The following is a 144,179-nucleotide window of genomic DNA, read 5'->3' as shown; positions in this document are numbered from 1 at the left end:
CCCTTATTATAGATTAAGAGATACCGGTTTGCTGTCCTCTGAAACTGTCTCTTCCCAGCATTCATTAATAGAGCATCAGTTTTCAGGGAAAGAAAAGGTTTTTCTGCAATCTCCTATGAAATGTTCTAGTTTTCTAACTTTTTTCTCTGCATCTGCCTGTTCAAAACTGCCTGTACTCTTTAAAAGAAAGTTATGTGTCTATTGGTGTTTAAAGTATAAACTTGATATCTGATTATTTTTATAGTTTGGGTTCTTAATTACACCATTCCAAAAGAAACATTTCAAGGATAAAAATTAATTACTTTCAATGTTGCTTCATATTTGTTATGCTGCTGACAGTGCTTGTTTTAAGTAAGTGGAAACAGGTGTGCAACAACTGATTTAATTAAATTAAACTTGCGAGTAGGGAATGAAATACACATGGCTATTTTCAAAGAGAGATACTGTAAACACTAATTAAGCAGCTGGAAATCAATAACTATTCCCTCTTCCCAATTTATGAAATGGAAGAAGTCCTGATGTTTTCAATCATGACATTGTTATTTATATATTGCTAAGGTATAAATAAGAGGTGCCCATACCCAGACCAGCCACGAAACTTGTAGAGATCCAAGAAGCATGATATAGTGTTGTTTTCACACTGCCTGTTGAGTCCCAAAAGAGACAGTGACTTGTCTAAAGTGAATAATTTTCAGAACTAATAAGTAAAAATAATCTTCCAGTCCCCTTCTGGCTAAAATTAAGTCCTTAAGGGATGGCTAGTACCTTTCCAGGGTTGAATTACCATGTAAGATTACTGTAAATCTTGTGTGTATATGAATAAACAAAACTTTGAAAGGAGAAAAATGGATTAGCAAATTTTTCCAAATGCCTGAGTATTAATTTCTGTTCTTAGAGAGTCCTCATTAGCATTTATCTTAATCTTCTGCTCCCTGCAGAAGCACAGACAGGCTCTTGGCTTTTACAGCTAAAATAATTTTGATGACTTTTTCTACTATTGCTAGTAGAAGTCAACACAGCTAAGTTAGAGCTAGAAGCTACTTTCCAGTCTGTTTTGTGCATTCCTGTGTGCAGGTCATAGCAACTACTCATGTGCCAGGCCACAAGAGGCAAGAAATAGCTAAAGTCAGATGCACAGAGGATCCACAGCAGACTACTTACCTCATGGTAAGGTCTCCCCATGCTGGTTAAGGAAGGGATTTCCCTATATCCTGTGGAGCAATGCCTGTGCTGGCTGAAGAGAGGGAACAAGTCCTGCTGCTCAGAAAATCATGGCCAGCACTGCCTGCTTAGCATTAGTGTTCACAAAGTCTGGCTGTGAGGTATATTCTAGATCAGTAAAATAATAATTAAAAAAAAGAGGTGTGTGGAATGGAGAGAGATTCAGTCTTCTTTTTTTGTTCCTAAGGGCCCCAGAAAACATGAGTGATACAGGTTCAATCTTCATCTTATGCACACCATCTCCAGTGAATCACAAACCAAGTACAGATATATTTTACAGAGAGAATTGTGGAGCATCACAGGGTCTGGATGGATGCAAGCTGTCTGGATAGATGGAGATGTTCCACTTGACATAAAGAATTAGAAATTAAGTGGAACACATATTGGACTATGCCCACCAGTCTCTCTGTGCATCTTTCTGTGCATCATCTCCTCTTCCTGCTACTCTAATGGGAAAGCCATAAAAATACTCTTCCAGAGGAGGGTGACAGAGGGGCAGCAGAGGGAGTAGAGAGGAGAGGAGGCTTTTGTCTTCTCTCTTGACTTTACAGATATGCATCTACAGCTTTTATTTTGGGTTAAAAGTGCATCCAGATGTTTAACTGAAAGGTTGGATTTACTGTCAAAGGAGCAACTTCAGCAGGGATCCACACTGCTGCTTTCACAAGGTCTCTGGTTCTCCTTCCACATATGTAAAAGCATTTGTGACAGTGGCTGTAGAAGGTGGGCACCCTGCTGTTATTCTTCTACGAGATCCTTATGGAGGTTTGCTTGTCACTGGAAACTTAGGGTGTTTGGTTTAAACATGCATCATACCTTTGATGAATAAGAGTTTATGTAATGAAAACAGGGTTCAGTTCAACTTGTTTTCAAAACCTACTTGCCTTTTCCTTCATGTTTTATGGTAATAATTTTCTGACCCTGCCAAAGAAAAATAAGTCCTTTGTGGTCTCACTGGACCATCAAAAGAGAGGTAGCTCTCATATGCCTCTGCAAAATTTCCTGATATAAGCAGTTATTGTTCTGATTTTTCACCATCAATAAGGCATTTAAATAACCTAACCAAAGAATGAGTATTTATTTAAAGTACAGGCAAAGAGGCACTTGATGTTTGAACACTGCTTGAACTGAAGCAGTCTTTATTAATGTAACTGAAATAGATACCAACCACTGTATATCAGCTGCACAAACATTCCTCTCTGTGACATTACCCTTGCATTGTCCTCTTCACATAACTCAAATGGTCTCATTTCACTATGATATTGCTTCAGAAAAAGACATTTCCTCAATGCCTTGTGGGCCAAAATAGTACTGCTGAAGTTACATTTGTGTGTGACTGTCCTTAGGGAAAGAAAAGTGGCCCAATGTATTCTAGTGATATCAAAACTCTATGTGCACAAAAGAAAAAGTATTGCATTAGATGATTAATCAAGCATGTTTTCTGTGTATTATGGCAATGTTTCGTATTCCAATGGCTGCCTCATTAGAAATAGTTTTCTGGTAAGGCACAAAATTTACTTTTGTGAAACAACTGAGAGTGTCATCTCCTGAGGTCCAGACTCCATTGAAGTCCCTATTCTGGGACAGTTTCCAGCTTTTATGCTGTGTTGAGGAATTAACTTCCTGACATCTTGGCTAGATCAGTGGGAGTTTTGCTTTGGACTACTGTAGAATTAGAATGTTGTGTACTCTATAATAATTGAACTGGAAATTATAGGAGCACAACCTTCTTTCTGCTTTCATTCATTCATGGCTAGGCTTCGTGAACGAAGATTTGGGAAGGGCTCTATCCACATTTGTTACAAGCGCACTGGTGGCTAAAAAGACCAATACGAGATAGACACGTCCAGTTGCAAAAGGTACAGCAGAAGGACTCCTTAGGTGGTATATTCTGCAAGACACAATTCTTTCTGCGTTGTCTTTTCTCCTCGAGAATGATCCTGCGTGCGTTCTCAAAAGCACAGATAGTGTGTCTCCAGACCTCCTGGTTGGAGGCCAGAGTAGACCAGTTATGGTGATCAATATGGCCAAGGCTGAGATGTTGTTTTAGGGAGTCCTTGAATCTTCTCTTAGGGGCTCCTCTCTTGTGGCAGCCAGTGGCAAGTTCGCCATAAAACACAATCTTAGGGAGGCAGTGGTCCTTCATCCTTGAGACATGTCCTGCCCAACACAGCTGTGTTCTCAGCAACATGGCCTCTATACTAGTAACTGCTGCTTGTTCTAAAACAGACATATTAGTCACATAATCTGACCAGTGGATGTTTAGGATTGTATGGAGACAGTGTTGATGGAAGCGTTCTAAGAGTCGCAGGTGGTTACGATAGATGACCTGTGGTTCGGATCCATATAGAAGGGTAGACAGCACAATGGTTTTGTAAACACTGATCTTGGTACTTTTCTTCAAGTGTTTATTTCGCCAAACTCTTTTATGGAGTTTTCTGAAAGCTCTATATGCCTTTGCTAACCTGTTGTCTATCTCTCCGTCAATCTTACTGTCAGAGGAGATGAGGCTACCGAGGTAATTAAACTGCTGGACTGCTTTGAGCTCTGATTGGCCAATGGTGATATGGGGATGATGGAAGACTTCCTGAGGTGTTGGTTGATAGAGAACTTCTGTCTTCTTCAGGCTGACTTCCAGCCCAAAAAGCTCAGCAGCATCAGCAAAGCAGGATGTTAAACGCTGCAGAGCTGCTTCTGTGTGGGCGACAAGGGCGGTGTCATCAGCATAAAGCAGCTCCCGGACAAGGTGATTTAAGGTCTTAGTATGGGCCTTCAGTCACCTTAGGTTGAATAGGCTTCCATCAGTATGATATGGAATGTAGATACCATCCTGAACCTCGAGGACTGCAGTGGCCCTTTGGAGCATCATGTTGAAAAAGACTGTGAATAGGGTTGGTGCAAGAATGCAGCATTGTTTCACACCACTGGATATTAGGAAGGGCTCAGAAAGTGTGTTGCCATATCTGACTTGCCTGTGCTGATCCTCATGAAGTGAGATAATCATTTTAAGGAACTTGGGGGGACAACCTAAACGTTCCAAAATCTGCCATAGACCTTTTCTGCTCACAGTATCAAAAGCCTTGGTGAGATCAACAGAGACCTTTGTTCTGTTCCCTACACTTCTCCTGCAGTTGTCTGAGAACAAATACCATGTCTGTGGTACTCCTGTTGGCTCTGAAACCACATTGGCTTTCAGGTAGAATTTCTTCTGCAATAGCAGGTATTAGTCTGTTCAAAAGTATTCTTGCCAGGATTTTGCCAGCAATGGAGAGCAGAGTAATACCCCGGTAGTTTGAACAGTCTGATTTAACTCCTTTCTTCTTATACAAAGTGATGATGACTGCATCACAAAGGTCTGATGGTAGGTAGTCCACCTAGTTCCCAACAGCGCACCACAAACTCGTGAAATTTAGCATGGAGTGCATGGCCCCATGTTTCCAGACTTCAGGTGGAATTCCATCAACCCCAGCTGCCTTGCCAATTTTCACCTGCTGTATGGCTTTAAGAGTTTCTCCCAAAGAGGGGGCAATATCCAATTCATTCTTCCCCAGTTGCTGTGTGATGCACTGAATAGCTGAGTCTTGAACTACATGGCTAGTACTGAAAAGAGTCTGAAAGTGTTCAGACCATTCATTCAGAATGGAGGTTTTATCTGTCAGAAGCGTTTGACCATCTGCGCTGAGTAGAGGGCTTTGGACTTGGTATGTAGGCCTGTATGCTGTTTTCAAGGCCTCGTAGAATCCTCTGTGATCACCTGTATCTGTGCATAATTGAGTTTTTTCAGCTAGATTGATCCACCACTTGTTCTGAATGTCACGGAGTTTCTGTTGGAGCTTGCTGCATGCAAGACGAAAGCCTGCTTTTCTTATGTGACAGGATGGCAGTGTAAGGTGTACTTGGTGAGCAGATCTCTTCTTCCTCAACAATTCTTGGATCTCTTGATTGTTTTCATCAAACCAGTCCTTGTTCTTCTTGAAGGAGAACCTCAAGGATTCTTCAGAGGATTGCAGGATGCTGTTTTTAATATGGTGCCATAGTGTTTGAGTAGAGGGATCTATAGAATCTATAGAATGATTTTCGAGCCTACTTTGCCTGGAATCTGTCTTTCACTGTGGCTGATTGGAGATTGTTAGCTTGGAGTCTCCTCCTTGGCATACCACCCCTTTTAGGTTTGAACTTAAGATTGAAGTTAAGTTTACAAGTCGATGGTCTGTTTGGCATTCTGCACTAGTGAGCTCAACAACGTGCTAGGAGCAAGCTTCTGCAGATTAGGAATCTATGCACATGAAGTAAAGCTTATATGTCTCTATTAAATGAAATGTGAGCTTGCTCCCAAATCTTCAGCAGGTCCAGATCTATTGAAGTTATAGGAAAAACTGATAGAATGCTAATGATTATCACACCTTTTTGCTATTACAGTTGCAAACTTGAAATGCAGGCAGTGAAATTAAGGGGAATTTAGGCTTGGTTTCAAATTCCATTCAGTGGAAGGGTGTGTTCTCCCTTTGAAATACTTTGTGTTATCTAGTTGTACCATCACCTGTAATGGAAGAGAGAGTCTCAGAGAGAGGATACCATCCTGCTCTAAATAGCAGGCAGTTATCTGCTTAGCAATAGGAACCAAACAAGGGCCACTAGCACACTTCCTTCCTTCTTCCCTCAATTTTGTTGTATGGAGCATTGGTCTGAAAATTTAGGGCTGTGGGATGAAGACAATGGCAAAAGCCCTGCATGACTGCTGCCATTGCTGCAGCACCAGTGCTGTCCTCTGGGCTAGCTAAGATTTCTCAGGGTCCACCACGGGTTGAAATATCCCCTTGTTTCCCCTCAGCTCTTAGCACAGCTACACTCCTCTGAAGGCAGGGCTACAAACCAGTCAGTGTCAGTGGTCTGCAAAAAAATCCTTGTACACTGCTCTTGCAAGTGGAGTGCTCTTGCTCTGATGCCTTGTCTCAGCAACACATCACAGAAATGTTTACTAGGGAATCTTTTGAGCAAACTATTAAAGACAGAGGCATTCAAATAAGCTGTTTATAAGTGGACTGTGAGATTTTTTATTTGCTTCATTGGTCACACAATATAGGGCTCTTTAGCATCCTTATTATAGCTTCCTAATTGTGCAAGCAAAAACATTTTCTCAAAATTCTCAGAATTACAAGTGGTAGTATTCACAATATGTATATATATTCTGTACATATAGAGAAACATATATAGATATAGATATATATTTCCATAAAAACAACTGCTTTCTTCAAAACCATATCCTAATAAGAAAACAGCAGTCCTCAACCTACCATCATCATATGATGGTCATCATAGCTCTGACTGGGCCAGCCAATTGACCAGGCAAGGACTTAACAGTAGCCAATGGTGATATCCAGAATGAAGTAACAAGGACATGGTAAGACTGCTCCCTTGAACTCTCATCCTCTGTATTCTCTAGGCAGTATCAATTAACCTATTACAGTTTATCTACTGAATTTTTCAGACTGTAAGTCTTTTTCTTAAGCTGTAAGAAAAAAAACAAAAAAGACCACACCTCAGGGGATGGAAAGATATGTTCTTGTCTCTTCCTAAAGAAGGGAGATGCTGAAAAATGGAGACATGCAACTTATAGCTTGCCACTGACTGAGCAATACTGAACATGTCAGCCTCTCTGTCCAGGTACCTCAAGCAAGACCTGAGCCAGCTGGGAGCTTGTCAGCACAGCAATGCATTCTCATTGCATCGTAGGACATTGACTAGCAAAATGTTTGTGGTATTGCTGTATGTAAAAAACAAATGGTGAATAAGGATTTTTCAAGATGCTTGCAGCAAAATGGAAACTCCCAGGGAAGTTGAGAGGAGGCAGTATTCACCTTCACTAAATTTCTTTGAAAACCCTCCTAAGCAGATCACTCTGCTCCCTGATTCTTTGCTTCATGTCCTGGGATGATAGACTTTTGGTGTGGTTTCAGTCAAGTCTAGTTTATTCCTCTCTTAATAAAGTGTTTATCGAATAACACATGCTGAAATACTCTTTGCCAGGGAGGTTCATAGACTGTGTCAGATGTCTTCAACTCTTTGCCATCCTGCTGTGAGACAAAAACAGGTCTAGGGACAGACCAAGTTTGCCAATGAGTGTCTGTCTCTAATCTGAGAGATAAGCACATTTTGTAGGCACTGATGTTTCTCACACTCATACATGTAATTTCCAATCAAGAGAAATTGTTTTCTTCCCAAGTTCTTGGTCTAGTAAAACAAAGCAGACAGTGTGGAGGGTGTTAAAAAGGGGAGAAAACAAAGTGGCGTTTTAGAAGCTGTTTAATATTTTAAGCTATAAGTACAAAAGGGCAGGGATAATATTTAAAAAGATAATGTTTGGATGCATAGTTGGACATGCTGTAATCTTGTCAAGTCCATAGTGTTTTAGCAGAAAGACCCTTTGTGTCCATTTACAGGAAGACACTGGTTCAGCACGTAATTAACTAGAGCAAGAACTGAGAGGGTAGAGTAAGAATTAGCAACGGGTGCTCCAGGAAAAGGAGATCTAAAGCCTCTGGAAAGGGATGGATGGAGAATTCTCTACAAGGTAAAGGGCAGCTTTCACTTAATCCCTGCTCCCACCTTGCTTCATGCTGCATAAGAGCAATGGATTTAAAGAGAAGCACAAATTACATGAGCCAGATGTCATCTGCTACTGCTTTTTCCCAAGTCTCCCTGGTATATAGTTTTCCACTACCATCTGCCATTTGCTGGATTTTAACATGTGTCTTTCCCTAAAATTAACTCTCCCAAAGCCCCCTGACATAAGGATCAATGAAAATTGTGCACTGGAGTTTTTACAAGCACCAAATTTCAAAATCTTTCTCCCTCATGTAAAGCCACATTTTTTTCTTTCCTTGTTTTCTCCTGGCTTGCTCCTCCTGAAGTAAGAAGAAAGATTTGGTTAATCTACAATCTGTATGTTAATCTACAATCATTTTCATGTCAACTTGGTATGGTAGTTTTTTCTCTTTGGCCTTGCACAACAAGCCTTGGCATGACCCTGACTCTTGACATAGAAATTCCCTTTGTCACTCTAAATGGGGCTATTCTCTTTCAAACCTCTAGGTTTTCTTTGTAATCCCCCTAAACTTTGTAGGGGCAACAGGAAGGATATTTGCATGAGAGTTATCTCTCAAGGTAAAGACAAATCCCAGACCTCTCTGGGCCTTAGAGAGTGCTCCAGCCTTGAAGGCTTCACTCAGCAGTACAACAAATAAAATGGTTTCCCTCTTGGACCTGGGACAAATATGCTGCCTTTCAGGACATGGCAATGATTTCATCAAGTAAGCCTTCTGTTTAGAAAAAGTGACATATCTATATGTTTGTGTCTGTGATAAATGTAACTTGTGCCCCATATGCATATACTTTTGCATATGGGAAAAATACAAATGTAATATTTAGTCTGAAATGTAATAATTAGTCTGAAAGTGAAGTGCATTGATTTTGACCTTTTTTACTTTTAACCTTCACAACTTAAAGGGAAGCCATCAAAGACAAGTGTTGCCTGTACATTAAGCAATCTGTTTGACAAAAAAACCACACAGCACATTGATCTATTACTCAAATTGCAGTGGCTGCAAAGTAATTTATTTAATCAACTATAGTCTGTTTTATACCTATGGCAACATTTATAAAGGGATTAAGTTAACAAATTGGTCCTTACAAGATACAATTCCTTAATTCTCCACATATAAATTTACTTGGGCAGGCACAGTTTAGGAGTTACCATAAACCTGGAGCAAACTTTCTGTACCACACAGTACACTTTCACACACAATAAACTGCACAGGCTAAAGCTGGGCTTAAGCACATCAGGATAGTGTGATCCCTGAGTTTGCTGATCTGGAGTGAATATTATTGAGGTGTTGTTTAAGGCATGAACCCTGCTCAGACACGAACCAGTGCCAGAGCAGAATTGAGGGTTTTTTCAAAACACTTAGGTTTAAATACAGTGCTTAAACATGCCACATGATCTTCCAACCAATGACAATCAAGTATTGTTTGAGCATGTGTGAGAGCTCGGAAAACTACAACTCCCATGGTCCCTTGCTACATATCCCCCTTCTTTAAATAATTAACAAGTTGTAAAACAATACATTGTTTAAGCATTCTTATCATAACCAATCTTATTTCAACTATTTATAAAAACCAGAGCCTATCGTCACAAGGCCTTTATCGAACTGTTTACAACTTTTATCGGTTCGTGCAATATTTAAGCAATCTCAAATTACCCAGGGTTTGAAGATGTGTATAACCTTTTATCTGAGGGTGACTTTGTGTAATGGCATCATCTTTATCTGAAAGGGAAATGGGTTGGGTTGTAGATATTGTGTTTGAGGTAGTGTTGTTTGAGGTAGTGTTTAAGATGTCTTGCTATAAAATGTATTTGCATTCACACACACATACATATGTCCACTCAACTTTCTCATTCATACTCCGGTGGCGACCGTTTCATTCTCTCCTCACACATGCATTCTTAAACCCTTTATTGTGTTTGAATCACGGAGTTTTGGTTTTGTATTGGTTACTGTTTGTGTGTTTCTTTTGGTTCTGTTGTATCATTTATTGCTTCTTTGTGATTATTCCTGTTTTAAAGAAGTGTTAATGTAGATTTACACACATAGGGACTGGATCCATATCTCTTCCCCCCCCTTTTTTGTGTTTTTAGAGTATGTTTCTTAATGTGTGGTGTGTTCCTTTTACAATTGTTGGTTGTGTTTCTTTAAATCTAATTTCTTTACTCATTTTTTCTGATGATTGCTTCTGTTAAAGGGGAGGGCTAATATAAGGCCTGATATATTTAGAAGGAATCCTTTGTAATTTAGTACTCTTTGATACACAGGTATATATCTCCTCTCAAGTTATGAGATCTACTGGTCTTGATCATTGCTTAGATATTAAATTTTTAATCATAACTGGTGTTTAGGAAGATGAAAGTATTTTAGTTTTATGTTGGTATTCATACCTGCTATGGTTTGCATCATCACAGTTTAAGAAATTTAGAACATATTATGCTTTCCATAAGCATTCCTGGGGGCTATATACCGATTCCCCTCTTTTTTGCTTTTGAAGCATTTCTTTCAGTGTACAATGTGCTCTTTCTACAATCGCTTGTCTTGTGGGTGAGTGCGGTATGCCTGTGGAATGGAGTACCCCCCAATCTTTTGATTTTTTCAGAAATGAGAAATGTTTTGGTTTTTTCAGAACAATAAACAGGGCCATTGTAGGGTTTTATGGTTTTTGGAATTCCTAGGATTGCGAAATAACTGAGCCAGCGTCTGATAACATCTTTGGCTTTTTCTCCCATGTGTGCTGTTGCATTAATGTATTTGGAATGTGTGTCTACTGCAACATGGACATATTTTAGTTTACCGAATTCAGGTATATATGTAACATCTGTCTGCCAGATTTCATTGGCTGTTATGCCCCTGGGATTAACCCCTTCCTTAGATGGCATTGGGGCAATTCGTTGGCAGTCAGAGCATGACATAATTATGTCTCTGGCCTGGTTTATTGTAATTTGGAACTGTCTCTCTAATGAACGTGCATTTTGGTGGAAGAACTGGTGTGAGAGTTTAGCCTGTTCTAGGATTTTGGGAACTGTAGTTACCATAGCAGTTGCATCAGCTTTTTGACTGCCCTCTGCTATGGGTCCTGGAAGTTCTGTGTATGACTGAGTGTGCATTATGTAGAAATCAAATTTTCTGTGGTTGATAAGAAACCATATGGTACGAATTTCTGTGAATAAATGAGGACTAGTGACATCTCACATGAAGGAGGCTTCGAGACGTGAGACCAACCCTGCTGTATAGTGTGAATTTGTGACAACATTCATAGGTCTCACAGGTGACCTAGCTGTTCCCTCTTTAGGGGCCATTGGTCCACCCATATCAGGTTGTCTGTCTTCCATTCTAGTTTGATAAGTCCACGGAACGGCTGACCAATGACCCTTACTGAAAAACCTGATTATTTGTTGTGGCTATCTGTACAGTGGTACCAAACTGGCCGAGGACATCCCTCCCCCACAAGGTACACGGAATGGGAGCTATGAAGGGTGCAATCCTAGCAGTCTGTCCCTCAGGCCCCAATACCATATGCAGATGCTTGCTTTGTCTAGGTCTTTGCATACCCCCCACCCCCAAGATCGTCAAGGCGGGGAACACTGTGGCCCAGTCTAATGGCCACTTTGTGTCTTTAATTATAGACACATCTGCACCTGTATCCACTAAACCTTTAAATTTACGCCCATCAATGTGACATGTCATCATGGGTTGGGAGGCAGAGATCATCTTGGCCCAGAGGATCTGTGGGGATTTGTGCTTGCAAATGCCTCAGTACCCTTATTACCCTTTTGTGTGGGAGAAGCGCTATAGAAAGGAATTAATTGGGTTAAGTGCTGCCCTTTTGGTATATAACAAGGCAGCACAGGTGTCCAGGCCATGATTTGGATTTCATTATGAGAATCTGGATCAATTACTCTGGGTAAAATGAATATACTCATCATGGTAGTTGATAAGCGCCCAATTAGTAAGGCATGCATTCCCACCTTCAGAGGTCCCCAGACTCCAGTTGGTATCAAAACCACTGCAGCAGATGTTAAAACTATTGGTTCTCTGGAGGCCAGGTCCAGCCCAGTGCTGCCTGAGGTGGCGGCGAGCAAATCGCTGGCGTGTTGTTTGAAGTCGTATTTGTCTGGTTGGTCAGGGCACGCGGTTTCATGCCCTGTTTCCCTTTTCCCTGCGATTTAGTCCCCTCTTTTACACCAACCCGGAACTTGCATTCGCTAGCCCAGTGTTTTCCCTTTCCACATCGGGGGCAGTATCCTGGGGGTCTTTTAGGGCAGTGTCTTTTAATGTGGTCAGTTGCTCCGCATCGGAAGCAACTGCCTTTTTCCTTTTCCCCTTTGGATACATGAAGTTTGGCCGCTAATGCTGTGGCTAGTGAGTCTGTGTGGTGATTGACTGACCCGACATCCTGGCAAGCTCGGACCAATTCAGCTAATGTGCACTGGTCGCGTTTGGGGATCCACTGCAGGGCCCTTCAACAGTCAGAGTTGGCATTTTTGTAGGCGAGCTGCCTGAAGAGCATCTCTCTCGCCTCGTCATTATCAATTTGCCTCTCTAAGGAAGCCTGCAGTTGATCTAGAAACTTGGGGTAAGGTTCAGTGGACCCTTGGAAGACTTTGGAAAAGGATGGGTTAGAGTCTTTGTGCATGGAAGCCTTCATACTGTTCTCAATACAAGCTTTGCAATTACTTTGTATATCTCTCGGGGGTAGTCTATTTGGGACTTGGGCTTTGAATGTGCCCCCTCCCCCACTAATAGGGCATAAGTAATTCTCATTTGTGTGTTAGTTTGGTCATTAATATAAGCCTTACAGCTTTCTCTAAAGTCCGTGAGCCATACACTAAATTGTGTAGTGGTTAGTACCATTTTTAATAGTGTCTTCCAGTCATGAGGTGCAAGCACGTGTGTGCTACTTAGGGTTTCTAGGTAGGAAAACATGTGGGGCGAGAAGACACCACTCTCTTTAATCATCTGCCTTGAATCCTTAATCACATCATATGATAAAGTTTGGTATTGAGAGGCTTGCCGGGGTCGATGTATAACAGGGCTTGAATTTACTACTTTCCAGTCACCCACACGAGATGCTTCCTCCCTGCATTTATCCCATAAACCTATGGAGGGACCCTTGCCCGACCCTGTGGCTGTTTCCCCTTCTGTGTCCTCTATAAACTCACCGTCTATTTGCTCGTCATAGTCATCCCTCCCCCCCCCCGGAGAAATGCCTGAACCTGGGGGTGGCGTTGGAAGTGAAGGCTTCACTTCCGCTGTGCAGCAGGGGCAACACGGCGGTGCCTCTGTTGCCACTCTCCTTCCGCATGTTGGCCGTGCAACCGCCACGGGCTGGAGAGGCACCCCCACCTCTGCCCCACAAGCAGGAGCAAGGCGGCTGCGCCCTCCCTGCTCGGGGTTGCCTCATGATGGTCCTGGGGTCAGGGCTGCCACACAACCTGGCAAAACTAACATACCTCCCCTGCTGCCATGGCAGCCACCTGGGCGCTGCGCCCCTGCCTCCACAGTCGGCAACAGCGCATCTGGGGCTGCCAGAACAGCGACTCCAGCAGTACCGCTTGGTGCTCTATACGGCACGGTCTCAGCTGCAGCATTGGGCGTTGGTATAAAGCCAGCATCCCCCCCCAGCTGCCACCGCCCCAGCTCCGGCTCGTCCTGGCTCTGCGCCTGCTGCAAACACCGCCGCGGGGTTGGCGGTGCCAGCACATGGAGTGCGGCGGTTGGTCCCCACAAAGCAAGCAGCTCCCGCCACTGCAGCTCCAAGAGCAGGCAGCGTGGCCGTGGGCAGCTCCACAATGAAACCGCCTGCCGGCCATGCTGTCGCCTGGCTGGCACGCCCAGCTGAAAGCCCAGTCACTGAGCCTGTGCCACCACCCCCCAAGCCTGGGTGAGGTGGCACGACTGTGAGCAGCTCCGCCGCAAACTTGGTCGGAGCGGCGGTCCTGGCAAACTTTGGCACGGCTGGCTGCACAGCCGCCAAAGCCACCCCAGCAGCCCCGCGCCACTCAGTGCACCGCTCCATGGTGGCTCCGGTCGGCAGCAGCCACGCCGCTGCCGGCTGTAGGCGTGGGGGGGGCGGCGAAAGCAGCATATGGCTGTGTCGCAAACCCAGTGCCATGCCTTTCTACACCACATGCTTCTGCTGCACTGTCCCCCCCAAGGGCTCCCCCTAACCCTAACCCCATTCCCCGCACCAGGTGGTCGGTGGGGGGGCTGGGGTTGAAGGGGGGGGTTGAGGGGAAAGGAGTGAGGGGGGAGAAGAGTCTATTTTCCCGGGTGCATTTGCCTTTCTGTAGTGCACATTTAAAGCTATCGTAATGTCCTTCCATGGCTTTTTCAATGAGCTTGTTCCCTATTTTCCTCCAAGATGATATTTGATAAGGTCCAGTTAGAGGTAAAGTAAGTTCATGCAACGAAATCCAATATAATAAGTCCCATAACTTGCTTTCTTCTATGTTTATGTTCTGTTCTTGTAAAAGTCAAGTGATAGCTTCATCTGTTTGTTTGATTTCTGGAGTAATTCCCTCCTGACTGGTAAACCACCTTCCCATATTCGTCAAAGTGTTTTGGTTACCTCTGTGTGCTCAAACTCTGTTGTCCTCTTTTCGTCCTTTTTGTCCCTTTTTTGCAGAGGTAACCCGGCACACTGAATTCTTCCTTTTCTTCCTTTTGATTTTGGCGATATGGACACCTCCAGACAGGTTCCCCAGAGCTTGCTGCTCCTGGTTCCCAGTAACCTGCTGTAGTCCCTGTTCGGGCGCCATTTTAGGTGTTGTTTAAGGCATGAACCCTGCTCAAACATGAACCAGTGCCAGAGCAGAATTGAGGGTTTTTTTCAAAACACTTAGGTTTAAATACAGCGCTTAAACATGTCACATGATCTTCCAACCAATGACAATCAAGTACTGTTTGAGCATGCGTGAGAGCTCGGAAAACTACAACTCCCATGATCCCTTGTTACATATTATCTTGGCTGTAACCACAGGTTACTGTATAGAGAAGTGACTTGAGGAGAAATCATTAACAGTTCTCAGATGCCTAAGATCTATAAAAGGGAAATCACCCTTCACTTCCATCTTATCAGCAGTTCTTATTTCATCTGAAAGTAGTGTCAGGGTTGAAAGCAAAATCTGAAAAAACCTTAATGTAAATAATTGAATACGAAACCCCACAGAACTAAAATGGTACAAATGTCTTGTATATTAGTTTTATAGATTTTCATGGTCTTCTGAAGAAGATATGGAACATACAGAGGATACAGAGGATACAACTACGTCATTTTTAAGGCAACAGGCCTTCATGGTACTGATAATCATACTCACCTTCACTTCTTTAGAGAGAGTTTTGTATGGGAAGGTACTGTGATATGACTTACCTGGTCATCTCCAGTGTCTTGTTTCTCTTCTCTGCAGCACAATTTCACCTCCTTCCCAGCAGATTCATCCTTGCCTCTTGTGGTAGTTTAGTCTAGGCCTTCCTTGGTGACCAGTTTGTAACCAAGGAAGGGCCCAGATTTACCCAGTATTCCCTACAATTTTTACATAAGCCAGGCTATAAGAAGAAAGGAGGAAAGGCCTTCGCTCTCTTTCCTTCTGGCGGCTTGGAGGTGTGGGTTTCCTTGCTGTTGAGTCTGTCGTACTGGAGAGTGAGGCCTGGTAAAGCCTTGCCGACCTTGGGAGACAGGGGTTGCCAGCGATCATTCCAGCGTGACTTTCTGTAGTCCCAAGGAGAGTAGTAACATAGTCTTTTGCTAATTCTTTTAGTTGCTAGATCTTGGGCTGCTGATCGGGATATATATATATTTTATTTTGGTTTTGTTCCTTTTTTCCCTTCCCCCTTCCCTTTCCCTTTTCCTTGTGAAATTGTATATATATTTCAATTGTATATAACTGTAACATAAGTGTAAATATATTTATATATATTGCTTTAGCTGTCTCTTGTTTCGGTTCTCTTGGGTTGGGTTTTTTTTCCCTCTTCTCCCTGAGGTTTGGGGGGGGGGGGGAGGGGAACGACACTTCTTGTGGTAAGGTTTGGAGACTTGGCAGGGAGCCAGCTTCAAACCATATCACCTCTGCAGGCAGCATCAGCTGCTCTGCCCCACATCCATGACCAATAACAAACACATAGGAAGGTAATAGTTATACAAACATACATGCATGCATGTAGGTACACGTGTGCATGTGTGTGTGTGTATGTGTTGTATTTATGTTTTTTGTTAGATCTTCTCCTACTTTCCTATCTGTCAAAGCTCGTCTTCTAAAGCACTGGCCTGGAAACTTTTAGATACGTTCTTGTCTTTAACTACAGGAGTAGTTTCCCAAGAACTACTTCTCCCAAGACGGGAATACTCATGTACATAGGAAGAGGATTAAAGTGCAGATTTTTTATGAACTCAGACTATTTTCCAACTATTATTGTGAAATAACTGAGCAGGAAGGATTAGAAAGCTGGCAGAAGTCCCAACCCTCTTAAAAGCAGGACAACAACTGTAAGCATTTAAAAGATCAGGTTTGAGAGTAAATCCTCCATCACACTGGTAATGCAACAGCCATTCTGTAAAGACTGGGATAAATATGCTGCTGTAGTTAAATGCTTCATGGCATCAGGTGGTGGCTAACAAATCTAAGGGATGACCAGGGCTGGATACATAATCTTGCTGAGTGTGATAGTCTGCTTTCTTTTTGAGTAAACCTATCCTGTAATATTCCCAAAGCAACCTTGGGATCTGATGGCTAGAACAGGAAATTATTTCCTCACCCTCAGGGAATTCTTTAATGCTATAAATGAATGACTCACTTTTTCAATCAGGACAATAAAAAGGCAGTCTTGAGCTGAGTTTCAAAAAGGTATTTCTGATTTGAGCATTGTGTTTCATGAGCCTACTATTCAGTCATCTCATTCTGATTTTTCTGAGTGCATAGAAAAATATGGCATAACCTGTGTTTCCAAGTAAAAGTCATTTCAATGGAAAATAAAGGGGTTTTATTTAAAATTCACTGCAACAGAGTGGTCTTGGCAATGATGGAGATGGGGAAATCATAAAAATCAATTTTGGGGGTTATATGGTTTGGAGGAGTTTGAAGGGGAGGTGTTGTTTTTTATTTTGCTTTTGTTTGTTTGTTTGATTTCTTTTCAGTTAGAAATCTTAATCGTGACTCAAAAAAATCTTAGGAGCCTATGCTTAATTTTTTCAAGAGTGCATTTATGAGCTTGAAGATTGGACGTTGATTCACCTAAACACAGGTGATTTACACTCTGTAGAGTAATGAATGTGCTTTTCTCTCCCAGGCATTGATGAGGAAAGCTCACAGTTCTTTCAGGTGGTGCCTTTAGAGCATTTAACATGCTTGGCATTTTGCAGAACTGCATATGATACATAAAGGATCCAAGGGTGATGCACAGTTTGCAGGACTGGCAATTAGCACTTTGTCCCTTTGGCCTTCTGTACAATATGCTGTTTATGAAAGGAACCTGGACTAATTTAAAGTATGCTATGCACACTGGTGCTTTTGAATTGCAGCTGCTGAGTGGGGGAAAAGAGGAGAAGACAACCTCAACTGTAAGTAATCAGAGTTTTTAAAGATGTTTTAATAAAAAGGCCTAGACAAAAGCATTTTTGTTGCAAATGAATACTAAGAGAAGGGCAGTTCCCACCACTGAGTAGAGTATTTCTTCCAGAGTTTTTCTAATGTCAGGCATGTTCGTATATTTTTCTTTCAGTTGAAACAACAGCTCCATCCAAAGGTATAGGAGAGATTGGTCTCTACTGGCAAACAACTGGCAGCCATGGAAAACTCCTTGCCTGGCCCCATAAATACCATGCTTGTATAACCAGTTGTGGCCAGATATATACACAAACACTCCAGTCATTCCTGAAATTCAGTGCTGGAGAGACTGTCCATCAGTTTTCATGCTTATGGTGCTGCTCCTGGACACATTGCACTTTTACCCTCAGCTCTCCCCTGGGTCCCTGACGTCATCAGTCTTGCTCCCTCCCCTTGTCATTTTCTTTGTGCCTCTAGACACGGCAGCTACAGCTCACCTTTTGGCTCTCTGTGCCAAAGCTTTTGAATCCTCCCCTACTTCTTTGAGAGCACCAGCATTTGTGGCTCTTGGTCATCCGGCAGGAACGGTGCCTCAGCCTTGAGGCGATGCCCGTCTCCCCTGCATTCTGATTCCTCTCCTTCGGCCTCTGCAACTCGTGGAAGAGGAAGGAAACAGGATTAGAATCCACTCACTGGTGGGTCAGGGACTGGTGATGCTGTTCCCCAGCCTCCCAGAGGACGCCTGAGCATGGCGTTGCCATAGCGACGGCTCCTACTGCTCCCTAGATAAGACAGGCAAGAGCGTCAGCTGCAGCCCCAGCCCCTCCAGCGAGCCTCGACGCCAAACTGCACCTTCCTCACCACCTCGCACCGCTTTGTAAGTACTTCAGCCACACACTCGCATGCTTCTCTCCCGGTTGGTTGGCTTGGTTGGCTTCCTGATTTTAATCTCTCTCTCTCTTTTTTTTTTTTTTTTTTTTTTTTTAGCAGTCACCACCAGCATGGCAAATTGCCTTCTCACCTCTGGGGCTCTGGGGACTAGCAAGAAAGGGTCCCACTCAGCAGGGACTGGGCTTGGGATGGTCCCATTTGGAGAAAATTGGGGTGTGACTGCATTGAGGCTGGAATGCATGGATGGGGTCATGGCAGGGAGAGTACTTAAGAGAAAACTGCTTCGACTAACTTTAACTGCGGGGACAGTTCACAGGCAGATAATACAATCCAGCAGAGTGGGAATTGGTATCAGGACTTCTTATCCCACTACTAAGGTTGGCATGTGCAAGGGGTTAATTGGTTCTTTAAGGAAATAATTAAGGAAGACTTTGTATTTTTTATTATTTCCAAAGGCAAAAACTTTGTGACCAGAACCTGTGTAAATGTATATCACAATTTTTCAGTCAATCAAAAGTTCAGCTGTTGTTATTTTTATTTATTTTACATGTTTATGGATGATATTGGGAATCAGTCCTCAGCCCAGCCAAGGCTCTTGAAATAGTGCCCAGAAGCACACTCTCTGTGAGAAGAAACTGCTCCCAGACAATTCTGTGGTATTTCTGTATCCGTGTTATTAGTAGTAGCAAAGTTTTGGGGTGGAAGGAGGCACTCAGATCCAGCTTTCCAATATCTAAGTGTTTGCTAAGAAGAATTAAATATGCTTTAGAAAAGTAAAAGTCAGACTAATCTGAAAAGAATACCTGGAGAGAGCAGCCTAGTGCCTAAATAACTGAAGAAGAAACTCTGTGTATTAGCATAAAGCTGTCTTCTGTGCCCAGGAAGGCATCACTCCAGGAGGGTAACATTAAACATATGGTAAAACTTGTAACAAAATTTTGGAATGCAACACAAGAACACCCAGACTTTCTACTTTTAGGACATCTGTTTTCTACTCTGACTGCAGTAGACTGGTTGTCTTGCTTTATTTATGACTTGCCAGGAAGCAGTTGCAATTGGGCTAGGATAGGAAGGGGTATGAGGTGCATATTTGCTGATAAAGGTGCCAAGTCTGCCTGCTGAGTGAAGGTGTAAGAAGCCAAATGTAGCCTGGTGGTGTACCATCCCCCTTGGCCCCTGAGCTGTTTCGCGTGATTTCTGTGTTGGGAAGGTCGATGTGAGATGGCTACATCCAGGGGATAGTATCTTATTCCTTCTTTATGCATTTGTAAATGACTTAATGCAAATAAGGAACCTGCTTGCACTATAGGGCCCTCTGCAAAGGACATGCTATAGAAGGAAGGACAGGTCTGTCTTTGCCTCCCACATAGGTTTAGGGAGGCAACAGAAGAGCAGGGAAGGATGCTGGGAGCCTGCCTGACCCTCTTTGCTCATGTGCTCATTGCAACCAGACAGAAAGGGGCAAACCAATTTAAAATATTTTAATAATCAATTAAAACCGTAAATGTGCATGTGATGGGAGAAGAGGTACCAGTCTTAAAGAGCAAACCCTGATGCCAGAGCAGGTCTTTGGGCACGACAGCAATATGCTGCTTTTGGTCAAAGCTGGACTGTAACTATTGCAGTACAGCCTCTATCTCATGTCTGCATGGGGAAGCACCCTGTAAGATATTCCTACTTACTCTCATTTCCAAGTATAGGGTACACCAGCAGCAGCAAGGCCATGCCCTGCCTATGGGAATGTGGAAAAGCATGTGTGCACGCTGTCCCACTCCAGGGCCCCAGTTGCCTCTCTTTCTGCCTCTTCTTCTCTCAGCTCATGGCAAAATACATTCTTACAAATTGCTCTGGCTTCAGAAGATATGTACATAGTGTCACACAGGCTTTTGTGGCAATGTGTATTACCAACTACCAAAATATACTTATTAAATTCAGATTGCCTGCTGCTACCTAACAAGGATCGTCTCAAGAGTACTTTTATTTATGTAGCATCCTTGTCAACATGCCAATGGGTTCTTTAATAATTGTGCATGTCTTGGAAACTAGCACATGCTTTTCTTTGGGATTTTGTCAATTGTGGAAACAAAACACTCCTCCGAACAAGAAGAAAAAAAATTCACATACAACACCACATAGTCTACTGAAGTCTTCAGAAGCACAGTTTGCGGATACCTTACAAAGGGTCAGTTCAGAAATTCTAAGTATTCAACATACAAGGAAACCATGAGCCTTACTATACAATGGTGAGGAGTACTGACATCAATGCCCACATAGCCCCTGTAAACTTTCATAAGAATTGCATATCAGAACTTCATTTCTCCATCTTATCTATAAGAGTGATCACCTATTGATGACTCATTTGAGAACTGCATTGTCCCTTGAGACTAGATACAACTATCCCTAGGTACCTAATTTTCATGTAGCACCTAGAACCATTCAAACCCTAGGAGAAGACAAGAAATGGAGATTTAACTTTCCCCCCAAGCCATTTCCATGCCTAGTTCAGGATCAAATGAAAAGTCCAGCCCTTTAGTTTTGTTCTGAAAGCTTTAGTTTTCTATCTTACAAGGTAGATTTTTCTCATGAGATTTCATCATAAGTTGGTTTAAATGTCACAGTATCAGATGGCCTTGAAAGATTTACATCATTTTAGTAGAAATATGTGAGTAGTTTTACTGAGTATTTCCTAAGCTCTAGGCTGCTTACTTGTGAAACAAATATCTACATTAAACCAACTGTGCATTAAAATGGTAGACCAAAACCAGTTCCTTTGTCTGTCTCCAGCAAAATATTTTTATATAATTGAAGCCTGGAACTGTTTGCATTGGTGCCCTTTTTTATGGAAACCCACAATTTAAGCAAAGAAAAGAATCATATTATTTGCAAGCCTTTGTGTATTTTAAGACTATGTTAGTGAGTGATAGGATAGCTTTATTTGGGCACTTTAATCAAGCATGTACAGCAACTGAGAATTTTGAAAAAAAATAGAATGCACTTCAAGCTATCTAAAAATCCAAAGCTGACATCCAGAAAGTGAAAAGTTCAGATATTTTTCATCTGAACCACCATGTCTTACACGAATGTGTGCCCAAAGGAGTCCTACTGTTATACGACAGTGATTTAGCATGAAAGTTCATTTACATGAGGCTGAAGTAGCTTTTAGTCATACCTGCACTTTTCAGTTTGCCTTATCATTCATTGTCCTCCTCTGTCTGTAACTAGAGCCAATCCTATAGAATGCCAAAAATTTTAACAAGGGGCAATAAAAAACCATATCGGCAAAACTAGAGTTTCTCTCAACTCTTAGGAAAGTATTTCAGGTGTCTCAATCAGCTCTATTTTTTCCTAGAAATAAGAGGCTCAAGGCAACTCCTTTAGTCCTATATCTTTGCAGGGGTGTGGTACAGCCTATCTGCATTGTACCAAAGTCTCAGGCTAAATGACCATTGAATCCTAATTCATATGGAAAGATCTATAGCATTTCAGGAAGTATCTTCTGTTGAATGTGATTTAGAGCTCCACTGTAACCATTACAAATGCATAAAAGATGAATGTGCATCATTATGTCAAGAGATATAACAAAGTGCAAGAAAAAAACACCTTAGTTCATCATATAAATAGCAAGCATTAGCTACCAAGGTGACTGATGGCAGCAGAGAGTGCAAACTGTGCTAGTGTGAAGGCTGCTAGGAAAAGTGTTGCACTTAACACATGAAAATTGAGAACAAGCTTCAATTCAATGGGGACACACAGTCCCCATAGCAGGCTACCTTCACATGTAAAATGTTACTGGGGAATGTGTTTTCCTTAGTTACAGGAGTATATTTTAATGGTTTGGAAAAGTACTATTGCAATGCTCACATACAGCAACCCTCCTTTGAAGGAGAGCTCTGTGTGTAATGTAACAGCTGTGAGGACGTAACAGCACTCACAGGTCCACACATTGTACCCAATGCATATACACCCAAGATGCCAAAACCCATGATATATTTTGGTAATTTGTCTCTTTTTATTCTTTTGTCACACAGACTGCCACAATGTGCAGTGTGTAAACACTTTTGTAAGCAAGGCAATGCTGGCTGAAGGGCAAACTTACAAAAGAAAAAAAAAGGAAGGGAAGTGTCAGAAGTTAGGCTGTAAAGCAGTATTTTAAAGCACTGAAGATGCCAGGGGCTTGGCACGTGTGACCATGAAAATATGAACATAGATCTAAGAGTTGTATTTTAGAATAATATTTTTCAAACTAATATATTAAGAAAAAACAATGGTGCAATTTTCTCATAATCTGCATATACCAATCCAATATCAAGTCTCTTTACAAAGCTTAATTTTTATTAGGTGAAATAATTAATGAAACAACTTAATGAAATCTAACCAAAATTAACCATATTTTATAAAACATTTCCAGTCAATATAATTTATTACCAACTATATGTTTAAATTTTGCTACCTATCCTCAGCCTTTTTGCCTCAAGGCCTGTTCAGAAAAAAAGTCCATAGTGTCTGAAATGGTACCCCTGATTTTACTGGAAACCTTGTAAAGAGAGTATCCTTCAGAAAAGAACATATTCACTACAATCATAGTGTTTAGCCAGTGTGCCCTAATCAAATGCAATAAAATCAAATGGTATTGAAGAATAAAACTCCCTCAAATCACAAAATGCAGTGTGCACTTTCATTTGGTCAGATTATAAATTTTTGTTTTAAATAAAATTATGTCTGCTTCATTTTAAGCCATAGTTATAGTTTATTTATACAGTGGAGAAACAGAGCAACTGTACCATGCTAAGGTGTATTCAAAGATTTCTTTATGTAGGGTCTTCTCAAGTGGGAGATTTTTCTTGCTGTAAGTGCAAATGAAGTCTTCAGGTGGTATAATACTTTAGTAAATATGTGAGGCTGGATGGGGACAGTTCTACAGTGAACATCCAGAGGTCGAACCCTTTATACAGGCCTGATTCAGTAAGGTTTTAAGAATTTGTAGAATGTTACAAATTTTTGTAAATTTTAAATACTAAAATGTAAGGGAGTTAATCCCACATGTACATAAGCTGAGTAAAATTTTATGCTCCTAGGCAGTGTTACTCCACTTACTTTGAAGTCACTGGCATTTAAGACATGTTTTTCCATCCCCTGAAGAATTAGCTCAGTGCAACCTTTCATACTTTCTTTTGCAAATATTTATGTGACTGGATTTTGCTTATAAGAATTAATTGTTCTTTATATAGATGCAGTCATAAAAATGAGGTTAATTCTCCTACTGTTCTGTTTCTTGTTGACAAACAACCACTGCAATTTACAGAGAAACAATAAGGTAATTTCTTTACCTCCAGCAAGATAAAAATAAAGTCCCACAGTTCAGTCTCCTATTTTCCCATCATCCTTTTCACCGCTTTTCTCCAGCTGCCTTTGTTTTCACTTTTCTTTTATTTGCCTTTCCTTCTCCACCTCCCCTTCATTCATTTTCCCAATTCAACCTGTCTTTCATCCACTATTCTTATTGTCTCCTGTGTTTTTTTTCTCTTCCTCATTGCCTTTCTCCTCTTTACAAGGAAGTCAGTCTGCTCTTATTCCCTGAAAATGGACAATAGAGGTCATGCATAAGAAACTAGCACAACTGTTGCTGGATGAAGGGAGATACCAAGATCACTTGGACTGTGCCTTCAGGTTGAAGGTCTTCTTCCTTTAACATTCTGATGGGTTTCTGCTAAGCAACCGTAGAAACAATCAGCAGTGAAAAACGGTCAAATTTTCTTCTCTCTGTGATGGCATCTGTGGCAGCCCAGAGTTAGTGAGTCCAGGATCAACTCTCAGCTTGGGGGAGGTGCTGGGGAAGCTCAGGTAGGAGGATGGGCTTCAACACCGACTGCAGCTATGCGTAAAGAGGGGTAAACCAGCCAAAACAGCAATCTACTGAGACTTACAGAGCATGGACAAATAAACAGCCTAGTGAAATGGGTTTCCGTGCTCTTACCAAAGTGATAAGGAAGTCTACTTCATGCTGGCTTTGGGGTCTGTGTGCACTGGTCATCTTTCTGAGGCAGCCCTTACACTTGGATCTTCAGGGTCTTCAAGGTCTCTTAGAGGAGCCGTACTTATAAGACTAACTCAACAGAATTCATAATTAAAGTTGGATCATATAATAAACACCAAATATGATCCTTAGTTTATATTTGAGAAAAAACAGAGAAGAAAACTAGAAAAACCAGAAAAAACCCCTAGTATTTACTATGAGTATGAGATAGCACTTTCTGTATGATCAAAGTCAGTATTCTTCTGTAGAGCCAACCCGCACTACTGTGGGTTGCTTACAGCAAGGATGCATCTCAGCATGTGTGATTGAAATCAGGCCAGCAGACTGCATGACAGAGGGCAGCTGGAAGACAAGAGCTCATCATGATCTGGCTGGCAAGTGGATACATAACACCAAAATGATTGTGCTTTTTTTGTTGTTTTGGTTTGGGTTTTTTTGTTTTGGTTTGGTTTTGGTTTTGGTTGCAGTTTTGTTCGTTGGTTTGTTTTGGGTTTTTTTGTGTGTGTCTGTGTGTGTGTAGTATCTTCAAAGGAGGAGAAAAGCCTATTTCAATGATGTCAACAGAATATGTTCAGCCACTTGATATGCCAGATGACAGACTGGATAAGCGAGATTCACAGTGTAACCATTTAGGTAAGTGTTATTAGATGATGTCATTGCACTAATGAGAGGTGTTGCCTTCACATCATAAAGTCCTGTCCAGTGTCCACTTTTCCCCTCCAGTGATACAACTGAGCCCTGATGAAAACGGATAATTACACCTTCTGCTGACACTTCTGATGCCAGATGGAAAGGCAAAGAGCATTTTTCCTGCATATAAATATCAACTGAAATTCTAGAGTGAAATTAATTAAAGAGGAGAAAGCTAAAAGAGTCATTGATCTTTTTCCAGTAGAAAACATAGAGCAGTTTCTTCATTTATATCACAGCAAACTGAAATCTAGGATATAGCTAAGCTTTACCTAAACACATTTTCCATATGCAATTTGAGTAAAAGATTTCAAGCATCCCATTTACCTTTATTGGGGCAGCTTTCTAAAAACGTTTCCTCCTTCATCATCAATCTGTTTCCTTTCTTGAACCTACTTTTTACACTAGGCATACCAGTCGTCTTTGGTCTGCCACTCTCCTGAATACCAGACTCCATACTTGACAGATGTGCTTTTTGCATATTCATGGTCTTTGCTTCTACTTCAAATGCTATTACTTCACTCCCATCTTGCAAAATTGCCCTGAAGATTTAGCTACCCAGAAACAAAAATCTCTTTGCTCACTGTTACCCTTGCGATGACAATAATGAAACACAAAGGCAATTTCACTTGCTTGTGGCAGTTTGAGCCACATTAGAAATCTAAAATCCAATTTTTAGGCTTTCCCCACCCCTTCTCAACAATTTATCCTAATACCGGAGAGAAACTTTCAGGCCAGAGGCTTCTGTAGGGGAAGGGGGAAGTATATACATTTATTTACACAAATAAATACTATACAAACTAAAGGCAACTATATATATATATATACATATATATATATATATATATATAACATTACTATCAGTCAGTCCTTTCAAGCCCCTCCTTTAACTTTAGTCCAGGAGCAGCCCTTAAGGCTGTTATGTAACACGGTCTTTTGCTGTGGGAGTGTTCTGGGCTCCTGAACACTCCTTCCTCACCAAGTTCCAGCAGTTGTTTGTTGTAGTCTCTCCTCCTTATGAAGTCCGAGAAGATAGCTTTGAGTCCTTGCTCTTCTGCTGCTGGTGATTCCTCCCTCTCGGTGTCTCACCTCGGTTCGTAAGCTGTTGTAGTGTAGCTTAGTTTATCAAGCGTCCACATCCTGGAATCCTCATTCCTCCACATCAGTTCTCAGCTGTCCTTGGTCAGCTTCGGCAGGCAACTCTCGAGCTCTTGGCTTGTCTCCAATTTTGCCCATGACTCTTCTCCCGAGCGCCGGTCCTACTTCCACGGCCCAGTCTCTTGGCTCAGCTTTAATTCTGAGCCCCTCCTCCACTTACAGTGGAGGGAAAGGAAAAAAGCCCCCTTCTACAGCTTCACTGCAGAAAAGGAGGGGGAAGAGAGGGCTTGGCTGCAAAGCCTGCCTCTCTCCTCTTACCTCAGGTGCTGTGAATCTCTTCCTTCACAGCACACTCTCCAAATGCTGACTCTAATTCTAGCCAAAGGCTCTCCCCCCCGGAGGGGAAGAGAGGCAGCCCAGCCACCCCCTGGCCTTGTCCACCTACACGCAGCAGACACCAACAGCAAAACAACCAAGACTGCCCTGCCAGCCGTTTCCGGTGCTGTGATATATGATTTTGAGCAGAAGCGAACAACATGGACAGTGATTGGCTCTCCAGGGAACACTGTCCTGGCACCCAATCACTTCTGAGCCCCTCGAACTCTCAAGGGGGGCCAATTTCAAACTATGACACTTGTCAAAAAAAAGTGTCTCACCACAGGCAAGCAGAATTTTATAAATTTTGTTTATTTGTCCCACAAGGAAGGTATCCTAGTTCTGTCATGTCACATGGCATTTCTAACCACAGGCACCATTTTTACGGTCTGCAGGCTCACAGACATAACACGTCTTAAATAGTGTTCAGAGAGCCTGGAATGAAGTTGCGCTTGCATCCAAGTCTGCAGTCAGGGGTTGGGTAAGGGTGTGGGGAACCCAGACGAAGGCAAACAAGCAGCTTTTAAGAATTTAGAGCATTGGTTTGTGTGATGATAATAATGAAAGGTGTCGCAAATGAGTAGTTAGAACATTTAAAGAATCACTGTCAAAGTCATGGCAAAATACAGGCTTTAATATGAATTCATGAGAGTGCGAGTTAAATGGCAAGGTTCATTCTATTACTTACTACATAGATGAAGCATACATAAGTAAATTGGATTAGAAGCAGTTTGGAATAATTTACACAGAGACTGGGGATGCAAGAGGGTTAGAGCGCAGAGGATATGGATACCAGAAAAGGGTGCAAAAGCACCTAATCATTGACTAACTTAACATTTTAAGAAGTGATTCAATAGGATTTGCTACAATTATAACAATGAGTTAATTATAAACTCAAAATAACAACATTCATACCATAATCAATTCACTTGCATGCACACAGGGATCTATGGGTGTAAAGGTACTTGTCAAAAATTCCCTTTAAGCTCAATGAAATATTTATATCAAATCCCTTAGCATTTCTCAACAGGCATGGGCTGGCCCTGAAGCAGTGTGTGTGTGTGGAATCCACCTAGACCTCGTCTTCAGCGACGATGTTTCAAGTATTGCAAACTTGAGGGTTTGTGAGCTCCGAGAGGCATCCCACTCAAACGGAGTTGCTGGTGCAGCCCACTGCTTTCTGGGAGAGCTCAAACTCCGGGAGGCCTCACTTAGCACTGCTGTTTATAGGGTCACAACATAATTTTTCCCAAAAAATCCAGTAACAATAGTACTGTTGCACTCAGGCTATGATTCATTTTTTTCACAAGGTCTCCTAACAATGGTACCATTTCACTTGGGCTACAATTCAGGTAAATTACTTACCAAGGCTAACACGAATAACTGCTTATCCTTTGTTCCTCACCTGGGTTGGGCAGCTGATGTTCCTGGTATGGTCAGAATTGTTCCTACCTTTACCATGCAAGAGCACCCAGTATGGTCAGGGATACTTCCCCACCCAACTGGTACAGTTAAGGGGCACTTCACCGCTCAGCTGGTTCAACCAAGGCTTGTCAGAAGCTGCTGAGATCAAAGAGCAGGCCTGAAGAGGAGGTGAGGGAGGAGGATGCACCACCACAACAGATTACCTTCAATATTTTCAGCTTGCATAAGCACCCAAAAATGCAGTCTCTTGAAGAAAAAGACATGCTGACCCTCTGAGTCATCTGAGTCAAGGCTTGTTTTAGGGGAAAACCAGAAATCCAGTATAATGTTATGTAAATCAAAAGCTCAGTAACTCTTAAAACAAAGGCAACTCTTGAAAGGAACAATATATTGACTGTCTCATTTTAGCAGTACCTCAGGCTGACCCCACACATGTAGAACTTTCTTTCATAAAAGTGCCTTTGTAACTCTTGAAGACACAGTCCACACAGTCAGCACTGGATAAAACAGGGGTAGCCATGGAACCTCTGCTCACAATGATGCAGCCTTCCCTCTACCATGTAAACACACAGCTACCCACAACTCTCCCTTTGTTTTATATCTACTGCCTACAACACAGAAGGACCACCTAAGTCACTTGACTCCCATGTAGTATGGCACAGAGGCCTCTTTTGATAAGTTTCTAAGTATTTAAAAGATGTTTCTTCATGGGCATTTTAGTTTACTTGGATTAAAGCACTATTATTAAAGCATTTCTTTTCACTGTCTGGTTTATTATTTCCCCTTAGTTTCAATTTCTGTTATTCTTTTCCCTGCAGAAGACCTTTCAGAGCAGCTGATTAAGAGCTGTGACCTCAAAAAAACCCCAAGAAAAGGTAAAACCATCCTAGCTTCCCAAAATGCTGAACAGGAGCAAAAAAAGCCAAGGAGAAAAGATACACCAGCTTTGCACACTCCACCACCTCTAACAGGTAAGCAATAAATCTCTTGACTTTGAAATCCCAATTCAGCTGTGGGAACTAAATCTGAGCAAAATCCATAGACCCCTCATTCAGTTATGTCCCCTTGGATGCTGACAGAAACAGAGCTCCATGCATGTTTACCTCGGAAGGCAGGTAAACAGAGTCTGACTTCCTCAAAGGCATCCTCTGTTAGTTGAAGGGTTTGCTCACAGATCTGGGAATACCAAGGTGAGTGGGTGTATGCTCTGGAAAACATGCTCCCTTGGAGCTTGTAGTCTTGCTGCTAAATGATGCTACATTTATGTGTTAAATGATGTGCTGAGCCATGCTCGATGTCCCAATTTGATATGGTCCAAAATCAAAATAGATCCAGCTCAGCTGCTGCGCTTTCTCTTGAAACTAATACCCAGTGCTCAGAGGGAGGCTGAACTGGGCTGAGGCTGGCAGTAGACCAAAGAAGCACACAAGCCACCTGCAGGATTTCCTGCTTCATCCAGGATTTCCTCCTAGAAATCACAGGGCTCATATGCTTATGGGGACTCTGGCAAAGGGTGGGTGTTTCTGGAAGCCAGAAATCACCACAGCAACAAAGGCGCTCCTTGTAGGATGCTTCCTGCTGCGGCATATCTACAGACGTTTGAGAGCCAACCTGGGGAAGGGAAGAATAAGCAGGAGATTGTCAGTGAAACCTGACGATCTTCCAAGAGCAGCAGTGGGAATAAATGTTTGTCACTCTCTGCTAACAAGCACTCCTTGTGCTCTCCAAGGAGAGAGTTGTGCTCTTGTATCATCGAGTTGTTCTTCCCATGCTGCACATACATAGAGGAGTGTTGCGGGTGGGAGTGGAAGGCTTAGACAAAAAACCCTGCCATCACGAGGTGCAGAGTCATTCAGGTGCCCTGAGTCACAAGGTGCAGAAAGGACTGCCTTGCTTTCTAAACTCCTTCTCAGAGAGGAGTCTAAATGCACCTGAAATCAATTAGCTGCAGATCATGTCAACAATTTAAATGTAAGGAATTACAAAGGTGTGATTGAACCACTTTTGTCCCACAGGTTTAATGATTGGCAAAATTATAATTATTATTATTATTATTACAAATGATCAGACAAAAGATCTTAATTGGAATTATTTACTACACAATATAAACACTAAAACTAATTTACTACACAATATAAACACTAGTAGTATAGTATAAGATAGGATAGTGCACTATATCAATTATTGAAGCAATTTTATTAAAGCTAGCAAAAAGAAATAATTATTAAGTAGAAATTTGATGTAACTCATCCATACCAATGCTTGTAGGGAGATCTCTTTCAGCCTCTCCTCCCAAGAGAGGAGTCTCCGCACATAAACCCCAAGAAGGGTTATGTTAGAAGAACCTGACTGTATGAAAGAGAACTAGAACTTTATAATATAAGGTGACTGACTGCTAGTTAAAAATTTACAAGCCAGATACCACCTTATCTGTCATATCCAACTTCAAAAAGTAGGATCTGTGTTTGAAGTTTGGTGAACCAGGCTGGTGTTGCGCTCCAGATTACGCTATAAACTGCCCAGAGCAGTTACATTTTTTATTTAAGACTTTTTAAAAGCCTTTTGGTTCATTATAACCTCTAATTAGCATCCAGAGAAAGAGTCACACACTCTTCTCTAAGAGATATTCTTTTTAATTTAGTGAGAAAAATAAGATATTTTGGAAAAAAGTTTTTACAGGAGTAAAATACAACCAAGAAAAAAGCATTTCACTAAATCATTCAGCACAAAGACCCATTCCACAGGAAACACCCACTAAAACAATCCATGTACCAGCTTTAGTAAAACACAGTTCATTGGTTTTAAGTTATCCCTAAGAGAAGGAAAGGAGTAAAAGAAAATAGATTAAAAGCGGTAAAGAAAGAGAGAAGGAAGAGAGAAGGAGAGATGGGAAAGGAAAAAATGGTTACCAACAAGATCCGATGATTCATATGGTGCTGGCTGGAGAGGGAGAAGAAAGAAGAGAAGAGGAGAGACCGCATGGAGTCTTGTATATTTACAGAGTTCAGTTTTCCCTCCCAGGCAGGATATCCAGTCAGTGCCTTCCAGGCCAGAGTGAGTTGTGCTGTAGTCAGTCACAGGCTGCAGGAGTGTGGTGTGGGTGGGCTACCAGGCAGGTTGGACTTGACTGACAGTCTGGCTGCAGGGCGTTCAGCTCTGCCATGTGCTCTGCATGGGCAGCAGGCCTTGCCTTCCAGCTCTTCCCTGTGCCCTCAGCAGGCCTTATGTGCAGGCCTTACCATGTTCCTGCAGGTGTAGGCCCAGCCCTTCCCCACACGCACACACACTGACAGCAAGTTGGTTCCAACCCATATAAATAATTCAGTCAGATTCAGCTCCAGGATCTCACAGCTGGTTTTAGCATACTTGAATACCAAAAATATTACCATGGCACAAACAGCAACTTAACACAGACAGCTTGCATGAGAGCTTGCATTGTATGCATTCTGATTGGATTCTAGGCCTTATCGGAGCAGGCCCTCCTGCCACAAAGAGTTAGCCAGTAACTACTTGTATGGTTCCCTGTATTTATGCAACAATTCATCAAGTCAAAAACAAGTAGCTGGGATTTTCCAGCATTTGTAATCCAGATATTGAATTTGACTCTGTTCAATTTTCACATGTATCTTCCATCAGCAATTCTCTTTTAGGGAAGAGTGGCTCAGAGGCTGAAGACCTGCATTTTGTGCCTGCAACTACCATACCATAAAGAAAACATTGTTTCACTAGATAAAATAAGCCATTTCTGTGCAATCCCATTGTTCCCAACTAGAGGTTTGAGCATCTGTGTGATTAAGCTACTTTGACAAGATGTCTAAGGTTCTGAAATAGAAATCTTTACCATGATTTCTGATGGGCTGCAGTTTAGTGCATTAATACAATCAGAAGCCAGCTGGCCTGATAGCTTTATTGTCTACAGCCTATAATCAACTTGGAAGAAAAGTAGGGTAGGTATGCCACGCAGCAGATCATGCACTCATGCAGCCTTACATCAGAGTAGTCATTGGGAGAATTACACAGGTGTAAGTTTCTTCAATGTGAACTAGGCTAAAGTGGCATTTTTATTTTTTTTCCTTGCTTGCAGGCATACTTTCAGACTTTTCTGATAATCTGCTGAAAAGGTATGGTATCACAGAGAAGCCACAGAGAGAGAGAGTGAGTCCAGTCTCTCAGATCACTGAACTGGAGCAGAAAAAGCCCAGGAGAAAAGATACACCTGCAGTACACATCCCACCTTTGATAATGGGTAAGAAACCTAGGTGAACGGTCCTCCAAAGAGGAAGCAAAAAGTGGCTAGTGTCAGAGGAATGCCTGGGAGGAGGTTACTCTCTGCCCAGCGTACTTAGCTGCTCTTAATGAACGGGACCTTTTTGGTCTAATAACAATGGTGGCTCATGAAAAGTCTTTTACATATCCCCTGCTCATGCTCTGGGGACAGAAAGGAAGGGAAGTAAGAGAAGATATTTGGTCACTTGATTATCTTTTGCAAACTGTAATCCTACTTTTCTGACAGGCCAACTAATGCCCTGCTTTTCAAACCTCAGCACCTGTAAATTTTTAGGTCACCAGCACTATAATGCCTCAAACAACCTAAAGCAAAGCTGTACTGATTAACCTCCTCTTCACTCCACAGTTCCTGATACGCACTGAGAAAATCAAGCTGTGATGAACTTCTCATTAACAGCACCTTAAAAACAGTTCTGTGCTTCTGGCATAACGTGCAATACATACACGCTTACATAAGATGCTCCTAGGGAAGGGAAGCGAAAGGAAGGGGAGGTGAAAAAAAATTGGTGACCTACAAATGTGTGACAAAATTCAAACTCTGTGCATTTGTTATGGGGAAAATGAGAGAAACTAATGCAATTTTCAGTTGTTTTCAGTTCTACCTCCAATGACACTTTCTTGCCTACTCGTGACGCCACCTTCCAGCACGCAACATGGATTCAAAGCAGCCTGCTAGATGCTGCCTCTCCATGTAAAGCTTTTTCGGATCCTGTATTTGGGTCTGTTTTCCAGTGATTGGCAGACTTGTGCCCATATCAGGGGCAAACTAACTTATGTGTTTGAATGCTTCAATTTCACTCCCTTCCTATTCTAAGGATGCATATTTTCTTTTCAAGATACATATCAACATTCACCATCCTGCTTGTTGAAATTCATCAGTGATGGCTCCATGACTTGCTATGAAAAAGTGACTAAATTGTGGTTGAAGGCTGGTCCACTTGCTTACTTTCATAGTTATTCCATCAGGTAGCAGACAGAGCACAAACAAAATGAACTCTTTGGAACTGATATGCAAAATGAAATCTGAATCATAGACTTGGAGACCTGAGAAGCCCCAGCAGGGCTATGTGTGCTCAACAAATATAGGCAGGCCTTTCTGTCCTGTCCCCCTGTTATTGGAATATTTTCATTAAGCAGCACTCTCAGTGCTACATGGCCTCTCTTGTGACCTGCTAATGAAGACTGTCCCCATTTCTAACATTTCCCCTTCATATCCTCTGCAAACCACTTCTAGATGCCAATTCAAGGGTGATGAAAATCAGTGTATCTACTAGATGGCATGTGGTCAAAATGAGAAGCAGAATCAGTCTTACACCTTACAAACACCCAATACAATTGGGAAATGCAGGTACAGAAAAGGGGCTGCTAAATTAGTTATCTGAATTCTCCTCTACAAGGGTTAGGCTTCTAAATCTATTCAGCCTTCAAACTTCTACTGAAGTGCCACATATAACATTGTACCATGTGCATACAAATAAACTATGAGCAGAAGTCTCCTTCAATGGCCAGCTCGCCTTCAGTCAGCCAACACCTTTTCTGAAGGGATTAGACTAAAACACAAAATAGAATCACAATTCCACCGGTCTTTTTTCTGTCTCACCTAACAGAAAATGGCTTGAATCTGATCTAAGCCTGTAGTCAGCTCTGGAACTCTCTATTGTCATCCACACTTAGCAATATATTCCAGTAACTGAAGTATTTCTGAGAGCTCTTCAGGCCTGTGGGTTTGAGATACAATATAAATACATGCCTAAATATGGGAAGACAGTTCCTGAAATGTGGCTGCTTAGGGTTTCTAAATCAGATCAGAGGTAAATAGCAAAACCACAGTTTCAAACCCTCATTCATTCTTATACCCTAGAAAACCAGTTAAGGCAGCTCCTTTAGGATAACATCACAACTCCACCGAAAACCTCTGGGTAACATGAGAAGCACAGAAGTTTAATGTCACCTCTTGCCTCTCCAGCACGAGTTGTCCATAGGCAGTCTGTAGACAGACTATTTTTTTCTATTTTGTTGATTTTCTGATTTATAGCCTAGGAGGAGTGGCTTAGATCTAGGGGGCACCTGGCAAATAGTTGATTTAAGCTGACTTCTTCTGTCTATGTTTGAGCTTCCTAACAGAAACTCTTATGTCTCTGTGAGCCTTTATGGTTCTAGTCTAGCTAAAAATTGCAAGTAGTTGCAAGTTCTGTTGGGAAATTATGACCACCTTCTCATTTCTTTAGTCAGATCCCTTGGCAGATATTAACAGAACAACCTACCGATCCTTAAAATAGATCTGCAGGATGAGTTGCATTTCATAGTACACACAGCTGGGAAAACAGAGGCAGAAAGGTTAAGTGATTTATTTAATCAGTAAACAGAGAAAGACTAACTCACAAATGTTCCTCAAATCAAATGACCTTCTTGTATCCTTCTGGTTCACACCCAGAACTTCTGAACTGCATTCAGTAAAGCACATTTCCTCCACAAGTGATCAGTGGCACTGTATCAAAGGAAAAAATCCTTTCCCAGTGTTACAGAAATAACTACAACTTTGACATGCCATTTGTATACCCTTTCCACTGTTTTGCATTAAAAGGCTGATTTGTCCTTGCAATTGTGGGTGGTCCATGAAACCTGCATCTCTGGGCTACATCCACGTCTGAGCTCTGAATCATGAACTCTACTGGAAACCTTTGGAGTTCATCAGTCACCAAAGTGATTAATTGGTAATGATCTTGCTATTGATTGTGGTGAGCGTCTGTGCTACTAGAGCTGAGACCTCTGCCTGCGTGTTACCTTTCAGCTGTCTCTAGCATCTGCTAAAAGGACTAGTTTATGTGCTATAACTAGGCCATCAGAATTACATAAACACGTTTTTCCTTCATCACTTCATCATTTAAATAAGAGAGTGGAAATGATCCATTTATTTAGTGTGCATATCTGATCTCTTATTCCTGATTTTACCCAAAAAGCAGGTTAGCTCTCCTCAAATCATCCATTCTAGCTTCACATTTTAAGCATGTTTTAATTATGTTTTCCTTGTTCCTCAAATGCTCCATGATATAAAAAAACCAACAACATAAACCCTCCACTCCCTCTTAAAAGACAAAACCCAACCCCCAAAGACAACAGTAAAAAAAATTTGTCTATATTTGCCTAAGTTGTCTATAGGAATATTAGTCTGTGTGGGGCACATTTACATCCATCTCCATAAAATGTCATCATTCATTGCAGTTAACAATGGTGGTTACTCAATTACTTCTTGAACAAATAAAGTCCTTTGTGCTTCAAATTAACATTTATTTATGCCTTTCAGTTTATTTCATAGTGCTAGTTCACAAGAACTGCATATAAATGGAGTTAACTTAAATGAAGGGCAGTACAGGTTGATATTTTCATTAATTCATCACCCCTGAAAAGATTCTAAAGTTAAAGAAAATCTACCTCTGTGGTATTGCCCTATTTTCAGACCTTGGCAAGACTGAAAGCCTTCTCTGTAAAAGAGTTTTTGATGCAGAAAGAAGCAAAACAGGTTGCTTTGACAGAACAGCTCACCTGGTATCAAACATCAGGAGACCAAATTTGGGAGAGATTTCATTGGTCTCAGCACAATGATATCTCTCATCCTGTTTGTAGACTATGTCAACATCCACACCAAGGAATGTGGACATAAAATTCATCACACAAGTCACTTGTTTTTTTCTGGAAACAGGCAAATCCAGCACAATATGTTAAAATAGAGTTCAAGAACATTTTGTACCTAATGCATTGTTCTCACTTCATTCTTATTTATTTTCTAAATGAAAAGAGCATTTACAGTGTTTGTGATATCTTGGTATCACACAAGAGCCTCAAGACCCCTATAGGGTGGACTTACCAGTTCAAGTACAAAAGAGAAAAAGAAGGGAGGAGAGACAGAGATTTGTGGAAGGTATAATCTACAACCCAAGTCTGTTTTCGCATTGTTCAGTAGCTTTTGCAATTTATTGATACTATATAACTTCAGTGGAGATGGCACTTGTCATGTTGGTGTTCTAACCTTTGTCTCTTTTATCATCTGCACTTTAAAAATCTCAGTAATATGGCTATATACTTAGAGGAAACATATACACATTCACATAAGCTAGTTGAGTCACAAAGATTAATCACAGCATTTACTTAATCGGGCAAGCTCTTTCCCTTATTTAGCTCCTCAAACGCTTTTAACAAACAGGTTCCCAAATGAAACTTCAGTATCTCTTTTCACATATAGGAAAAATATGCTGGATTTAAGAGTGCCTAATAATTTTAGCTAAAAATGCAGTGATTCAATTCTAGTTCACTAAATATCAGGAGACCGAAGTGCTGAAAATAAATGAGGAGTAACTCCCATGATATTGGAAAACTATGTTAGGATCAAGAAGTAAGAGAGGACTGAAAAATTCTTTTTAGCCTGGTACTGTCTAAAAAGTAGTATGCTAAATCAACTCCTTTTTTCCTCTTTTTTTTTGTTTTCTGTGTCCTTCTGTTTTTAAGGCACTAAGCTGTTTACAGAAGAAGAACGAACAGTGATTATGGAAGATGAAGAAAAGGATGGAGACACAATCCACAGTTAAGATTACAGTGATATTTCCAATAATGCAGTGTAAATAATTCTGGGTCATTCAAAGTGGCAGCACATAGAAAAGAAAGTTCTTTCATTTTTATAAATAATAATTTTCTCAAGCATGCACTTGATTTTAAACTATCATCAAGTGTTTATCTGCATCTCATGAATTCCCAGAAAGCATCATAGGAGATGATGACAGAAATTTCACTGACACCTGGGGTTTGAATGATTCTGTTGGTTTACTACAAGTGGCTTCCCAGCATTTCTGTAAATTAGGAATCCATCTCAGAACAGATCTAGCTTTGTGCAATGTGGTGATAAGGCTTAATACAAAGGACAACTCTCATAGAGTGTACCTGGAACTAGATACCAGAGCAGAAAAACATCAACTAATCATTCAAATTGCATTTTTCTCCTGACATTTTACCTAATTTGTCCAGCTTTCCTCTTCTGGAATAACACTGACCACAGTAAAAATTCCCATGTGCAAAGCTGATGTGATAGATGGAGAAGGTGTGAGAGCAGGAGCCAGACCCTGGAATTGAAAGCAAAAATTTCTTCTGCCTGTATCTGCTCATGACTTGTGTTTGTGAGGAGTAAAAGAGAGATTCACTGTAGAATGAAAATTTACATCTAAGGGCTGTCAGCACTGACACATCAGGATGGAGGGAAGAGCTCTCAGAAGAGAAACATCAGGGAAGTGCAGTGCCTGCCTGTTACATCAGTGTAAACAACTGCCTCCACTGGTCAGTGAAAGATAAAATAGTTGGATAGTTGATCCTTTTGCTCCAAATAATTTCTTTTGACATCTGCTTTTTAAATTGAGTTCCAGGTCAGTTAGAAGAGGTGGAAAAGATTGAAAATCTTTTGGAAAGTGGAAAGTGACAACTGAGTAATAGGAATAGTGTTACTCAATGGCATATGCCTACTGCAAGGTGGAACAGCACCATGTGATTTTTTTTATTAGTTTACCTCGTTGATTCAATCAATAATTTTCACAGCGAGCTACAGCCTGGTAGAATGGCCAGTTTGTGCTTACCTTAATAGCTCTGGGATAGATAGAGTAGCACTGCCAGCTGGGCCCTTAGGGACCTGAGCAGAGAGGTTGAAGATCGTAGAATCACAGAATCATAGAATTAACCAGGTTGGAAAAGACCTCTGAGATCATCAAGTCTAACCCTTGATCCAACACTGCCGTGGTTACTAGACCATGGCACTCAGTGCCACATCCAGTCTCATCTTAAAAACCTTCAGGGATGGTGAATCCACCACCTCCCTGGGCAGCCCATTCCAATGCCTGATTACCCTCTCTGTAAAGAATTTATTCCTAATATCCAACTTAAACCTCCCCTGGCAGAGCTTAAGACTGTAAATCATCTAGCCTGGCAGACTGAAATTAGTTATCTTTTTAACTCTCTTAGGTAGACAGCTGAGGACCACACTAGTTTGGACTTCATTTGCCACAGTGACTGACCCAGCATCTTTCATGAGAATGCAGTCTATTCACAAATATCGAGCTTCAAGATGTAATCAACAAGCTTATAATAAATAATTGCATATTAAAGTGTACAAGAGGCCTGCTATATTATTAATGGGATGCCTGATAACTAGGAGGTGTACTTGTTTTTATCCTGTTAACCTATCAGTGAGATATTTAAAATACAAACAATCAATAGTTCATATAACAACAGTAATGTAAGGTACACAGTAAAGTATGTCACATCAAGTATGTGAAAAAAAATACGTGTGACTCAAGTCTAGCTTTACCAGTGAAGCTGGTGAATATTTTCAGTGCACAATACAGCAAGAGTGAGAGTGTGGAATCCTGAAAAGATTCAAATGAACATCAGCAATGGATTAGATATGAAAATATACATGTTTAGACATGAAGGCCCTTAACAACACAAAGCAGGAGCACAAATAGGATGTGACTGACTTCACTGCTCTGAAAAGGATTTGTTTCCAAGCCTGGGGAATTCTGACACAGCTTAATAGGGAAAAAAAACCCCAAACAACAACAAAAAAAGCGCCCTTTAAGCCTAGCACTATATGTTGTTCAGCAAAGAGGACTTACAGTCTGAGTGACATCTTTGATGGCACACCAGCCTAATTTACCATCCCTGTATAGATCAACTCGAAGTCCAGACATAAAAATGCTGCAACACACATCATATTCTGCAATTCTTTTAAAACTGCATATTCACAACCTGGCAATTCAGCTTTTTCTGTTCTTCCACTCAGGAGCAACATAAGCAATTAAAAGTAATTTTTCACTTGATCAATTAAGTTAATAGAAGGTTTTGCAATGTTCCTGGGAAGCAGTGTGATGAATCATTTGTCTGCTTCCACATGCTTCATTGCAGTCAAAGTGTTAAATGTCATTTTGTTTGGGAATAAAATAATTTTTTTTCAAATGAGGCAGACAATTCCCCTTCCCCCAAAACAAAGCCTTTAGGTTTTGCAGAATCGCGTGTGAACTCTACAGTGGTTTATTGGGTTTATTTATTGTCATTCAGTCTCCATTTAAGACCAGATAGTGCTAAAACCAACAAATTGCTCTCCCCAGACAAATGACAGGAGTTGGTTTGTTCTGGGGTAGAAATGCTTTTGTATCCAGTGTCCCCAAAGGCCATTACACCAAAAATGAAAGGAAACTGAAAGCACAGACACACCTAAGCATTTCCATAGGACTGTTAGGACTGGGATGCTCCAGACTGAAGTCACTTACATTGTCTGCTATGTGCATTGACTGCTTTGTGTCTTGATAGCTGGCTTGCATTCAGATATTTATCTGGAATGGCATCTTACCCCAGAAGTCTGCACTGGGTGGGACAACCACTCTAAGCCCTCAGCAGAGAATGAAGTGCTTCAGTTAGTGAATAAAAGACTGCAGTCAGGAGATCATTAATGGCTAATATTTTTGAAGTGAATTCTCAATTAGCGTCTACCTAGAAACTAAGACACAGGTGTCCATTTACAATAAAATTGGGACTAAGGGATTTAATGGTCTTATGCTTTAACAACTTTCAACTAAGGGTTACAGAAAGTCCATCACCTATTTGAAGGGGTTGTGATGAGCATTTTTGTAGTGCTAAATATGAGATTCATGGGATATGTGGAACAAATTCAAAGCAACATTCATGATGCTATTGTAAACTCACACTATATTCATAGATAAAGCAGCATTTGCATGCACTGAGTTTAGCAAAACTTACAATGAATTTATGTCTGGTTGAAATTTTGTCTTAGTGGTTAGTAAATTGATAATTGTATAATGCTTTGACCACATAAATTGATATGTTTAGATATCATAACAGATCATCTTCCTGCGTGTTCTATGCCATCCCTACCTTTTGTGATTACACTTTTTACACATGACCTTACAGTATTCTTGTATGCAGAGAGACTGCCCAGCAATACCATCTACAAGCAAAAATCAAAAAAGCATGTCAGTGAAGCACATTAGAAATTTTGGCTTCTCACTTGTATTTAGATAAGTTAATAAACAGATATTATTCTGTTCCTCACATCCCTCCCAAAAAGCCATGGGCCTTTTAAAGTGAGGTGGTGCAAACTGAAATACCAATATTTTGGCAATGTAGATCCAGAAATAGAACGAGTGAACATTTAAAGCCAGTTTCTACCCCATGATACTGGCTTCTGGTCCTGCATGAGGAACCCATGTAGCCTGTCAGATCCAGGAGCTATAAAGGGAAGCTTAATCCATCCTTATTCCTGACATCCTGAAAAGACACAGACTGGACAGAGAGACGAGTGACTGCTAAATTATTATGCACATTCTAGAAATAAAAGAACTGCATTTGATGGAGCATTTGTGCTTATTCTTTCAGCTGCAATGATCCTCTGAACGGCAACATGTGTATATATGACTGTGAGACACATTACTGTGAGCTTTGGATTTTTCCAAGCTGTCAATTTTTTTCCAACCTTCAAAGAAGATTTTAGGCCCCCAGGTGGTCTTAGGGTCTGAAACAAAGTTATACCTGTCACAGGTTTGTTTTTCTGTATTCTGTTTAGCCTGGAGAAGAGAAAGCTTAAAGGGAAGTTATCAATGCATATAATAATGCACGCAAATGTCTGACGGGGAGGAATAAAGAGGGAGCCAGGCTCTTCCTATTGGTATCCACTGACAGGACAAGAGGCAGTGGGTGCAAACTGAAACACATGGAACACCACTTACAAGTAAGAAAACATGTTTTTGCTACTGAGCACTGTCACAGATAGTCCAGAGAGCTTGCAGACTCTCCATCCTTGGATATTTTCAAAACCAAACTGGACACAGCCCTGAGTAACCTGCCTCAGTGGAACCTACTTGAACTGGCCAACTCCAGAGGTATTGATCATGCTTCAGTCATTCTGTGACTATAGCCCAGGATCCATACCAAGGGGGCTTCTTAGTGATGCTTAGCAGGTCTGTGAGAGATCAGGAGGAAGGTTTGGAGTAAAGGGAGTGATTGCCAGCTGAGTTAAAAATTCACAGAAAGTTCACAATAAATATAATTTAGTCTTGAAACCACAACAATGGGGTGCCAGAGCAATGAGGAGTCCCAAGGAAAAACACAAAATATAAGGAATCAAGGAATAAGTACTCAAGAGTCTTTCTGTGCCTCACTCACCGTGGATTTTAACATTCATATTTTAATTCAGGTTTTAATCCTTTCCTAAAAAAATAAACAAAGAACTCCTCCTCAAATAACAGAGTGACAAACTTTTCTGCTGTAGTGAAGTGATCCAGTGATTAGAGTAAAGACTCTGTTCATGAATGAACTATAGAGAAAAAAAAAAAGATTAAATTTGCAAGTGTTGATAGTTGTAATGAGTTCGTGATAACAAATTTAAATGTCATCATAGATCTAAGATCATAAAATTTGTCTAGACAGACAGACTTATTTCTATGCTGGGAGCAAGTGGTTATCTCCAAAATCATAAATACAAAAACGAGTCAAATGCATTTCAAAGCTGGCCCTCCTCCAGATAACACGGATTTCATTTGTGGAAAATTTTCCTTTGTTGTACACTAGATGTCAGGGTTGGACTAGGAGGATAAGTCCATCGACTCCATTACACATCTCTATGCATCAGGCTGGATGCCATCAGCACAACTAAGTGCTAAACTTGGGAATTATTTCTGTAAAACATCCAAGTTTTACTAAGAACAGTCTGCAACAACATCCTCTCTCCCCCACTTTACAGTATTTCATTTCAGCCAAAAGCCCCAGGCTTTGAAAGAGGAAAGAGACACTCTGAGATATCTTTCCAATACCAGTGAGTATCTGGCAGCATTCTTCACCTTCCCCGGCTCCAGAAAAAAACCAAAAAAACCCTCTCTAAACCACTTGGGTGAACAGCCACCTTCTAGAGGACATTCTAATGGACAGCAGTTCAATACAGAATGGATTTAGCTGGAGAAAAATGAGATCAAAGAGGAAACTGATCAGAACTCCAATAAAGTTTAGGAACCATATACACTCCACATGACACACCAAGATAAGTGGTGCAGTTGATGTTCCTGAAGTACAGAATGCCATCCAGAGAGACCTGGAGAAGCTTGAAAAGTAGGCTCATGTGAACTTCATGACACTCAACAAGACCAAGTGCAAGGTACTACACGTGGATCAAGGCAACCCCCAGTATCAGGAGTCTGGGGGATGAATAGATCAACAGCACCCTGGGGAGAAGGACTTGGGGGTGCTGGTGGATGAGAGGCTGGACATGAGCCAGCAATGTGTGACTGCAGCCCAGAAAGTCAATCATATCCGGGCTGCATCCAAAGCAGCATGGCCAGTAGGTCGAGGGAGGTGATTTTGCCCCACTACTCTACTCTTGTGTGACCTCACCTGGAGTGCTGCTTCCAGCTCTGGGGTCCTCAGCACAGGAAAGACACAAACCTGTTGGAGTAGGTCCAGAGGAGGGCCACAAAGATGCTCAGAGGGCTGGAGCACCACCTATGAAGACAGTCTGAGAGAGTTGAGGTTGTTCATCCTGGAGTAGAGAAGGCTCCAGGACAATCTTATAGCACCTTCCAGTGTCTGAAGTAGGCCTACAAGAAAGCTGAAGAGGGTCTTTCTGCAAAGGCACTGACAGGATAAGGGTCAATGGCTTTAAACTGAAAGGGTAGGTTTAGATTGAATATTAGGAAGAAATTCTTTACTTTGAGAACTGTGAGGCACTGGAACAGGTTGTCCAGAGAGGCTGTGGATCTCCATACCTGGAAGTGTTCAAGGCCAGGCTGGATGAGGCACTGGCCATGTGGAAGATGTCGCTGCTTATGCCAGAGGGGTTGGAATGAGATGATATTTAAGGTCCCTTCCAACCCAAATCATTCTATGATTCCATGATGACACCTCAGGTAGGTAATTTCATTACCCTGTACTTTGACTACATACCAGTACATTCAAGATGACAACTTACCTCTGCTTTACGGCAAGAGAGAGAGTGTGGACCAGGAGAGCAAAGGCAGAAATCAATCCCTTTGTGAGACGCTTCTGACAGAAAAATAATAACCCAAATAAACTGTAGATAATAATGAAAGGCAAAACCCCAAAAGACTCCTCTTTCAGCTTGTACAGGTGACCTAGTGCTGTCCACTTGTCCAGAGAACAGTCAGGTTCTCTGTTAGGTATAGTGCCCTAAAGGGAAGGAAATGACACAGAAGTAATTTTGCACATATTCATATATATATATGGATGTAATACATGCAGTATACAGCCAATTTGTGTAAAATATCTTAGGGTATTCTACAAGCAAAATACAGTTCTCAGAAAATTCCTGGAGATAAATACATTTCATAAGCAAGAGGCTTTAAAGTGCATTCCTTTTCACATTTGGTTTAGGCAGTGACCCAACCCCGCTGCTGGAGTCACAAGTGCTGGTGGTGTTGAAGGTCAATATCACAAACATGAAGCACAGGGTACAACAGACGAAAATAACTGAAACATGGTGACATGAGAGTACTCAGGCAGTGAAGATGTCTAGCAAAACACTGTGAAAAAGTGTGAGACCTTGCGGTGAGTGTGCCTGGAATTGCAGTGAAGGGCATCTATAACACTGGAAATAGACCTTGGCTTTTTTCATTCAACAACCAGCCATGATTTCAATGTGACTGTCCTGCAGCAATGGTGGATACACCAGCTGGTGTAGTTTTGGTGTTAGACATGATTACAAACTTGTAGTGTATAACAATGCAAATTCACAGTGAACAAATTTTTCACAAATATAAATAATAGAACTAGTAGGTAGTGGGGATACTCATAGCAGGAATACTTATGACAGAGAGTGTTCAGCCAAGTTTTTGTACGAGAAATTTTGCTTCACCAACCTCAACACTCCTTGAAGGAGCCAATATGCTTTGCTGTTCTCTGTTTTGACAAGGGCTTGACCCAAAGACTGTCAAAGCTACTGAGCTGTCATGGATTGAAAGAAGTTAGCAACATATGATCTTAAGATAGGTAAACAACTAGTTAACAATGGGGGAAAAATAAAAATGCAGAAATAAATTAAAAATTGTTATGAAATGGTCAGGATTCATAGTAAAGGAGGATTGTTGTTTCTGCTATTCAATGTACTTATCCAGAAGATGTGATTTGGAAAAGGTGTTGGTAAAAGAAGAAAGCAAGCAAGAAACAGAAATGAAGAATGTAAAGTGGGGAAGAAATAGAAAAATTAGAAGCAGCAGCTTACTTCAGTGTAATTGGCAAAACCACCAATTCAGTGTTGGTAAGTGCAGAATGAGGCATATAGGGAGAGGAAACCCCAACTCCGCAACTCTGTATGTGTGTTTCGGCTATAAATTAATTAGTATTTATTATAGGTAATTCTACAGAAACTACTGCTCAGTCCTCAAGGAGGTTCAAAAATGAAAGTACAACTTAAAAATCTATTCAGAAAAGCTTGGAAGATGAAATGGAAAGTGTCATTACACTATTTTATAGATTTCTGGTGTACCTGACACTTGAGCCACGTGCAGTACTCGTTCTCTCCCTAGAATAAAACAAAGATATAGTGAAGAGTAGCAAGGAAGATATAAAGTAGAGCAGGTTTGCCTCTGAGGAGAGTAAAAAAAGGACTGGAAAGGGACAATTGAGGTAGTATGTAAACCACCAGGAGCTTCCAGAAAGAGGGCAGAGAGCTATTTGCCACTGTTTCTCAAAGTGCAAAATCTGGGGGCAAGAGCAACTTTTTCAGAAGGGTCACGTTCAGCTGTGAAACTGAGAGCCATGGGACACTATGCATCAAAAGAACACATGAGATCAAACTCAACTAAATTAATGCCATAGAAAACAATCAGTGTTATTTAACATTGAACAGAGTTTGAGCAAAGAACAATTTTAATGCTGTGCTATGTGTTCTTTTTCCAGTGAGTGAAGGGAGAGGATTTTGTACTCCAGCCTTCCACCTGCATCCTCCTGATAGGTCACACTATGACAGGAAAACATTTATTCTCAGTACTGCTAGACAGTAAAAAATTTTCCCTTGCTGTCTGAAGTAAGAGTTATTGTTTTACCTGTGGTAGGCAGAAGGTCGCATTGAGAACGCCATAAGGAGTCAAATAATCTAGGAAAGCATTGGCTTAATTTGACAGGAGACAAGCCATATACAGTTACATCTTTTAAAGTAGCAGCCCAATACTTTAGTACTAAGTGGGCATATGCTGCAATAATAAGGCTACTGAGAACATTTCTAACAAAATGTCCATTATATCGTTTAGTTAAATCATACACTTGCTTTTATTCAAAATTGCAGCTGCTGTACAGTGTAGTATGGCTGTGCAATGGTTGCACAATATCCTCCATCTGCCTGTGAGAAGCATCATTCCACAAGATGCCTCTTTAACTCTTCTACTATTTCCTATTCCAGCTCTGGGAAATATGCTGAATCTTCTTCATCCTTTCCCTCTCATCAAGGACTTTACATCTCACTTGATGTTCCTCCAATTTCTTGTGGAAGGCAGGGAAGTAGTCTCCTGAGTTGTGAGTGGGCCTCCTGAGGTGATGCAGCTGAGGTTTGATGGCTGGTGGTGACAAAGGAATAACAACGATGGTTACCATGCCTAGCTTTCACTCACTAGTAGACAAGAAATCAGTTCCTCAGAAGCTCTGTCCATCCCATTCAGCACAGCCTGTATGTGCAAAGGAGGGTTTCTCAGCCTGAAAGCCAGGATTCTTTTGGGTTAGGAAAACATTCAGAAAAAAAAATGCAAATCATAAATATAGATGTAAAACTCTGAAATGAAACATAAGCATTTCCAAAATTGAAATTTGGGCAATTAACCAGTTTGAAACACTGGATCTTGAAATCATGCCCTTATTCAGACATCCCAGCAGACTACATCAATACAGTTGAATCCCAAGGAACATTCTCAGGGTTAGGAAACAACAGTTTAGACAGTAGCTAAATTGTCATACATAAATGAAGAAGCAACTGACCTATACTTACCTATCTAAATATATATAGCTTAACACCTCACTGTACCCAAAATATCAAGATGATTTCAAAACAATAAATCTGGATAGAGATCATGTTTCCCAGAATTCAGGAATAGGTAGATCTGATGCATTTTGTCTGATTTTCCAGCAAACTACAGGTCATTGTGAAAGTCAGAAGTGGAATACATATGAATCTGACCATTATCAACTTCTTGACTCTGTTTATTTGAATCTATGTCTTGCTTTCTTACCTCTTTACATAGATAGACTAAAAAATAACACATGATCATGATCAAAATGCTTTCATCTTATGCTTAGATATTATTTGCAAAATAATCAATTCAATAATTAGTATGATAAGCATTTTAAAAGAAAAGTCATCACTCTCAGCATGAATCCTAAGTGAAAAAGATTCCCCTGTGTGAGCTAGCTAACATCAAATGCTAGAACAGTCACACTCCAATCTTGTTAAGGTCCTTGAATGATTAATCATGCTCCAAAATACCTTGGGAAATAAAAAACTACAGATTTCATAAACTTTAGAAAGACACATCTGGATTTCTTCATAGTCACAATCCTTCCTGTTTTCAACTAGATTAAATTCACATTCATTAAAAGGTTGAAAAATATCCAGGTGAATTACTGCTCTTTGAGGCACATTCACTTTCCATATTTATTCCATTTTCTGTACTCAGTATAGATTCAGCCAAACTGTTATTTAATTTTCCCTTGCTCAGAGTGGGGAAATGTTTATTGATACCTGGAATTTTATTTGAGTTGTTGCCAGAAGATATGATTTTGCTAATAGTTTTAAGAGGTTTATCCAGAACAGTAACAGTAGTATTTATCATCTTCATACAGGAGTGGATAAAGGGGATTCATGACTTTTAATTTCTTAAAGCTTTAGTGACTCAAACTGATGGGCAGAAGACTTTCTGTTAGGACTCTAGAGTTCTGTTCCCAGATTGCTCACTGACTTCTTATGTGACCCGGACTACAACATTCACTCCAGTTTCTCTGCATGTAAAATGGGAATAAAAATGACAATACTTACCTCACAGGGTTTTTATATGGGGCTCCAATAGGTTATGATTCTCAGGACCTTCACATGAGCAGTTTTTTTGTTTGTTTGTTTGTTTGTTTGTCTGCTTGTTTGGGGTTTTGTTTGTTTGTTTTGTTTTGTTGTTGTTGTTGGGTTTTTTTCTTTTTTAATTTAGGGAAAATAATTATTTTTTATGATCATGGCTATCATCAAGGCAATGAAAGCAGAGAATAGGGATTTGGTAGCACACTGTTGGTAGTGCCAGTGTACTACCAACAATATCAGTGTAGACTAGAATAGTTACACAAGTAGCATCATACAAACAGACTATTTGTGTGTTATCCAGACACTAATTCAGCAAGGAGGCTAAGAATGCCTAAGCTGCTCTGTTTACTCTGACTGGCAGGATGTGCAACAGTTATGGTTTACCTAAATGAAGAAGAAGATTTTCTTGTTTTCATATCAGCACGCTGTTTTGGACAGTCGTGTCGTCGTCGTCGTCGTCCCCCTCCCCCCCCCCACCCCGTGGGGGCAGGAAGGGCTGGTGGGCAGGAGAGGTCGCTGCAGGAGATATCACAAGATCTTAGGAAGCATAAAACTGCTGGTGCTACCAGACCTCGCTCTTTCTGGTTCCGATAGAGGGGTGCGAATGCAGAAGCATGATCAGGCTGCTCTCTCTCGCTATGGCTCTCGGCTCTGGCAGTTTCCTCGCTGCTGACCAGACCTTGCCATTCCCTGCAGCTTGGAGCCCCATCGATCCTCACCCCACGCTCCCTGCCGTCGCTCACCACTGATGTTGTTGCTGCCACTATCATCTCAGAGTAAGCACTGCTTACAGCTGCCGTAGCTGCCCGCCACTGCAGCCCATGATCACTGTTCGCCCCACACTCCCTGCTGCTGCTCACCGCCGTTGCTCACTCCGCACCTCTGGCGCCAGCGCTGCTCTGCACATCCCCACACCGTCACTCCGCACACGACCTCCGTCGGAACCTCATTGCTGTCTCGGTGCCACAGTACTGAAAGACTGGTTTAAGGTGACATTTTCTTGTTATTGTTTGGGTTTGGGTTTGTTCTGTTTTGTTCTCCATTTTTATTAATACTGTTATTAATTTTTCATACTTCACTCAAACACCTTGTAATTTAAAAAATTTTCTTGATTTGGGGGGGAGGGGTTTCGATTCCGTTGGAGGTCCCACCTCCTGGGACATACTGTCAGTAAACCAAGACAGCAACCCACCATCTTACAAATCAGCAGCTGTGCAAATCTCAGATTTGTCTAGGGCAGCATCCACACCGTATTTCCTCTTAATCTTTCTTTGATACAACTCTTTCTTTGATTCCTGAGAGAGGTCAGGACTCCCACTTGACACTTGGTATAAACACCTGGCCCCATGTCAACATCATACTTTGATTTGCACTGCAGATGAAAGAATGAATGCCAGAGCTGCTCTTAGTACACTACTGCAAATGAGAAATGAGCCTAGACTGCTGGGAAAAATCTTTCTCCATTTTGCAGCCTTGTCAACAAAGGAGGTTTTCTGATGTAACTATCAGAAAGATCTACAGGACACAGGATCAGGAGAACCAAGACTTTCATTAGAGTCACTCAAGAAATGGTCTAAACCTGGGGAGACTCAGTCTCCTAAGAATGTTAAAGAAAATCTGTGTTTATAAAACTTCACTTTTCTCCAATGAGACATCTCAATGAAAGTCCAAAGACAGCTACTTCTTGGTCAGTACCTGTGACACTAAAGAGCTCTCCATCCTCACCCCCTGTGGAGCCAGGAGCAGAATCTGTAAGAAATGGGATGCAGAGATGTTAGCAGGGGTCCAAGTGGTTTGGGGCATTCATTGGTATTCTGCCAGTCTTTCGCTCAAGGGCATGTGGCCACTCTCAGAAGCCCTGAGATGGCTCCAGACTGGGGGAGAACAGGTCTTGGGCATCTCCTGGGAGGTGTGACCAGCCTGTGGGATGATGCGGAAGTGGGTTTTGCTCACATGCTCAGGGAATAGCCAATCACCAGTGCTGGGGTCAGGAAGGAACTTTACACCAGTGCAGACTGACAGTCATCACTCAGGTTTTTTTGATTCTTCTGCAGCATTGAGCATGATGACTGGTCAGGCTCTTCCAGTCCCTTTTGGCCAGGTTGCTGCCAGCTGCTCATGCACCACAAAGATGGCCTCTCACGCCCCACATCCATACTTCTTTTTTTTTTCTTCTTTTGTGTGGTTGTTCCTGATCCTAATTCTTCATGTTCTCTTCAGGAAACAGGTTTGTTTGGCCTATATTCCTTCTGCTGCTTTCTGCAGCTCTGTCAGATTGACAGACCGCAAAGGGTGTTTTTTCAAACTAAACTGAGACATATCAGCCTGCTCCTGGCTACACATGCTTGTGAAGAGTGGCTCTGATATGGATTTATAAAAATAAAAATTAAATAAAACCAAAAATAAAATCCCAGTTCTGGTTGTTGCTTTTGTGTTATGTGTCCTTGAAAGTGTTTTTGATGCTGAAAAGCTCATGGAATTTCAGGCAAATTAAACTGTTGTTCATTATTCGAGTCATGGTGCATGCAGGGAACAGGAATAGAAATAGGATAGAATACAGTATGTTACTCCTAGAGTTCTGCATAACAAGCTATGACCTAGGTCTGAGGAGTCCATCCCAGAGAGCAGGTCTCTGTAGTGCAGACCCCAGGCCCACCCAGGAGACAGGGGCAGACATGGGCCCATGTACAGCATGGCTCAGGCAGGGACTAAAGGCCCCAGGCTGAGCTGGGACACATCCCCTGGGCCCTTGACAGGAGACGGCGGAGCTGGGGGTCCTACAGAAGGCTGGTCCCAGACACTGAGGCCATGTGAGCTCTCCCAGGACAGAAGTTGATCTCCAAATGTTTCCAAGACATAGAAATAAAAATATAGTCAATATATAAAATATATATAAAAATATAGTGATTGCAAATAATAATAACCTGGGTACATCAATGACCCTATTGTGCTTTCTCACCATACAAAGTTCAGGTTCCTTGGAGAAATGTTTAGTTCATCCTCTTTGTACTGAGAAAAAGGAGTCATTCAAGGAGGCAGCATATGTGCCTATGACAGATGGGTTCCCTGTGGTGCTGGGAGATGCTGCCAGAGGACTCTGGTTTCAACAATGGTCAAGTCCAGGTAGGAAAATTGCCAGGGCTCTTCCTGCACTCAGCTACCTAACCTCATTAAATTTTCCCAGCTTTGTGACCTTGGGTGAGTCTTCCTCTTGCATACTTTAAATTGACAAGGTACAGATTCAATAGACAGCAGTGAGGAAGACTGACTAACCTGCTGGCAAAGAGATGGATGGGATCATGCACACACATGCCTTTTCTGGTCAGCCTCACCCTTTTAGAAGTGATATTAAAGACAGTGTGATAAAGCTCCTCCTTTCTATTCAAGATGATGAGTGCAATTTGCATTAAAAAAGCAAGAAAATAACATTTTCTCAATTAGAAAATTGTGCATGTACGTTTACGGCAGACTGTTAGTGGCTTCTTTCAGCAAAACCAACCCCCCCAAAACAAGATCTATATAGAGCATAGAGAAAAAACACCATAATGGCTGTAAACAAAACACATTACTGTCACTGGACTACATACATGGAAAACATTGTACTATTACGTACTCTTCATCACATACTGTAAATAACTGCACAGAAAAGACTGATTTGCAAACCGTACCAGAGTAAACAGTTTGCTGCGTAAGCCATGGTAATAGGGCATGGGTAGGAAGGTACCAGTGTTAAAATAGCCAAATAAAAATCCCCCACTGAGTCCCTAAGCCAGCTGGTGTCAAAACTTACACTGAAGTGGGAAGTGTCTAATAGAGAGTCAAAACACAGCTAGTCATTTCTGTAAGTGCCAGACAGAAGGCAACTTCCTATAATTCAACATGATATTGTCATAGTGAATATTGCTAGTGGAAGCAAGGCTTGACTGGCAACAAACACATCAAGTCTTTTTGAAAAAAGGGACAGTATTAGATTGATTGCTCCCATCTTTTGAAGGTGGATCCTCCCTACTTCTCTTTTTCTAATTATAACAGTTAACAGATCTCCAGATCAGATAGGTTTAAAGAGGAGTAAATGTTATCATTCCCAAACAGATGAGGAAACTGGGCACACAAGAAGGATTTGAGCAAGGTCATTTAGCAAGTCAGCAATAATGAAGGGACTGTACTTGGTAGCTTATGCCAAACCCTTCTCTTCTGCATTTATATTCTCTCCCTGGTTATTATAATGGTGATCTGAAGGCTCAGAAGTACCACACATAAGGGATGCGCAATTTGTTGTTTGCAGGTACTCGTTAATGGATCAATGGATTAGAAGTAATATTGAGGTGGAGAAATGGATGAAAAGCCCTGTGTAAGCATTGCTTATTAAAAAAGCCCAATAGACCAATGCAAATATTCTAGAATGTATAAAAATTGAGCTAGTTTTATGAGTATATCTGTTTACATTAGATGAGTTATAGAGTGACATTTCATTCCACGATTTTTCCTTAAAACAACTTTTTTCTCCAAAAGTCAAGACCTCTCCAAGATCTCTCCAAAGAGCAAGACCTCTGAATGCCACCTGCAAGAAAATCCTGAGTGAAGCCTCTTTAGAAACATGCTCTGCCTAAGCTTTAACTTTACCCTTTGCAAAGGTTATCAGCAGTGGATTGAGAAGGCGGATCATGATGCTTTTGGTTTGAAGAATGCTGAGACCAGCCTGACTCAACAATCCCAAAGCTAAACATTCAAACAGTGTTTCCTGACAGAAACTGGCACAAGTGAGGATGTGGCAGGCAAAGTTCCTGATAAAGGAACCAACAACTGGATAGTACCAATAACTTGTTTAAATTTGCTGAGCTAAAGGCTGCATAGCTGACACAACTAGCCTAAAAACATATGACCAACAGTCAATCGCTTTATATTATAAAAGTTCAGTCCCACTTTTTAACAGCAGGGACCTATAACATACTCCTTCTAGAAGTGTGTTGTGTAGATTCCTCCCTTGAGAGGGGATGCCCCTTGAGGTTAATCCTTGAGACTGAGCATGGTTGTTGGTAAGGGTGAGTAACATCATTCTCTACTTAATAATTAGTTAGCTTTAATATCAGTGCTTCAAGATTGCTTCAATAAATAGTGTGGAGGCTTGGGAATTTTCTCCTCACTGGCTAGCTTAACCCAGTTTTATTGGTATTGTTATGGGTAAAGAGTTATTTTTTCCCTTACATCCATGCGTATTTGGTCTATCTCTCTCTGTATTGGAGAGAACCAGTGGTATTGAATCTGAGGAAGTAGACTTCCATCCGAGGTCTTCACCCCTCCAAATTGTCTCAAACTGAGACACTGTGAAAGAACATCACACCATGAACAGCTTGGAGAACTGAAACAGCACAGAAACATGCTACTGCACATTGGCATCTATATATGGAGCTACACCATACCTCATCTGCTGGCACAACAGCTACTTGTGAAAATATCTTTAGTAAAACTTGTAAGTGCTTTGCCTGAAGTTTGGGCTTTTTTATTGGTTATTGATGATTTCCAGCAAACTTATGCTCTCTTTCACCTACTGTGAATTATACATACATTCACAGTAAGCCATTATTTTGTGTAATTGCTTCATATTACCCTCCCTTTCTTCTGACAGTTGTGGGACAAAAATTGATTAAGAAAATTGTTATTGTGGTGAAATAGAGACAGCAGGATTTGGTAGATGGGAGGAGCACAAAAAGACCTATACTTGGGTCCACAAAACAGCCTTATTTTATCCCTTCAATATCTCTGTCTATAGGATAAAAACTCAGATTAATTTGCCAGTTGACGTAAAACAATTTGTGAAGCCTGTTCTGCAAGACAAAAAAAATCAGGTATTTAAAAAACTGGAATGTATTAAAAACAATAATTCATTAGTTCAATCCCAGTGAATGGATTTAACTTTTTAAATGTGTAAAAGTCATACTGTACGTGAAGAAGTCATCTGTTTATATCCATCTCCCAAACAGTAAATCATAGAATCATAGAATCATAGAATCGATTGGGTTGGAAAAGACCTCCGAGATCATCAAGTCCAACCCTTGGTCCAAATCCAGTCCATTTACTAGATCATGGCACTCAGTGCCACGTCCAATCTGCGTTTAAAAATCTCCAGGGATGGTGAATCCACCATCTCTCTGGGCAGCCCATTCCAATGCCTGATTACTCTCTGTAAAGAATTTTCTCCTGATATCCAACTTAAATTTCCCCTGGCGGAGCTTAAGCCCGTGCCCCCTTGTCCTATTACTGAGTGCCTGAGAGAAGAGACCAACCCCCACCTGGCTAGAACTTCCCTTCAGGTAGTTATAGACGGTGATGAGGTCACCTCTGAGCCTCCTCTTCTCCAGGCTAAACAACCCCAGCTCCCTCAGCCTCTCCCCATAGGACTTATGCTCCAGTCCCTTCACCAGCCTTGTTGCTCTTCTCTGGACCCGCTCCAGCACCTCAATATCCTTTCTGAACTGAGGGGCCCAGAACTGAACACAATACTCAAGGTGTGGCCTCACCAACGCAGAGTACAGGGGAAGGATCACTTCCCTGCTCCTGCTGGCCACGCTATTTTTGATACAGGACAAGATCCCATTGGCCTTCTTGGCCACCTGGGCACACTGTTGGCTCATGTTGAGCTTCCTGTCAATTAGTACCCCCAGGTCCCTTTCTGCCTGGCTGCTTTCCAGCCACTCTGTGCCCAGCCTGTAGCGCTGCATGGGGTTGTTGTGGCCAAAGTGCAGGACCTGGCACTTGGCTTTATTGAACTTCATCCCATTGGAATCAGCCCATCTCTCAAGTCTATCCAGATCCCTCTGCAGAGCAGAGTAGGCACTGTGTGTGCCAATTTCTACAGCTGCATCATATAAGGAAATTAGAGTGAGGCAGTACTGACTGACAATGTAAGGTGGTTAGCCAAGGAACACAAGCCTGGTAAGTCAGCTGAACATTGCACTGGACCTTTGAAAAGAAAGAGTAGTTTCAGCAAAGATGGATAAATGGTAATCCCACTAACAATCAAAATGCTTTTTGTAGTGTTGCCCCTACTACTAATTGTTTGTTGTCTTTTTCTGCCATTTCTTATTCATGGTTCTAGGTGAGATTAACTGGGAAAGTAGTCTCACTTCTGGGGCCCTTTCAATCTAAAGGAATTGATTTCAAACATTCATGTAACTTACCAAGTTTGGGCAGAGATACCTGATTTATTGATTCTGGAAGTTTCATGTTCTTAAGTTTTGGATCTATGAACTGTTGACAGACCTCAGATAGCTTTCCCTTCAGCTATGTCTGTGTCCTCACAGAACTGGCAAATGACAGTTTTACTGCCCAGCATGGCTCTGAAGGCACACAGCATTTACATTGCTCCTGTGGAGGTTCAGCAAGTGGCTGACATCACCTTTGGGAATACCTCTGGAGATTTATGTCATGGGCAGAGAAAAAACTCTGATACTGTATTTGCAAGTGGAGGTTAATCACCCAAATCAGTAGATGCCATCTCCAAATCATCTTTTCTCCCTTCTTGCTTATTTAACAGCATTTTTGATCACAGTCAACTACACAAACACCCTCAATATCTAACAGAAATTGACAGCTTAGCTTCATCTCTACTTGCACTAGACTGGAGGTACCAAGCCAGTAAGGTATGAGAATACAAGCAGCTACAGTGGCAAGCACACTGGATGTTCTTAAGGAAATCAATACCAGTGAACCTCCCTGAGAGGAAAGGAGTGAATTAGAAGCGAAGTTTTGGGCAAAAGGAATGCACAAAGCCTTTAATGCCTGTAATGAACATCTCTGAACATTAGAGAGAGAATGGTTTGGTTTCTGACGCTCTTTATCATGACCACCTTTGGGGTTTTTTTAAAAGAAAAGATTAAACAGAAAAACAGCAGTGCTACACAAAAATTCTGGTTGTTACTTATGTGTTGTAATGACTCCTGCACAGACACCACCCACGTCTACGAGTGGATTAAGTTACTTTCTAGAAGGTGCTATGTAGAGATGTAACATAATGGTGTAAAAGGAGATCTATAAGCAATACTGTAGCACAGGACACCAGCTCTGTAAGACTGATAGTCATGTTTCAAGTGGCACATTTAAAAAGAATCGAATGAGCAAGTATTTCAGTGGGCACCAGTGTGGTGCACTGTTCTTTGTTTAGGTACAATTACGGCTTGTGATTTGAGTCAAAAGAGAAAAGTGGAAAGGTGAGATTTACCTTGGGGTCCTTAAATAAGCCAGTTGAATTCCCTACCTCAATTTCCCTATCTTTAGAAATCAGGTAATGACACTAACTCCTCCTCACAGGGGCAAGTGTTAAGAAATAACTGCTGTCTAAACAATGTTCCCACTATGCTTAAAAAAAAAAAAAGTGGGGAGCTGAATGCTGAAAAGCAAACAGCAAGCACCACACCTGGATCAGATGTAGAAAGAACCAGAAAAAAATTAACTCCTCTACAACTTTAATTCAAATGAGTGCAGAACTCATTGTTTCTATTTGGTAATAGGATGAACATACATGGACTCAGTTACAAAAAAACTAAAAACGCTGAAAAATTTTTTAGAGATCATAAGCCTCTTCTTTCAAATCAAGAACTAACAATAAATACATACTGCTAAAAATCAATCTCAGAACTGAAATAAAGACAAGACAAAATAAAATAAAAATTTAGCTATGTTAGTGTGACTTTGCAAAATTGTAACTGCTTGAAAGAAGGTTGCTGCCCAAATTGTGGGCAATTAAGACAAAGCTAGCTTACGTAAACCAAAAGGGACTGTCAGGGAATGCGGAAAAGACTTTTTAGCATGTAGTATTGCAAGGGAGACAGAAGAGGGTTGGGGGGAATCTAAGCTGTTTGACATTATAAAACTTTATGTAACCACTCTATAATAAGAAGAATTGGAGTTAGGCAACCAAATGTCTATTTAGATAAGGCAGACTTCGTAAAGAGTGTATATGATAGATAATTTTTGAAATTCACTCCTTCCAAATGTATAAAAACTGTTGTGTTTCTTTTCTCGGTGGAATGCATGGGGGAGTGAAACCCCTCTGCATCCCCCAGCCATAATAAAAGTGTACTTTACATATTGTTTAAGGATTTCTTTGAATCAGAACAATTGAGAATACTTACCACTACATAGTGTCATTAATTCTGTTTTCCTATTTTTTCCCTTACGAGTCTTAAAAAACCAAATAGGTTTTTTTCATTACTCTACCCACCCAGTCCCAAGAGCAAACTTGCACTGAATTTTGCTGTCAGCATGTATTTTAGTTTGTTTTCTATGTCCTGGTGAAAAATAGCACATTAACCTACCTTTTTCTTCCTTGAAAAATGCTAGAGAACAAGTGTTTATTTTAATTCAGTTCAAGAAAGACATCTCCATCATCAGTTCTGCTAACATACTCTAAACTTCATACATATAACTTCATATATAGAATTTCCTGCAAAATGCCAGCAAGAAAATGTTATTTTATAAGACCAAGATCCTTGAATTTGGTTAATTTCCTCTTATCCCTCCTACCAAGAGGTTTAATATTTCTTAATTTTATTTAGAACCTGTCACTGTAGGGTTAAAACCACAAAAGCTGTGAAATCTACAGTCACAGATAAGCCATAGTGTCCACCCTTCCTTCCTGCTGAAGGTAGACAGTGCACTGTGGAATGACTTTGAAGTGCCTACAAGAAGCAGCATCATCAGAACAGAGATAGTCTCTCATTTATGAAACTCAAGGTGGTTAAGCTCCTACAACAGCAAAGGAAGATGGCCCCACCCTGATGTATTGGCTTTACAGATAACACTCTGTGTGTGGCGAGCTGCATATGTTCTGGTTGTTTAGCCTTTAACTCCAGATGCTGAAGTGGGACCAGCAGAACTTTTCATGCAACTTCCCTTGATTTCAGTGCAAATAAAAGGGTGGTCAGGCCCTAGATGTCATTTTGCTCTAAGCTGATGTTGCAAATGCAATGACCTTTTTCTATTGGAGGAGAAGAGGGTAGCAAAATATTCCTCTGAGAATCTGTGCCTGTAAACCAGAAGACCTGATAAAAAACCCAACCAGAAGTCTACAATAAAAACTGTAAAGATTTTTAAAAATATCATAAAAGAGTGTATAAAAATATCATCCAAGCAAGAAGAAAACCAAATGCTCCTCTGTCATTCTACTGCTAGGTTTTTTCACTAGAAAACCCCATAGCTGCACTCCTACAACCACCAACAAAGACAATGGGATAATGTATATTCTTCCTGCCACTGGACAGCATCTAAACCCAGGGTGTTGTAAGTACCCATACATATGTGCTTGGAAGAATAAAATAATACAAAATGCCAAGAGTGTGCCATGAGGCTTGTGAGAGCACGTTGTTTTGCGCTTAAGTATGAGGGCAAATAAATTCACTAAAACTGAGTTTCAAGTCCTCATCTAGCTTGCTTGCAAGTAGCTCTGTTTCCTTTTATCTGGTGGTCAAGTCCCCAGAGCAGGAAGAGCTAATGCCTCAAAGACAGGCTTGCATCCTGGTCCCGCTTGGTTTCATAGCAGAACTCTCTGTGCTTGCTAGAGGCCAAAAGGGATGTTGCAGCAACAGGAAGGCAGTCTCAGCAAGTGAAAATGCACAGACAGCATTTAATTTTAACTGAAAATAATGTCATTGGCAGTGGTACCCACGCTGGTCCTGCTTTGACCACAGTAATCAGACAGGAAAAGGGATATTTGGGATCACGAAACTTGTCTATCCATGGAAGCAGGAGAAGCACCATATTAGGATGCACAATTGACACTGAACTGAGACTGAGCAGACCTGCTCATGTTGTGGGTAACACAAGTGGGAAAAAACCTCTGTACCCACTTCAGAGAAAGAAGAATTTATGTCTTAAAATATGAAAGCACAGGTTTTTTTCCCTCTTTTGTATCTGACCAGCATTGATGTCAACTCCCTGAAGTGATTTGTGTGGAATCAGTGCCACAGGGTTCCTTCTCTTCCTCATCCAGCATATTTCTGCTTTTGAGTGCTGATGTTCAGACACCATGCCAGCACAGCTCTGAGATCAGCACTGGTTTCACACATGTGAAAGCACAGCATTGTTCTGTTTTTAATTGTTAGGTGAGGATTAAAAAAGTGTAAGAGAAAAGGAGTCAATTATACTGTCATTTGCTGAGTATAAATGGCTAAAATACGGTATGGATCATCAGAGGATGAGGAGTTTCATTATTTTAAAATAAATGTGAAGGAAAAGGGGACAATAAGAAATATTTAATAGCATCTTGCAAGTTCCTGGAAATATATCCGTTTATTGTAGGTAAAGCAAAATAAGTACTGTACTTGTCAGGTTCTGTCTTTTCTAATTTGGATAGGCTACTGTGCTTTTTAATTAAAAGCCAGATTTGGGAGCCATTGCAGAAATTGCAAGGATTAAAAGCAAATTGAGGTGACATTTACCTTCAGCTAGGTGAGCTCATGGACCTTCTGATTACAAAGCAGCACAGCACTATCAGCTATCTAGTTTGAAATATACTTGCTTGTAAGATTGAGCTTCTAAGACTTTGCAAGTACATATGCAAACATTTGCATGCTCAAAGAGTAGTTTGCAGAAACACAGCATATATCAACTACATTTTGGAAAGCTTCTTTTCAATCACAAAATTTATGCTTGAAAAAAAAACACCTAGAAAAAGGAATCTGCCTCCTTAATTCACTTGTCAGGAACTAGACTCACAAATGTCAGATTCATTCTGATGCTAAACATCCTACTGTATTAATAGGTAGTACGTTTACACCAGCTTGAGCTATACAAAAGGCTGTGCTTTTGGATGCGCATCAGTCTGCTTAGACTGACTGCTCTGAAATACGTTTTAAGTCTAAAATTGCAAAATTTCTTTTTTTTAAATCTACCACTTATTACCAGAAAAAAAAATTAGCTTCTGGCATCTATCTTTTTTCTCAAACATAGAAAATTTAGTAATATCAATAATCTTTTATAATTAAACATATCTGACCATATACTTTTGGAAAAAAATATTATATAATTTGTAAATGTCAGAGACTGAAACAGGTAATGATTTACACATTCTAAGATCACCAAAAGACTGTCTGCAAACTGAAAAGAAGCAGCTGCTCATCCAGCAAAGCCAACCACACCCCCTGAATACTGCTGAAGGATCAGATAAGTGGGTGCCATTGTCCAGCTATCATGGGTGCAGATACCTGCCTGAGAAAGGGAAGAGGCTAAGAAGAGGCTCATGGCATGGCTCATGGCACTACCAATTGTTTAACTCCCCACCCCAGGGAGGTACAAGGTATTCCCACCTGAGCTAGAAGTGTGTAATAACTCATAACTTCTTTGAGTTTTGGGGGGGTGCTTCTCCCAGCCCCAATGGATCAAGACCACCACTTCAACTAACAGACATTGAAGTTGCAACTACCAAGTTTCATCGCTGGACCCTGCGGGTGGTGACTATATATATATATATATCTATCTTTCCACCTTTATCCTTTCTTTCCCTTTTCCTCCCCTATGCATTTCCTTAAGTGTTATCCTTATGCTCTAATGATTGCTATACTGCTGTGGATGATATTGCTATAGATGCCTTAATATTGCTATGCTTTAATAGTATCATATTGCTATGTTCTAATGTTGCTTTATTGCTATAGATGCTTTAATATTGCTGTATTGCTATAGAATGATAACAACCGAAACGGCCACATACCTGTTTACCCTTTGAAATAAAATTGCTGCAAAATAAACCCTACACATATATGTTTACAAACACTGATTATTCAGTGTCATTTCACTCTAATCCACTCCAGGGATTTATTAATAACCTTGGTTACCCTCCGCTTTCTTGGGTGGGTCACAACAGTAAGGAAAGCTGTTGACTTCAGTATTTTGAGAGGGTACATCACAGGTTTGTACATTAAAAAAAAAAATTAAAAATAAACAAATACCTTCTTTCTCATGTGTGAATAGTTCTTGCATATTGTCACAGAAATGGTTCAAATCACTGCAGCCCAGCGAACTGTCACCCTTTGAGCCATTTAAATAATGAACAGAATACAATGAGGGTGGTGAGACACTGGAACAGGTTGCCCAGAGAGGCAGTAGATGCCCAGCTTTCAAGGTCAAGTTGGATGGGGCTCTGAGCAAGCTGATCTAGTTGAAGATATCCCTGCTTACTGCAGGGGTGTTAAAACAGATAACCTTTATATGTCCTCTACGTCCCTTCCAACTCAAACAATTCTGATTCTATGAAAACATATTGACACTTTTTTTTTATTATAATGTGTACAGGAGTTCAAACACTATGTCACCGTGAGTCAAAGGTCTGCGAGTTCCCTGAACACCAGTCCCAGACAAAAGACAAAACACTGATAGGGATACTTGCAATAGCATCCTTCTCTATTTTAAGAAGGTAAAGTGCCTGATCCTCCCTCCTAAATTATACAACAGTTTTTGGGAAGCAGAAGAAATGGTGCTCTTCCAGCAAGGCAGAGCTTTCTGAGAGCATTAGCAGCCTCTGTGCAGAGGCAGAAGAGTGTTGTCTCTATCACACAGCTTCCTAGCCTATGCCAGCCTCTGTAAAAAGCACTCTGGCACCAGAAGACACCTTTGTGCCTACAGGTGGGTGCTCCCAAATAATTCTGTAAAATTTCAGCATGAGGCAAATGGTATAGACCCTATATTTGCAGACTTTCTGGCTTTTTCATTGCTTGTATAGTCTTATTGAGGCTGCAAAAGGAAGGCGTCTGAAAACATAATTTCTATATATCCAGGGAAAGTTAGGTAAAGATGTAAAACCAGAAATACTTTCTCACTTTTTATAAAAATAGGCCATTAGCTGATGAATACCTAATATTTTTTCCACTTTTTTTTTGATTGTTTCCTTCTGTGGAATAAAATAGGAGAAAGCAGTTATGTAATTTTTTAAATTATTTTTTATTTTTTTTTACACATTTGCACAGTGGTTGATCTCAAGTTTAACTGGGAGGTGTCTAAACATACCATCCTTTGGCTCGTGATGTACTAGCACAGTGCTGCAGAGTATTTCTGGGAGGTGGCGGGGGCAAAGTAAGGAAATGTAGGTGTGATCCTGGGAGGCAACACCACAATAGATACTGTCACCCGGCCTAATCCCTTTGTAGGGTTTCAATTTCTGGATTTCACTTTATATATTCTCCCAGCTAATAGATTTTACACAGATTTTTTTTTTACATGACAACAAAACATTCTAAGAATGCTAATAATCTACTGTACCTTACACAGATGAGTTAAAAACAGGGGCATGTTAGCTGACTGTCTATGTATTACAAAACATTTTGCTGTATACCTGTGTGCTGAGACCAATAACTTTGCCTATAGCATCTCTTCTAGAATGGCAACTCTGATCTGCAGTCCCCAAGAGACAGCAAATTCACCACTTCCCTTATTAGCTCCCACCAATAGTGAATAACCCCAGTAACAGAGGAAAAACATTTTCCAACCTGACTTCACACCTTTGTGCTCATGAATGAGAAACAAGAACTGACCAGACATGAATTAAGCTGTTTGGTCTTACTATCTGAAAGAAGTCACTCCCAGAAAGAAAGAAAATACATATGTCAGAAACAGATGAAGAAAAAGATTTAGTGTTTTTTACAACTGTTATTATTCTACTGGGGGCCGCTCCCGCGGTTCCGCGCGGGGCCGCCCCGGGGTCCCGCGCGGGGCCGCCCCCGGTCCCCTCCCCCCCCAGCGGGAAAGGAGAGAGGGAGCTTCACCGGCGTGACCTTATGCCCTCGTGAGAAAGGAGAGAGAGGAGAATTGAAGCCTCGGAATACACAGAGGTTTGCCGGTCTGGTTTGGGGAGGGGGGGGGGTACCAGGCAGGCTGTGGGGGTCCTCAGACTGGAGGGTGGTCAGGTGCGTGGGAAGATATGAGGAAACACGGTGGGGGGAGGACAAGATCAGAGTGGATAATAGTTTCCTCTGGGGCTTGGAGATCTTGGTCGGACTGGGGCCTAGAGAGGGCCTCGAGCCCTAGATGGGTACGGTGGCCAGAACAGTTTCGCTCGTTTGTTTGTTTTTGGTTCACCCGTGGCTACTGCCCAGGTTTGGTATGTCCTGGATTTATCTGTTACATCCTGTAAGGTTGGTCAGGACAAAGGGCTGTTCCTGGGTGCTTCCCTGGGATTGAATATAGACAGATGGCAGAAACCTAGGTAGTGTAAGACTTGGCCTAATCATTTTTAATAGTAAGAATGCAACCTGTATACCCCTATGTGGTTGCGAGCTACGCTGGCGATGGTACATGCCTTCAGTAGGGTCACCCATGCCAGACAGGTCAAAACTACAGGGTCGGATACAATAAATCTGTGGGCAGGATGAGCTCATTAGCCTTCTGGCAGTCATCCTAGGAGAAGGTCAACTCTAATCCCAAACCCGGGCAGATGGAGCTCGCTTAGCCCTGTAAGGCCATCCATCTAAGAGAAGGTCACTCTAATCAAACCTACGTCCTGAGGACCTCACTGCCACCGTCCAAGCTCGCTCGGCCCTGGCAGATGAACCTCAGGATTAAAGGGTGGGTTCAGTTCCGCGCATACTGCATCTCACCTAAAAAATCCATTGCGCAGGCTTGAAGGCTTTACCCACATGCAAAAAGTCCTGTAGCGACGGGCGAGGGTCGAAACGGCAGGTGAAAGATGCACTGGGAGCCGCAGACTCAACCCTGCATGCAGGCGGTTCAGGATATTGGTCATTTGAGACTGACCGGAGATGACAGTCTCTTGGGGCAGCACCCTGAACGACCAAGCAGCCTTTCCAAGGACAGCACTGCTTGCTCCACTCGGAGAGGGGCCTAGAAAAGGTGGCCTAAACAAAGCTCATCTCCACTTTCACCCGGTTGGTTAACCGCAGGCCAACGGGCATCTTCCTCCAATGCGGTCGCACAAAGAAAAGTCAAAGGCACGCACCTGCCTCCAAAGGTGTACCTAAATTAACTCTAGCATGTTGGAACATCAGAACCATGCTCGATTCTGCGGATAGCGGACGTCCTGAGCGTCGGTCTGCCCTAATTGCCCATGAGCTGGCTCGTCTCAACATCGACATTGCCGCTCTCAGTGAAGTTCGCCTTCATGAAGAAGGCAGCCTCAGAGAACATGGTGCCGGTTACACACTCTTTTGGTCAGGCAAGCCCAGAACCGAAAAACACCTCTCAGGAGTCGGCTTCATGATCAAAAACTCTATTGTTCCTAAACTCGAAAATCTGCCGACAGGTCACTCTGACCGCATTATCTCCCTACGCCTTCCACTAAACAACAAGCAACATGTTGTCATCTTTAGTATATATGCCCCAACTCTCCAAGCTGACCCTGCTGAAAAAGATAAATTTTACACTGACCTGCGCCTCCTTACCCAAAAGGTCCCTGCAGACGATAAGATCATTATCCTTGGTGATTTCAACGCCAGAGTAGGCAAGAATTTTGAAGTTTGGAAAGGTGTATTAGGCAAGCATGGTGTTGGAAACTGCAATGATAATGGTCGACTTCTGCTAGAATTCTGTGCAGAGCAACAACTCACCATCACTAATACTATCTTTCAGCAGAAAGATAGTCTGAAGACAACCTGGATGCACCCCCGTTCTAAGCATTGGCACCTCATCGATTATGTCCTGGTGCGACGGAGAGATGTCCGCGATGTCCACCATACCCGCGTGATGCCCAGCGCAGAATGCCAAACAGACCATCGGCTGGTGCGCTGTAAACTCAATTTCAAGATCAAAATCAAACCAAAAAGGGGCAGCATCCCAAGGAGAAAACTCCAAGTTAACAATCTCCAATCAGCCACAGTAAGAGACAGTTTCCAGGCAAACCTTCAAACTAAGCTCGATAACATTCCCACAGTTTCTGCAGATTCCTCTCCTGAAACAATCTGGCATCATATTAAAAACAGCATCCTGCAATCCTCCGAAGAATCCTTAGGGTTCTCCCTCAAGAAGAACAAGGATTGGTTTGACGAAAACAACCAAGAAATCCAAGACTTGTTGAGGAAGAAGAGAACTGCCCACCAAGCACACCTTGCACTGCCATCCTGTCACGCAAGAAAAACAACCTTTCGTCTTGCATGCAGCAAGCTCCAACAGAAACTCCGTGACATCCAGAACAAATGGTGGATTGATCTAGCTGAAAAAACTCAATTATGCGCAGATACAGGTGATCACAGAGGTTTCTATGAGGCCTTGAAAACAGCATACGGGCCTACATACCAGGTACAAAGCCCTCTACTCAGCGCTGATGGTCAAACACTTCTGACAGATAAAACCTCCATTCTGAATCGATGGTCTGAACACTTTCAGACTCTATTCAGTACCAACCGCACAGTCCAAGACTCAGCAATTCAGTCCATCACACAACAACCAGTAAAGTATGAATTGGATACTGCCCCCACTCTAGGAGAAACCCTCAAGGCCATACAGCAGGTGAAAATCGGCAAGGCAGCTGGGATTGATGGAATTCCACCTGAAATCTGGAAACACGGGGGCCCTGCACTCCACACCAAATTCCATGAGTTCGTGGTGCGCTGTTGGGAACTCGGCGAACTACCATCTGACCTTCGTGATGCAGTCATCATCACCTTGTATAAGAAGAAAGGAATTAAATCTGACTGCTCAAACTATCGTGGTATTACTCTGCTCTCCATTGCTGGCAAAATCCTGGCAAGAATACTCTTGAACAGACTAATACCCACTATAGCAGAAGGTATCCTTCCTGAAAGTCAGTGTGGTTTCAGAGCCAACAGGAGCACCACAGACATGGTATTTGTCCTCAGACAACTGCAAGAGAAGTGTAGGGAACAGAACAAAGCTCTCTATGTAACCTTTGTCGACCTCACCAAGGCTTTCGATACTGTGAGCAGAAAAGGTCTGTGGCAGATTTTGGAACGTTTAGGTTGTCCCCCTAAATTCCTCAAAATGATCATCTCACTCCATGAGGATCAGCATGGCCAAGTCAGATATGGCAACACACTTTCTGAGCCCTTTTTAATTAAGAATGGTGTGAAACAAGGCTGCGTTCTCGCTCCTACCCTATTCACCGTCTTCTTTAGCTTGATGCTCCAAAGGGCCACAGCAGACCTCAATGATCAGGACGGTATCTACATTCGATACCGTACTGATGGAAGTCTATTCAATCTAAGGCGACTGAAGGCCCACACTAAGACCTTAAACCATCTTGTCCGGGAGCTGCTTTATGCTGATGACGCCGCCCTTGTTGCCCACACAGAAGCAGCTCTGCAGCGTTTAACATCCTGCTTTGCAGATGCTGCTGAGCTCTTTGGTCTGGAGGTCAGCTTAAAGAAGACAGAGGTCCTCCATCAGCCTGCACCTCAGGATGTCCCCCATCATCCCCACATCACCATTGGTCAATCAGAGCTCAAATCAGTCCAACAGTTTAATTACCTCGGTAGCCTCATCTCCTCAGATGGTAAGATTGACGGAGAGATAGACAACAGATTAGCAAAGGCATATAGTGCTTTTGGAAAACTCCATAAAAGAGTATGGCGTAATAAACACTTGAAGAAAAGCACCAAGATCAGTGTTTACAAAGCCATAGTGTTGTCTACTCTCTTATATGGATCTGAATCATGGGTCATCTACCGCCACCACCTGCGTCTCTTAGAACGCTTCCATCAACGCTGCCTCCGTACAATTCTAAACATCCACTGGTCAGACTATGTGACCAATACATCTGTTCTAGAGCAAGCAGCTATCACAAGTATCGAGGCCATGCTGATGAGAACACAGCTGCGTTGGGCAGGGCACGTCTCCAGGATGAAGGACCACCGCCTCCCTAAGATCTTGCTTTACGGTGAACTTGCCACTGGCTGCCGCATGAGAGGAGCCCCGAAGAAAAGATACAAGGACTCCCTGAAACAACATCTCAGCCTTGGCCATATTGATCACCATAACTGGTCTACTCTGGCCTCAAATCGGGAGGCCTGGAGACACACCATCTATAACGCAGCTGTCTCCTTTGAGAACACACGCAGGATCACCCTCGAGGAAAAAAGGCAACGCAGAAAGAACCGTGTATTGCAGAATACACCATCTAAGGAGTCTTTCTGCTGTGCCTTTTGCAATCGGATTTGTCTGTCACGTATTGGCCTCATAAGCCACCAGCGTGCCTGCAGCAAATGTGGATAGAGCCTTCCCAAATCTTCGTTCGCGAAGCCTAGCCATGATGATTATTCTACTGTGCATAATCTAAGGCATCTTCAGTTGCTATAAAAGGTAAGGGTAACTTAAAAAATACTGACTAAATCATTCTGCACCTCTGACCAAACACTCGGTTAGGGTATGTTCCCCCTGATCTCAGGAAGAAATCTTACGAAGCAGAGACTGAGTCACCACTACGGCATTTACTTCTGCATTACTGATATTTCATCAGTGTGCCTTCAAAGACCCTGGTCAGAGCTGGAAGTTATATTCTTCTTTTATTGGGGCTGAATGCTGATGGAAGAGAGGAAAGAGGAGGTGGGAAAGCACCAAGTGTGACACAGCCCTCTGCCTGTCACACAACATGGAATGTGCTCAATGATGACAGTGGAGCTACTGTCCTCCCAGCACTCCACTTTCCTCAAAAATTTACCCCAGAGCTTCTACTGAACCAGGAACTCATGAACAGGAACACTATATCCCCTTATATTTTATTTAAATGAGCTGGTTCAGTGAAGACAACTGCGTGTTCTAACAACTTCATGTACTTCTTTCTGAACATGTAGTTGAAGTGCAACCTTATCGCAGCATGAATGTAATCTAAATCTCTGACTTTGAACAAATTCAAACTCCGGTGTACAAAAAAAGAACTCAAAATGTCTCTAGCCTCAATAATGAGAATCCCAGATACAAACACTTTTAAGTGAGAAGTGGATTTAGGTTGAGTTCACTGATGTAATTTTTACTAGTGTCACAGGAAGCTCATCCCTGTAAATGCACAATTTAAGCAGGAACAGACCCCAAACTCTGTTTTTAAAGTTCTGTGCTTCTGGACTTGAAATGGAAACAAATATTTAGCTTCCTAAGCCAATGTTTTGCATGTTCTTTACACAGAAAAGGTCCATGACAGGAGTCTGATTCCTTGTAAAATACATATGTGACTAACACAGCAAGAAGTCATCCTGAACAGAAGGGTGTTCAGCAAAAACAGTTGTATGTACATGTACATATCTCAATTTCTGAATAGACAGGCAAAATTTCATACAATTAACTGGATCCCTATCAAGATCCCAAGCCAGAAAACCACTTACATATGTGTTTGATGTTTCTCATACATTCTTATTTTAGTTTTGTCTGTCCATACTTATACAACAACACTTTTCCTTTTCTTTGGCCTATCCATTCAGTCAGTGATGAAAGACCACATTGAGATGAAAGTTAAGAGCTGATCCATGTGATGCCCTGCTGTCCCTCTTCTCCTAGATCTTCAAGTCAGACAAACAACTATTACTAGTGGCCCATGAAAAAATGTGGGTAAGAGTTAATTACCTGCAATCTCAAGCAGGCACATCAAGACATATATTAATACATACTATGAGAGTCTGACAAAAGAATTTGCCCCAAGGGAATATTACTTTCATTGGTTATTCCTGTCCTAACTGCAAAAAGAGAACAAAACCAAGGGTTGAGTGAGTCCACTGCTGTTTAGAAACAAGCTGTTTAGAAACAAGAAAGAAAGAAAGAAAGAGAGAAAGAAAGAAGGAAAGAAGGAAAGAAAGAAAGAAAGAAAGAAAGAAAGAAAGAAAGAAAGAAAGAAAGAAAGAAAGAAAGAAAGAAAGAAAGAGACACCAAATCAAAACAAAAGAATCAAAAAAACCAAGGCTCCCACCCTTGAACCCAGAGTCGTTAGCTGTGAAGTAGCCAGTGGGAGGAAGAGTGTTTCAAAAGTTGTTTAATGCCTTTCTCAGAAACCGGTCTTTGCAGAAGGAGGAGAACAGGAATGAAGAAGCTCAGCTAAAATGACGAAAGTGATTTCCAGTCTCTTTTTTAATATATTTTTACTCTTCTGTATCTGGGGAAAAAAAAAAAGAAAAAGAAAAAGAAAAGTGTCAAATGCTGACTTTCTCCCCTTTGTCCAAGGGGTAGTAGAAAGGAAGTAGAAAGAAGGGTATCAATTTAGACAGCCTCATTTCCTGCAAGTAGTGCAGCTTTGCTTAACTGTTGAAAGGGTGCAAGGTGAGGTACACCAAGGCAATACCTCTTATGGGCTCAACTGGAAGTATCATTCTGTCCTGAACAAATCAAAATCTATTGCAATCAGACTAATCCAGTTGGAATTTAAACTTTGACATCAAGAAGATCATGTAACAGAGTCCAGCATGTTTAGATCAAGAGATTCCATTAGGTTTCTTTGCTGTAGGACTCTCTGATCACCCTTGCTTAACAGCTTTTTCAGTATCTTTTTGCTTATGAAGGCAACAGCATTGTACCATGTGGTTTGAGTTTAAACAAAGAAAATGCTCCAAACACAAAAGAGCATTATATTTTAAAAACTCTTTTCTCCCAATGAGCTTTCAATGAAAAGCATAGCCTTACGTATGGAGAGGTGCCAAAGACATAACAAAATATGTGCAGTTTAGAACCTGCTTGCCTCTTCTGTCAAATATTTATAATCCTTTGGCCTCATAATTACGCTATATTTGACTAACATTATCCTGAATGTACAAACATAACTGTTTTCTATGTAGTTATACCACAAGTGCATCTTCACAATGAACAGATCCTGAGGAAGAAATGTAGACAAGAAAACTTTTTTGTTATTTCTAGTGTAAGAGGACAGTTTCTATTTAAAGAGGGTACTCTATCCAATTGTCCTCATATACCTCTCTAGAAATCCTCTGGAAAAACTTCAAACAGGAACATGAATATTTTACTCTATATTGGCTGTCCACCCTGCTTAGTTACAGTTATTCTGACGATGCTTATGTCATCAGAGTTAGAAAGTGCAACCAAGAAGATTCAGCCCAAGGAGAGATGGATTCATCTGTAAGGCTGGGCATGCCTGGGAAGATGTGATTATATCAGAATGTCTTTTGGTTCCTTTCAGGAAACCTGTTTATCTATGTGTTTGTATATGTAGATTATACAGATGTAGATGTAGATGAAGATGAAGATATACATTTTTTTTTTTTTAAAGTAGTATTTGGGCAAAGGAGAAAAAGGATTGCCAAAACAAAGATCTTTTCTGCTGGATTGCATTGTCTGTGATGAATGTATACATTGGCTGCACTGATCTATTAGTGAGTTGGTATCTTTTTCTTCTGCACAGATAGCATGGGGACCTTTCCTTTCAGGATGGTCCCCTGTAAATTGCTCACTGATGCAATTCTAAGACACTGTTTTAAAAAACTAAGCTTTCAGCATTTCATTGGATTTATTTAGACTGAATTGTCACATTTCCCACATAAACTACAACAGGAAATGGTAACAGTCATAACAAAAGTACCACATTTCCCTAATGTTTCCCAACTAAAAGGTTCAGTCTGATTTACTGTCCTTAACAGGATCATAACAATCCTGTGACATGTATCGTTAGACATGTAACATTTTAAAGAGAAAAGACTGGCCTAGAAGGAAAGGTAATCATTTGGGGTGGGTAGACTAAATAACATATTTGAATCTCTTAAAGGATTTGCTGAATTAGACCAGGAATATGAAACAGAGCTCAGAGTACCACCCAACACATGGTCTTTTTCCTATGCCATCCATACGCACAAGAATTTTAATCCCTCCCATCTCCATTAATGAAACAAGGGAAAATGCAATGGTTTTTTTCTGGACTCTAGAAGTTTCCAGTAGAGAACTGAGTCAACCCACAAAGGCTCTGGATGCCCCAACCCAGGCAGTGTTCAAAGCCAGGTTGGACAAGACCTTGAGCAACTTGGTCTAGTGGAAGGTGTCCCTGCCCATGGCAGGGGAATTTGGGACTAGACGATTTTTAAAGTCCATTCCAGCCCCTTAACATTCTATGATATATTGCTTTTTCCTTCTGTTAGCTACATCATCAACTCCAGTAAGAACATTCCATTGTAGTATTTGCTTTGAATTGTTTTTCTACCTTGATGGAGCAGATGTGCTGGTTTTCTAGCCAAATTTCCCTCTGGATATAATTCAGTTTCCCTACAACGACCTTAACTTTGGCTGTGACTCAGCCTCTCTCTCATTTAAACACAATAGTTCTAGTGCAAATATAGCATGTATCCATAGAGGTAATTGAAAGAGGAAAAAGAATGAATATGGAGTGTTCTGTATACAGGAAGTAGTTCACTTGGCAACATCATTAACTGAAGTAGCCTTGCCTGAATGTACGTCAGTCTCAGTCCTTCAGTGACACTGACAAACTTACTTTGTTTGTCAAGGTTGAATATTGGCCTTCCCTTTGATCACTAATGTAAATGCTCATGACTTCTACAGTCCTTCACGTGATACTAGCACCCACCACAAGGAGATTATTAAGTCCATTTCTGCTATCAATTTGTAGCTTATATTAAAGCATTTTTAACTTCTGCTTGCTGGACTATGAAACTATGTATCTATACAGACTGATGTACAGAAGTGAAAATACACTGTGGTTTGCATTTTCTTCACACAGAATTACTCAGCATATGAGTATATCCATATAGCAAGGAAGCTGACTGTCAGTTCTCACATATTTACCTCTCTTTTAGTGATAAAAAATTATTCGGAGTCCAAGGTCTTAAAAGAACTACCAATTTTAACAGTTGGTATTTACTATGCCTGTCTAATGCAAACTTTCAAAATCTACCACCCAGTTGGAGGACAGGAACAGAACCCCAGAAGCATTTAGACTCACGTGAGAGTTTAGACTAACTCAAAAACATCATCTGTTCTGTACTGACTCATGTTCCTCACTGAGTGTACATCACAGGTGTGACGCTGGTTGCACCAACAGAAGTGGAGAGCTGACCCCTCACAGTGTTGCTTCTGAAGGTGGCCAGCTTTGCTGCTCCAAACAAATGCCTGCCCTTTACCTCCATTCCTTCCTCTCCAGCTCCCAAAAGCACAACGCTGCCCAGAGAGGGCTCAGGAAAACTCCCCATGGCCTCCAGAGCCAGGCCAGGCTATCAGGACAAGATATGATTTTCAAAGTGCCTTTAAATGAAAAATCTCTTTTCTCTCCTAAAAAGAATAAATGCTGAATGCAAACTGCAGGACAGTGTCATGTGGAATAAGAATTCTGTGGGCAGGTGGTTGTTTTTTTTTCCACAAGCTACTTAGCATGCTTGAGTCCTTTTGAATGAAAGTGTTTGTGAGGTTTGTTTGCAGTTCCTGTTTTCCCTGCTCAAATATGCATTTCCGCAGCATTTTAACCATACTTAATTCTGAAGGAAGCACATGATGACACCACAATTATCCAGGATTACACTGTTGAAAATTTAGGGGAAAAAACTGAATCCTACGGGTTTTCTCATTTCTATTAAAATCAGATTCTGTGGTCACATCCCAGCAACTCTGTGTGTAACACAACTGCTAGCGTTACATGCTAACACAAACAGCAGATAGCAAAAGGGTTGCACTTGAAGGAAGGCTGAATACACAAACTTTATGTGTTATGACTCTTTAGCCTGAAAAGAGAAAGTTGCAAGGAGACTCTAATAAAAAGTAAATGAAATTATGATTGGCACCAAGAATGTAAAAGGGAACAATCACTCATTGTTGCTCACGGTCCAAGAGGGGAGTTGCCAAATGAAATTATCAATAATAATAATAAATTTGAAACCAATAAAAAGATGTGATTTGTCACCTAATGCCTAAGGAAATTTTGAATTGTATTGCCTCAGTGTCCAGTACACAAAAGTACCAGGGTTATAAAGTTAATTAGACAAAGTAATGGAAGAAATATCCATCAGAGTCGAAGCTAGAGATTTGACTTCTGCCTTGGCCCTCTGGAACACAGAAAGCTGCAGGGGGGGTGGGGAGGACACACACATTGTGCTGGTTTTGTTCTTTTTTCATTAAGATCTCTACTATGAAATGTTGTCAGGTATGTGATGGAGAGCTAAAGGGACTTTTGGTCTGACCCAGCATGGTTGTTCATGTGTTTATAGTGAAGATGACATGGTGTTTGAAAGCAGCTTCTACCCTCACTTACTAAAAGCCCAGGCTTTTCAGGATAAGACTATTAATTCCAAGATCTTCTCTCCCGCAGCACCCAATTCCATCCAGACACTGGGTGACATAACAAAAGAAATGACAAATTCCTGTATGGTCTTTGATATCATAAAACAATTACTACTGATGTAGTGCGCAATGAGGTGAAATAGTAGTCTGAGTAATTGCATCTCAGATAACACAGTTATTATCTTTCCTACTACAAATGATGGAAGTATTTGCAGCTGCTGGAGCAGATCACTAAATCTATCGTCTTTAATTCCTTTGTGGACTCACTCAGCATTTTGCAGAAGTGCCTTTTAATTTTTGTAAACTTTTTCCCCAAAACCTGGTTATTTCTTGTCTTCCTGAGTGCTAAAGTGGACTCAGTCATAATCTGTAGCTTTTCCACCTGAAAAGCACTGTTATAGCTATTCCTAGTGCTCAAAATAAAATGAAGATGTTGAAAATCTAAGTGCTCAGTTCTCAGCACTGGATGATCCTGTCTCCTGCTAAAGGCATTTGAAAGCCTTTTCAAAGATAATATAAGGTGATGAAGAAATAAATTCTACATGCTTATGGTATTTTCTTCCTTCCATTGCACCAGAGATGTATGAGGCTTAAGAAACAAAGTTCAGAAGATCAATGAAATAAAGAAGAAATACGCATTACAAGCTAATTCATCTCTGTTATTCGTATTTTTAATGGATGAGAAATTTTAGTGTTTTTGTGGTTTTGTTTGTTTTTTTTTTTAAGAAAACAAAATGTTACTCAAAGATGCCCGCATCCTGTTTAAAGCAAGGGAAAACAAGAATAAATACTGTTGGGAAAAAGTTTTGAATACTTGTTTTGTAAGTGAATTTAAATACCATCACTCTAATTTAGCAGACAACCCAAGTGCTTAACATTCATTTTGCTAGGAGAGGAAATGGCATTAGCATAGAAGGTATTCTGATTTTGGAGTTTTGGTACATAATTATCTCTAAATCATTCATGATGCCAAACAATTTCTAGTCCTGTTCATATTGATGTTGAGTTTTATGTTTGCTTGACAGTTTGCATTACACTTGGCCTGGGATAACATCAGTGACAAAAGAGATTAGTTTTTTTTTTCATATATGTTGTTTCCCTACCAGCATATTATGGAAATACATAAAATAAGATAAAAACACAATGAATGCATTGACAAAGGTTTGGTTACACCAAATAATGTTTGAGTTTCCTGCATAAGCATGTATGAAAGAAATTAGACACTTAGTATGTAAAGCTATCTAAAAGATTAAGTCCTAAAGTTTATTCTATATTTGATAATCAAACATAATTCAAAGCTCTGAACATGTTTGGGGCAAAAGCTAGATCACTGTTTTCATAAAGAGATGTGGACAGAAAAAACCCCCCAGTGCTTTTCAAGGCACAAGAAGGATGAGTGGTGGGTTGACCTTGGCTGGACACAAGGTGCCACTTTATCACTCCTCACTGAACATGGGGAGAGAATATATAAGTCATGGTTTAAGAAAAGGGCAGGGAGAGATCATTCACCAACTACTGTCACACATAAAATATACTTGACTTGGGGAAACTGATTTATTACTGATGAAATTAGAGTAGGATATTGTGAAGTAAAACAAAATCTTAAAGCCCTTCCTCCCACACCTCCCTCCTTCCTGGGCTTAACTTTATTCCTGATTCTCTACCTACTCCTCCACAGGGCACAGGGGAACACGGAATGGAGTTTATGGTCAGGGCATCATACATTGTCTCTGCTGCTCTTTTCTCCTCATGGGAAGGACTCCTCACACTCTTTCCCTGCTCCAGTGTGGGGTCCCTCCCACAGAAGACAGTCCTCTACAAACTTCTCCAATGTGAGTCATTCCCACAGGCTGCAGGTCTTCATGAACTCCTCCAATGTGTGACCCTTCCATGGGGCTCAGTCCCTCAGGAACAGACTGTTCCAATGTGGGTCCCACATGGGGTCACAAGTCCTGCTTCAGTGTGGGTTCCTCTTTCCCTGGGGCCACAGGAGCCTTCCCATGGGGTCAGAGTCTTCTTTGGGCATTCACCTGCTCCAGTATAGGGTCCTCCAGAGGCTGCAGGTGGATTTCTGCTCCACTGTGGACCTCTGTGGGCTGCAGAGGCACAGCCTGCCTCACCATGGTCTTCACCTGCTTTAGCACCAGGTGCACCTCCTCCCCCCCTCCTTCTTCACTAACCTTGGTGTCTGCAGGGCTGTTTCTCTCCCCTCTCTTCTCTGATGCAATTTCTTTGGCACAGTAACTTTTTCCCCTTCTTAAATCTGTTACCCTAGAGGTTCTACCACTATCACTGATGGGCTTGGCCTTGCCCAGTGGTCTTGAAGCTGACTGGAACTGGCTCTGTCAGAAATGGGGAAACTTCTAGCAGCTTCTCAGAGAAGCCACCCCTGCAGCCCTTCCTACTACCAACACCTTGCCACGCAAACAAAATACAATATTCTACAGGCAGAAGGATAATTGAAGCCAACAAAGTTTTCGGCCACATACGTAATCAGAATTGTGTAATAAGCACTGGGCAAATAGCAGCTTCTTTGGTTCAGTGACTAAACTGAAAAATCAGTATAATGCTTAGCTCTGAGTCAGACACAAGTAAGTGGGTTTTTTGTCTCCTGGCAAAAATGTTTGTTGCAGAGTAGGGGCTTTTTTGGTGGGGTGGTGGAGAGGAAATGAATGATCAAGGTGACATTTTCATCTAACTCAAACAAAACTTGTTATTTTTACCATTTACTTAAAGCTGGCTAAAAATGCGAAACAACACCCCGAAGCAAAAATTCTCATTTGGATTTTTTCAGTATCTCTTCAATTTTTGACAATCACTTCTTTTGAATTAGACTTAAGCTCCTAAATGCTTTAGCCTGACACAAAATACCACTTTACAACTAATAACACTTGCTGTCTTTCTTCTACATTTATTATTGCCTCCAAGTCCCAGGTTTTGAAGTTAAGAACAGCAAAGAAGTTGTTTAGAAGCAGAGAAAAGAATTAATTGTCTAGCGATGGATCAAGTAATGATCGTAAGTAATAAAGATTACACTTTTGGACTATGAGTATCTGTGCACCTGCATGTTCCTTTCTGCTTCGGGGTAGGATGCCACACCTTGTCAGAGTCCCTACCAGGTAAGATACCTGTAGCTGGTACGCTCAAATTGGAAGGTAGTTGTTCTGTGAGGGGAACAAGGGGATAAGGGGAACAAGGGATAAGATGCAATTTAAAGGTCACCAATGTCTTTTGAAGAGCCATTTCATATTCTTCCTTCTCTTTGGACATGATCTTGTTTCTCTTTCAGGGCTAAGTGCTATATCAGGAAAAAGAGGCCTGATTGTCACCAGATACAACATAAATTTATGGAGCTGGGGAGCAAGGAGGACTCTCCTCTTGCTGAAGCAGAGAATTTCTATACATTATTGCACAGGCAAATTTTCCTAAATGGGCTAAGGATTATAACAGAAGCAAGGTCACAGATCTCCATTCCCTGATTGGTGCAATAGAAGAGCTGACGGTGAAAAATCAAGGAGGAATTTCTGCAATGTTCTGTGTAAGTTACACATTCCTATATGCCTCAAGGAACATGAATGTTATCCCTGTGAAGCAATGCAACCATATGCCATCTCTGATGGCATATGTAAAGGACCAGAAGTAATGTGAAAAAATGTTCCCCATAAAACCCTCAAAAAACCCTAGTTAAGTTGCCCTCAGTGATTATGTGTTTTTCCACCATGTAACTGGATATTCCAAATATTTGCTTAAATCAAGACAAATTGTATTCACAATTTTTCAAATTGTCACATATATTTGTGACTTCATGTGAAATAGAAGCAAAAAGCAATCAAGCATCCTAAAAACTAGGTATCTAGCTCCTATGGCCTGAACAATGGAAAGCAGGCACATGAAAGTCTCAACATGAAAGGAAAACCAGGCACTTTCCATAAGATTTACATACACACCAAAACCTGTCAAGTTGCGAAATCATCTGCATATTTATAAAAGGTACCTTGGGGATGTACTGTTTGCCCCGTCTAGATGCTAGTAATGTACTTTGAATTGAGCTTCAAAGATCACATCACATCATGTTAATCTTCTATTAAAATTGCCATAAATTACATTATTAAAACTGCATAAAACCTTCAGAATGCATTCTTCCATGCAAATTCCAGCTCACCTCAGGTGCCACTTGCTAAATTAGAAACACTCATTTTTTCAAAAGAGCACAAAAAGGATTTTAAAAAGCGGAGAAGCTTTTTCGCCCTCAAGTTATTCTACACTGCACTACTATGGAACAATTCTTCAGCAGAGATAAATTATGCTGAAATACATCTTTTTGGATAGCAAAATGCCTTCATGTTTCAAGTAAGCTTTTCCAGAAGCTAACAGTACAAAACTTTCTGATTTGTAACCTGAGGCAATAATCTCTAATGCAATTCATCTAACAGGCCATAAAAAAGAACTGAGAAAAGGAAGGACACTGTCTTTAGAAGTAGTCTTACACTCCTGTAATTCCAATTTGCCACTGTTGCCAGATTATGACATCTAATATCAAGAGCACTATCAAGCAGCAAGGAGAAATACAACGTGTCTGCCTTATTAACTTTTTCTTCTGACAATAATGGAGAGATCAGCTTATTTTTGGAACAGAATTAGAAATAGCACCATTATTTATATGACCTGAAATTTACCTTTTTACCTTTCTCAAGAAGACATAGCCAAATGCTCATAATTTATACGCTTGAGTAACCTGTTTTAAAAACCCACCAGCATTACATATATTACATAAGCAGGTTTTCATCAGAATTCTGCTTAGTGTTCATTGCTATGTAGCAGTCTTGGCTAGATTGACACATACAAAAACTGTATCTTGCAGGAGGCTGCAAAGACAGGCAATTATTAAATGGGTGAGCAGCGTTGCCAAATGAAACTGTGAAGAATCTTGTTAATTCAACTTTGTCTGTATAATTGTGGAGGCACCATCAAGGCTTCTTCACACCACTATGTTCCTGTACCAAAGGCATTCTCAGATAACAACATTCTGTGCCAGCTACTCTGCCACTTGATTTTTGGGACAACTGGGACAGAAAGAAATGAAGGCCCCATATTTTAACTTAATAATCAGGGAATTTTTCACTTGCTGGTCAAGGAATGATTATCAAGAAAAATTAAGACCAAAAGGCAGCTCTACATGTCAGCATAGGCACTGTATAGAACATATAGGAAAGGCTTTTCACTACTGCGAAGCAACAGTATATCTTGACAAAATCAAATAAAGCAAGCTAAAAACCTCAATTTCTGGTAAGCCTGTAATACAGTCCACATATTTAAAAGGCTGCATCTTGTATTATATTACATTATTTTATAGTGACTATACTATATTCTATTGTGTTGCACTGCATAGAAGAATGTGGTATTGAAACAAAGACCTGTCAAAACGCAGGATTTCGATTTGACCACAAGGTGGGAGCACTGCTCATCACACATACCCCCGGCACAGGCTTTCACCATATGCAGCAGCTGTTGAACACGTAAATATCCTGTATATTTCTGTGCTAAAACGTGCATGTTACCACTGAAATAATAAGTTGTCAGGACAAACACACAAAAAGGGAACCTTTTATTTGTCTATAGTTTGTAGCTGAAAAAGTATATTTGATTCAATAAACTCCATTTTGGTCCCTGGAACAAAGTGTTACACTGAAACCTTTGCATAAACATTGCAGAATCTCTTCCCAGTGAGAAAAAAAAATGAGGAGGTGGTAGAAATACTCTGTGAAAGTGGTAATTACAGAATCATGCAATCAGAATAGTTTGGGTTGGAAGGGACCTTTAAAGGTCATCTAGTAAAACTCCCCTGCAATAAGCAGGGACATCTTCAACTAGGTCAGGTTGCTCAGAGCCCTGTTCAACCTGGCCTTGAAAGTCTCCAGGGATGTAGTATCTACCACCTCACTGAACAAACTGTTCCACTGTTTGCCTACCATCACTGTAAAAATTTCTTCCTTATATCTAGTCTGAAGTGGGGAAGAATAATTTTCTCATTTGTTGTTAGTTTCATGAGCAAAAAAAAAAAATTGCAAAAAAAGAAAGGTTGGATTGTAGATAAAAATCATGTCCATGTGACTTCTTACAGTTTCACATGGGAAAATTAAGTTTTCCAAAATGGTTTAATAGTGTTCTATCCCACAGGAAACTTTTGATAAACTACTTGTGCTAATGATGTCCCTGATAGGGCTGCGTCTTTATGTGGGAAATGGCAGCCCCACATTTCTTTTCTTGGAATGGAAAAAAAGGGCAGTACTGAGTAAGAAGCAATACCTCCCACAGAAAAAAAAGCCAATACTATGAAGATCAGATTAACATGCGGAGACTAACCTTCAAGTTCAAGAGACTTGCACAGGATTTTGAAGCAGTTAAGTCTGAAATCCAAGGCATGCACCTTGCATAGCCATCCTCAAGCTAGGTTTAATATCATTTGCTTTGGTATGGATAGACTCAGTGGTACAAAGCTCTGGCTAGATTCATAGTTCGTCGCTGTCTCAGCAAACTTGATTCCCATTCCTGGAGGCACTGGAAGTATTATTGGGTAGCTTCAAGGTAACTGACACAGAAGCTACATTTCACACCTGTGACTACAGTGTAGATGTGCAGTTTCAACGTCTTTGTGTCAATGGATGGATTTTATTATGTGTCCCTGGTCACTAGGTTCCTCACATAGTAGAAGGACAAACATATCAGAATCACTTTGGCATGTATGTATTCCTATAAGAAGATATTACAATGACTTTCTTTGTATATAATTAAAAAAGCAACTTGCATACAGATCCTACAAAGATTTATTCAAAATATATTCTGAACTTTCTTCTCTGGATGTAGGATGCCTGCGCCACAGGACAGGGTAGCAGTATGATGTCGATTGAGTTCAGGGCTTCAGCTGATGCTAATGGGTAGTGGTGAGAAAGCTTAAGCCCTTGTGGTAAATCTACACACACAGGCACCTGTTTAATACAAATACCCCCTGAGCTACATACTGAATAGAGGTCGGAAAACCCAAGAACAGAACAGAGGTTGTAAAATCCAAGTACCCTTGACCCTGAAAAAAGTCCAGGCTGAGTTTAACTCACCAGCAAACTACATGTGGTGAGTGCATTATAGCCATAACCTCAATCTTTTTAACTCCCCAGCTCCATCTTTTTCCCCAGCATATGGCATGTGAAAGACCATGCACTGGCACCAAAGAAAACATATTTTCGCGTAAACATTTCAGTAGCTTGCAAACAGCTACGTATTATCCATGGATCATGTTCCTTTTTCCATATGCCTCACATGGCTGGTAAGGAGATTTGCTCTGGAGTAAGCAATGGACAGAACAGGTTGTGCTGTATTTGGCAAAACAGAAGTGCCACGTGCTTTATTTTCTTAGGTGCATAATTCACAATTTTTCTCTTGATTTTTATCAATGAGATCATTATCTATAATCTGCCTCTACAGTGTCTGAATGAAAAACATTCAGCTTACAAACTGTCCTTCTAATGGACTTGCATAGTTACAGTTGCTTATTCACTGTATTCAACTGGTCCCATGATATTAGTCTTTTCCCTAAAGGGATGATTTGTACTTGTTATTTGTTATTTTTTCTCCTCTTACAGGAGAAAAAATAACAAATAACAAGTACAAATAACATCAAACAAAGATGAGCAACTTGCAAGCAACCAAATTCACACCCTCTATCTTCAAGTCTGCATGAAAAATTGGTCCTCCAGCCTAACTAAATAGGTGCCCCTAATCTTTCTAAGACCTTGACAGTGAAGGCCTTCAAATGTAACCTTGTCCTCAAAGTTAGGGATTCATGGGTCTACTCTCTTGGCTGGGCTGGTGCTCCTGAATACTCTTTAAAACGCCACAGTGTTTCTGCATCCACCTGGTCCTGCAAGGGTTGCAGCCTTCCAGCACAGCTGTTGCTCAGCCATCACCCACTGGAGCAGGGAGAACAGTCATTCTGCCCATTAATCCTTCTGGGGTTTTGATAGTTACATACAGAGCTGCACATACTCATGAACATCTGAAGAGTAACATGTTATTTGAGTATTTGTGCTTAATTTCTGCATAACCGCACTAAGAGCTGTAAATGGTATTTGTTCAAGACTGTTTTCCTGACAGACATATAACTCAACTATGTAAATAATGTGACCTCTTAACAAAATAACTGAATTCTTACAAACAATTGCTACTAAGGAGCCTCTTAAGAAAAAGCATATATTTATGTCTGAAATAAATACAAGCTTCTAGATGAAATTTTCTACATTTTTAATTGAGGTAAAATATTTTCTTCTTATTTGCCACATTTGCTAGAGCAATAGGAATTTAAATATTTCTTAAAAAGAAGTAATAAAAGAAAACATGGTATCATACTAAACTGCAGTACTTACAATGAAGTTGTCTTTCTTGACCATCAAAGCAAAGCACTGTATTATTTACATTTAGGAATAGCTATGATTCAGTGAATTTCACTGAGACATACACAGAAAATGCTAGAAAACTTGTTTCCATTTAGTTTGCTACCTAATACTTCAGCAACTGCCTTAAGCAATGTGGATTCAGATACTGAGAGCCCTGTGGTACACAGGTGAGGAAGTGCATGAGTAAACGCACCACAGAATTTAGAGTTATTTTTCCAGTTTGCTGAGGCTGCTGAAAATGTCTGTGAATCTCTACACTAGGCTCAGACTCATTTGAAATTATTCCCAGATGACCATGAAGTCATTCTACGGCTTGGAATTGCTTCAGTTCAACCATGTTTCATCAATTCCCTTTTCAATAGAGGACCTCTATGCTGATATGTTCGCTGCTGCTTGCTTCTCACACCACTGGTTTGACAACATTGGGCAAATTCCCCTTCAGACAATTAAGTCAAGAAAGCTTTGTGTTTGTATTGATGTAGTATAACAGGGACATCTTGTGCAGTATTTTTCTTAGCTCTGTTTTCTTCGTCTCCAATGCAGCCTGTCCTTACAGACAGCAGAATACAGCCCAAAGAAAGTCAGAAGGATAGAATCTCACAAATCCGCATTTCCTACTATGCAACTCTAATAATCCAGGATTTTTCTTTCAGGCACTGCGCAAAAATTGATGGATAAGGCTTACCAGCTCAACTAAATGGTGCTAGGCATTATGTGAAAGGAATGATTTTCCCTCAGAATGCCCTAATGGCTTTTTTTTCAAATCTAATGACTGTTTCTCTTAAGTCTGTTTCTGGTTACCACATTTTTTTTTTGTTTTAGAATAAACTACAGATATTTAGGAATCAAAAGACTGCATATAAAAATTGGTGACAAAATGCAATAAAACGTTGTCCTTACCATCTGTTTTCTTTGATTCATCCCCCACACTGGACTTATCTCTTTTGTCCAACTTATTGTCTTCCTTTAATTCACCTAGAAAGAAGCAATAAGAAACATTATAAGGATTTTAATGCAGACTGCAGTTTATTAATGCCTATAACTCAATCAAATGGGAACATCCAAAGGAGATGTTCCTTAGGAGGAAAAGTCTGAATTCAAAAGGAATAAAGCACCAAAAAAATTTATCCATCTCCTACAGAAAAGCAAGCTTTACAATCTACTTTTAAATGTATTCTAATTTTTATAACCATTTAAAGTGCACATGCAAACTCTTAATCCCTCTGATTGTATGCAGGCCATTAAAAATCTGAGTATAAACTTAATTTCAAAATCAGGACTCTGAAACATTTATGCTTTTAAGGGACTAAGATGCTGCAAGACTTCATCATAAGTTTCTGTTTTAAAGAACCACCTTAGATATCCTAAACAGGCCTATATAATTTTGTCTTGCTTTCTCTTACCAGATTCTGTTAACCACAGATTCATTTGGGTTGGTCCTTTGATGACTGTATCAGGGAACAATCATCCTACCATTGATAACTGCCTTTAGAGTCTCTGTAGCAAACCAGAAAATCAAGGCCTTTGGCAGAGCAATGGTTGATGCAAAATTAAAATGGCAGCTTGAGCTGGGGGGTATTTTATGAAGCCAGGAAAGTTAACCAGTCATTCTCATTTTCTGTCCTCTATTAGTCATACAGCAGAGCACATCAGACTTTCCTAGACCATCCCTTCATTGAATGCGAATGCTGAATGCAAGATCAAATAAAAAATAACTTAAAGGGAGAGTTGCAGCAGAACAAAGCTATTTCAGTTGCAGTGTCCAAACAGCAGCAAAGAAGGTGTCCTTCTTTCAGATATCCAGTGAAACAAGACCAGTCTGTCCAGATGGGAGCAGGCAGTTTGTCCTTTCCCCATTGAGTAATGGCTGTGAATTTGTAACACACACTTTAACACAAAAAGCTGTAAAAGTCTTGCTTCAGAATTTTGTAAACACGAGGTATGCTACAGGGCTGTATTAAAGTGATGCTTATTTCTATTCCTGTTTTGGTACTTCCCAGTCTTTGGATCAAGATTAAAGGTATTACATGTTAAAGAGGATCTGTTCTGCCTTCAAAATACTCATGGGCAGTGGATATTTATTTTTGGAACAGCTCCAAAAAAAAGAAAAATTGAAAAGAAGCATGGTCTCCCTCCTCCACAATGTGCCCTAACCACTGACATGTTTGTTATTCTTGGATGGCAGTGGATCAATCTCTCTCTCCAATTAAGATCCATCATAGTAGAAAAGAGGAATGGTTTTCAAATCTTAAAATATTTAACAAGATGGGAAAAAGCATGTTCTGTTCAGCTTTTATACAAAACTTTTCAGGTTTTTCTTCCTAAACTCACTGTATGTGTGAGAAAAATGAAAGCAAGATGATACAGGACAAGAAGCACCCTCCTCAGCTGATCACACTGACACTGACTTGGGGTACTTGAACAGAGAGGTATGAGCAGATCCAAACAGGGTTTAGGTGTCTGTTTGATAAGGGTGGCCTTAAAAAAAAAAAAAAAAGGATACTATCTTCAGGAAATGAAATAAAAATGTACCTAGCAAAGCACAAAAGTCTTCTTGCATTTCCTCCACCATCATACAGATGATAGTAATGATAAGATAATAATGGTTTCTAACCATTGCATAAAGAAGTTGCTTGACCCTAACTGTGTGCAGGCAAAGATGCTGAACACCTACACACACATTATTTCACAGTTCAGTCTCTCAGAGAAAGAACACAGGCAGTTAATGACAGAGAAACTTTAAACTCACCTGACACACAATTTCTGAACTTTCATTGAATATTATGAATAGGTGACTTTTGAGTATTGTAATATCTACCCTGCCATAGTGCCAGCAGCAGAGCAGAATGATAATCATAATGATCTTTCTGAAAGGGATTAAAGAAACAGAGAAATAATGAGGTAAATACATTACGATGAGATATTAACATAAGGGAAGTTGTGCTGAATCCAGAGATATGAATGTGAAGATCTCATCAGTCTCCAAAGACTCTGCAGTGATTGTACCTCCTAAAGGTACATAATCCCATACATTAAGGAGCAGAATTTCTTTTCCTGAGGAAGATGCTAATTTTCAGAAATCACTATAATTCCTTTCAAAGCACTTTTGACACCTGCAGCCGAGAAGCATTGCAGAAAAAGATACTATCAAAATTACTAGAGAACACTTAATCCCCATACTGTTAGAAGCATGTAAAACAAAGGATTTCGAAATAAATGTTTGATGCAGTCCAACTGGGATTTCATAGGTCCCTAACATTTTTGATTTCCTGGGGGGTCCATTCCTATTCACCCATGTAACACTGAACAAAAATCATAAAGAGCATGACAGCTCTGATTCCCACAGTCCTTCCAATCTAGAAAAACCCTAATGATGAAGGAATTAATGGGAAAGGCAAGCAACCATGAAAATAATATCAGGAATGTTTTAAATAGAATTTCTGCATCTCCTGCCATCTAAACTCACTGCTTGAACCTGGGACTTTCAAAGCCTATATGCTCACTCAGTCTTTTTCTAAGACAAAGTTTCTAAGTGTCTTTTTTGCTAGTTTTGCACTGCCTGATACTAGCCAAGTTTGTGACAAGTCAATGTGCCAGTACTGCCATTTTTTGATATCGGCTTCAGGGAACAACAGTGACACAACCTAGAGTAACTGATCTGTTCTCATGGGTATATGTCATGGGTTAAGACTGGGCCCCCCTGAGAGTTGGGGGCTCAGAGGTGATTGGGTGCCAGGGCAGCATTCCCTGGAGAGCCAATCACCACTTGTCTTGTTCGTTTCTGCTAAAAATCATATATATACAGCACCGGAAGCTGTTGGCAGTTTTTCTATTGGTGTCTGCTGTGTGTAGGTGTAGAAGACCAGGGGGTGGCTGGGCTCCTTCTTCCCCCCTCTGGGGGGGAGAGGGGAGCCCTGTGGCCCCCCCCAACTCTGCCTAGGCCAGAATTAGAGACAGCATTGAAGTGAGTGCTTGTGAGGGATGTGACTCACAAACAACTGGTAAGTGGGAGAGAGAGAGAGAGAGAGAGGCAGGCCTTGCAGCTAGGCCCTCTTCTTCCCCCCCCCTTTGCAGCCTGCAGAAGGGGGCTGTTTTTCCCTCTCGCTGTTTAGTGGGAGTGGATGCAAGGCTCAGCACTGAAGCAAAGCCAAGTGGATGGGCTGATAACAAAACAGCTCGAAGCCAGGGAAAAGAATCCCAGGCAAAATTGGAGACGGGCCAAAGGGCTTGGGAGTTGCCCTGCCGAGGTTTGACCGGGGGCAGCCGAAAACTGACTTAGAGGACGGTACGTTGATAAGCTACACTACAGCAGCCTACAGAACGGAGGTATGAGACCAAGAGGGAGAGATCACACAGCAGAAATGTCACAGGACAAAGGACAAAGGACTCAAAGCTACCTTCTTAGACTTCATGAAGAAGAAAGAACTGCAGCAAACAGCTGAACGTTGGTAGGGAGTGTTCAGAGGCCCCGAACACTCCCATGAGAGAGAGACTGGTTACTTATCAGCCTGAAAAGGCTTTTTCCTGGATTAAAGTTAAAAGGAGAAGCTTCGAAGGGACTGATAGAAGTGTAATGATATATATATAGCTGTTTTTAGTTTGTACAGTATATTTATTTGTGTAAATAAATGTAAATACTTTCCCCTTCCCCTATAGAAGCCTCTGGCCTGAAAGTTTTCTCTTCGGTGTTGGGATAAATTGTGGGAAGGAGTGAGAAAGCCTGGAAATCTTCTGTGGAAAAATGCTACTCAGAAGTTAACATACAGTTTCTGATTTCCATATGCAGGTGACTATGCCTACACACAGGAAGAGACTCTGGCCCCAGAACATCCTTTTTCAGTATATCACGTTCCCCCATCACTAAGGTGAGATACTGGTTTTAGGGCTGGATTTATGTTTCAGCGGAAGGAGAGAACTCACCATTCTGGACATGCTGTTTCTCTTCTCCCACTGTGTGATGAGAGTCTGTTCCCTTATCTGTCCTAGGTATGTTTTTCCCTTGAGAGGCTTTGTGTTTGTTCATGCCCCTTTGCTGAGTCTCATTTACAGAATTTTTACTGCAATCTGTGCTTTTGCTTTCCCTAGGATTTGGTTCTTTGCTGTTCTCTGTATTTGTTGCTGTGGTATCTTCAGTTGGCTTCTCATCCTTTTCGCTTTCCTTTTCATCTGTTCCCTGATAGGCATTTTCCTCTGCTTCTTTCTTAGTTTTTTCTTCTGCATCTTCAGCAAAGAGAGAAGCAAAACAAGGACAGAAATCGCAACGATCAGTCAATTTGACAACTAACATCTAAATCTACTTCAGTATTTCACATACAAACAGCTTTTACTTAAAAAAAAGTAGGAAATGACCTGACAACAGAAAAAGAGCACAGGAGAACATTTAACAAAGTATTCTGAAAACAATATCCCAGGCTGGCCTAAATGTATATTATGTGTGTGTCCTTTTTTTACCATATAAAGTTCACCTTTGAAAAAGTGGTTCCACAAAATTCTTAAAAGGCAAAAAGAGATATTAGCTACTGAAGGCTCTAGGGGTGCCAAAGCTATTTTCATTTTTGACACACAAGTCAAACAGCATTTAGTCTCACATTGTACTAGCTAACTCTAAGCACATAAAGTCTTGGTTCTTTGATATCTACTTTTTCTCCCTCTTGTTCCAGGTTGCTTCCAATGCCAGCTTCTTTATCTCTTCCCTTCCACTTAGTGTTATCCTTTCTTTATGGCTCCATCCTTTCCTGGCAGACTAATACATTGCTATTAGTGCTTGCCATGCCATCCCCAAAAGTTTTACAGTCAATCACAAATATACAAAGGTATAAATTCAAAAGTGAATGTTGAACAACAGCAGCACCTCAAAATAATGTCATTCGATTAAAAAAAAAATCACGAAGAAGTCGTTTTCCTCCATCCAAGATACTATTCTTGTTCTCGTCCAAACATTAGGTACTTATGTGACACTTACTTGTAAGACAGGTTGCAAATTACTTTTGCTTCAGGTATAGAGACCACTACATTTCTAGCCCAGGTCAGGTACAGCACTCCCCAACAGACTCAGCTGCAAGGGCTTTGTTTGGCTTCCTGCATCCCACTGAAAAGCAGAACACAACCACAGTCCCTCAAGACAGCCCTCAAACTAATAAACCTGACTGGGTGTGCACAAACTCTGGGCAGAGAATCCATAATTTTCTTCCCCTTTTGCATGATCAATAGAGACTTAATCTGCAAAAGCAGATGAGTAGCTCAGCAGACACTCAATTTGGAACCTGTGAGCTTATGCAGCTTCAGATCATAACTGTATCTATACTGAGTCTAGCACAGAGATGTAACCAACCTATTATTGGGTTGGGAATATTCAGGTCTACTCCTTATGACCCCATCAAGCAGTGATTTTAATCGTGACAAGAATCCACAGATGTATCTCTTGTTTTCTGAGAGACTATATAAGCTGACAAACAGAGGAGCAGATCCTATAAAATGCTGAGGGAAGTCTACCTCAGTCCTAGGGAAGTATTCTTGACATGTATAAGGAAGATGTTTTGTTCCTTACAGGAGCAGGATCTTGGCCAGTATGTAAAAATTACATTGTCAAATACTTCTCATGAGTGAATCAGAACCAGTTTTAAGAACAATGTACCAATGGGGTACAAAAGTGGAAAGCTGTCCTTATAAGAAATGCCAATGTGCATTTCCCTTGTCAGCAGCTACATAAAGTAAACTAATTTTTAAATTAATAAATTATGGTTCACACAAAAACATAATTCGATTAGTCTTTCTCACTCCACTAATCATTCCTGAAATCTGTGCTAGCTAAGCTATACATATTGATATTTTTTCTGGAGTCTCATAGATTTCACAGAATATTCTGAGTTGGAAGGGACCCACAAGGATCATCAAGTCCAACTCTTCAGTGAATGGGCTGTACAGGGATCAAACCCATGACCCTGCTGTTATTAGCACCATGTTCTAACCAACTGAGCTAATCTGAGAGTCCCATTGCATACAGAAGGATTCCTCTCATTTGAGGATCTGAAAAAAGTTATGTTTTGCACGTGAGTCGCAGGAGAGGAATTTGTCTCAGGAGACTACAATACCATTGGATGAGTACATCTTGTCAAAAGCAGTGTTAGAAAATACTTTATCTAAATAGTGCTTTGCACATCAGGGTGTTTGTTTTGTAGCTATTTAATGATGATTAAATTTAAATAGCTATTTGTAGCTATTTAATGATGATCTTTTAAGTAAAAAAGATCAGTAATAAACCCACTTATTTTGCCTACACAGTATGAGAAATTTTCTATAAATACCACACTTAGGATAAAAACTGCTCACTGAGGCTTCTAGGAACAATGCCATTACCAACGGGAATAGAGCATTGTACAAATAATTTAATAACAATATTAGCTACAAAAGTAACAATAATAGATTCCTTCCCTTCTGATCCCCAACTGCTATTTGCTGTCAACTAACAGGTAATGTTGTATTCTCTTAGTAGTAACTGTTTTTATTGGCAGTGCATCTTGACAATGGCTTGGCAAGGGTCTGCAGTTTCAGAACGTGCTGGGTGGCAGGCCTTGCTGCATAAGACTAAGGTCAAGGTAGATGGACCCAGAGTGCAGAAAATTGCTGCAAGTCAGGAGCAAGACAGCAGCTGAGCAAAAGATATTGACGAAAGTGCTCTGGAGTCCAAGAACATAGAAAGGTATGCTGAGCCATATGTTTGTATAACTCTTCCAGGATTAAAAAAATATGTATATTTGTACTGCTAAACACACCTAGAAACATTAAAATCAAACTGTTTCCATTTACATGAAATAAAACAACTCCATTAAAATAGGGTTTGAGTAATAACCATCCCGATCACAGAATAAATTGCATCCCAGTTTCATAAAGAAAAAAAAAAAAAAACAGTTGAAACATTCCTCCTTTTTTGGTTCCAAAATCACCTGAGGGGTCAAGGAGACCTTGGGCAATCATCCAGCCCCTGGAGGTAAGGGGTAGTTATAACTAAATCGTTCTCAAAATATGGCTCTCATTATTTCCAAAAGAACTCCAATAACAGAGATTTGCTAATGTCTAACTTATTAGACATTATAATAACATTTATAATAACCTGACAATTTTTTTCTCCTCTTAACAGCCCAGGGTATTTGAAAAAAAAATAGTTCCCTTATTTTTCAGCTGAAGTAGTCTTCAAAAAAATGCTTTCAGCTATACACCTATAATGCTTTCAGCTATAGACAAGTTATCATAATTTGCACTGCTGTACTCTGCATTGTCTACAATTGGTCCACATGTTTCCTGAACAGCAGTGGCCAAAACTAGGCACAGCAGGGCTTTGAGGGCCTTGTTACTGCTGGAAAGATGAGAAGAATGCCAGAGGAGTCTCACTAAAGTGTGTTGCGGTTTTTTTTTTAGTGTGTGTGTTTGGGTTGGGTCAGGTTTGGTTTTTTCTTCGGTGGTGGGGGGATGTTGGTTGTGATTTTTTTTCAATTGCATCAGAGTATTGAACCCTGGTCAACATTTAACCAACACAGTGCTCATATTCTTCTGAAATATTTACAGTCTCTCCCAGATTGATGACATCACAAGCATTTGCAGCATATCTTCCAATCAATTTTCCAAGTTATCACCAGAAATATGAAACCAGTTATGAATTCAGAATATTCTGTCCTTCTCCCCTGAAATATTATCCATGCCTCTTTCAACCTTAACAATGAACTACTGATAACCTATATCTACAAATACTGTTCCAGCTATTTTTGCACCACCCTGAGTCTGATTCATGGCTTTAGGGGAACTCCCTCACAACTTTTCTCCCTCCCATTGTCCATATCCTCTTCATTAGGTACACTTACATAAGAAATATAAGGTACTCTTAAGAAGTGTATAAGACACCCTTAAGAAGAGTATAAGGTACTCTTAAGAAGAGCATATAAGGCAAGTATAAGGCACAGACGAGTCACAATATTCCTATCCTTCTGAATACAGTGTAGGTTGTTGAACTCAAAAAGCAGATTCTCTCGAACTAACAGTGCTTACTTGGAGAAAAATCTGATTGAAGAAGAGCTTGAAGAAGATGAGGTCAAAAGAATTTTTATTCTTTCGCTAAGAAGCTTGGCTGTTACCTTTGGTGGCTTGCGCTTTCCATTTCTCCCTGTTCTGCTGCACCACCTCAGTCCAGGTGGCTTTAAAACATTTGAAGTCCACAGTGAGTATGGAGCAGTTAAGTGAGGCACTTCCTTCGGACCCAGTGCTCTTGACACTTGATTTTTTAACTTCGGAGGGACTAATGTTATTTAGGCTGGGGCACAATATCACAAAACACAGAAGAAATCAGTATCCTGTACACTCAAATACAACTACGAAGAAATAACAGCTGTAAGTCAGATAACAGAGTCACCCAGGAAAAATTAAGCTTGAATCCCTTATCTTTCGCTTCTCTCCTGTCCCACCCCAGGCCAATCAATGTTAAAGCAAAGAGCACAACCAAGCCATTGTTAGAAATAAAAGGCATCTTTTCTCTGACTATTTTTTGGTATCCATGGTCACTATGAAATAGAATCAGTCAAAGTGCTGTCACTACTTTTGTTGTACATCTCCACTCCCTAAATATTATTGGAGAGTAAGACAATTCTAGAAATAAAATACGTCAGAGGAGTCGTCTCCTAAAATTCACTGAGGCACAGGACAGAAAATCCACCTCTGTCCAGGACTTGGTGACCTCAGATGAGGCTGAAATCAGGCACTCGTTTCGGTTACAGATCCTACAGTTGTCTTTCAAGGATGGATGCTTCATTGTGCACATTTTAATAAAGGTAACAAGGTTACCGACAAAGAAAGATATAAGTGCCTGTTCTTTGTTCACCCAAGAGTAAAGAAGTCACCTGGGAGAGGGAACCCTGAAGGTAGCCCTACTTTAGGGAGCACTAGCCATGAGGCATTTGAATCCCAAAATGTGCCCTGTCAATAAACTACTAAAAGAGCGGTATCTCTATAATACAGTTTGAATGGGCCAAGACTTCTACACCTGAACTCCAGGTGAATTCTGGTGGTTCTTCACACATTTGCATAACAATACTGTCACAAGAGTGTGCTTATACTTTCCAGTCATCATTTTTGTTTCAACCCCATTTATACTTCTAGATGTGAAGAACTGAGGGCCTTCCAATGACTCTATTTACCTTCTCTCTGACATTAGTGACTGAGAGAGCACTGAAGTGTACCTGATTGCATGGCTACAACCATTTGTGCTCACTGCCTTTGGAGGCATGACTCAGGTTCATGCCACCCTACCTCTTTGCCCTCCCCCAGGCACAAAGCCACCTCACAAGATGAGCTGTAGTGTTGGCAATGCGGATATGGGTCTTTAAGCCACATGGAAAACATATACTGTAGGGGAGGAAAACAGAGGAGTTGAGTGCAATAGCAGCACGTGCAGAGTGAAGGGGAAGGTGCAAGGTTATTCACCTGGAGCGCCTGAATCCGGACATGCCAGAGTGGGAAGCTTCATTGATGAGTGGAGTCACAATCTTCTCTGTCATGTCAGTCAGCACAGTAAAAGTGGGTTCCACAATGAAATCAATGAAACCTGAGCAGAAACACAAGGAGAGCCAGGCAGGCAAGAGGAGGATTTATGCAGAGTCCCTGCTTCAGTGAATACAGACAACCACACTGTAGATGACAGTGTAAAATATTATACTTGAAAGAGAGATAGGCAAATAATAAAAAGAAGAAATTGAGTTATATATTAATCCCTGGCCCAAGAGCCTGGATACAGCATGCAATAAAAGATACCTACTTAAATACTGGCAAGAAACTGTGGTAAATCATGACATCAAAAGATTCATCAAGACTTGTTTTATATGAGGAGTAGTGTGATATTGAAGTCAAATTTCTAGCAGATTTGGATAAACTCCAGTTTCAAAGAAGAATTCTTTAAAAGCAGAAAATAAATATAACAGTAATGATACCAGTAAGTTTTGCTGGTGTGGAGTTACACAAGAACGTCCTTTACTGCGCATCAGCATTCACGTTGCTGTGAATACTCTCTCCTCAGTGCTTGGCCAGCTTTTTCTTGTTGATAAGAAAACAGATTTAGATGCTTTCCCCACATTTTTAAAATAAGTAAAGGAAAAAAATAAAGGGCCAAATAATTTCTACTTCATCATACAGCTTGACAGAGATGAATATGGCTCTGATCTGAATGTTGGGAGAGCAGACTTAAGGGTCCTGTGGCCATAAGCTCATGAGATGGATGAAAATCCAAGTTGCATGGACAAAATTTGAGAGTGAGGAGCTTACAGTACCTTACACGTTTTCCTAAATTCCTTTACCACTTCAGTTAGCAAATTTCTTAGTGTTGCAGGTAGCCAAGAAAACAATGATGTCCTTAATCTCTCATAAGGCACATTGGGATCCAGGTTACAATTACTGTTGTCAGATGTTTTTTGGTAACGTTATTACTGTTACAAATCCCTACTGTTACAATTTTCAGAGATTTGTTAATTATCAAGTATTAATTATTCCTTAATAATATTGTAGTTTCTCTGACTTGATCATTATATGTTTCTACAGCACTGGTGATTCTAGGTGATAACAGAACAACAAAAGAAGAAGAGACCACATCGTTCAGGCACCTGAATTCACAGATGCTTTGATCCACATCCCAAGTGCAAAGCAGTTGAGTATCCTTCTAGTTCAATTTCCCTTCCCTGATTTTTGCTAGATTTCTAAAAGAATGGATTATTAAGTGTATTTTCATGCCTGGTCAAATTAAAAATGTTACTTTTAAGTAACATTCTGTAAATCTGGAGAAAATACACATTCGGTCATATCCAAAAATCTGAATACTGTGCCTCCATAACACTGAGTCAGTCTTATCTACTCAAATTTAGGAAAAAAAGAACTCCCAGGTAGTTAATAAAAAATGTATGTAGCATAAAGTCTGAATAGGAAATTGTATGCTAGATGACAACTCAGATAATCCCAGCAAGTTTTATACAATTTTTTAAAGCACTGGAAATTTTACTGACTGAGAACAGTGTTAAGTGTGCCACAGGAATCCTAAGGATAATAAGAACCTGATTTACATATATTCGTGTGTCTGTCTCTATACATCTCTATTCCCCTTCAAAAACTTATTTACCTCTTAGTGAGCAAAGAAACCCAAGCCACGGTACCCTGTTATTCTGCTCAGCAAGTAATACCACTGCCATTTGCTCCATCACCACTAACAACCCTAAGAGATTCAAATCTCTGATACCAGACACATGACTACATCACTAACTTCAGTAGCAAGGTGTTGAGATTTGTTTCCTCAGATAGTCAACAACTGCACACAAACACAATCTAGTTGTGTTTAAGAAACAGGTTTTCCCTGCAAGAAGTCTTGCAACTCATCAACAAAGATGAGCAGAGGTGGCACAGGTAAACAAACTCAAATACCTAAGAGAACTTTTCTTTGATAAGTGAAATTTTTCCCTCTGTTCCCTACAACATGAATAAGTTTTTCAACTATGTTACCTTAAAATGGAGATCATAATAAAATTTAAATATGCTGATTTAGTATGCTAATTAAAACCCTGACTATCAAATAACGAACCTGAGCTTTAAACCTATTAATGCTAATGACCATTTTATTATCCTTTATCTCCTTCAACAGAATGAGCATGATAAACATTTCTGCACCTCAGTGACTAAGATGATTTTACCAATTAATGCCACATACTGAGGGTGAATTCCAGGCATATGACTAGCGTTCATTCATTCCACCTGCAAACATCATCATCATGGCTAGGCTTCGCAAATGAAGATTTGGGAAGGGCTCTACCCACGTTTGTTGCAAGCGTGTTGGTGGCTGAAAAGGCCAATACAAGATAGGCATGTCCGGTTGCAAAAGGCACAACAAAAAGACTCCTTAGATGGTATATTCTGCAAGGCACGATTCTTTCTGCGCTGCCTTTTCTCCTCAAGGGTGATCCTGCGTGCGTTCTCAAAAGCATCAGCAGCGTTATAGATGGTGCGTCTCCAGGTCTCCCGACTGGAGGCCAGAGTAGACCAGTTATGGTGATCAATATGGCCAAGGCTGAGATGTTGTTTCAGGGAGTCCTTGTATCTTCTCTTCGGGGCTCCTCTCTTGTGGCAGCCAGTAGCAAGTTCACCATAAAGCAGGATCTTAGGGAGGTGGTGGTCCTTCATCCTTGAAACGTGCCCTGCCCAACGCAGCTGTGTTCTCAGCAACATGACCTCAATACTTGTGACTGCTGCTTGTTCTAGAACAGATGTATTAGTCACATAATCTGACCAGTGGATGTTTAGGATTGTTCGGAGGCAGCGTTGATGGAAGTGTTCTAGGAGATGCAGGTGGTGGCGGTAGATGACCCATGATTCAGATCCATATAAGAGAGTAGACAGCACTATGGCTCTGTAAACACTGATCTTGGTACTTTTCTTCAGGTGTTTGTTTCACCAAACTCTTTTATGAAGCTTTCCGAAAGCACTATATGCCTTTGCTAACCTGTTGTCTATCTCTCCGTCGGTATTACCATCCGAGGTGATGAGGCTACCGAGGTAATTAAACTGCTGGACTGATTTGAGTTCTGATTGGCCAATGGTGATGTGGGGATGATGGGGGACTTCCTGAGGTGCAGGTTGATGGAGAACTTCTGTCTTCTTTAGACTGACTTCCAGCCCAAAGAGCTCAGCAGCGTCTGCAAAGCAGGATGTTAAACGCTGCAGAGCTGCTTCTGTGTGGGTGACAAGGGCAGCGTCATCAGCATAAAGCAGCTCCTGGACAAGATGGTTTAAGGTCTTAGTGTGGTCCTTCTGTCGCCTTAGGTTGAATAGACTTCCATCAGTATGATATGGAATGTAGATACCGTCCTGATCCTTGAGGTCTGCCGTGGCCCTTTGGAGCATCATGCTGAAAAAGACTGTGAATAGGGTAGGAGCGAGAACGCAGCCTTGTTTCACGCCATTCTTTATTAGAAAGGGTTCAGAAAGTGTGTTGCCATATCTGACTTGGCCGTGCTGATCCTTGTGGAGTGAGATGATCATTTTGAGGAACTTGGGGGGACAACCTAAACATTCCAAAATCTCCCTCAGACCTCTTCTGCTCACAGTATCAAAAGCCTTGGTGAGGTTGACAAAGGTTGCATAAAGACCTTTGTTCTGTTCCCTACACTTCTCTTGCAGTTGTACCTGCAAACATCGACATAATAAAAAAAAAAAAAACAAAAACAAACAAACAAACAAACAAACAAAACCAAACATACAACAAAAAAACCTGGGTAGAGAACAGTTTCCCTAAAGCCTAACATTAAAAAAAAAAAAAAAAAATCTGCAGCATGCACTCATCAGCCTCTATCCAATGTTTTCTGAAGGTGTAATTTTCTTTTTTGCTAATCAAAGGAAAAAAATAAAGGCATGCAGCTACTTTTATCAGCTGCAAAAGTGGACAATGACAACAAAGGCTGATCTTCAGTGAAACAAGCTTCCTAGAGTTTAAGCCAGAGAAACTCCTGATATTCTTGTTGGGAAATACAAAAGTCTTGGTCTGGTTCTCTTTGCAGTTTGTTTCTCTCCCTCGCTCTGATAAGCAGCTTGACTTCTGGACACAAATCTCTCCCATCTTCACTATGGTACAAAAATATTTGCCATAAGAAAAAGGATGATAAATTGGTCATTATCATTAACATTAATAGGTTTTCCAAATAAAGTTCATAAAGTGATATTCAGGTTTTTTTATTTATCAGTTTAAACTCTGAACAAGTTTTCATAAACTGAAACAACATGAGGGACACGTTCTTTCTTTTGAGGAATTTTTTTCTGTTAGATTCCTTAATTTCATGTAAAAAGGCCATATTGCCAAAATCTTTTGTGAAAATTTTTGATAATGAAAACGTGTGTCCACTATTGTTGCATCTACAGTGACCCTACAGCAGCAAACCAGTAACTACAAACAAGTCGAGCCATCAGAGCAGGATTTCTAGGCTCTGTTCTTGACAGAACTAAAAAATCATAATTTTATTTCACAAAGGACAGAGTTTTTTAATTTATGAGAACTGATGGCTGCTTGATGCAGATGACAGAATCATAGAATCACAGAATCACTAAGTTTGAAAAGGACCTTTAAGACTGTAAAATCCAATCATATAATAGCACAATTTGGAATTCAGCAAGAATTTACTTTTGAAAATAAATGTTCTAAGTACTACTACAGGGAAAAATTTGTTAAGACTATTAATCAGGTAAAGAAATGAATGGAAAAAGAATCTACAACTTTGAAAGTCTTATCTCAGCGGATAGCTAGAAAACAAAGGAGGTTTCAATTTAACAAGGGGTATGTTAGAGAAAGAAACTGTCGATATGTGCAGTAGACTGAGAAATGAGCATTTTATAATGTTAGGAGGCAAGATTTATAAAGAGTAGACTACTAATGTCAATGGATTACTAAACCCCTTGCACAAATCAAATATAATGACAAATAGTATATGACTAAATAAGGTTGCCTTTGCCTACTGATAAGTGCCTCTTTTATAAGGTGGAATTGTATTAGTGATGGTTTAATTCAACATTAATTTTACAGTGGTTTGACACAAAGGGCATCAGAACATTCTTGGCTCTCCTTGTCTTTCTGAGCAAAGGAGCACAAAAGGAGAGAACCAGAAAAACTAGCATCCAAGCACACACAACCCTATGTAGAGAGACCCTGTGAGAGGCACAACTCCTCTTCCCTGTAAGGAGTGAGGAACATATCTGAAAGGGGTGTGAAAGAGAAGCCCTTACATGCACTTTCCTTCACATCGACCAGACAGAGAGAGTTTATCTTCTCTCACAGCACAGCAATAGATGTAATGTGCCCAGGAGTCTTCAACATGAATTTTAGCTGAGACTGCAGCATTTCAAGTTTGTTGCTGCTTTCCTCCACTGAGCTGCTGGCAGAACAACCCACAGTTGTATTGTGGGTTATTGTTGCAGAGGAGTAAATACTACAAGTCTGGTAACCAGGCCAGGCTTGTATAGGGCTTTTCAAGTTCAGATTCCTAGCTGAACTGTCTAAACTTCCAAAGCCAGAAAAATCTGGGATGATGTCCCCCAGAGAATGGCTTGCCTACCAGGAACAATGAAATAATTTTAAACAGAAATGGTTCTTAGCCAAAGATATGAATCTGCACTTTCCTAGGTTTTGGGATATCTCTGTCTTGTTCTTCTAGAGAAATTTCATGGTTCAAATATTTTGTTTGTTTTCCTTCAATATTTCCTTCATTCTCTGTTTGTCTTTCTCAATTCCCTCAATTTTAGTATCCATGTTATCTTTCTTTCGCTATTCTATTAAACTACCTATTCTCCAGTTGAGATTAGAACATGTTTCTCTATCTAGTTCACTTGCTTCCTAGATATAAAAATCCACCCCAAAATGCACCTTTTCCCTTGTCCTTTCTTTGCTCCAAGCCCCCTCAACAGTTTTACTTCACTTAGCCCCTCTTATTCTCTCACCAAATGCCAGGCTTGTTGCCTCATCCTTCCCCTAATTTTTCATTCAGTAACTGAAGGAAAGGTAGAGAAAGTGCTGTTGGTGCGTTTGTAAAAAGATCTCTTTTCTGAAAGGGTGGCACAGAAAAATATTTGCTACTTGCATGGCTTCAGTGAAAAATAATGGTTGGTTTAAAGTATTGGGAGGAAAGGGTTGGAGGCATAAATTGAAAAACACACAGCATTTTTGCACAGGTCATCAAAGGGACTGACATTACATTTTCATATACACCAATGACACTAATATCACATGATGTTGCCATGTGCACCCATTCTTCACAGCTCAGAAAACTATGGAATAAGTGTCATGATCAGGCACTGTAGCTATCTCTGCAGACACATCAGAGGTAACTTGGTGAATGTATGGAACCATTACCATACACGTAAAGGCTCCCCAGCTTTGAATGGTTAATCTGGGAAAAATAATGCTATTGTACTACATTTTTTCTCTTTAACATAGTTCCAAATGATGAGAGATCACTATGATCTTAGCCCTACAGGAAAGAGTAAGTTTTGCTTTTAAGATGCTGCTTCACATGCACCAAAAGGGACATACCTATTTGAGACTGAGCAACCATAGTAGATTTGCGATCACACAGGGGAGAGAAGGGCAGCCCTAGTTCTGCTTCTTTGTCACCCTAGAGAAAAAAAAATGAGAAGAAATTAGAAAAGGACAAGACACATTGCACTTCTATATCTTACTTCACAACCGTAAAAGCCTCTCATTTTACTTTCTTTAATTAAACTTTGATTTTATTTGCATTTTTTGTTTGTTTATTTTTAACACAAATTGTGGATAATTTGAGTCTTTCAGATAAGGAATTCATAGGCCATGGCTGGCCAGATGCAGATTATTGACAACACCAACAGTTTTCTACAAGAAAGTAACCTGCTTGGTTGTTGTGGGCCAAGCTGTGGGCATTCTCTACCTGGACTTTTCCAAGGCTTTTGATAGGGTTTCCTACTGCCTCCTCCTAAAGACACTGATGCATTACAGTATAGACAAGTGGTCCATGCAGTGGATGGGGAACTGGCTGACAGGCTGGGGCCTGTCAGCAGGTGGTGGTAAATAGCTCCGTTTCAAACTGGCAACCTGTCATAGGCAGGGTACCCTGGCAATCAATACTGGGCCCATAAATGGGGGCACAAGTCCTGTTAGAATTTTGTATGGAACAACAAGCAATAGTATTCTTCCACTGTAGAACAATTCTGCTTTATGTTAGGAGTCTAATATACAGTATCAGGGTAAAACTCTCAGAAAAACCATCTCTCAATGCCATGATTTTTCATTATTCCTTAGGCCTCTTAAAAACTCCAGTGGCTAATTCTCTTGGGAAGGAACACCAAACTGCCTTTGTGACTGCTCAGAGAGACACTTGACTGTTTGGGCAGCTCCCCCATGGCTACCTAAAATGCATTAGTAAAACAAATTAATTAAGGCAAGGTGTTTGTCATAGCCACTGAATATAAAAAGGCAGTAGTGCTCAATATCATTCACACCTACAGCATGATTACTTAGTGTAGGAAGACCTATGACATGTCACATAGCGAAATAGTTGGAAACCAAAAGGGTTGGGCGCCTGTTCTGATATAGGTTAAGTCAGGCTTTATCTCTGCAAGACACTTAACAGAAAGGACAGAAAAGAGTCTGCAGGTGAAGAGCATTAAGGAAGAGCATAAGAATATATCTAATCCAAAACCAGACCAGTTCCTTACAACCATAGTCCCCTCTGGCTAGCAGCAGTTCTCAATCTCATGGTTTAGGGATGGTATTCTCTGATTTAGTATGCCCACTAAAAACCTCCAAAGCATGTGCCACATTTTTCACATCTTGTGCTGTCCTGACTGGCCCAAAGGCTACTGTGTGAACAATCTCCTGTTTAATTTGCTCAAAAGCTCCACTCGAAATTGTTCTCCTTCTGGATCACTTGATACAGAGGTCTCACAATCTGACGGTAATCTGGAATATGCATCTTCCCCACAGTACCTAGGAAAGCTTGTGTTTCCTTTTGGTTGGTTGGTGAGGACATAGCTGCTCTTTTGTTGACCACGTCTGGCAGTTTGAGCCACATTAGAAATCTAAAAATCCAATTTCCAGGCTTCCCCCCACCCCTTCCCACAATTTATCCTAACACCGGAGAGAAACTTTTAGGTCAGAGGCTTCTATAGGGGAAGGGGAAAGTATATACATTTATTTACACAAATAAATATACTGTACAAACTAAAAGCAGCTATATATATATATATAACATTTCTGTCAGTCTTTTTAAGCCCCTCCCTTTAACTTTAGTCCAGGAAGAGCCTTTTCAGGCTGCTGGGCAACACAGTTTCTCTAGTGGGAGTGTTCTGGGCTCGAACACTCCCCCCTCACCAAGCTCCGGCTGTTTGTTGCAGTCTTTCTCCTCACGAAGTCCAAGAAGATAGCTTTGAGTCCTTTCTCTTCGGTCTGCTATGTGATCTCTCCCTCTCGATCTCATACCTCGGTTCGTAGGCTGCTGCAGTGTAGTTCAGCTTACCAAGCGTCCTCCGAGTCAGTTTTTGGCTGCCCCCGGTCAGCTTCGGCAGGCAACTCCCGAGCTCTTGGCCTGTCTACAATTTCATCTGGGATTCTTCTCCTGAGCGCCGGGCCTACCTCCTCCAGCCCGTCTCTTGGCTCAGCTTCAATGCTGAGCCTCTCCTCCACTTACAGTGGAGGGAAAGAAAAAAGCCCCCCTCCACAGCTTTAACTGCAGAAAAGGAGGGGGAAGAGAGGGCTTGGCTGCAAAGCTTGCCTCTCTTCTCTTACCTCAGGTGCTGCAAATTCCTTCCTTCACAGCACACACTCTAAATGGTGCCTCTTAACTCTGGCCTACACAGAGTTGGGGGCTGCAGGGCTCCCCCTCCCCCCTGAAGTGGGGGGAAGGAGCCCAGCCACCCCCTGGCCTTCTACACCTACACACAGCAGATACCAACAGCAGAACTGCCAACAGCTTCTGGTGCTGTGTATATATGATTTTTAGCAGAAGCGAACAACATGGAGGGTGATTGGCTCTCCAGGGAACACTGCCCTGGCACCCAATCACCTCTGAGCCCCCGAACTCTCAAGGGGGGGCCAATTTCAAACCATGACACCACATCCATTGGAATCTGACAACATCCATCTTGCCATTTTACTACTAAAAACTGAATTTCCTGGGCAGGTCCCTTGACCTTACTTTGCTTTATGGCAAAACCTGCCTTGAGGAGGATTTGGATTATCTTTTCCCCTTTCTCAAAAACTGCCCCTGCTGTGTTGCCTCACGTGATGATGTCATCAATGTACTGGAAGTGTTCTGGAGCCTCACCCTTTTCCAGTGCAGTCTGGATCAGTCCATGGCAAATAGTGGGACTGTGTTTCCCCACCCCTGGGGCAGTCAGTTCAAGTATAGTGGATGCCCCCTGTAAGGGGGGTACTGTTGAATTAGATGATCAATGGAGCATAGAGGCGTGAGAACGAACTCATATTAGGATGTGAAACCAGCTAGACTATGGTACAATGTAACTTATGGCAGAAGCTAATTGTAAGGTCCATTGTGCTTTTTAACAAGTCAGCTTGTAAGGTCCATTGTGCTTTTTAGCAAGTCAGCTTGATATCCCCTATTATCAGAGCTGAGTTTTTCCTTGGTTTTGCTACATATTGCAAGATAGATACATCTACCCTTGAAACACAATGGTAGAGGTCATCCATAGGGGTGAGAAAGATGATGATGGGAGGAAGATTATGTGGGCAGGGGTCGCTCGCCCCTTGCCCTACAAGTAGGGCATGCGCAGACTGTTGCCATGAGGTCATGATTAGGCGGTGTTTGGCTGCCATTCAGGCATCACCTTATACTACGTACTGGCCCTACGTAGTGTAATGTGGAACTGATAAAAATGGGGTGTCGGAGCTGCTGAGTTGAGCGATACTCATCCTACCACCGAGACTGTGTTGCTCCGCGGGGACGCCCGCTAAGCATGGGTACCGACCAGCTGCTGCAGATCCTGACAGCCCTGGCCTGTCTGTGTGGGTAAGCACAGGTTATTGATAGGAAGCAACTGAGAGAACAAACTTTTTAATATCCTTTTAGTGTTCCTTTAATTCCCCTTTTATGTTTATAGTTGTTTGTTTTTTTTTTTCCTTTAGTTTCCCTCTTTACTAACCAATATCATGTTATCCATAATATTGTGTTAAGATCCTTTTTTGGTATCCCTTTTTCACTAGTTAATACTGTATTAAATGCTGTTTGTAGTATTTGTTTTAATGCCACCCGATAAGATAGTTATTTTGTATCCTTTTTTAGTTTTTAATTCCTCTTGCTAAGTTTATTACTATTATTATTATTCTCACTGTAATAAAAGATATTTTGTGTGCTTGAGTATTTTTTGGCACTTGTCTTTATTCCGGACATGTATCCGAACGTACTGCTACATAAATTGGCGTAGTCGGCAGGATACATGGAGGAATAAGCAGTGCCCCAGGGAATTCGTTGGTGGAGTGCTCAGCTGACGTTTCTCTGTGTATTGGTGGGAGATCTTCAGGTGGAGTGCACAGCCTGGAGAGCCGCGTCCCCGTGTGTGTTGTGTAAAAGGGAGATTCTCAGGTGGAGAGCATAGCCTGGGAAGCCGCGTCCCTGTGTGCGAGGTGAACTCTGTGTGGGTGCCGTGGGTGCCAGTGTCTGGGTTCATATCTTCTGCTAGTTTTACTTTGTTTTAAACTGGGTTTTGTTGTTCTTGTTGATTAAGTTACTATATGGGTGGCAGTGCTTGTGTTTTATATGCTTTGTTTGGTTTTTTTTTGCATATGGGAGGTAGTTCTGAGCAATTAATTGTGATCACACTTCTTGAGACCTAGAATTAAGATTTGTCCTTTTTGTAACTGTTGTTTATATGTACGACTTCATTGTATTAATTGTAATAAATATATCCTGGGACCTAGAGGCAGCCAGGAGATAAGGCTAGATCGTACTTTAAATTTTTATTGTATTCGGTGTGGAGCGAATCAAAGCCTAGAAGATACCCGGTGGATTAGGTTTTATTGTTGTTTCACTCATAGGTATGTCTTTCTGAGGATTCATTCAGAGTTATTGTAGAGTGTGTATTTTGTGGTTGGTATATAGAGATTTTAGATTTGATGTGTATGTGTAGTTAGGCTTGTTTGTGATGTAAGAGCCATAGTTTGTGGATTGGTGTGTCTCATTGTGTTTAGCTTAAAAATTGAGAATCTTTTGTCATTGTTTTGTTGGCAAGAACGTTAGTAGATTAAGATGAAAAAGTGGTTAGGAGGGTCAGCCGCAGGCGGCAATGAACCCAAGAAAGCTCCTCCCCGTGAATTAATAGAACTGGGGCAGGAGCCATGGATTACTTTGTGGAGTAAGTGGGAAGCATGTACAAAGATTCCTCTTGAGTATTGGGGGCAGCAGACCCCGATGGAGGTATTGCGATACTGGGAGCAGTTTACCCCTACTACTAAATCAAGCAGTCGTCTGGAACAGGCTGGACGAATGGGGGGTGCACTGCTTACTGCATATAAGTTAACTGTGGAAAAATGCACAAAACTGCAGGAGCAGCTGAATGCTGTAAGAGCCACTCAGTTGGTACAACGCCAGACTTTACTTGACCTTCAGGCCAAGAAGAACAGGGTAGAAGATAAATGTGTTACTTTAGCTGAGAAATATGCTGTGAGAACTGTTCGGCGCAGACAAAAGAAAATAGACCGAAATGATCGGGGGCCACGGGTGCGAGCCATAGTCACTTCCCCTGATTGGGATCCAGAGAAGTGGGATGGTAACATATGGAGTAGTAGTGATGATTCTGATGAGGACGATTTTATAGAAAATTCAGAGAAGTTATCAACATCAGATGAGTTGGCACACAGAGCAAGAGGCTGACTCTGTGATAATAGACAATGTTGATGCCACAAAGTTTTTAGAGTTAACTAATGATGTATATGTACAAAATGCCCTTTGGCGTTTAAGACAAACACCAGGAGTTGATAGAACTTTAGTTTCAGTTATTGCTGAAGGTCTTAGTGACCGTTTTACTAATGATGAATCACGGCAGGATGGAAGTTCATCCTGGGTAACTCTTCATCAAGCAATCAAAATATTAAAGGGGGAAGGGATGAAAGTAGCTATTGAGCTGCAGAGCCCTGAACTTTACATGCAACAGCCTTTAATTCCAGTAATGTGAAACAAACTGTTAGAAGGCTGTCCTGTACCCTGGAAACCATACATTATTCCACTACTAGTGTCTAACTTGGGGGCACCCATAGAAGAGATCATAGAGAGGTTGCAGCAACTTGGTGACCTTCCAGGCCTCCCACCCACAGAACAAAACCTTAACTTGATACAATTATACTGTTGTAATGAGGAAGAGTAATATGACACCTCAAGTAAATATTAAGTTGTTAGTATTTGGAAGGGGGGAGTTGTTTGTGTTTTGCCTCCCACAGGACCCTGCTGGCTTCCAACATGTTAGATGAAACCTTATCATGAACGGCAAGAATTCTGAACAGAGATCAGTGAACGTTGAGCAGCACAAGACCAGCCCGAATATCACATGGAAGAAAAACATATCCTAAATATAGTTAATTGTGTCTACTAACTTTTGCTAACTGGTGTAATGACTCAGTTATCGTGTACCTGTCTCTTGTGTGTCTTGTCCACACCTGATGTTGTGATTCATGTAATGAACAATGTCCTGGTCAGAGGCTGGGGGGATATACCTACCACAGCCATGACTACTCTTGCATTAGCCTATTCAGTGCAGGTCATGTATCTTGAATAACAAGATGGATTGGTTATTCTTTTCTGCATAGCAGGTCTCGTGTCCCAATGGATCCCTGGATCTACTATTCCAGAGATAAGAAGGTTTATATTTCTTAGATGAGTTGCACCAACAATCTGTATGCTTTGTTTTGTATTACTGGTAAGCAACAATCAGAATTGGAATATTATTCCTGAACTGTGTGCTGCTAAGTTGTTTTGGCAGCAGTGTTAAAGGTAAAGGCTAAAGCTAAGCCCTGGCTTCAAGAAGTGAAAGACATATGTGATGCTGTGTGCAGAGGGACTGCAATTGTACTTGGTTTTGTCTCCTGGGATGAGGCAGACATACCACTAAGGGGGGAAAGAAGACAATGGAAAACTATAAAACTTGTAACATCCTGAAGCCTAATGGTCATCACTGTATAGAATGATCCGTTTCTGTGCTATTCATGTCACACCAGTGATGTTTGTGAAGATCAGACAGAACGGTGTGGTTTGAGAATTCTAAATCAGACACTGATTGTTTTGCATGCTCATATTTGTATGTGTTTTGTCCCAGTAGTGTTACAGCAGGTGGCAAGAATTATTTGGAATCAACAAATGACAGAAACCTTTTAGCTTACGAGTCTATACAAGAATATATGTGACTGTGAAATAACCATGTGTGAGGTGCTAGGCCTCGCAGAAGAAAAGTTTATGTTGAAAAGCTGGTTGGCAAGACTGCAAATGAAGGACTGATGTTTGTGGACCTCCCTATGGGCTCTGGCTTGCATCATGTTTACAATTTTCTTATGATGAATTGGTAATATTCTAGTTAAGTACAGAAATGATTTCACACTCAATGGTATAGTTAATGTAAAGATAGATAAAATTCTTTTATAGCATGGAGGCAAGAGATAACCTGTACTATCACTCCATGAGGTGAAGGGGGATTGACTGCAGTCAGGGGTAAACTGGGGCAGGACGGTTTGCTCCCGATGAGGCCTGGAATCTGTACAGAGAGTGCAAGCTTTCTGTGGGAGTGGTTGGTGAGACCAGGATGTTGTCTGGTGTTGCATCAAACTCCAGATATACATTGCCTGTGATGGCTCCTAACAGGCCTATAAATGTGTGACTGGCAGTCAACCACTTCATACTATAAAAGATGAATCCAAACTATAAAATTCTGAAATGAGAAGTTCTGTTGTACTAGACTTTATATTTTGCAGAAATTCCTGAGATTCATTGCGTTGTCTGAGCCCATATGATTGGACACACCTGTTCACCTGTCCAAACTTAGAAACTAGGTCTGTCAACCGGGAAAAGATTATCTCAAGTACTGTTGACTCCAAGTAAATGACCACTGTAATCCACTTAGATCTCACTGGGGATGGACATGATTATATTATTGTCTGTATTTTCGCTGTTACTCAGTTGGTATGTTGTTTACATTTTTAGAAATGACACTTCATCAATACGCTGTTCGAGTCATTCACCAGTGTCATGGTCCAACCATGGACCACGCGGTGGGATGGAATCCAACAGCCCCCAGGAGTTGGTTTCTCCCCTGAGGGTGCAGAGCAGCAGAGCCTTTTCCAGACCCAACTGTACCTTCCAGAAAGATATCAGCTATGCTTTGCTTCTTTGCTGACTTCTGTTTCGGATGTCAATGTGTGGACCACCTTGGCCAACGTGACGAAGACGGACGTGATATGTGTGTCCATGGCAACTCCCACGAGTCCTTTTCGCACCTGTCTGGTTGGAGTACCTATTGATAACTACCGGTGGGGAACTCTATATAATGAGACCGTGTTAGCAAACTGCACACATCCAGGAACTCAACAACCTCTTTGGTGGTGCCAGGCATCGTGGCGAGCTAAAAGCGGAAAGGACGCTACTTGGTATATTAAGTCTTTAGCATACATGCATAATTTTCCTGCTTTACCCATTCAACCACAAGAGCTGGACATCTTAGGGACATTAACTGCAACTCGATGCTTCTACCTAAACTATACGTCAGGTACCAAGGTTAATGAAGGAGGAGTTGACATTTTTCCTAGAGATATCTACCGGAATGCATCAGCTTGGTGCAATGAGACTCTGCAAAAACAATTTATTCCTGGATCTGATGCGATAGGTCTCCCAAATGATATGTTTCTCATTTGTGGACAAAGAGCGTGGAAAGGTATTCCGGGAAAGGCTGTAGGAGGCCCTTGTACCTTTGGACAATTAACCTTTTTTTCATCCTCGCAGCGTAACCTTGCCTAAACTAAGAAGACGCAGACGTGACACACGGCGATTTACTCCGGACTGTAACTCAGATGTAAGGTTTTGGAATAAAGCCGAAAGAATAACTGCTAGTATAATATCTCAGATAGGGACTGCTCATGCTTTGGCTTCTTTAAATAAACTAGGATGCTGGTTGGCTAAAGAAGCTAATGCTACTTCTGCTGCTTTGAGTGCATTGCTCACAGATGTAGACTCTGTTAGACATGCAAGTTTACAAAATAGAGCTGCTATTGATTTTTTTGTTGTTAGCCCAGGGACATGGCTGTCAAGATTTTGAGGGCATGTGCTGTATGAATTTAAGTGATCATTCTGAATCTGTTCATGCTAGCATCCAGAAATTGAAAGCCCTTACTCAACAATTACATGTTCGTGATGAATGGAACCTCTTTGGTGATTGGAAATGGGGATGGCCCTGGTTACGAAAAGCGTTAATAGGCTTGTCAATAGTTGGATGTATAATAACATGCATATTGTGTATGATTCCCTGTATACTAACATGTGTACGTCGAATGATAAACACCAAGCTAAATGCATTACAATCTCGAGTAGTTCGTTATCACCCTCTTGCTACCATTGATCACGCGGTGGTATGTAAGGGGGGTACTTTTGAATTAGATGATCAATGGAGCATAGAGGCGTGAGAACGGAATCATATTAGGATGTGAAACCAGCTAGAGTATGGTACAATGTAACTTATGGCAGAAGCTAATTGTAAGGTCCATTGTGCTTTTTAACAAGTCAGCTTGTAAGGTCCATTGTGCTTTTTAGCAAGTCAGCTTGATATCCCCTATTATCAGAGCTGAGTTTTTCCTTGGTTTTGCTACATATTGCAAGATAGATACATCTACCCTTGAAACACAATGGTAGAGGTCATCCATAGGGGTGAGAAAGATGATGATGGGAGGAAGATTATGTGGGCAGGGGTCGCTCGCCCCTTGCCCTACAAGTAGGGCATGCGCAGACTGTTGCCATGAGGTCATGATTAGGCGGTGTTTGGCTGCCATTCAGGCATCACCTTATACTACGTACTGGCCCTACGTAGTGTAATGTGGAACTGATAAAAATGGGGTGTCGGAGCTGCTGAGTTGAGCGATACTCATCCTACCACCGAGACTGTGTTGCTCCGCGGGGACGCCCGCTAAGCATGGGTACCGACCAGCTGCTGCAGATCCTGACAGCCCTGGCCTGTCTGTGTGGGTAAGCACAGGTTATTGATAGGAAGCAACTGAGAGAACAAACTTTTTAATATCCTTTTAGTGTTCCTTTAATTCCCCTTTTATGTTTATAGTTGTTTGTTTTTTTTTTTCCTTTAGTTTCCCTCTTTACTAACCAATATCATGTTATCCATAATATTGTGTTAAGATCCTTTTTTGGTATCCCTTTTTCACTAGTTAATACTGTATTAAATGCTGTTTGTAGTATTTGTTTTAATGCCACCCGATAAGATAGTTATTTTGTATCCTTTTTTAGTTTTTAATTCCTCTTGCTAAGTTTATTACTATTATTATTATTCTCACTGTAATAAAAGATATTTTGTGTGCTTGAGTATTTTTTGGCACTTGTCTTTATTCCGGACATGTATCCGAACGTACTGCTACACCCCCCCAGGTGAAAGCAAACTCTGCCCTGCACTCTGCTGCTAAATGAATGGAGAAAAGGCATTAGCAATGTCAATGGTGGCACCGCTTTGCTGCCTTGGACTCCAGTTTGTACTGAAGTTCCAGCATGTAGAGCACAGCAGCACTCAGTGGTGCTGTGACTTCATTCACGCCACGATAGTCCACTGTCAGTCTCCACTTTCCACTGGACTTATGCATTGGCCACACAGAACTATTAAAGTGTGAGCAAGTCTTGCTGACCACTCCCTGGCTTTCTAGTTCACAAATCATCCCATGGATGGGATTCATGGAGTCATGGTTTGCATGGTATTGTTGACAGTGCACTGTTGTGGTAGCAGTACTTATTGTTCTTCAACCCTCAGCCAATCCCATAACAAAAGGGTCCTCTGAGAGACCAGGCAAGGTATTCAGCTGTCTAATTTCCTCTGTCTCCACAACAGCTATCCCAAAAGCCCAATGATGCCCTTTTGGGTTCTTGAAATACCCTCTCCTGAGGTAATCTATGCCAAGGATGCACTCTGGGCCAGTCACAACAGGGTGCTTCTGTCATTCCTTCCTAGTCAGGGTCACTTCAGCTTCCAGTAGTCAGTTATTGGGATCCCTCTGCCACCCCAGAAATAGAGATAGATTCTGCCCCTACATATCTTGATGGCATCAGGGTACAGTGTGCACCAGTGTCAGCTAAAGCCTTATATATACTCTTGTGGGTCTGATGTGTCAGGCCATCAGATCCACACAGTCCTTTTCCTCCACCTGGCTGGAGGCAGGGCCCCTTTAGTCCTGGTCTTAGTACTCATTGCTCACTTCTTGTAAATATGAACTGGAGGTCCCTTCAAGAGGATTAGAAGTAATATCAGCCTGTTGTTCTGTCTGAGGACTTGCCCACTGGAAACTGGAGTGGCATTTATCCTTGTAGAATTTCCTGCAGTGGTTGTCCTTTCTTTCAACTCATGTACCCATGCTGCTAGGGCAGAGGTGGGTTTTCTATCCCACTTCCTCATGTCTTCTCCATGGTCAAACAGGAAAAACTACAGGTTACCTCATGGTGTTTGCTCTCTCTCGAGCTGGGGGTGCTTGCCCAACAGCAGAGACTCTGGTCCATACTGGTGGTGCATGGGACATTTCCTCTCCAGTTTGCTCGAGCCTTCTGAATCTGCCCGCAGTCTTGGACACTCTTTCCACAGTCAAAGCACAGATCAGTAAGGAGGAAAAACAATGATCTTCATATTGTCTGAGTTGGGTAGTCACCTGAAGCACTGTTTGTTCTACTTTCATTGACATAAATGCCAACAATACACAGCAATGGCATGCTCTTTGCAAACTTCTGCCACAGGGATTGTGTACACTGGATGTTGTCTATAGGGAACTGCTCATCATTTGAATCCCTACAAATTACCTCCAGCACATCTCTCAGGTACTGGATACCTTGCTTCATGGCATTCCACCTGCTTGGGGGCACTACTAGATCATCCTTGAGAGAATACCTTTCCCTTACACTTGACAGGAGTTGCCTCCAGAGGCTGAGACTTTCTGTCCTCTTCCCAGTCCCCTTGCCAATGCCCCCATCCCAGGACAGGGATCCCAGCTGCTTGGCTTCACTACCATCTAGTTTCATATTTTGGGCTGTAATATCCCAGCATCAGAGCAGCCAGGTCACCAGGGGCTCACCCAACTGGCGGCTCAAATCTTTTTGCATATCTTGCAGCTCACCCAGGGATAGGGATGCAGTGATTATCTCTGGCCCCGCCTCTTCCTTCTGTTCTGAGAGCCCTGCTTCCTCTTCATCCCTCACTATGTGAACTGATTTTGCCTTGGATTTCTTCTTCTGCTACTGGCACAAGTTGTTTCTCTGGTTCAGCTGCAGTTTGAGTGACCACAGTGCCTGTTGGTCTGCTTTTCTCCTCTTCCCCCTGAGGGTGCTGTCTAGTAAATGAGCAGTGTTCGACAAAAAGTAGCCAGGGCCCAGCACTTGCATAAGTTCACACCTCTCTGGAGCTGCCACATCAGTCCTCTTTCAAGTAATCTGCCACTTAATCAGGGTCCTGCAGTTGTTCAGCAGTGAACTTCCAAACCATTGGAGCAGAACAGTCCCTTAAAAGCTGGCCCATTTTCTCCCACATTCTATGCCACTCATGATTATTCACCCCGGGCAGATCTCTCAATAACTTCATGGTGTGGTGGACTGCACTGAGGAAACCTGGCAGACTTAGTAATAAGAATATGCTTTCCTCAACATCCAAAGGGAATTCAAAATTCTCAAAAGCTGTTGTAACAGGTCTGAAGGAGGAATGTGGGGTGAAAAGCTGGGAAAAATCATCCTCCCCTGTTCCCCCCACAGATGAGGTATGATTATTAATGGACTCCCAAAGGTAGTGCCTGGGGTAAGGGCAGGAGAGCAACACTGAATACACATCCCTAAGGACCCTCATTGTCCTTGATATCATCCTATTATAAGCTGATATCACACAGTACAGCAACAACCAGTGAACAGACCAAGCAACATTGTGACCAGTGGCTCCACACCTAATACAACAAATGCTTTGATTGAATTTCTTCCAACCCATTGTGGTCAGATCTGTTTTTATCTCAAAACTTCGAGCCTCACATTGGGTGCCAAACTAGGCTGTTGTGCTTTAGGAATTGTATTCTCCAATTTAGTGTTCCCACCAAAAACCTCCAAATCATGTGCCACTCTCTCTCTCCTCCCGTCCCTTCCTGCAGCAGGCTGGAGAGGAGAACTGGAGGCACAGAAGGTCAAGATTGTAGGTTGAGATAAAAACAGCAGCGAGATAAGAAAATGAACAGTAACAGCAATAATATTAATAACAAAAGTGTAAAAGAGACAGGCGAATGATTCACATGCAAATGCTCACTGCAGAGCCCAACCCAACCCTCACCACGCTATCCTGATCTGGAAGAAAGCCCTTATAGCCCTTACCCCCATCCCCAGAAAATGACATGAGATGGTATAGAATAACCTCGGTGTCCTAGCCATGTCCCCTCCTGGCTACTGCAAAAATTAACCATTACAACTTGAGAGAAGCATTCTTCTGCTGTGAGGTAGGGATGTACTTATTGATCTAGTACTAAATAACTTCAGTGAACACAAGTTCATGCTTCGTGACAAGCTTAATGCATCTGAATTTGGAACTAGAATACAAGTTTTATACATAGCTTCATCTAAGTGTGGAGGCATTCATCATTCAAAGCTAAAGTAAGATTTGTTAGTTGAAATGAAATTATTCTTATAAAAATATAAAATAATAATTTTGCCTTCTTTATATGTGTAAAACAGATCAAAATTTGGACTAGCACCTAGCTAATCTTAATTCCATCACACGTCTTTAGGGGACTCAGCAGTTGTGTATTTTAACACATTTAGTAAAATTTTGAGCTAGAAAAGTATAAACATGCACATTTTTTTCCCTTAAATGTATGTTAAAACCATCCTACTTGCATGAGTCTCCAGTGTGGCAACACAGAGATAGCTGCGGGATGATCTACCTCTAAAGCCATTCATGGTTTGAAAAACAAATAAAGAGATTCATTTCAAAGCAAATTCTTGCAATGTCCTCTTTAAAAAAGGATTCCTGCAGTGTCTTTAAAAACAAACGTCATGTTAAAAAATTGTCAGAACTTTTTAAAAATTGTCATATATTTTTCCCTTTTGCATTCAGATTTACTACATAACATGAAGTTATAGAACTCTGGAGGGAAAATAAGCACTCAATTTTCTGCTTAGGTTACTAATTCATATTAGTGAAAAGTATCCTAAGCACTCCTTAAGAGCTCTGTCTTTACTTCTCTTTTTTTTAAGGCAGGTCTTTAAATGTTTTTATTAATCACTTGAGGACCTTTTAACAATCACACAGAGCTCAATGATTTGTTTAGATTTGTGGGTCTGTCAACAGATGGTCCACTATGAGCTATAATCTTGATCATTTCACTTCACCTAAAGTAAGGGAAAAATAAGCCTTTTTCATATCCACCCCAACAATGAAAGTACAGTTCTTTAAGTACAGCTAGCCAAATCTGGTTTTATGGTTCTAGAGCTGAGTGACACATATTCTATATTTTCCTAATCTAAAAGATACATTAGCTTCCCAAATCAGAATTTCTTCTAGGTAGAAAATGTTTACATCTATAGACAGTGTATCAGAAAATTAACTTTCTAAAAGGCATAATGGTCAGTGTTACTGGTGCCAGAGGAGAAAGCTTCATACTATTTAGGAGGTTCTTACATATACCAGAGAAAAGGAAAATATCTGTGTTCATATTTTCCTACTTCTTTGCCCAATCCTACATACTCCCTCTCAGCTGCAGAAATATGAAGGAATGGCCCTGGCTTTACCTGTCTGAAGAACTCCTCTAGCAAAGACATTGTCCAGCGATGGTGGAGATCCCAAGCCTTGGCTGGATGACTGATATCTGCTGTATGTAACAACAGTGATAAGGCTTTCGGCTTGTCAATTCTGAAAACCCAAAAGATTAAACAAATTAATTGTCTACTCCTGCAGGGGCCAATGACAAAAATGTTACCTTCAGGGAAATAAGGTAATTAGAATCCTTGGCCAGCATATTAATAAAGTGATTTCTCTGCTCATAAAGTCAGACAACTCTGAACGACTGTCTTATTTCTCCAACATACACCATTCCTGTTTTAAAAGACATTAAAAAATACAAAAAGAAATGTTGCTCAGCCTTGTTGAACAACTTTCCAGGCTTGCTTGTCTGCACTAACAGGCTTGAAGAGCTGCTGTGTTTCCCATTTCATCTGGGCTGCATTTTACGCATCTCGGAAGAGAAGTTAGTCCCTACCATCATACTGTAATGAACAATCAGGATCTCATCTCAGGGGCTCTGATGAGTCTACACAGTAACTGATAAATGTTTCACTGATAGAAAACTAGTGTGAGATCAGAAACGAACCCTGGCATCTGTTTTCACAGAAAAAAGGTTGGTGATTTCTTACAACCATAACCTAAGAGGTTAGCCCAAAAGCTTTCTCAGGATGGGTGGTCTCATTTTTTAATTCCTCTTTTTGGCTATCTGAAATAGTTGAAAGAGTTGTAGCTTGTGAGAAGGCCAAGTGGCTAGTCGCACTCTGGTCCGCTACAGGTATAAAATTCTTATACAGGTATAATTCTGGGACGCTTTGGACAGACCTTTGTCCAGGGTAAAAAATTGACCATCACTCAGCACTTTGTGCTGTACAGAAAGAATTTTAAGGGGAAGAGCTGTAAACAAAATATCACAGCTCCCAGTGACATACTGGGAAGAAGAAAAGACCTTTCCCATACTGCTCCATCTATTATTTTCCAGTTGTTCCCTCAGTGGATCTCAAGTTGTTTTCATCCGTCCTCTGGTTATGAAGCAGGCCCCTTGTAGAGTTGGCAGCTGATAGCATCGGCAGAAGGGCAAAAGCGTAAGTTGTGTTCTGCAGATCTTATAACCTTGTGTCATACTTAATCTGTAGAGATGACTCAACTGAATCATGTCCTTGGTGTTACCCACCAGGAAAATGCCCAGTGAGGCTTTTCCCAACAATAGTGAACATTTCCAAGCTTTGGTCCACCAGCACAGAGTAGAGATGTGTGCCAATGCCTTCCTAAGTGAATTCACTACAAATTCAACAGCAGAAAGAAAATTGATGGGGACATCAGAGAAAGTGAGAGCCTCTGGAGAACTGCTTCTGAAGTTAAACACAATGGCAAAGCTCCCACTGAAAATGCAGCCCCACACTGCACTGTGTTGTAAAGTGACTCACCCTTCTGGTTGCTGCAAAGCATTCTTCATAGCTTTGATTTGCTGGAAGTGACAGGACATATCAGTGGCCAACACCATCTCAATCACTAGAGCTCTGAATTCTCTTTTGAATGGCATCACAATGAGAGCAGCAAGGAAAGAGAAGCACAAAACCCAGCATCAGACAAACTCCAGTTTCTTTTGTTGTGTATTTGCAAATTTTTGACAGCAATGCCTTTGTATGTAACTCTTTCTATTATCCCTCTTTCAGGGATGGGAAAGAGGATGAAGGATTTTCTATACAAACATAGAAGTGGGAGGGTTGCAAATTAAGCCAGGTGGCTGATCCTTGGTAGAGAAATCCTAGATGTTTTTTGAAGAGCATATTGGTATTAGTACTGCTTTCTCAATTAAGCACAAACTTCTTAAATTGATTTCTTTTACAGGGCATTCTTAGATGGAAGCCTCAGAATCAGGTGAACTTGACTAAAACTGGTAGATACCTATGCTGAAAGTTTAATCACACTACTAAAAGAAAAACTACTATGATGCATATATGAACTAAAGACCTTTGAGAACCTGCACTACTTTCCTGATATTATAAATTCAAACTATTCCTGTATTAAGTTTTGTTAAGAAAACTTGTTGTCCTAGTTTTGGCTGGAATAGGGTCAATTTTCTTCTTAGTAGCTGGTACAGTGCTTTGTTTTGATTTAATATGTGAATAATGTTGGTAACACACTGATGGTTTCATTTTTGCTAAATAGTGCTTATTCCAAATCATGGACTTTTGAGTTTCCCATGCTCTGACAGTGAGCAGGTGCACAAGAAGCTGGGAGGGAGCACAGCCAGGACAGCTGAACCAAACACGCCAAACGGATACTCTTTACCATAGAACGACATGCCCAGTATACAAATTGGAGTCACTGACCACTGCTTGGTGACAGGCTTGGCATCAGTCAGCAGATGGTGAGCAATGCTATTGTGTATCACTCGTTTCTCCTGGGTTATTTCTCTCTCATTTTATTACTATTATTATTATTATTAGCAGCAGCAGCATTAGTATTATTATTAATTAACCACAACACTTGTTTAGACTCCAGATGAAATTCTTTTGAAGATGATATGGATGTCCTAAACATTTTTAAATATCAGAACCTTCTGATCTAGACACAATACAAGTTTATTTTCTCTTTCTCTCAGTTCAGCTCTCCACAGGTTTAAAGAGGAAGAACAGTCCAAGGTTGGCATATCAGATCAGGTTTTGTAAGATTCAGAAATGGGTCACCATTCATTTAAAATAAAAGCTACCATTCTCCTTTTCATAAATATTTCATGAAGGATGTAGTCTACTTTGATCACATCTCTTTTGCCTCTAGTGGCTGTGCTCAAGTTCTAGCCCCAGGTCACCAATGTGTAGAGACCCAAGACTTCTGTGCTTACCCCATCTCATGGATGGCACATAATGCAGCCTCCCATCTCCAGTTCTGCACACTGATGGCATCAGCTGGCCTCACTCTTCCCCCAGTATAACCACCTCCTCCTCCCAACCTCTAAGTACAATCAGTTGCATAGTCAACACTGTTGTTGACTATAAAAATATGTCTTACAGTTATATAAGATATAGATATCTTTTATGTCTTATAGTTACATATACTTACATTAAACATGTATGTTGACTAACAATATGGTGGCTGAAAAGCAACTAATTTTAAATTATTTTTAATTTTAATTTTTTTTTCCAGTCCTGGTCAGTTCCCAGCAGCACAGACCTCACTGTCAATACAAACAAGGAGAACCCAAATGCATAGAAACACATTTTTACAAGAAAAGGGTGTGATTATTCTGTGGGAACAATTAGCACTGGGAAACAGCAGACTTTTCACTACATCCTCTGGACTGCAACTGCATCATATTGGTCTGCATGGGCTACTTTGTGCATAGCTTATTGCAGAAGGAATACAAAAGCAAAGGACTCAGTCCAGGAAAATGAGGCACTGACTGCAGTTCAAGCATGTACATATGCTTACAAGCACACACATTCTAGTTCCCCTTTCATAGATGCAAATCTGGAATATGCACATTCTCTGAACTCTGCACATACTTCAGAACATTATTTCCTCTGAAACAGAGATGACAAATACTTCAGAGATAGTAAGGATTTTACTACTGAAGAGTTCTTATTTGTTACTTCAAATAACAGGCATCACAACAGCAAGTGACTTCGAAAAGTGTGGATATAGGGAATGCATGAGAGAAAATCTCAAAAGACATAACACTAGAGGATGATAAACTTGTTCATTTTTTGCTAAGTTGAGATAATGCTGAAATTCATTACCGAGAGAATCATAGATATATGTTTATCCATTTCTTGGTTTCACATCTGAGTCAGATTAGAGCCTGGTACACACAGCTGTTACTTTTTGCTCTGACCATTTTTAGCACTTTGTTTCTGCAATTGTCTTCAAAGTCCACACAACACATTATGGTGCTGCAGTCTGCATGCTGTCTAGCAGTCCTGGCTAAATAGATCCCAGATATTGTTTACAAGTGGTGTTTCCACTGAAGCATCTCTGGACTATATTTAATGATTCTAATAATGCACAAAAGCCTGTTAATGTTGTACATGACATTCCTTCAGAGGAATCAGTCTTTCATCTGGACTAACACCTTTCTATTAGAGAAGCACGGTATATAAAAGCAGAGGAAAAGCAAGTCAACTGAAACAGTTTCCACTTCTTTTATTTTTAGAAAATATATTTGACAGTCTCAAAGTAGAATGAGGTAAGAGAAGAGACTGCACCACTTTCAAATGTCTATACATTGCCGTGAAATTGTGCAAAACTATAGTGCTGGATACTTGGGCTTCATAAATATCGACATATTGTGAAAGGGCACACAGATTCAGCTCTCACTTCATTTCACTTACCAGCGAGATTATAAAGTCGGAGATTCCCCTGGTATTTCTCCAATATCTTGTTCTCCTTCATTCCCTAGTTTTCAAACCCAGTTTTGTAGTCAGGAAGAAGTTCATGAAGATCAAAGTTTAATTCACTCAAATACTAACTGTCCCAAGTAATTTCTTAAATAACTTGACTCCAGAAAAGTTGTCCAAGTCTTTAAAAAATAGGTAACTTAAAAATGTACCCAAGAAAAGAAGAAATCCTGCAAGCTGATGAGAAAGGAAGGAGCATTATACCCCTATAATCTACCCACCATCCTTCTTCCATTATTTGAGGAGGAAAAAGGGATCCATTTCCTCACCATTAATTCAATGTACATATTGCACCTGTTCTTACTGACTACACTCTGCAGCGCATTTTCATTAACTAACGGTCCTAAAAACAACAGTGACCAGTTTAGGATCTCATGGGAGGTTTTGAGTAGGCAGTTGTATTAGCTGCAAAATCTGACCTAAATCCTTTTTATTTCAGGCACAATCAGGAGCAACTGACACAACTTCCATCAGAATCGGGCAGTCTGAATCAGCTCTTGAGACAGATAGGGCCTGACTCCTTTCCAAATCTGCCTCTGATAAACAGCAGTGTTTACTGCTCTAATTTAAGTGTGACTGCAATTCACAGGTGCAGTCTACATGCAACACAGGAGACTCAGGACATTTACAGGAGGCACTGGAGCATGCGACTCCTCAGGGAAGAGCATCCAGGTCTGGCTTCAGAATTGCAAGGCAACAGCTGCGTGGCAATCAAGAAACTGCAGAAAGGCAGATCATATGCACAAAAGGTTGCTCCCAAGCGTGAGCAAACTAAACAGTTGTTGAAACTGGCCTAAAAGACACAGCAAGAGCTGCACTATGCCCTGTTAGCTTGCACCTCTCTGTCCTATATCACACAGTACAAACTGGTGGCAGCATTTCTTCAGGTTTCTTATCTAGCTGAGATAATTCAAAGTATAATTCATTACACTTACTATCTGAGAAAACAAGAGCCATGATCTGGAGATGCTGATCTCTGCCAACTCTTTAGAGCAAACCAGCTCAGCTGGTTTATATAGAAACCTACAGATAGCTGAAGTGTGATAACAATGACAGGAATTGATAAAAGGCTTAAACTAAAATACTTAGTGCATCATACAACATCTCCTGAACTGAACTATTTTGATAATTTTGTCTGGTTGAAGCCTCAGCACTTTATTATTACAGAAATTAATAGGAAAACACTGCATTGAAGGAAATATCATCATTGGCTGGTTCTCACTAAAGGTATAACACTCAGAATATTCACATGTCCATCCTGAATGCAAAGGAACAAAAATTTACAAGGAAAGGGCATGATTATGCAACCGTGCACACGGTTATACTTACAAAAGAAGAGTATGACCAAAGTTGTCTTCAGTCAAAAAAAATTCATGGTTTCTCACCACAATCTTGAAATTAATAACAGTGGTTAACAAAGAGGGCTCAGAATTATTTGAGGGACAAAATGCCAAGCAGCTTTACTGGCAAAGTTAGTATTGAATTAAAGATTACTTCCCAAAGTTGTCCTCCCATACAAAGCTAAGCAACCAAAGATTTTCCAGACACCTTTTTATTCCTGTACTTGGCAGTAAAGAGCTCTGTTTTAATAAACTGCATCAAAGTTATTAGCAATTAAATACAGTGCCAGAAAAGATATCTATAGCGGTATCTTGGAAGGCATTTGTTCACTTTGCAGTTTATTTTCTTAGCTCACTGTGATCTGGTTTTGTTATAGTTTCTTCATTAACTTGCTGATAACTTGCACAAATGGGATTCATGAAATGAGGCAACTCAAGTGATTTTCAAATACTTAATAAGCACCAGAGGTTTTTTTAAAATGGAGGGGAAAAAAAGTAGTTTAAGTACCAATAAGACTTCAACTCTTTTTCTTGATGGTAACACAAAAGTTCTCTTCCATTCTCATCCGCTTTCCTTACAGAACCTGTGGCCATTTATTTTCCAACAGTGAAATGTATCTCCAATTTTCTGCATATCTTTCCTAAAAATACACTCCCTAACTAGATGACTGAATTCCATAAAGGTTATAAAATCCACATAGACATCTGGGATTGCAAAATCCACTGATCATCAGATTTTCTCTTACTAGTAATGTCAAAAAAGGTGTCAGAGTTCAGCTCAGAAAGGCACTTAAGAATTTACTTTCCAAAAAACACTACCAGGGCCTTTTACTGAGAGAGATTTATCAGGTCTGTCTGTAAAAGTGAAGTTTAATTTGGACACATTTTATTAGCTTTCCAAAGCATTCTTCAGTACTGTGTGTCCTATTTTTGAGTGCCAGAATGGAAAACTCTAGGCTTTTTTGTTTTTTTTTCCCAACACCTCAGATTCTGCTGAGTCAGTTGATGTTTACAAGTGCTTCCCAAATGTTTGCCTATGGGAATTGTATGAAATAGTGGCAGTCAAAAGCAAAAGCATGCAAAAATCACAATGTTTTTTAATTAAGAGTCCTTCCAGACAATGGTTTTTATTCTGCAGCTTGATCAGCAGCTATAAAATAAAAAAGCCCTACTTGAGAGAGAACAAATAAGCAATCCAAATCACTAAATATTTTTGCTCAGCCACTTGCAGTATTTCTTAAAGAGATAGATTAATACTTGAAACTTTGGGTCTAAGCACATTGCATCAACAGGACACACATGTTGGTACTATAGAATCAATGAGAAATATCTGAAGCTGGCTTTGATTCAATCAATAACAGTTTAAAGCCTGAAAGCAGACCATTTCCCTAAAGGCAGTATCTATGCAATGAAGCATACTCAATTAGCTGTTCCACTGTAAACAGTGGCTATTCCCTGCAGACAGTGGCTCTAAGGCTGATGTTTCTAGTTAGTTACTTTCCTTATGTTTCCCCACCAACATAAAAGGTTGCTGATATTTGACTAGGCATTGCCAGCTGTAGCTAAAAGAGATTTTTAACATCTTGGTGCAGGTATTTTTTTTCTGTTCCTCTTTACTGCCCACTATGAGACTATTCTCCATATTGGGGGATAGAATTTTCAGGCCACTGCTTCACAACACTCACAATTGACTGAAATTAGCCATCTAAGTTCCTGAGTGTTATTCTTGGTGTTTAGCTATAGGATCACATCACTGTCCACAAGTTAAAATAAACAGGAAATTCAGGCTAAACAGATTAGCAAGCAGAGCCTTCACTGACCATTTTACTAGAAGCCAGGCCCCAGAGAAGGGCTCATTTCCCCACATTTATATTAATATAAGATTAAATGATTACTCAACACTGTGTCACACTTAAGCATATGCAGAAGGCACTGTGTGTTACATAGGGTCCCCCTCCTTGAAAAAGACTACGAAGCAGGATTCCTTCTGTCTAGCACAATGGGCTATTTTTCAAGTACCACACCTTGAAGTTCAAAAGATCCCATAAAAACAGAAAACTGTTATCAGTTTGAATTGTCTGGTATTAGAAAGGAAATCATGGGCTGATTTTGGCACATAAATCATATATTTCTTGAGGTTTATTTTAAATTACAGCTTCTTACATCACCTTGACACATATAGTAGACTGATCTATACTCCAGGGACTGGATTATTCCATTCTTTAAGTCCCATTTATAATTTCCAGGCAGGAAGTGTCAAAGTAGATAAAGGTTATGTTTAGGCTTTAGGATGAACAAACAGTAGGCTAGCTCTACACTCACTTAAAAATGGATGTGTACAAAGAGTGTCTCTGTGATACTTAGAAATTAGATGGGAGTCAATTTCTGTATTATAATGCATCATCAAAAAGTCTAGCTTCAGTATCAGAGGTGAAAACTGAAAGCAGAAATAAGCAAGACAAACACCTTTTAAAGTTCTTTCCCTTGTAGCATAGAAATATTAATATGTAATATACAATAATGCATATCGCTATTCAAACAAGGTAATAGCAGTCTATGGTGATGCTGCAATATTCCTAGGCAGCCACCATGTTAATTTTTACCTCCAATCATCCTTTGAGAGATTAGATAAAATATTCATCTCTTCATCATCTTGCAAAAGACGATACGCCGCACTAACATGGTGATTTTCAAGCACAGACCGGTCATTATATAGAATGGCTGAGTCTGACCTAGCATTTAAAAGAAAACATAGGAAATGTTGTTTCTTTCCTGTCTACAGTCTCACATTCAGAAGTTTTCCTTTGATCAGCTGCAGCAATTAAGTTTACAGAACAGATACACACATTTTAAGAACATTTGTAATACTTTGTTAATTGCTGTTATTCAGTAAAAGAAATGTAAAGATCAAAACTCGCTGCAAAATCTATTTCACCAGCTGACATTCAACAGTTGCTTTGTTACATACTTGAAATCAAGTGCTGAAAGCTGTGAGAGATACATAAATTGGAATTTGAACCATGAGGCTTTTTTCCAGTTCTTCTGTATGTTGCTCTGATATTAAAGCCTGACTGTACCCAAACAAGCAATTGCAAGATGTGACCCAATATTGTGTCCAGAACAGAAAACTGGCTGAAGGCAAGACATAACTGAATTGCATTCTGACATCCGTGTGCTAGACTATGTTGTCCGGAAAGGCAATTGCCAGTGGGACAGAGTAAGACCAAAGGTACTTCATGCCTTACTTTAAGCCCCAGGGCAGAGATCTGTGATAGATGAATAGCTAAACTGGCCTGAAGACAAAGAAGTTAACGGCAACAGAGGATGAGTATGATTTGTTACAGTCCCCACTCAGACCTGGTTCTCAGAGAACAGTGTATATTTTTCTCCTCTGACACCTTACACCCTCTGATGTTCACTGTTACAGAAATTAAACTACAACGGTCCTTCCTTTAATCCTTTTATAAGTATTGGGAAATAGAGCAGATCTCTAATTCTTGCATGGATGAAGCTGTAACCAGTGGAGTGCAGTCTGGCCTAGAATAGAGACAGAAACTTTTTTCTACATTCCTAAACTTTCCTGCACATATGTGTGCTTATCTTAGCAACCACTGTTGATGTACAGCATGATTCAGCTAATACACTAAAGACATATAATTTAGGGTAAGATAAAACGCACCTTAGAAGTGCCCAAGTGTACAGGGTCATTTGAGGACATCTAGACATTTTGTCATTGCTACCAGTACACTCCTATTGTCAAAATAATACACAGATATTAGATGTCCAGTTATCACTGCAACTAGAGATTTCATAATCTTTGCACACTTCTGACTTTTGCTGCCGCCTTTATCTTCTTCTTTCTTCCACCAACCCAAAAGCCTTATAAAATACACCGGTCCGCTCTAGTTTGTGATCAATTAATTACTGTCTAGCAATTTACAAAGCTTTTAAAAAATATTTCCCTGATCAGGTAATGGTCAACATAAGCCATTGCTGCAGGTGTGGTTTTCCACTCAAGTGAAAATAGTTTGTGTAGTGTTCACTGACATATACAACAAATGTTGTTGAATGCCTGATTTATGCAGTTAATGTTTGATTCTTCAAATTCAACAAGGAGAAAAAAATTGTCAAATTACAGTATCTCCTTCAAAATTATAATACATTAAAATACATTACTCTGTACAGCAATTTGTCTTTGGCACCCTTACACAAAAATATTTTGGGACCTTTCTTTTTCCTGATCATTTATGTGAAACAATGCTCAGAAAGCTAAAATACATGCATTCCATTGTATGGAATGGCTGAGCAAGAGAAAATTGAATGCAACCTAAGGAAGTGAACTTTCCTCCTGTATCACTTGAAAACAGAAGTTCCGGCACTTTTCTAGGTGTGCTGTTATTCACCACAGGTTTCCTCCTCCATGTCTCAACCCTTCATCATGATTTACAGTGGCCTCACCGTGTCTGGATGTGGAAGTTGTTAGTGGTTCCAGTGTGTTCATAGTCATGTACGGCAGCTGCAAAGATCATAGCGAAGATCTCCAGCTCTGTCAGCCAGTGCTGAAAAGAGATTACAGAGGAAATCAGGTAAGTTGTCATTTTCTCAGGCATTAAGGTTTTTGGTTTTTAAGGCAAGTTATCTCCTGTTGACAGTCAATGTTGCACATCATTGCCTTTCCCCTGCAGCCTGTCAGCTGTTTTAAAGCAAACTTCTCCGGCTAATACACAAAAGCCAAACCAGTGTGTTTCATGGATCTCCACCTAAATAAACCGAACTTCAGCAAAATGGTTTCAGGAGCTAATAAAGTTTAAGGCAGAGCAAGGGGAAACACAGGCCCTTCTGAACAAGCAATGTTTGCAGAACATAGACAAGGAAACCTCGAGAAAATCAAGGTTCTTCAAAGGAAACTTGATGATACATGTGCAGGTAAACACATACCACCAGGGTATGTATTTTCAGTTCAGCTGACCTGTGTAGCAGAGCCTCAGATACAGAAGAACGTCACTAAATTGCAGTAACTAAATGTCTGTGCCAATCACTGAATCATGAGGAGAACAAGGAAGATAACATCAAAAGATGTACATCTTGTTATTTATTTATCATTTTTAGAAACTTTTGAGAAAGCCCTAAAGTTTGTGGGTTTTTTTCTAATTTCCTAGTCAAAGCATTACTCTTCAATGCTTAAGTCACTTTTCCCTTAGATTTATAAATAACAGCTAGGTTCAATAATTTTTCTCTTGGTCAATCAATCATTTTACTGTCTAGTTGTCTAGACACACAAGGAGTAACACATAGGGAGTGTTGTTAACATCAAGCACACCAGAGGCAAAGGTTTTAGATACTGTAAATACAGTAAATATTTGTATGAAATGCTTAAATGTATTGCATTTAGGGAAAATTTTTACCACAGTGATTGCCAAATAGTTCTGTAACTACCCACTGTCAATCTGAAAGTGTTTTGACTGACATTCACGTATGAGCTGCCTTTTAATTCAATGTACATATTGCACCTGTTCTTACTGACTACACTCTGCAGCGCATTTTCATTAACTAACGGTCCTAAAAACAACAGTGACCAGTTTAGGATCTCATGGGAGGTTTTGAGTAGGCAGTTGTATTAGCTGCAAAATCTGACCTAAATCCTTTTTATTTCAGGCACAATCAGGAGCAACTGACACAACTTCCATCAGAATCGGGCAGTCTGAATCAGCTCTTGAGACAGATAGGGCCTGACTCCTTTCCAAATCTGCCTCTGATAAACAGCAGTGTTTACTGCTCTAATTTAAGTGTGACTGCAATTCACAGGTGCAGTCTACATGCAACACAGGAGACTCAGGACATTTACAGGAGGCACTGGAGCATGCGACTCCTCAGGGAAGAGCATCCAGGTCTGGCTTCAGAATTGCAAGGCAACAGCTGCGTGGCAATCAAGAAACTGCAGAAAGGCAGATCATATGCACAAAAGGTTGCTCCCAAGCGTGAGCAAACTAAACAGTTGTTGAAACTGGCCTAAAAGACACAGCAAGAGCTGCACTATGCCCTGTTAGTTTGCACCTCTCTGTCCTATACTCTATCACACAGTACAAACTGGTGGCAGATTTCTTCAGGTGTCTTATAGAACTCTACAGATAAAGGCATCATCAACATACAGTGGGAGACATAAACATCTCCACAAGTGATGGTGACAGAGAATTTTTACGGTAATTTTGTATAGCCCATCTAAGGTAGTCATGGCATGAGAGTGTTGGAATTTGGTTAGGCTGAGTCACACGGAACCATGATTTTCCCTCATCCTTATTTTCAACAGTTCCCAGTTAGACTTTCTAACAGCTGGGGAGTGTTCAAGAAGCCCTGAGCTTCAGTAAGAGCTTTAACATCTGCTGACCTGGGTTCACCTGTCTGCTCTGAACTACAAAGGCTCCTTGCCTCTGGAACTGCACATGAGTTAGTGGAAGGACCACAGTGAAAGGAAGCACAACAGAACAGAATTACATGTATTCAAGTACCAGCCACAAATACAGCACCACTGAATGCCATGTTGTAACAAGAGAGAACTGTAAAACTGAACACCAAACTTCCTTTTCACTGCCACCTTTGCCTTTACGCTTCTGAGAATGCAAGGGCAAGGGAAAATTGGATACTTGGAAAAAGTGAAGTAAATAATATGAGGAACAGATCTGCCCCACAGGATCAGACTGGAAGTAATTTCATTCCTCTTTCTGGCTGCAGCAGTAACCAGGAGAAAGAAGAAGTGCACACTGTGTGGGACAGAAACTTTATGGGCCTCCAGCTAAATCCAAACTGCAATGGTTGATTATCACTCTGGAATCTATCTGCCTTCAATTTCTCTAGTCCATCTTCAAATGTATTTCTGTTGTTTGGCTTGAAAACCACTGTGGGAACATATTGTACACTACATATTTTTTTAAGCCCTCTATCCATTCCTGACACTGTTGTCAGATATCAGCTGTTTGTAGGCTTCTATGTAAGCCAGTTCAGATGGTTTTGCTGTAAAGAAGTAGATGGGGATCAGCATTTCCAGATTACAGCTCTTAATGCTCAAATAAGTGGAATGAATTATCCTTTGGATGTACTGCCTCCATTGCTTAAGTTAAGAAGACAGCTTAGATAATACAATCCTTCATATTAGGTGAAATGAATTCCAATAAATTTGTGTTGGCAGATTCACACAGGAGATCTGTGGGAGAGTGAAAAACCAGGCTTAGGTCTTTCATTCATCCTCTTTAGATCAGTGTTAGAAGAGTTATCGACAACTTCACCTACCTTCAATTTCTAAATAATCCAAAGTCTCTACTTTTATTAGCCCAGCCATGTCAAATGAAGTTTGTCTACAGTGCAAATGGGTTCTACTGTGGATAATTGCCGGGGTTTGGAAATTGTTAACTCACTTGTCTACCACTGGTTTCTGTGTTGCCATAGTTATTATATTGTCTCCTTGCATTGGCTAGCCAAATGGCCAATCCCCTCCTTCGCCCAGCAGCCCTTATAAGCTGCGGGAAATTTGAATAAAGCTCTTCTTCGCTGCTGGATTCCCTGCGTGGTCTCTGTCTCCTGGCTTAAGTACCTCCACCGCCAGTCCCTGCCACGAGGGACGGGTAGCGGGGGGGTGATTCCAGCCCTGAAAACCTTCACAGAGCGGCCGGCAGTGACCCCCCAGAAACCCCTCGAACTGCAACAGATAATCACAATCTCATTATTAAGCAAAAACTGTTGTAATCTAACTATATATTGAGGATGCCAAGTCCTTTACTTACCACTACACCTGTCTTGAAAAGGAGGTAATGGACTGTCTGTGTCACATCTGCAGCGTGCATGAGGTTGTGATAAGGATTTTTGTGTTTGCTGTAGCCAACCTCCAGAGCTTCCACAAAGGACACCAGGGCAGAAATGGGAATCTAAGTAAAGCATCACAGAATTAAAGAAAAAAAACCAAAACAGCTTTAATGACTAGCATTCAGAGAGGAGTATTTTGATAAGAGGTTTCCAAAGAGCAGTTTTTACTTGACAAATAAACAAAACACTAAAACATCTGAAACAGGCACTCGAGAGAGAGTGAATTCAGGTTACTACTTCAACCTGGTTTTTCCATCCATAATTACATTACAGGTAAATCATTCCCACACATAAACACACAGAAATAAGTATACTATGAAATGCTGTCTGGAAGACACATGGATTATGAAAAGTAGCAATGACCACTTTATTGATTGTCCCTGGAGAAATATTTCTAAATAGGCTACAAGCAACTGTCTGTTGCCTTCACAACCCACTGGAATACTCTGCTTTACTATTCACATTCAAGATTTTCTAATGAAACACATCATATAGCAAGTCATTTATCAGACCTCTAGGTTTTCAGAGCAAAATCCAGCCTGTCCATCCTATGGGATTGCCATGTTTTTCTGACTCCAAGAGTAACTGCAGACACTCAAAAAAATGCAATTGAGGGGATTTCTAGAGAGGAGACTATGCAGGTGCTGTCGGCTGTAATGTATGCAATCGGCAACATGGGCAACATGGGTTCTCCAGTTTCACTGTTTCCATAGAGGAGCACTGCTGTTGTCCTCTTGTGTACATATAAGTAGAGGATGCAGCTCTGATCAGACACCTTCTTCAAAGATGTCTCATCAGACATGGGCAGTTTCTGAAGAAGTACAGGACCCAAAGACCTGTAAACTCTTTCCAGTCAAAGTGAGTGGGGACCCATGGGAATTGGAAATGAAAATGTCAAAAGAAGAAGGGACAGCAGAGTATCTGTGTGAGGGGAATGGTCAAGATCTAGATGGCAATGTTTCTGCCATCCAAATTTAAGCCTGTTCAAAGTTGGAGGAAAAGATACATAACATTTGTATCTGCAAACCTCTGTAACAATTACAAAACTATAGAAGAGTTAGGGTTGAAAGGGACTTTTAAAGATCATCTAGTCCACCTACTCCTGCAATGAGCAGAGGGACATCTCCAATTAGATCAGGTTTCTCAGAGTCCAATCCGACCTTGAATGCTTCTAGGGATGGGGCATCTACCATCTCTCTGGGCAACCTGTTCCAGTGTTTCACTACTTTCACCATAAAAAAAATCTTCCTTATATCTAGTCTAAATCTACCCTCTTTTAGTTTAGAATCATTATCCCTTGTCCTTTTGCAACAGGCCCTGATAAAAAGTTATTCCCCATCTTTCTTATAGGTCCCTTTCAAGTACTAGAAGGCTGGAATGAACATTCATCAGAACCTTCTCTTCTTCAGATGAACAACCCCAACTCTCACAGCCTTTCTTCATAGGAAAGGTGCTCCAGCCCTCTGATCATTTTTGTGGCCCTCCTCTGGAGTGGCTCCAATAGGTCCATGTCTTTCCTGTGCTGAGAACTCCAGACCTGGATGCAGTACTCCAGGTGGGGTCTCATGAGAGTGGAGGAGGGAGCAGAATCACTTGCTGGCCTAACTAATCGTAATGAATTTGAATTTGCATTCATGATCTCTTGTTCTCTTTTTGTGCCTGCATACTTGAGGGTCCTATGAAGCTCAGGAAAATGACACCATCATTCTGAGAGGATCATATGCAGTATTTCCCACGGATGTCACAAGGAAACCTGTTTGGAACCCCATCTACTCCACGGTTTCCCATTGCAATTGAAAGTACTACTTAAATCACATCTGGTCTTGCTTATTGAGCAAAGTGCAGTGTTCAAAAAATCTTCAAAGAGCACTAAAATTGCCTTTTGAATGGAATAAAGCAGGATGAGAGGGAAGTTGAACAAAATCTAGGATGGAAGAAAATAACCATCTTCTAACTACTGACCTTGAAACGGCTGATCAGATCATAGCGCGTGAGAAGTTCATAGAAAATGAATTTCAGTGCATGATCCCCACTGGCATCGTTTAGTGCAAATACATCAAAGGACCACTTGTCAACATTCTGCAAGAGTGGGTAGAAAAGGCAATTAATATGGTCATCCCTTTTATCATCATAGTTCAATTTCTCTCACTTTCTCTCACAATCTACAAATTGAGAATTAGAGAAGTGATGTCAGCATATATTTTCTTTTTTAATAAATTCTTCAATTCCATTTAACCAATGCAGAATCATCAGGATACTCACATTATCAGTATACTCATCAGTATTGTATGACTTGCATTTAGGAAGTTTCCATTAAGAACATGTATGCTGTTTGCTTATTCTAAACATGGCAATTCTCTACACTAGAATTTAATCACCAAAGGATGAATTCTAATAGATAAAAATTCTGGTGTGCTTTAGTACCTGAAACATTGAGATGGCCTATTGGGGCTGATTTTACCTCTCTCTGTCCTCTACCCACATGCTATATCTATAAAAAAGAAAATAATTTTGAAGAAAAGAGGAATAATGAAGATTTTTTTTAATGATACTGAAGCCTCTGGATTTTGCTGTCCCTCTTGAGTTCTTATAACTCTGTATTGTGAGCAAAGCATTCCAATGCCTCACTAATGTTTAAAACAGAATAAGGTTATATGGTTTTTTGCAGTAAAACAAAAATACGGGCACCTGAGCTCATATTTCTATCACTTACTGTTCAATCATCGAAGATGATAACTAAAGACTATCTTGCTAGACCCAAAGAGCAACTTAATTTCTTCTGATTTGAATATTAATCCTGATTTGTGATTATTGCATCTTAACTTGCCCAAAGAACATGATCCTAATTTTCCTTATTTTTTTAAAAAGGTAATTGAGTCCAGTGGAGTTTTCAAAAAAACTACAGTGCAGAAGAAAATCCTGGTAATATTACATTATGTGCTAACAATTATATAAAAACCCAAGCTTTATAATAGAAGAGTAAATACCTAATTACCGTCGGGAAAGTTCCAATCAGCTGTAAATGACATATTAATGCTGCAGCGTGATCAGCATTAATATCAAGAGATTGAGGGGGGAAAGTTCACTTCCCAGCTCATAAAGCTAAAGTATAAGGTATAAGCCTTCTTGCAGAAGGTCAAGTTCAATTATCAACTTTTAGGGAAGGCCATGGAAGCTGACAGCACTCATTATCTAGCAAGATGAAGCTCCTTGATCTCAGAATTGGATGTTTCTGAAACTTTAAGAAACTTTCTCTCATCCCAACAACAAAGAGATGCAGATGGGAGTTACAGCTAGTAGAATGATATACAGATCAACCACGTAGCTGCATCTGGCACAAGACCAGCCTTCAAGTCCAATGCAAAAGACATTTTAATCACTTTGTGGTTGGCCCACTATACATCAATATAGCTACTGGACTTCCTCTGTTCTGAATGAGACCAACATATTTTGTTACCGCCTCTTTCCAGCATGAGGTGATCCTTCCTACTCACATAGTGCTGATTACAGATAGAGCTCAGTATACCTGTTGTGGCACTACAATCCACAGAGAGGCTAATTAGCGAGTGAACATCAAGGATGCTCAATATTCAGCTCTTCTTTCACCTATCCCAGTAAATTACTTGCTTGCCGAGCAGTTGATATTAGAAGCTGTGAGGAGCTGAAAGATTGAATGCAGTGTCAAGCTTCTCCAGAGATGATTTGTGGCCCAAGTCACAGAAATGCAATCATAAATTACAGTTTTTCAACACTTTCATTAGGCATTGGAGAGTAAAAACAACCAAGAGATTATAAAGTTCCACCAAGAAGCCCTTGAACAAACTTAGAAAACGAGAAATAGAAATGAGAGAGAAAAATAATGCCCAGGGCAAACACTTGGACAATTTAAAGTGTTTTCCTTTTTTTTTTTTTTGGCATTTGTATTTTTTAATCACTTATTTTGGTCATTGAAGCAAATTAATTTAAAACTTGCATATATATAGTAATTTGCTTCTGGGTCATAAGACATCAAAAATAATGTGTCAGCTGTGCTGAAAGTTAATTCACTGTAAGGCAATCTTATCTTGTAGAAATAAAAGGAGTTTGTTCCTTTATTGTATTTTCCCTGCAGATAATGTTGTAGTCTTGCCTCAGATAAAATTTACCAAATTGTGAAACTGTAGACTAGCACATCCGAACTGTTCTTCTGCATGAAAGAATGGTTAATCATATAGATGACAAGTTTCACAGGAGAGCTGTTTAGATTTTACTGAGGGAGAAATCCTTGGTCTTGTCACTCAAGAGAAGTTTTGCTATGGACAATAATGACAGAAGCATTTTACTCCGAATCACTGGGGGGGGGAGGGAATCTTCTTATCAGAAGCATGAAAGTGTCATAGATGGCCTATAGGCTTGCAGCAACACCAGTTACACTTTGAAACTTAGTGGATTTTATGACCTTAAAAAAATTTTAACACAGAAGTGACCCCTATACTGGGGAGAGATCTAAAAGCAGAGATAATTTCACATATGACTTGTGACAGAGGAGAAAACTTTTTCTTCTCCCTAAGGAGAGCAGGAGAAGCAAGAGAAACTTTCTGTTCTATACATGCCAGATTACTGGCCCTGTAGCCTCAGTGGAAGTGCATAAGATGCTCTTATGTCACATATGACAACTGTAGTGTAACAGAAAATAGATCCAAGACATAATACTACTCTGTCCTGTGTCCTGATTACTTGGCCACTGATCCACTGCTTCGGGGAACCTAGAGATGAAGACAAACACTAATTGTTTTTAAAGTCAGTTTCTTGACTTTCTGTCTCTTCTTAACCTTGAAGACTTGTTTTATAAGTCAACAAGCAGTATTTCATTGTTTTACTAAAACTAACCCCAGTTTGCCACAAAGCTGTGATTCCACAGGTTTGTATTACTCAGTGCAGATGTCCTGTTGGCCATAGCAGCAAAAATGAGAGCATGCAGTTCAAAAATAAGCTTGTTTTGACTTCATGCCATCTCAATCCTTGTACTTATTAACATGACTCTGAGGGGAATGTCGATTATGGCAATCCAGAACAGCTGAAGAGATGCGTGTGGTACACTCCTACACCCTTTTGCATGCTTAAATCATCAGGTCATTTTACAGAGCACAATAAGCACTCAGGTAGTTGTAAGGTTTTTTTACTAGACCTTACTGGACCAAAGCAAGGAATAAAATACAACATTTTCAATGGAGGAGATGGGACTGAGAAATTTAAGATGAAATTTTTAAGACAGAAAAATTCACAGAATCACAGAATATACTGAGATGGAAGGCAGCCATGAGGATCATTGAGTCTTACTCTTAGCATGCACAGGACATCCCCAAGAGTCACTCCATGTGCCTGACAGCATTGTCCAAATAGTTCTTGAACTCTGGCAGGCTTGGGGACCCCTCTTCCATGGGGACCCTCTTCTGCCTTCTTCAAAATAAGTAACTCCCTTTTCAACCACATCCACTACCAAAACCAAAGCCAGCCAGGCAAAAATATGTCCTCACAACAGTTTTGGAAAAATATACATTCTAGAGTCCACAGTGGCCAAGTGGGTGTTATTTCACCCTGAGCAAAATTAGTTTGTTGTTATTGATTTATTTTAACTTACTCTAGCATGATCAATTCTCTGTATGACTTAATCATTTGAAAACATAGAAAAAAGAGAGGGATTCTGTAAGGTTTAAGTCAACTGAGAGTAGCTGATGGATCTTCAACTGTCTTGTTGAAGGAACTTGAGAGAAGAGGTGCCATTATAGATATATTCCCTGATAAGCTGGTTGGAGTGTAGTTGCAAAAGAACAAAGAATTTAGATTCCACTTGCACGAGTGAGGGTAATGAAAAGGATTTGGTACCCTAAGTGTAAGTCTTTCCAGTGTGGAGCAATGCAACAAGATGTCTTCATGAGCTTTACACTGCGTATTGCCCCACTTTATCACCTTTTTTCACCATTGCATGGCATGGTTGAACCACATGCAACATGTAATCTGCAAAGCTATATAGGCAGCTGGTTGCTAACATCTGTTTGTTAGTCTTGATAATTCCTGTCTAAGTCAAGAATTTTGCAATTGTCCCATGGATTGAACCTTTGGGGTTTTTTAAGACTAATTATGACTAAACATTTTTCCTCTGAAACCTCAAAACTCATAAAAGGGTCAATATTCATAAACTGATTGTCACCTTGAAGACCTGAAGCATGAGAAATTCCCTTCTCTTACAGCAATTGATCCTTTTCCTTCTCCACCTCTCCCCATCTGTATTTTCTTTCTTCTCTGTGGGATGTTGTGATTAATTCCCAAGTCCTTGATTTAATCACTGTACTCTAGAACAGAGCTGTAACCTTCACAACCTGAAAATGGCCACAGCCTTGAACTCTGTTCTTTCCTTTATTGAAAGGATATTCCCTTAGGTCTCTTAAATGATTAATGTCTGTGAACTAAACTAATGTCAGAGAGAAGGAAAGGCCAAGTACTAAGACTTCCTTATCAAGTTCAATATCACAGTATTATCTTATGCTTTGTATAGACCCCCTTTCAATACCTTTTTATTGGGATTACCTTTAGCACTCCAATTACAGCTGGTGGGTAGCTCAAGCCAACCATATTTGAAGTCCGTCTGTACATTCTACCAAGACAAAATAGATAAGGCAACACATAAATAGAATTAAACAAAATAAAGCAATCAACAAAAATCATAAAACAACAGACCACTACAGGAGACCTTATTTAGCCCAGGAAACCCTAACTGCAATTTGGTTTTTTTTCTTTCCATCTTGTTCCTAACTTGCACAATATCCTCTATACTATTCTTATTGTATAGCCTAATTTGAGCCTATATGCTCCCCATTATCTCATAGCTTGGCTACCCAGCAGGCCATGACAAAGAATTTGCCAATACAAGGTCTTCATCGGGGGAAAGGCTACACTCAAATAACAAGATGTTCCCAATTTTCCATTGCACGTGTCTGTACTGATCTTTCAGTTCCCTTAGTCCTTGCTGGCCCACATGCAAGCTAATTCTGAATGTTCCTCAGAAATCATTTGTATGCAATGAATCAACTCCAGTTTGGTACAGCTGTTACTTTTGTCTGTATCTTGTCAAGATTAGTATAAAACCTTTTGGGTGTTCACCCCATGTGTGTGTTTCAGGGAGTAAGAGAGAAAGAACAAGGCAAAAATCAACATCTGTAACCATACTAAAAGCATGTATGTAGCAGATTTTAAACTTGATTATAAAGCATATTTTAAAAAGATTATAAAGTATGTACTAGACTTTAAACTTGTTTTCAGGGCACACTGTGTTTAACAGGCTTAGTGAATGCAGAAGCATTGTCATAGCTAAAAAGCCTTTTCACAGGTCATCCTTTTTTGCCCTTAGGCATCATTGGAGTAAAAGGAGATGATGGAAGGCTCTCCCATCTGAAATGATGCTGTGCAAAGTCTTCCTTCACTTCCATTTTTCTGTCATATTCTGTACTCAGACCTGAAAAAAGTCATCCCCCTTTGAAGAATTATATTCACCCATTCCTCAAATTACAAAATTTCTTATCCCTTCCTCCCTCCAGTCAGAAGCTCCACAGCCTTAAGTGACAATTCAGGCAGAATCCCTTTCCCTTAGCTCAGGAGAGCCACAACCCTCCTTTGGTGCCACATTATATCTCCTTTGGGCCACGGTGATTCAGATCAGCTGCAAAACAGCCTACTACACCCTACTCTGCAGCAGTTAATTTACTTCCTTGTTAAGCAAGTCCCCCACTAAGAGTGAGGGTTAATTCACAAATAGCCTATCAAACCTAGGAGAAACCTGTTCCAAGGAAAAATGACAGGTTTATGCTTATCACAATTTGCTGCCACTCTTAACACATGTACAGTAACTGGTGCACAGATAAAAATACTGGCTATAATCATGCCGAAGGAGGCTTCTGTGTATCTGTGTGGCTTGTGGTCTGCTCTCTGATACACCCAACCTCCTGCACAGAGGGCTGTTAGGCTGTCACTGCAATTCTGATGAACAGTGAGTGCTCTGCTCTTCCATTCCTGACTTGAATTTTGCTGTTACAAAATTCTCCCAGGGATCTGGGAGCTGCCGTTTTTCAGGCCATCTAAAGACTGTTGACAGTTTCACATGTGCCAGCCCTCCTTCTAGCTTGAATGAAGAGAGTCAGCAAAGAGTTGTTACTTGATAAGAAAAGGTAAGATTGGAAGTGAGTCCAAATTGAAATGATTAAATGTTTTAAAGGGTTCAGAAAACATAATCAGTTCTGGCAACAGATTCTGATGTAAATCGCAACGGGGAAGGCTAAGAGGACTCAATGGCTTTTTTGAAATAGCCCTGAACTCTAAAATTTTCACATCAATCTTGATCTATAGTTCTTTCCAGTAATACTATGATAAAGGATTTTGTTTTGTTTCTTAGCAGTTCTTCATGAGAAATACTGGACCACAGAAGTAAACAGAGCCAAGGGGGAGTTTGGTCTGGCCTGACTGAATATTGAATGCTGTCTCTCCTGACCAAGGACTATGCAGAAATGCATATTCTCTGTCAAAATTACACCAACTGTGCTATTACATCTGTACTATACTAAGAATAGATGAAACAGAACTGTTTCAGATTGCAATCTGTTACTTAATCCCAGATTTTGAGGTGTTATCCAAATCTGTGTAGGAACATCATTAGAAGAATATTAAAGTGTTCTTCATTCAATAGAGTAACCTACTAGTTCTCTGAGGTCTTCTGCCCTAAGGTACTGTCCTCCACCTCCTGTAATTGTGCAAAATCTGTGGTACCTGGGCACTTACTAGAACAAAGTAATTACATTCTACTTCACCTTTCTACAAATATCCCAGCTTGCACTGCATGGACAATACTCCTGAACCGTGGTTTTTCCTCTGTCCTTTTGAGCATCATCCCCATTTGCCGCGTGAAGGTAGAAGCCAACCAGTCACGGACCTCTGAGGGCACAGAGTCAGACTGAATATCACCGAGTTCATCTTCTGTGTCCAGTAAACGCCTAGAAGGGTGAGGAACAATCGGTAAACAGACTCCCTTAGAGACCACTACAACATCATTAAGAAAAAAACCCTTCACATATATTCTAATTAAAGCAGCTGTTAAAAGCCTTTGGTTTATCATCCCTAATCAAACACAATTATATAAGTCTTCAACAGTTTCTTTATTCTCTTGTATACTTAAATTTCATTTTGTAAAACTCACTACTAGGCTGACAAACAAGTATCAGCCTTCTGAAGCACAGCTACATAATCATTCACTGACTTCACATCTTCAGCTCATCAATATTTCCAAACTTTCTGCCCTTCAGAGGTAATTTATGGTCATTTCTAACTTCTGAGTTAGTAACACACAGTCCTCTCCTTTCCCATTCCGATCATCTGTGGCAACTCCACAAGTGCATTTGCCACTGGATAAATGGCATATAACAGAAAGAGGAACTCCTCTGCAATGTCTTACCAGTCTACCTCTATCATGACCTGGAGTAAATTTTTTTTTAATTTCAAAGATATGATACAAGCAAAAAGATTTAACATTATTCAAAAAGAATAAATTAGTAGGAATTTAGAAACTTTCAGAAAAAGTGGGACACAATTATTATGAAAACATTTCTCCATGAGAATGTATATTACATTTATGATTTCTTTTTATCTCCTTTCCTGCCCCACAAAATTTAAAAAAGCTTTTAAACCAAGGACTGAAGATCTGCTCTACACAGAATACAATATTGTAATGATTAAAAACATATGTTCTGCCAGTAACAAATCTTGGCTCAAATTTCCCAATTGACATTTAAGTTACAATTTTGTGTCATTGGTACTAGATATAAGAGTGCTGATGTCTGGAGTTAACTCACCTAGTTTCGTCAATGTATACTGACTCAAGAACAGTAGCAGCATATTCCAAATTCTTCTTTAAGTCTACAACCGAAGCTTCCCCTCTCTCTAATTGCTTTACCAAAGACCGCAATCTAAAAAAAAAGCAAAACAAAAATCTGATGACTATAAAGAGAAATAGGTTTGACAGTGAGTACCAGTTCCCAGCATGAAACCTAGCGTACATGCTTGACAAGTGAAAATTTTGGAAGTCTACAAGTTTCTTGAAGCCACATGCAAGAAATCAACAAAAATCACTTTTCAAAGATCAGTTACAATGATGCCAAGCAAATAGTACAATGCATTTAGGCTCAAATAAGTCTGCGAGTTATCACAGTCATAGAATCATAGAATATGCTTAGTTGGAAGAGACCCATCAGTATCATTAAGTCCAACTCTTGCCCCTATGCAGGCCACCCCAAGAATCACTCCATGTGACTGAGAGCATTGTCCAAATGCTTCTTGAACACTGGCACGCTTGATGCTGTGACCACTTCCCTGGGGAGCCTGTTTCAATGCTCTACCACCCTCCGGGTGAAAAACCCTTTCCTGGTACTAAACCTTTCCCAGCTCAGCTTCATGCCATTTCCTCAAGTCGTGTCACTGGTCACATGTGTGAAGAGATTACTTGCCTCTCTGCTTTCCCTCATGAGGACTTTGAATACCACAATGAGGTCTTCTCTCAGTCTCCTCAAGGCTGAACAAACCAAGTGACCTCAGCCACTTGTCATAAGGCTTCACCTCCAGACCCTTCACCATCCTTGTAGCCCTCCTTTGGATGCTCACTAATAGTTTAATGTCTTTTTTATACTGTGGTGCCCAAAACTGCACGCAGTACCCAAGGTGAGGTCTCACCAGTGCAGATTAGAGCAGGACAATCACCTACCTTGACCAGTTGGATAATTTAAAATAGAATTCAAGTGGAATTAACACAGGAGCTGAGAGGACAATTTCAATCCAGCCATAAAACAGAAGTAAGTTTTTGAATAGTATCTGTTAATAAACAATAGCCATTCATAATGATTGATGTATACATATGCAAAATTGTATTAGAGTATATTCAGGAACATTACCATAGAAATACTATACAAGGTTAGAAAATGCTATGATTTTCATTAGATCAAGAGGCCACCCTTAGACTATCCTGTCTATACTAAACAGAACTCATGGAAGTTTTATCAGATTATTATTATTGTTGTAAGGGGGAACAGACTTTTTGAAAACAAAAATTTGTGCAAAAATTGTCTCATCTGTCAAAGACAATTAATATATTTGTGTAATTTTCTTTTCTCTTTTCCTTTTTCACTCTATTAAATTAGAAAAAGAAAGGAAGAAAGAGAAGAATAAAATCTAAAGGCAAGGAGCAAAATCTAAATATTTTCAAACAATCCAGTTTGCATGCTTATAATTAGAAGAAAACTATCATTCCATTAAAAGAAGAATGGGATAAAGACTTGAGAATTTAAAACATTTTTGTGAATGTCCTCTTCCTTGTTAAACAGAAGCTAAATAAACATTCAAATATATATTTAACAGTGTAGCAGAAATCATCAATTGTTAATTTGTCCTGTTCAAGATGCAAAAATGTAGAGGAGCAGTCATGTCACCTATAATTTGTCCTCTAATTAGGAGACTACTCTTCCTCATCTTTTTCTGTATTCTGTGGAGTAAAACAGCCTTTTCCACAAAGCAATTCAGAACTAGAGCCCAATATAGGTGTCTGCTTTCACTTTATTAACTGTCATGGCTAGGCTTCGCGAACGAAGATTTTGGAAAGGCTCTATCCACATTATGCAAGATAGACATGTCCAATTGCAAAAGGCACAACAGAAAGACTCCTTAGGTGGTATATTCCGCAAGACATAATTCTCTCTGCGTTGTCTTTTCTCCTCGAGGGTGATCCTGCGTGCGTTCTCAAAAGCATCAGCAGCGTTATAGATGGTGTGTCTCCAGGCCTCCCGACTGGAGGCCAGAGTAGACCAGTTATGGTGATCAATATGGCCGAGGCTGAGATGTTGTTTCAGGGAGTCCTTGTATCTTCTCTTCGGGGCTCCTCTCTTGTGGCAGCCAGTAGCAAGTTCACCATAAAGCAGGATCTTAGGGAGGCGGTGGTCCTTCATCCTTGAGACGTGTCCTGTCCAACACAGCTGTGTTCTCAGCAACATGGCCTCAATATTTGTGATTGCTGCTTGTTCTAGAACAGATGTATTGGTCACATAATCTGACCAGTGGATGTTAAGGATTGTGCGGAGATAGCGTTGATGGAAACGTTCTAGGAGACGCAGGTGGTGGCGATAGATGACCCATGATTCGGAACCATATAAAAGAGTAGACAGCACAGTGGCTTTGTAAACACTGATCTTGGTACTTTTCTTCAAGTATTTATCACACCATACTCTTTTATGGAGTTTTCCGAAAGCTCTATATGCCTTTGCTAACCTGTTGTCTATCTCTCCATCAATCTTACCATCCGAGAAGATGAGGCTGCCTAGGTAATTAAACTGCTGGACTGATTTGAGCTCTGATTGGCCAATGGTGATATGGGGATGATGGAAGACTTCCTGAGGTGTTGGTTGATAGAGAACTTCTGTCTTCTTTAGACTGACTTCCAGCCCAAAGAGCTCAGCAGTGTCGGCAAAGCAGGATGTTAAACGCTGCAGAGCTGCTTCTGTGTGGGCAACAAGGGCGGCGTCATCAGCATAAAGCAGTTCCCGGACAAGATGATTTAAGGTCTTGGTGTGGGCCTTCAGTCGCCTTAGGTTGAATAGGCTTCCATCAGTACGGTATCGAATGTAGATACCGTCCTGATCCTTGAGGTCTGCTGTGGCCCTTTGGAGTATCATGTTGAAAAAGACTGTGAATAGAGTTGGTGCAAGAACACAGCCTTGTTTCACACCACTGGATATTAGGAAGGGCTCAGAAAGTGCATCACCATATCTGACCTGGCCGCGCTGATCCTCATGGAGTGAGATGATCATTTTAAGGAACTTGGGGGGACAACCTAAACATTCCAAAATCTCCCATAGACCTTTTCTGCTCACAGTATCGAAAGCCTTGGTGAGATCAACAAAGGTTACATAGAGACCTTTATTCTGTTCCCTACACTTCTCTTGCAGTTGTCTGAGAACAAATACCATGTCTATGGTGCTCCTGTTGGCCCTGAAACCACATTGGCTTTCAGGCAGAATTCCTTCTCCTATAGCGGGTATTAATCTGTTCAAAAGTATTCTTGCCAGGATTTTGCCAGCAATGGAGAGCAGAGTAATACCACAGTAATTTGAACAGTCTGATTTAACTCCTTTCTTCTTATACAAAGTGATGATGACTGCATCACAAAGGTCTGATGGTAGTTCACCTAGTTCCCAACAGCGCACCATAAACTCGTGAAATTTAGCATGGAGTGCATGGCCCCATGTTTCCAGATTTCAGGTGGAATTCCATCAACCCCAGCTGCCTTGCCAATTTTCACCTGCTGTATGGCCTTAAGGGTTTCTCCCAAAGAGGGGGCAGTATCCAATTCATTCTTCACTGGTTGTTGTGAGATGCACTGAATAGCTGAGTCTTGAACTACACGGCTAGTACTGAAAAGAGTCTGAAAGTGTTCAGACCATCGAGTCAGAATGGAGGTTTTATCTGTCAGAAGCGTTTGACCATCAGCGCTGAGTAGAGGGCTTTGTACCTGGTATGTAGGCCCGTATGCTGTTTTCAAGGCCTCGTAGAATCCTCTGTGATCACCTGTATCTGCGCATAATTGAGTTTTCTCAGCTAGATGATCCACCACTTGTTCTGGATGTCACGGAGTTTCTGTTGGAGCTTGCTGCATGCAAGACAAAAGGCTGCTTTTCTTACATGACAGGATGGCAATGCAAGGTGCACTTGGTGAGCGGTTCTCTTCTTCCTCAACAATTCCTGGATCTCTTGATTGTTTTCATCAAACTAGTCCTTGTTCATCTTGAAGGAGAACCCTAAAAATGCTTCAGAGGATTGCTGGATGCTGTTTTTAATATGGTGCCAGAGTGTTTGAGTAGAGGGATCTAAAGAATCTATAGAATGATTTTCAAGCCTAGTTTGAAGTAGTAGGAGCCTAACCTCCCACAGTAGACATACGCATGAAGTTCTTAAAATGAAGTGAGTATCTGTATTTCCTTGCCATTACAATGCCCCTGTGGCATCAGTGCTTTCAAAGGAAATCAAGTCTCCATGGGGCTGTATTTCATGGAAGAGCTGAAGAGCAGTCAGTCTGCCTGTGCGCACTGCACCAACAGCTCTTTCAAGCTGGGTTTCCTTCCCCCCCAATTTTTCCTAACATAAAGAGTGAGCCTATGGAGAAAAAAAAATCATAAAAAATATCGATCGTTTCTCTGGCTAGGTCACATAAATGCCACTCCTGCTAAGAGTGGTGCTGCTGACACACAGCTACATATTTAGCTTTACAAAGAATCTTGAGCAACAGGCAGAGCCTCCATCTCCAGGAGGTGGATCTCTCATCCACTTGTCAGCAATTGAAAAACAAAAGTACTGTTCAATATTTCAGTCCTGATGTGAGAATGGAGATGGGAAGATCAGTGATGTACAGATACACTGAGCACAACTTCTCATCTCTGTAAACCAGGTGGAAAGCATTCAACATATTTCCCTCCAGTCCTGAGATCCAGCCCAGAAAATCCATGGCGTAACTTCAGCCCCATGAAAGAAGCATGGTTTGGTGCTCCCATACCCCTCTGCTGTGTAACTGCACCACCAGGTGTTAACAGCAACACAAAACCAAATATTTTCTTTGAATGAGCAGAGCTAGGAAATGTGCTTCCTCACTTTTCAGGCTGATTCCAGCCTCGGGTAGCACACATGGAAGATGAATTTGCTTCCTTCCTAGAGCTAAATCATTGATCCCTCCTATCCATTCCCAGCTTTCCTTGCCAATACCGGAGGGGAGGAAGAGAAAATAAATAAAACCATTTTCGCATCCAAACAGTAAGTATTTTTTCATATGCCACCTCGTTCCTTCATCCCGTGTATGGGGAGTCTGCAGATGTGACCCCTTAACTAGCTACCAGAAATATTGTACACAGGAATCAATATTGCAGGAAGAACATTACCTTTGGCTCTTCCTGACTTTTATTTCATTAATATAATTATCCAGCAGCTTTATGCCACAAGTCATTCAAAATTCATGATGAATAACAGCACAGTGTTAGTGCTTCATGGCACCAACATTTTTCATCAAAGAAGATTATGCAGAATACTATGTGCATCAATCACTTGGAAAAACAGTACTGTTGCTATAATAAAACCCTGTCACACCATGTGCCACTCTCACGTGAAAAAAACATCACACTGCATTCATCTTACCATCCATTATCTATAACTGTTGCTGATTCATTGAGTCACAGCATCTGCTCCCTGTACTAAATAAGAGCCTGGTATCATTTGTCTTTAATGTATTCCATGTATCTCTATTTTTTTAAATAGTCCTAAATGGACTGAAGGGCATCCAGGCAAGTATATTAACTGAAAAATTCTATTTAAGGTGGCTGAAATAATTCTCAAGTTCAATGAAATTACGTAGGAATGTGGTTTAGTGAGGGCTTTGCAGTGCTGGACTTAACAGTTGGACTAATTTGTGATAACATTCCTTTGATAGCCAGCTCAAATAGCTTTTAAAAAAAATGAAAATAAATAAATAAAATCAACCACAAGCTTTAGAAATTTACAACATTATAATCAGAAGTAGACCTAATTGCATAAAAGCCAGCTTTGCTGTACACACACAAAAAGACCAAGAGTTGCTTCTAAAGGCTGGAAAGACAAATATCTGCTGAACTGAAAGACAAAACCTTGCCTTCTGACCTACAGTACATTCCTCACCCTTCTCTGGAAAACCACCATAATTACTGGTAGTAAACTCTTTAGCCGGTTTGAGAAACAAATGTTCACTGTGCAATGAACTATATTTCTATCAAAGAATTCCTACACAGAAATAGGTGTGTTATCTCACTACAATGTACAAACTCGATAAATGTGATATTCTGGAGTCATACGAGAGTTAGATAGCATGTGCAGACCAGCTAAGCAGTGAACACATATAAGGCCTGTCAGATGCCCTGTCCACTTGTTGTGATGTAAAGACACAGCAAAGCAAATACACTGCCCTAAAGTATCCAGAGCAGACAGCATGAGGTTATGCGGTATAATGCACATGTGCAGCAGTTTCTGTCAGCTGGGTGAACAGGTGCCTCCACAGTTTTTCAAATCCTTTGAAACCCAAACAGGGGATTGGTGGGAAGGGTACAGTATACACAGAAAGTAATCCAGGAAGCTCACCATCTCTTTTCACAGCAGTTAGCACGTATTATTCATTCCACAATCTGCTACATCTTAATCTAAGGCTCTGCATACATGGCATGTGTGAACTACCAAGGAAAAGACACAATCTAGAAAGCCAGCTCAAGTAGTAATCCTCAAAATGCAACTGAAAATAGAGTGACTGGTAGCCTGTGACCCAATGCATTTGCATTAGGCTGGATAGTTATCTTCTGTCACTACTATTGAATACAAAAAAATGCAAGTCACAACATTCAGAGGAAGAAAAAACATGTGTTTACAAAGAGCAAATACACAGTACTGCTACACTGGAAAAAGCTACATGCAATTTCCCAAGTAATTGTTTTGCCTTATTCTTGTTTCCTGAAATATCCTTCTTCCATTGAATAAAAAAAATTAAAAATTAAAAATTTGAAGTAATCAATTATTTTTTGATTATTTAGAGACATGAAAATGCAACAACATGTTCAGTGGCCTTGGCAGGATGGTGAACAACTTGTTTCAACTCACCTTGAGTCAAAAAAAATTTTGACCACATTTGTCAACTGTAAGTGAAGTCATTACATAGTTTGTATTTTCACTTCACAGTTAAAAATTCTTTCATGCCTATTAAACAAAGTCCTGTGCCTAAAACATTAGCAAACTTTGGCTTACTCAAAGATTTTCAATAAAACAACAACCTAGGCACTTCCTCAGCACCACATCCTTTGAATTCCCCTTGTCTCCATCTCCTGCTACTGAAGACTCTAAATGGTGAGCTCTCCTTCCATGTGCAAACACCTCCCCCACGGTCTGAACTCTGGGAACTAAATCAGAAAATATAAGCAGTAAAAAGTCTTGGTCATGGTGTTGTTTGTTTTTTTTATTCAGGTCAACCACTTCACCTAGCACTAACTCTTTATAGAAATTAGGCACACATGCTCATGGAAGTCACTGGAGATAGATAGCTATGATAAACCAGTTGACTGTCATTTACTTCTGAAAGGATGCACTGCCTCTTTGATGTGCCTTCCTTCCTCCACTAATGCGAGAAATGAGCCAGAAGATGAGCTTAGGTGGTCATTGTGGTTTCAGACAGCTAAGAAGAGGTGAGATGACTCTTTCCACTGAATAAATTTGAGAGCTGAACAAGGATAAATTTCAGATGTGGGAGAGAAAAAAAGGCTGCCATATTCTGTTTTCACAATCAGGAATCTTCTAATTGGTATTTCCCAAAGAAAGCCTTCCTTTTGGTGGACTACTACTTTTTGAGATGTGTGAATTAGTTTTTTGGGGAAACTGAATAATCACAGTACGATCACTGAATTTGTTGACAATGAGATCCAAAACCAGCAAATGAAGTCTTCCAGAACTAAGCCTTTTCAAATCACTGTTGCCTTTTATAAAAAAACCTGTTATAACACATCAGATACAAATCTAACACTTTTTAATTTGCATCTTTAAAAATAGGCACCTGAAATAAAACATCTATAAATACAAAATATATGTATAACATAATAAAACGGTATGCAGTAAACTCACTGCCCTGGACTTCAAGAAAGTAGACTTTAGCCTCTTCAGGGACCTTCTTGGTAGGGTCTAGTGGGATAGAGCCCTGGAGAGCAGAGAGGCCCAAGAATACTGGCTAGTATTCAAGGAACACCTCCTCCAAGCTCAGGAGCAATGCATCCCAACAAGGACGATACGGGGTAAAAATGTCAGGAGGTGTCCGTGGATGGATAAGGAGCAGCTGAGCAAACTCAGAGGAATAAAAGAAGCTTACAGAAGGTAGAAGTGAGGACAGGCTGCCTGGGAGGGAGGGATACAGGGAAATTGTATGAGAAGCTAGAGACAAGGTTACGAAAGCTAAGGCCCACCTAGAATTGAGTCTGGCCAGGAAGGGCTTCTACAGGTGTGTTGCTAACAAAAGAAAGAGTAGGGATAATGTGGGCCCTCTCCAGAAGGAAACAGGAGACCTGGCTACC

General features: G+C 40.7%; 3 protein-coding genes and 1 long non-coding RNA gene across 17 annotated transcripts; 3 read left to right on the top strand and 1 right to left on the bottom strand.

Annotated features, from left to right (window-relative positions):
* The first annotated feature begins 17,886 nt into the window (after window positions 1-17,886).
* On the top strand, window positions 17,887-40,569 carry PPP1R17 (protein phosphatase 1 regulatory subunit 17). Of its 3 annotated transcripts, none has more exons than XM_027739844.2 (6): window positions 17,887-18,245; window positions 24,814-24,926; window positions 28,700-28,852; window positions 31,966-32,127; window positions 36,672-36,746; window positions 38,166-40,569. In XM_027739844.2, the coding sequence occupies exons 2-6, from the start codon at window positions 24,845-24,847 to the stop codon at window positions 38,294-38,296; spliced, it is 603 nt and encodes a 200-aa protein (XP_027595645.1). In that variant the 5' UTR covers window positions 17,887-18,245; window positions 24,814-24,844; the 3' UTR covers window positions 38,297-40,569. The 3 variants fall into 3 exon arrangements, with proteins under 3 accessions (XP_027595645.1, XP_027595644.1, XP_039242949.1); XM_027739843.2 differs by having other exon boundaries at window positions 17,889-18,245; window positions 24,761-24,926; XM_039387015.1 differs by lacking the exons at window positions 17,887-18,245; window positions 38,166-40,569 and having other exon boundaries at window positions 24,761-24,926; window positions 36,672-36,846.
* A 4,903-nt stretch (window positions 40,570-45,472) lies between these two features.
* On the bottom strand, window positions 45,473-136,601 carry PDE1C (phosphodiesterase 1C). Of its 12 annotated transcripts, none has more exons than XM_039387014.1 (16): window positions 135,876-136,601; window positions 134,838-135,020; window positions 132,568-132,634; window positions 127,963-128,079; window positions 125,922-126,062; window positions 122,605-122,705; window positions 120,750-120,878; window positions 113,834-113,935; window positions 112,418-112,538; window positions 97,975-98,056; window positions 91,353-91,473; window positions 90,011-90,186; window positions 85,806-86,105; window positions 81,786-81,860; window positions 48,973-49,026; window positions 45,473-45,775 (listed from the first exon to the last, which is right to left on the bottom strand). In XM_039387014.1, the coding sequence occupies exons 1-16, from the start codon at window positions 136,079-136,081 to the stop codon at window positions 45,606-45,608; spliced, it is 2,145 nt and encodes a 714-aa protein (XP_039242948.1). In that variant the 5' UTR covers window positions 136,082-136,601; the 3' UTR covers window positions 45,473-45,605. The 12 variants fall into 12 exon arrangements, 10 of the variants coding, with proteins under 10 accessions (XP_039242948.1, XP_039242939.1, XP_039242940.1 ...); XR_005565714.1 differs by lacking the exon at window positions 48,973-49,026 and adding an exon at window positions 68,126-68,308 and having other exon boundaries at window positions 45,705-45,775; window positions 135,876-136,401; XR_005565713.1 differs by lacking the exon at window positions 48,973-49,026 and adding an exon at window positions 47,245-48,256 and having other exon boundaries at window positions 45,725-45,775.
* On the top strand, window positions 47,463-49,690 carry LOC120324416. The gene is made up of 2 exons (XR_005565715.1): window positions 47,463-48,266; window positions 48,656-49,690. It is a non-coding gene; the product is annotated as an uncharacterized LOC120324416 (long non-coding RNA).
* Window positions 101,249-107,105, top strand: LOC114000547. Its single transcript, XM_027744915.2, has 2 exons — window positions 101,249-101,443; window positions 105,781-107,105. The coding sequence occupies exons 1-2, from the start codon at window positions 101,391-101,393 to the stop codon at window positions 106,424-106,426; spliced, it is 699 nt and encodes a 232-aa protein (XP_027600716.1). The 5' UTR covers window positions 101,249-101,390; the 3' UTR covers window positions 106,427-107,105.
* Window positions 136,602-144,179: the final 7,578 nt, after the last annotated feature.

This window comes from Pipra filicauda, unplaced genomic scaffold (genome assembly GCF_003945595.2).
Source record: "Pipra filicauda isolate LSUMZ 115617 unplaced genomic scaffold, ASM394559v2 scaffold521_size369105_pilon, whole genome shotgun sequence".
Classification (NCBI taxonomy): Eukaryota; Metazoa; Chordata; class Aves; order Passeriformes; family Pipridae; genus Pipra; species Pipra filicauda.
This window is presented reverse-complemented; position numbering and strand designations above follow the sequence as displayed.

Bases quoted from the DNA above. Each gene is read 5' to 3' on its own strand.
- PPP1R17 (XM_027739844.2), top strand. From the start codon at position 24,845: ATGATGTCAACAGAATATGTTCAGCCACTTGATATGCCAGATGACAGA. The intron at 28,853-31,965 runs GTAAGCAATAAA...CCTTGCTTGCAG, and splicing joins CACTCCACCACCTCTAACAG to GCATACTTTCAGACTTTTCT. The intron at 32,128-36,671 runs GTAAGAAACCTA...TCTGTTTTTAAG, and splicing joins CATCCCACCTTTGATAATGG to GCACTAAGCTGTTTACAGAA.
- PDE1C (XM_039387014.1), bottom strand. From the start codon at position 136,081: ATGTACGCTAGGTTTCATGCTGGGAACTGGTACTCACTGTCAAACCTA. The intron at 113,936-120,749 runs GTAAAAATTAAC...GCCATTCAAAAG, and splicing joins CTCTCAAAGGATGATTGGAG to AGAATTCAGAGCTCTAGTGA. The intron at 86,106-90,010 runs GTAACAGCCAAG...TCTTTGCTGAAG, and splicing joins GAAAGCGCAAGCCACCAAAG to ATGCAGAAGAAAAAACTAAG.
- LOC114000547 (XM_027744915.2), top strand. From the start codon at position 101,391: ATGGGTACCGACCAGCTGCTGCAGATCCTGACAGCCCTGGCCTGTCTG. The intron at 101,444-105,780 runs GTAAGCACAGGT...CCTTCCAGAAAG, and splicing joins GCCCTGGCCTGTCTGTGTGG to ATATCAGCTATGCTTTGCTT.